The 144,179-nt window shown below is 41.9% G+C and overlaps 4 protein-coding genes across 9 annotated transcripts; 3 read left to right on the forward strand and 1 right to left on the reverse strand.

The window, feature by feature from the left end:
• Positions 1-14,895: 14,895 nt before the first annotated feature.
• Positions 14,896-84,730, reverse strand: OSBPL1A (oxysterol binding protein like 1A). Of its 5 annotated transcripts, XM_086472673.1 has the most exons (28): positions 84,610-84,730; positions 79,940-80,025; positions 77,792-77,866; positions 76,592-76,703; positions 75,361-75,446; positions 71,607-71,751; positions 70,798-70,865; positions 70,673-70,717; positions 69,552-69,625; positions 69,407-69,470; positions 68,332-68,433; positions 66,733-66,858; positions 64,901-64,982; positions 62,027-62,133; positions 41,416-41,578; positions 33,589-33,745; positions 28,515-28,590; positions 26,838-26,972; positions 26,407-26,504; positions 25,528-25,710; positions 24,924-25,031; positions 24,743-24,832; positions 24,372-24,498; positions 20,994-21,110; positions 20,091-20,214; positions 19,764-19,854; positions 18,820-18,843; positions 14,896-16,062 (listed from the first exon to the last, which is right to left on the reverse strand). In XM_086472673.1, exons 1-28 carry the CDS (start codon positions 84,728-84,730, stop codon positions 15,960-15,962), a joined length of 2,889 nt encoding a protein of 962 aa, XP_086328799.1. In that variant the 3' UTR covers positions 14,896-15,959. The 5 variants fall into 5 exon arrangements, with proteins under 5 accessions (XP_086328799.1, XP_086328798.1, XP_086328801.1 ...); XM_086472672.1 differs by lacking the exon at positions 18,820-18,843; XM_086472675.1 differs by lacking the exons at positions 18,820-18,843; positions 62,027-62,133; positions 64,901-64,982; ... (10 more) ...; positions 79,940-80,025; positions 84,610-84,730 and adding an exon at positions 59,108-59,150.
• A 14,744-nt stretch (positions 84,731-99,474) lies between these two features.
• On the forward strand, positions 99,475-119,911 carry IMPACT (impact RWD domain protein). 2 transcript variants are annotated; one of them, XM_086472642.1, is made up of 11 exons: positions 99,475-99,539; positions 100,190-100,318; positions 101,092-101,144; positions 103,253-103,315; positions 106,411-106,496; positions 108,164-108,292; positions 108,568-108,665; positions 113,083-113,156; positions 114,701-114,791; positions 117,732-117,866; positions 119,712-119,911. In XM_086472642.1, the coding sequence occupies exons 1-11, from the start codon at positions 99,504-99,506 to the stop codon at positions 119,781-119,783; spliced, it is 966 nt and encodes a 321-aa protein (XP_086328768.1). In that variant the 5' UTR covers positions 99,475-99,503; the 3' UTR covers positions 119,784-119,911. The 2 variants fall into 2 exon arrangements, with proteins under 2 accessions (XP_086328768.1, XP_086328767.1); XM_086472641.1 differs by having other exon boundaries at positions 108,571-108,665.
• Positions 119,912-126,121: 6,210 nt separating this feature from the next.
• On the forward strand, positions 126,122-132,329 carry LOC104339970 (histamine H3 receptor-like). The gene is made up of 3 exons (XM_086472598.1): positions 126,122-126,410; positions 128,992-129,158; positions 131,517-132,329. Exons 1-3 carry the CDS (start codon positions 126,122-126,124, stop codon positions 132,309-132,311), a joined length of 1,251 nt encoding a protein of 416 aa, XP_086328724.1. The 3' UTR covers positions 132,312-132,329.
• Positions 132,330-137,696: 5,367 nt separating this feature from the next.
• Positions 137,697-143,243, forward strand: LOC104345760 (histamine H3 receptor-like). The gene is made up of 3 exons (XM_086472763.1): positions 137,697-137,985; positions 140,563-140,729; positions 142,458-143,243. Exons 1-3 carry the CDS (start codon positions 137,697-137,699, stop codon positions 143,241-143,243), a joined length of 1,242 nt encoding a protein of 413 aa, XP_086328889.1.
• Positions 143,244-144,179: the final 936 nt, after the last annotated feature.

Below are 144,179 nucleotides of genomic sequence, written 5' to 3' on the forward strand. Positions count from 1 at the left end.
CTTTACTGTGTCACTGTTCATTGAGATAGAAAGTAGGACCATATCTATATACATCTTGCATTCTGAAAAATGTAGAGCCCTGACAGGCTGATAGAGTCAATAAAATGAGTAAAAGAACAGGTGTAGGTGGATATTAAACTAAACAGCTGCAAAGTCTTAGGTTTGGAATTGCTTTTTGTGAAGTAAGTATTGTAAAACTTTAGACTCACTGCTATAATTATTGTCAATTCAGGATGCTTCAGTTGCAGAGCGTACACATGTTAATTGGTGATGTTTAATAGTATTTATTGCCTTGAAGAAAAACTGCCTTCACTTACCTTTTCTTTTGCTTCTTTGTTGTTGGGCTTAAGGTTAACTGTGATTGGATGGCTTGAACACTTGTCAGAATACCTTTGTGTAGAAACTGGAGTCAAATAAAAAAATCCAAAGCCAACTGAAAGACTAGACGAGGTCATAGGCTTTGAGCAGGGAGGTTGGACTAGATGGTCTTCAGAAGCTCCTTCCAACCTCGACTGTTCTGTCAATCTGTTCTGTGACAGAAGAATTGCATTTAATAAACTTGAATTAAAATAGGTTTATCCAACTAGTTTGTATTTCAGATTTTGTTCCTTGTTTTGTTGAAATTTTTTAACTCATTCTGTTGTCTTCAATGACAAGAAGGAATACCTGAGTCATTTCCACGTAGTAGAAATTAATGGAATCAAAACTAAACCCAAGTTTTCAGCTCTTCCTCAGTGTTGAATGAATATCATTGATCTGTTTGACAAAACCAAAATGAAGTTACTTGTTCTGCACCTGCTTGGGAGAGATGGTCTCTGTCACAAGCTGGATTTAGAAAAACTCTGTAATTCTAGGCTGCTTGCTTTTCCATTTCCATGGTTTGATTTTCTTTACGAAGGTTTGTGTTAGACATGGTTTCCTTAACATTTAAAAGCATTTAATTGGAATGATGTTAATGGCTTACAGCAAACATAAACCTCAGTGTAAGTTGTTACACGTTCAAATTGGATCATTAAGAGGTTTACTTTAAAAGGAAAGGGTTTGTTTGCAAGTTGCTGAAGTGGAAACAGTTTAGGTTTATGGCTGTCTCCTAATATGACCCTATCAAAAAGTTTTACTCGTTTTGTGGTGTTCAGTTGCTGAGGGTTTTTTGGTATCCGTTTTCCAAGAGGGAAATGGTGACAGTTAAGTGTTGGGATAAAGGACCGGGATTTTACCTGGGTGAAATTCAGGGATAAATTCAGTACAGCTGACAGAGCTGCACTCGGGTTGCTCCTGCTGATGGGCTGCAGCTGCTGCCCTCAGGCATTACAGCCTGCTAAGAACTGTCTGAGTGTGAGGAGAGACATACTATTAAGTCAGTAAGTGATGAAATAATCTTCAGCCATAGAAGAAAGGGAAACAGGCACCGCTTAGTTGCATAGTTCGGGTTGAGTTACATTTTATTACGGGCGTTTCACAGCTCACTTAGCATGCAGAGTATCCCTGCAGCAGGGTTACGTTTGTCAGGTCTGGTGATTGCAGTGAGCACCAAAGAATTCTAAACTAGGAATACTTCAACACAAGTGAAAATTAAAAATAAATAAATAAAAAAAAAATCTGAGTTTGACAGTGCTCTTTTATTCCTGCAGGTGAAACTTTTTAGAATGCAGACGTTTCAACTGGAGTGCTCCTTGTTTGAACGCACACCCCCACGGGCTGTAACCAACATACATCTGAATAAAATGTACGTAGTTACAGATGTTATCGGTTTTAATGTACAATGTGTCTTGTGTCCAATTTGAGGGGTTTCGAGCTCTGTGATACAAATTAATGCTTGCATGCTTTTGCACATGTGTTTTTGGTATTGTTATTGATGCATTTCTATGTTTGTATTCTTCTACTGTTTGTTTTATAGCAGCTTTATTGTTCTTTAGCCATGTGCCATGAAGTATAAGCATACTGGCTCTTTCTGGCTTGGTGAACAACAGTATTCGTTCTAGCTGTAATAAAATTAATGAAAGTAATTTATTGAGAGTAGGGGCCACAGAAGAGCTGCTTGGTGATTTTTTTTTTTTTTTTTTTTTTTTTTTAAATCCTGAGGGCAATGTACAGAATTCAAAGTAGAACTTTTCTGATAACTCGGAGCATGTCTTTCACTTATGTGCTTTCACTTGTTTTGAGTTATGTGGCTGCTGAGTAAGAGCTGGAGTTTGATTTTTAGAAAAGTTTAATGACTTTTGGTTTTTCATCCCTTTAAAGAACATAAATATTTCACATGAGAAGCTACGGGTTATAATATTTCTTTATAATTTGTGATAGGTAGAGACACAGACAATTTAAAGTGTCAAAATCCAATGTAAATTTTATTATATTAGCAAGCGAACAAGAGCAAAGGCAGCGCTGGGCGGCCGGGGAGTCTGCACTCCGCCAACGGCTCACAACTTCCCGCCTCGTGTAAGCACATTATATACAGTCTCATTTCCTGCATTCGCGACGTCACAATCAGGTCGATACTCTGCGCATACTCCTTCTGTTGCTAGGGGGTCTTTTTCTACCTCCTGGTGGTCGTAAGGATGAAGGCTGAGGGTCTTCCTCGTTGCCCTGTGGGTGAACTTATGCAAGAATGTGATTATTCAACCCCTTCAGCCATGGGTCTTGTTTACTTTGCCGAATGTCCTTCAGTTGAGCTATCAAGCCTTCTTGTGAGCACATAAATCTTTCATCTATACCCTCCCATACAGGTTTAATGAACAAAGCACAACATGTTACTTATTACAATCCCCCCTTTTTCTTTTGTCCATTATTTTGTTCATTGAACCGTTGTAGCTCTTGAGCACTCAAGACAAGGGTTTCTGCTAAATCAGGCTCATCGGGTACCAATTCGTATTTCGCTCGAACAAGCATCAGGTGAGCGGCTTCTAAACGGTTCTTAACTATCGCAATAACTTTATTAAAAATACAAGGTCCGAACGCAAGCGTTAAAGTGAGCAGTATTAATGGTCCCGCCAATGTTGACAATAAAGTAGTAAGCCAAGGAGAATGGTTAAACCATGATTCGTACCAACTTTGTTGGGATTCTCGTTCTTTCCTTCGTTGTTCCAACCCCTTTCTTAGCTCTGCCATTGTGTCCCGTACTATTCCGGTATGATCTGCATACACACAGCACTCTTCCTTTAAAGCTGCACACAATCCCCCTTGCTGCAAGAATAATAAATCCAAGCCACGTCTATTCTGAAGCACCACTTCTGATAGTGATCTTAGTGATTTTTCCAATGCGTCTATTGATTTTTCTATTCTGCTCAAATCCTCATCCACTGCTACTCTAAGTGACTTAAATTCAGCTTGTTGATTAATCAGAGAGGTTATCCCTGTGGCCGCTCCGGTTCCTCCAATTGTAAGGAGGGCGGCTATGGTCAGAGCTGTAAACGGTTCTCTCCTAGCAAGATGGTGCTCGGGGGTGATTTGATAATTGTAGACAAAATCATTTGAGTGATATACAATTTTTGGAATTATTGCTACTTGTATGCAATAATCTTTGTTTTTATTAAAATTTTGTAGGCTCAAGCAGGGTGTTACTCCGATACTTGAGCACACCCATTTTGTGTTTGGCGCTGGTATTAACCAATCCGCGGGGGCTTCCTTGGTGAGTGAAATACTTACATTACACAGATGTTGTTTTATGGGTGGAATTGTCCCAACGCATCGTCCTTTTCCTCTTACTTGTTCCAACGTAAGACCTTGAACCTGATCTTTTCCTTTTTTCCATAAACATTGTGCAGGATTCGTCCCATTTACACGCTTGGCCTTAGATGTAATTCCCACAGCCTCGTAAAAGGGTGGTCTAATGCCGTAACACAGCCAACAGGAGCTGGTCATTTGTGGGTTAGTTTTATTTAGTATTTGGAAGCTAGCTTGCATTACTTTCCATAGGGTATTTCCTTCCAAATTTGCTTCCGGAATACTTATATTGGGGTGGGTATTGTTACTGGTAAATTGGGTATTATCGCCAGTTTCAGTGGTATCATTAGCGGGTCTCGGAATTTGCTTATACATAAGCACGGGATTCGGTCCAATCGGTTCAGGATCGTTTGGAACGGCTTCCTTTTTAATAAGTATTAGTCCCCCTCTATCCGTTCCTGATTCCCAATAACGAACCCCCCAAGTTTTTCCAGTCATCCACCCTGGGTCATTGGGCTGTGTGATATTTATAAAGATGAACTTACAATTTCCTCCAGATGCAGAGGGGGATCCTCGGTATCCTAGTTGCACAGAGTCTTCCCCTCTTGGGGGCTTGCACCCTGTAGGCCCCCATCCCGTGGTAAGGTATCTATCCCGATTATGGGGATCCCAATCGGACGCAATTGTTTCACAGCCCCAATATGAACAATAGTAATGTCCAGGCGAATTGCAGTATCCTCGCCCTGGATTCGAGCTAGGGCACATATAATAACTCAGGTTCAAACAAGGTCGAATCGGTACCAGTTGACACAATGTGGGGGTAAAACTGGGGGATTCAGAGACTGTTTTTGTTTGCACTGTAGTTTGGTCTTCCCATCTATACAAGGTCCATTTAAAAGGTTGATGTGCATACGGCTCACAGACAGGGACGCATGATCCTACCCAGATTACCCCTATAAGTATGTATCGGAAAAAAGTGGTGGTTGCAATATACCAATTGCTTATTTTCACCCCAATTTAATACCCATACCCGATTCTTGTCGTTTGCACTCCGGGGCTTCGCCTTTTTGCTACCATCCTTGAGGCAAGATCTCAAGCACTGCTTTACGGTCCCAATCATTGGGTTCGTTCCTCCACAGTTTTTTACTCCTCTGCCTTGCTCGTCGACTCGGTTGCTTCGAGCCACGAGGGGTACCATCTTCTCGGCAGCAGGGGTATTCTTCAGGAGGGCTAGTGCTTACTTTAGCAGCTTGCCTCAGGATGTACGAATTCCAGTTGGTATCTTTAACTTGAGGTGCGTTGCACTTCACCCCTTTCAGGAACTTCCGGCACTGCCCTCTTACTATTTCAGCGACAAAAGGAATCGGTTCTTTCGAATGGTAACAATAATTTTCGGGCCGGATTCCCTTAGCAAATATCCCCCACCATTCCCTTGGTTCGGGAATAGTCTCTCCCTGTGATTCTTTTAATTTTAGTGCCAATTTTGTAAGTTCTCTTTCCCACTCCCAGCAGATTCAGCAGACGCCCCTTGGGATCTTCCGTCTCGGCAATGGGCCCACCACCGTTCCCGACACACCTTACACACAAAGCACACGAATGAGTAACAGTTACAACTTAATATCTGCAATCTTACATGCCCATCTTTAGTCAGAATTGGATTTTCAATATATTCAATTTCAAAAGTATTCATTCAGGTCTTTTGAAATTTTATTTTTAGGTCCCCAGGTACACTGGTCACTTGCCACTGTTGATTCTTTATGGGTCCTTTGATTCGGCTGGCGTGAGTCCACCCTCTTTCAGCTGTTCGTATGGAGGTTTCTGTAGTAAGTAAAACAAGATAAGGCCCTTCCCACTGTGGAGTTAATGAGGTCTCTTTCCATGATTTAACCAACACCCAGTCCCCGGGTTTCACTTTATGGATTGCCATGTTTAATGGGGGTCGTTGGACAAGCAATCCTTTTTTCTTCAACTGTTCCCTACGACTCATTATTTGAGTGATGTACCACAGTACATGTGATTCTTTTAATTGAGGGTGATTATGTGGAACTTCTAGGTCATAGGGCATCCCATACAACATCTCGAATGGGGAAATCCCTACATCTGTACGGGGTTGGGTCCTTATATTTAAAAGTGCGAGGGGCAGACACTTGACCCATGATAGTTTGGTCTCAATCATCAATTTGGTGAGCTGTTTCTTTATCTCCCCGTTCATTCTTTCTACTCTTCCTGAACTTTGGGGATGCCAAGGGGTATGATATTCCCAATTTATTCCCAAGGCCCCCAAGGTATCCTTAACTATTTTAGACACAAAATGAGGTCCCCTGTCGGAATCAATGGCTTCTATTACCCCATATCTTGGGATAACTTCTTCTAACAGCACCTTTACTACAGTTTGGGCCGTTGTTCGTGCAGTCGGGTATGCTTCCACAAAGTGCGTAAGGTGATCCACGATTACCAGTAAATATTTGTACCTACCCACCTTTGGGAGTTCAGTAAAATCTATTTGAACCCTCGCAAAAGGCCTATGTGCCAGCTCTCTTCCCCCTAAAGGTCTTTCTCTTACTTGACTCCTGTTGACCTTTTGACACACTAAGCAACTGTTTGTTATTTGCTTGGCCAGACTATAAATACCCATACACATGTATTTATTAGCGAATTGGTCTATCAAAGCTTGGGTTCCCCAATGTGTGGTATCGTGGATTCTTTGTAATACCCCCATAGCCAAGGATTTTGGAAGTACCTGTCTCCCATCAGGTAACACCCATTTTCCCATTTCATCCTTTTTTACCCCCATTTTATGTAATTTCTCCTCTTCTTGAGTGGTGAAACTGAGGAGGTGGACCACCTTTCCATGATGCAAACAATGCTTTGCTCTCGGATTCTCACAGGCACATGCTATCCCATCCATGCCCCAATCCTCCCAGCAAGCATAACAAGGTTCCTTATAGAGATTACCTCCACAGTTGATACATTCTTCTCTCTGTTTGAAGGGATCCTGAGCCCTTAGAACCATTAGAGCAGCTTTTCTAGCCTCCTGATCCGCAGCATTATTACCCCGCTGTCGGAAATCTAGGCCTTTCTGGTGGCCTCTCACGTGTACCACTGCAATTCGGTTAGGACCTCTTAGGGCGTGAAGGACTTGGGTTATTAGGCCCTGGTGTATTAAATCCCTTCCCTGGGAATTTATGAGGCCCCGCTCTTCCCAAATTTTTCCAAAGGTATGGACTACCCCATATGCATACTTTGAATCTGTATATATTGTTCCTGCCTTTCCCTTTAGTAAACATAATGCTCGGAGTACTGCATAAAGTTCGCACGCTTGAGCTGACCATGCTGCGTTCAAGGGTCCTGATTCTATTACATTAAGATTTCTTCCCCCGATTACCGCATACCCTGATCTTCTCTTCCCTCCTACCACTCGAGAGGACCCGTCCACAAACAGCTTTTCTCCACCTTCCAGTTCCTCCTCCTCCAAGTCTGGCCTTATCTTTGTTTGTTCCTCAATGGTATGTAGACAATTATGTGTCAACCTTTCCCCTTCAGGTTCCCCGTACAAAAACTGGGCCGGATTTTGTAAAGTAGTGCTTTCTAAAGTTAGTTTTGGTGAGGAGATTAAAATCCCTTCGTATTTTAACAACCTAGAATCGGTGATCCATTTTTCGGCTTTTTGTTGTAAAATTCCCCGGATGTTGTGAGGTGATAGAACTTTCAATTCGCTCCCGAATGTTATTTTGTGTGCCTCTTCCACAAGCAGAGCTGCTGCCACTATCGCTTGCAGGCAGGTTGGCCACCCACGGCTCACTGGATCCAAAAGTTTGGACAGGTATCCTATAGGTTTCTTTTTCCCAGCCCACTCCTGTGCCAATACTCCGAATGCCGTACCCCCATCGATATTCACAAACAAGTAAAATGGTCTTTTTAAGTCTGGTAAGCTTAATACTGGTGCATTAATTAAATCCTCTTTTAAGCTTTCTAATTGCTTTTCATCCTCCTTAGACCACTTTAACAGTCCCTCTTGGCTTAATTTGGCATATAGAAACTTGACTTTGTTACTATAATCTTCAATCCATTGTCTGCAGTACCCCATTAATCCCAACAGCTGACGAACCTGTCTTTTGTTTGCCGGAGGGGGCATTGATAGTATCCCATTTACTCGCTCGGGATCTACCTTTTTTTTCCCTTCGCTCAGCCAATGTCCCAAATATTTGACCTCTGGTTCTACAAACTGTAATTTTGATCGGGAAACCTTCAATCCCTTTAGGCTTAGGAAATTTAACAATTTGATACTCTCCACGCGGACTTTTTCCTCTTCTTGTCCAGCTATCAGGAGGTCATCTACATACTGAATCAGCTGTACTCCTTCTCCCTGCTCGTACTCTTGGAGAATGTGCTCCAGGGCCTGTCCGAATAGATTGGGAGATTCCGTGAACCCTTGGGGCAACACTGTCCATCTTAACTGCTGTTTTCTGTGGGTTTCAGGATCCTCCCATTCAAAGGCAAAATAATCCCTATTGTCCTTATCTAGTGGGCAAGCCCAAAATGCGTCTTTGAGATCAATCACACTGTACCATCGACTTTCAGGTCCCAGCTGGCTCAGTAAAGTATACGGATTTGCCACAACTGGGAATCTTGCAAGTGTTCTTTTATTAATTTCCCGTAGGTCATGGACCAATCTATAAGACCCATCAGTTTTCTTTACGGGTAAGATGGGTGTATTGAAGGGAGACATGCATGGTTCCAGTAGCCCTTGTTTAATTAATCTTTCAATCTCTGGTTTCAACCCCATCCTGCCTTCTCGTGAGATTTGGTATTGTTTTATTTTTACTGGAATTTCCGGATCCCTGATAGTTACAGTGAAGGGTGGGATATTCAATTTGCCCACTGTCTCCGGAGTGTACCAAACCTCGGGGTTAATTTTTACTTCATCCTCACTCCTAAGGGGACATAATTTTACTTGTAACTCATTATTTTTAACTTCCAAATTAATGCCTAGTGTGATGATCATATCTCGTCCCAGTAGGTTATAATCTGCTTCTGGGACCAACAATAGGGATCCCACCCCAAACTTAGATTCCGTTTCAAAAAGAACGTCTTTTATTACTGGAACCTTGAAAGGCTCTCCTTTTGCTCCAATTACTTGCATTGTCTCCGGGGACAAGTGACATCCCTGGGGTAACTTTTGTACTGTGGACCTCTCGGCCCCTGAGTCCACAAGGAACTCGATTTCCTGTTGCTGGGGACCTATTTTAATTTTTATCAAGGGCTCGGTTTTATGTCTAGCCCCCAGCAAATAGAGCCCCTGACACCCCTAATCCTCCTTGAATATTTTCTCATCCTGCAGCCGTTTTCTGCATTCCCTTCTCATATGACCCTTCCTCCCACAATAATAACACTCCACGTCCTTTCTCCTTGTTCCTTCCACCCCAGGCCTTGGGTCCGTCTTGTGAGTCAATGTAATCCCACCCCCACGCTGTCCTTCCCGAGCCACTGCCACCATCAATCTTGCCTGCTTCTTAAACCTCTCGTCCTCCCTTCTGACAAACACCTTCTGTGCCTCCCTCAATAACTCATCCAAGCCTCTGTTTTGCCAGTCATCTATCTTCTCAATTTTTCTTCTAATATCTTCCCATGCATTTGCTACAAATTGCATTTTCAGCAGAGCCTGCCCCTCCTGAGTGTCTACATTCAGACTGGAATACATTTGGAGACTCTTTCGTAGTCTCTCTAACCATTTAGTGGGCGACTCATCTGCTTCTTGATGTTCTTTGAAAGCTTTATTAATGTTCTGTCCTCTAGGGACTGCCTCCCTGATACCCTGGATGATGATATTTCTAAGATCTTGCATGTGGCCCCTATGTACCAGGTCCTGGTGATCCCAATTGGGCCTCTGTAGGGGCCATTTCACATCTGCCGCTGGCCCCTGGGCATGCTGTGCGTCCCAAATTCGCATCCCTGCCCTCCTGATCATGTTTTTCTCCTCTGTGGTGAATAAAATCCCTAAAATAGCCTGAATCTCATCCCATGTATAAGTATTGGGTCCTAAAAATTGATCCACTCTTTCCGCTACCCCCAGCGGATCTTCCAGGAGATCCCCCATTTTATCTTTAAAGTGTCTTACGTCCCCTGAGTTAATAGGGACGGATACGAACCCTATTCCTGGCTGTGGACCCCCCATTGGCACTTCCCTCAAGGGGTACAAACCGCCACCCTCATGTGTACGTCGTGTTTGGCTCCTGGTTCTACGTCTGTAAGTTTCAGGGGAACAGGGGGGCGAATCAGGGTTCGAGCGGTGAAGGGCCGAGGGCAAGGGTTGAAGCGGTGCGGGTGGTGGTGAAATGGGAGGGGGAGGCGGTGGAGGGGGAATGTATGGTGGTGGTATTACAGGGACCGCGTCTTCCTCTCTATTCTTCCTCCCTCGGTAGCCACCCCCCTTTTCTTTTAAAGGGTATAAATTTACCCTAGTGTCGGCCACCATCCACAGACTGGCATATTCACTTTCCTCCAAATTAAATGGTTCCTTTGAGTTAACATAAATGTTTAGCGCCTGACATATCCAGTCCTCAAATGATCCAAAAACAGGCCAATACAGATGGTCTCCTCGAATCTGTTGTCCGCCCCAGACTTCCATGCAATAATGGATCATTTTCACCTTATCTTTTCCCTGCCTAGAGGGAAAGTTATCCCAGTGTTTCAACATCAGCCCTAGGGGACTATCGGGCGGTATTTGGGGCAATTTCACATGGGGCCCCTCTCCCATGGGCTCAAAGGGCTTGCTTTTCCTTTGTCCCATCTTCTGAGGCACTCACACACACACCAACTGCTCCCCTCGTTTGTGGCTCGCTCCCTCGCGGGCTACGAGAAACGCACTACTAGAGGGTCCGCACTCACTTCGCCCTGGCAGGACGTCTCATACACCGTGCCCCAGGATACCCAACCCAAACCGAACGGATTCCCGGCCTATACTCACGCGTCCTGCGTCTTCGTTCGGAGCTTCGTGCACAAAGATTACAGGGTTACCGGTTCTCCTTTGCTCAGTGTTCAATTTAGGTTCGTCGGTCGAGACAGAAGCGACCTGAGGGCTGCAGGGGCCGCCAGATGGCGGGGCGCCTCCCCAGTGCAGCTGCAGGCCACAATCTAGTCGCGATCCGAGTCACGGCACCAAATTGTGATAGGTAGAGACACGGACAATTTAAAGTGTCAGAATCCAATGCGAATTTTATTATATTAGCAAGCGAACAAGAGCAAAGGCAGCGCTGGGCGGCCGGGGAGTCTGCGCTCCGCCAACGGCTCGCGCCTTCCCGCCTCGTGTAAGCACATTATATACAGTCTCATTTTCTGTATTCGCGACGTCACAATCAGGGCGATACTCTGCGCATACTCCTTCTGTTGCTAGGGGGTCTTTTTCTACCTCCTGGTGGTCGTAAGGATGAAGGCTGAGGGTCTTCCTCGTTGCCCTGTGGGTGAACTTATGCAAGAATGTGATTATTCAACCCCTTCAGCCATGGGTCTTGTTTACTTTGCCGAATGTCCTTCAGTTGAGCTATCAAGCCTTCTTGTGAGCACATAAATCTTTCATCTATACCCTCCCATACAGGTTTAATGAACAAAGCACAACATGTTACTTATTACACTAGGAAGGGAAATGTGGTCAGAAACACTCCTCACAAAAAACAAGTTGCCATCCTGCTGGAAGTTAAGATTTTCCAGGAAAATCCAGTGCACCTAGAACAAAACAACAGCAAAACTATCAGTTAGAAAAGCTGTGTGTTTTAAAACCCTCTTGTCACCCCTGAACACCCCGTAGGAAACTGCTGACGGGGGAAAAAAAAAAAAAGAAAAAGCCCAAGCTGCATCCCAGGGCATTCTCTCCTGTGGGTGCTGCTGGCCCCTGCCCAGTCCCACAGCTCTCGCCTCGCACAGAAGGAGCTCCCTGGGCCGACTCCGGGGCTCATCTAACCCAGGCCCCGCCCACCGCCCTTCCCACCATCTCGTAGGAAAGGGGAGAGCACAGGGCACACGGAGGAGCGCGTGCAGTGCGCAGCACACCCACTGTAGGCGGTAGCAGCAGAGGGCGCGGCAGCGTGCCGCCAGGGCTACAGTAACGCTTTATAGTCACACGGAGGCAGCTGAGAGCGCGGCACCGCCGCCGGGGCTGCAATACCGCTTTTTGGTCACACGTTGGCCGCGGAGAGTGCGGCAGCGTGCAGCCGGGGCTGCTGTACCGTGTTTTGGTCACAGGCTGGCAGCAGGGAGCGCGGAAAGCGCCTCCGAAGCTGCAGTAGCGCTTTTTGGCCACACGGTGGTAGAGGAGAGGGCGATAGCGCCGCCGGGGCTGCAGTACCGCTTTTTGGTTACACGGTGGCAGGAGGGAGCGCGGCAGCTCCGCCGTGGCTGTAGTACCGCTTTTTGGTCACAGGGTGGCAGCAGGGAGCGCGGCAGCTTCGCCGGGTCTGCAGTACCGCTTTTTGGTCACAGGGTGACAGCAAAGAGCGCGGAAAGCGCCTCCGAAGCTGCAGTAGCGCTTTTCGGTCACAGGGTGGCAGCAGGGAGCGCGGCAGCTCCGCCGGGGCTGCAGTACCGGCTTTTGGTCACCGGGTGGCAGCAGGGAGCGCGGCAGCTCCGCCGGGGCTGCAGTACCGCTTTTTGGTCACACGGTGGCAGCAGGGAGCGCGGCAGCTCCGCCGGGGCTGCAGTACCGCTTTTTGGTCACCGGGTGGCAGCAGGGAGCGCGTAAAGCTTCGCCGGGGCTGCAATACCGTTATTTGGTCATACGGTGATAGTGGAGAGGACGACAGCTCCGCCGGGGATGCAGTACCGGCTTTTGGTCACACGGTGGCAGCAGGGAGCGCGGCAGCGCCGCCGGGGCTGCAGTACCGCTTTTTGGTCACACGGCCGCAGCAGGGAGCGCGGCAGCTCCGCCGGGGCTGCAATACCGCTTTTCGGTCACAGGGTGCCAGCAGGGAGCTCGGAAAGCGCCGCCGGGTCTGCAGTTCCGCTTTTTGGCCACACAGTGGTAGCGGAGAGGGCGATAGCGCCGCCGGGGCTGCAGTACCGCTTTTTGGTCACACGGTAGCAGGAGGGAGCGCGGCAGCTCCGCCGGGGCTGCAGTACCGCTTTTTGGTCACAGGGTGGCAGCAGGGAGCGCGGCAGCTCCGCCGTGGCTGCAGTACCGCTTTTTGGTCACAGGGTGGCAGCAAAGAGCGCGGAAAGCGCCTTCGAAGCTGCAGTAGCGCTTTTCGGTCACAGGATGGCAGCAGGGAGCGCGGCAGCTCCGCCGGGGCAGCAGTACCGGCTTTTGGTCACCGGGTGGCAGCAGGGAGCGCGGCAGCTCCGCCGGGGCTGCAGCAGCGCTTTTCGGTCACACGGTGGCAGCAGGGAGCGCGGCAGCTCCGCCGGGGCTGCAGTACCGCTTTTTGGTCACACGGTGGCAGCAGGGACCGCGGCAGCCCCCCCCCGGCGCCCCAGTGTTGTGATGTTTGTGGGCAGCAGATAAGAATGTAGTCATCCCTGCAGGATCGGGAATGCAGTTAAAGCTTTCTAGGTTTTGAAGTGCTCCCACTGCTCGCTCTGAGTTTTCTTTCTCCTTATTGGTAGGCAAGCAGCAAACCCCCTCCTTGAATTACTCCATCTCTCCCACTTGGGGAGCCTCATACATGTGCTGTAGAGCATCTAATTGAGTTGGTGCTGAAATCACTCTTCATTTTATTTAAATGCAAAGAGTTGCTCATGTATTGCCATTATGTGCTTCTTACCTTTCAGAAAATGAGAATGAGGGCCTGGAAGAAAAGACATCAGAGTACACAGATACTTTGTTTTCTGGGGAGCCCAAGCAAAGGGACAAGGGCACTGACAAGGGGGAAGACCAGCTGCTTGAAGTACCTGATATTCAGTATAGCTCCTAAGTAACAACGCCCATCACTTGCTAGTTCCATTGCAGAAAGCAAATCCCCCCCGGCTTTGATAGAGCTTCATCCCCTGAGCGACCCAAACTGGTGTACGTCCCTGCTGAACCTGCACAGCTTGCTGCCTTGTGCTGGGTAACAGTGATGTTTTCTGTTCTGTGAGGAATGTGGCAACCAGTGTGCAGGCTCTTCCTGAAGACTTTCAGGCCTCAGAGAATGAATCTACACCAGTAGAAGCTGCTGCTGAAGGTGTTTCTGCTGTCCCTTCTGTAGAGGTTGTTAGGCCACAACCAGGGGTGTGGAGTCAGTCCTCCATAGCTGGGGAACAAGGTCCCTCAGACAGCCACGCTGATGTCTCAGCAACTGCTGTAAATAAACCTTCCTTGTGGGAAGAGCCATCACCGTCACCTTTTCCACCCCCACCATCACCTACCTGCTCCTAAAGATTCATTGCAGGCTGTGCCTTCCTGTAACGAAGCTGAGGTTGCAACAGCCAGCGAGGCTGTATCACTGTGTTGGGATGATGAGCCAATTCCACCTTATGTAGAGCAATTTCCACAGAAAATAATCATTCCCTTTATAGAACAAAAGCTTATCTGCTGAAGTTTGAGCAGCCACTAAATGCAGGCCAGGGCTCAAGTGCTACAACCTTAGGTCTATCTGCTGATGATCTAGTGTGCCCTCCTCAGAGAACAGCATCTACAGCACAAGTGGAATCAGCTGAGCAAATTTATGACTTGTCAGGTAAGAAAGTTCAGGTCTTGGTGTCAATCTTCCTCTTCCAGCTCTACAGCTTCATTGCTGGTCATGCAGTGGAAAGGGACCTATGCCCGTGCACTGCAGGGTACAGATGACTTCCAAGAAACTACTTGCACAGGAACTAAGACCGACTTCAAGAAATGCTGGTGCAAGTAGAGGCTTGTCAGCAGAGATGAGGCTGTGCAGGTACTTGATTTCTGCAGCTACAGGTTGCGGTGGGAACTGGGCCCTCACCTAAAAGGCTGCCAAAGAAAAGGTCTATCTATGCAAGTATGTCCCAGCATTACTACCTGGGTAACTCAGTACTGCGCACGATAAAACCAGAAAGCATCTCACTGCCTTACTCCCAGTTTGAGCAGTCCACCCTCATGGCCAGAGCTGCAGCCTCACTGCCTGCTCCAGGAGAAAGCTCTCTGTTCCCCAGCCTCTCCCACCAGCAGACTGCTCCTGCTTAGGGGAGAAGAGGCCCGGGAAGCACAGGGAAGCACACCGTCCAGCTTCGCTGCAGCGGCATTTGGAGTAGGCTTGCTCAGAAAGGGTCAACGCTGTCAACTCACTTTAGACTCGATGCAAGAATTTTTGAAGCCTTTATTTAGTAGCAATTAAATTATCCAATTAACACTAACCTCCAGACAGCAGTTAAAATATTGTACAAAGAGCAGCTCGCCCTCTAGAAGCTCTGTACACAGTTCAATATAAACTTACACTCGAAGACTGAATGCACCCCACTGAAAAGGGGTAAAGCACCTGTGCACAGGAAGCCTCACTGAGGGGCCGTTCTACCTTTGAAATGCACAAGACTTCCTCCCCGGGAGTTCGCACAGTACAGACACAGGTCCTGTCCCCCCTGCCGTGTTCCACTGTGTCCTGGACTGATTAGGTTCTTGTATTTTTGCCGTGGTGCTGGGCACCAGAACTTCTAGTGCATGAAACAGATTCTTCTAAAACCTGTTACTAGTGTGCAGTTCAAATCAAATCCGTAGATATTCAAATGGCTCTTAACTCCTTAAACCATAAGGTCGGTAGCAAAACAGGAGAGCAAAATTCAAAACACACTGCACAAAACATTGAATAAATACCTCTGAGTAATGTTACAAGCTTAAACAACTGCATTAATGCTCCAGAGCCAGGAACACTTTTGGAATCCCTGGCCAGAGCTCAGGATTTAAGGGAGTTACTTTAGTAAAAAGAAAAGTCACTTTATGAAAAATTACATCTTTACAAGTGACATGCCCTTCTTCGTTTAGGAACAGAATATTGCAATTACTGTGTGTGCTTTTAAACATTCCCATGTCACAATAAATAAAACCAGTTTGACCTGTGCCAATGTTATCTACGAAAGACAGTATTCACAGAACAGCTGAAGGTGTTCTATTCCTCATACACCCCAACCTAATATAGGTGTATTCAGTAAACAGGGCAGCTCGAAATGATGGTGACTTTGTCCACACAGCACCCACCATCAGCCAGAAAAATTATTCCCCTACCTATGGGACTGCAGACCATGTACCACCAGATTTACTGTGGAGATGCTTAATATTGTTTGACAACGTGTCAGTTTTTTCAGAAGTAAAACAAGAGAAAACATTAAAACAGATTAAGACTTATTTGTATCAGTCACAGGCTGCTTATTGCATTTTAATAAATATCAGGCAAATTAAAGTAGTTTCTGTCCCAGTAGTTGCCAGAATAAAGCCAGTCCTGCGTACCAGTATAGGGATTGGGGCCTTGGTGGAACCATCTGCAAGGAAACACACAGCATGTCAGTGAAGCTGTTAACGCACACTTTATGGCAGTTCAGAACTGCTTTGCTGCATCTTCAGCAGTTTACTGCCCCCAGTAATTACTATGATTGCAGGAGCCCTCTTGGTTTTGAATTCACTTATGAATTTAAAGTCACCTTCCATGGCTAGGTCTCCCCATTCCCCACACTACTGAAACAACTCCTAGGTGGAATTACTGACATCAGTAGTTTGTCACTTAAAGCAGTCAAGACTATCACTTAAGAAAGGCCAGGTACACTTTTACTTCAAAGCAGTTGTGAACAATCCCTGTGGCATGCATAAGCAGGAACACTTTGCAAGACATGTAAACACCACAAGCACTGCAGTCCTGAAAACACAAAAACATTATTTAGCCAGGATCTAGATTTCCCCTTGTTTTTTAAAGCCTCGTTCTGAGTGAAGCACGTTGCAAAACAAGTGTGCCAGCTACCCTCAGTGCAGATGAAATATCACGCCCAGGCTGCAGGAAAAGCCCTGGTTTATTGCAACGGAACTGTGTGACATCGCACTGGTAGCGCTGGGGGGCTAATCCGAATGGCCAGAAGCTGATTCCGTCTGCATGGCTTTACTTGCAAGCTTTTGCCAAGCTGGTTGTTGGTAGAACACTTAAGTTTAGCTCCTTCTTTCTTTCCTTCCCTCTCCCCTCCTGCCTAATCTGGAGCCACTGTGTATATACACGCACAGATTACATGTGTATGTATGTGCATGTGTATATAATGTGTTTTTTGGGGCAGGGGCCTATCGATCTGTAAAATAAGGTGCACTTACGAGGCTGTACTACCAGCGAGTAGCCCCCAGTGGTGCACAACCCTATCAGATCACCACAGCACAGAAGTTTGTCCTCCTCCTTCCTCCCTCACACTTGTTTCTGGCAATCCTGCAGTACCATCACTGAACCCCGCATTCTGCTTGGGCCCAGTTACTCCATCTTCTGCCTCAACAGCACACACTGCACGGCACCAGACTTCCAGCATTTTAACAACTTCTTGTATTTTGCCAAACCATGTTTACGGCTCAAGTCAGCTGGCTAGAAGCCATTTCTATGGTTAACAGGCTCCACAGCTTCCTTTCACCTCTTCACTGGCCACAAAAGCCAGTTCTTGCTTTAGACGCCTCACTGCGGTGAACACACTCAAGGAAATCGTGTGTGCAAGGCAAAGGCAGCCCATTTAACTCTGCTTTTCCCTTCTAGGGTACCATAAGGCTTCAGAACAGAAATTAAAGCACATTCAGATCAAATATGACTTGATGTCTTTAAAGCAAAAGCAGAAAGGGCACCAGTATTGCAGCACTGTGTTACAAAGCAGGGCAGCTAAGGGGCAAGTCTTGCTTGGCTCGTAAGACTTGAGGTGCGCATCGGAAGAAATGCCTTGTACTGTCTTCACAGTGGTAAATGGAACCGTTGAACAGTTCAGTGGTTCTCCTGCTGTCCTGGTTAAGTGAACTGAAGTCAACAGAAGACAGAAGTCATCAACCCTTGTACTGCACGTGGTTCACTACTGCATCACCTCCACGCAGGATGCCAGCTATCCCGGTGTAACGGGTGCGTGAACGCGCACATGTTCACCTCCTGGCTCAGAGGCAACAGCAGCTCATTCCAGAGCTCAGAGCCAAGCAGTTGCTGAGAGGCAGGGCTATAAGCACAGTCACCTCCTCTCTCAGATTAAGGAGTTCTACCACTCACTACCTCACTAGTGTGTCATCAACACTTGTACAGGTCAGGACAATGCACCCTCCTCCAGTGACAACCTACTTCAATAGGAAGGGGAAAGGTTGATGGGAAGAACCAAGTTTGAGAGACACAGGGGACCCAAAGCAATCAGATCATCTAGCCAGGTAAGTGATGGGGGAAGGAGGGGACTGATTTTCATCAAAAGCAACAGACAACTCCTCTGTTTCAGAGCTGAACTAGTCTTTACTCAGGACTTAAAGACTGCTGGTCAGTCTCTAAAACCTTAAGCGTTCAACTCGAATCACTTCTCCAGAAACACCAAGACCCCACTTCTAAAGTGGACTCAGAATAACTCAAGAAAGTCACTAGGCACTTTGGAGAAGTCTTACAAGGGAGGAACTCTACCAGACGCTGTGCCAAGGGAATCGCAGCAGTTTACAGTACACTGCAGATTCAGACCTACAGTTCACCTGTAGGTAAGTCTCCCTTCACAGTATGCAATTTTTTCCCCCAAAGCACAACTCCTCCTACACACTTTACATTCATCCTTCGGGGCAGTTGCACTTGGCATTCCTACTAACGAGATCAGACACTAGGAATTTTCCTCCAAAGCTTTAGGAACATCCTGGAAAACAAGAGGCAAGTGCTGAGCACATACACAGTATCTGCACAGCAGCAAGTGAAGAACTTTGTGGATGGTGTCTGCACTAATTACATACCCTGAAAACCACTGCTCTGAGTTGCCCCCTGGGAATTCCCCAGTTTCCAATATCAACGTCAGGTGCTTTGAGCTGCGCCTTAAGCTACTTCAGGTACCTGGAAGAACACAGTATAACTATCTTCTGCTTTGAAAACACCTGATGAGAACCAGAACCACTCTGAATTCAGGAAAGGAAGAGGGAGGTGCAAGGCCATCCAGCACTTAACACATTTACTTGGAAGCATCACAAAGATGTTATTTTCCACCAGTCTCAGGGCAAACAAACCCAAATACTTTGGGAGAGCAGGCAAAGGAAAAAGACAAAGACAGACATGTCCAAACCTGGGACTCTGGGATGATGGGTGACTTCGGGGGGGGGGTGGGGGTGGGGGGTGGGGTGGAGAAAAGAAAAAAAAAAAAAGTGATTTACAGTTACAAACAGACATTTCAAAGATAATCCACAGTGTCTGGGTGCATTAATAGCTAGTTAATAGGGAAAAGATGAAGCTTGCTTTTTAGAGAGTTTAGCTCTACCATTTTTTTTCTGTGAAGAGACTGCCTATCTATTACTGTACTTTTAAGTAGACCTTGTCTGGTCAAACTAGGTTCATTGGGTCATGTTTTCATGATTTCTACTCAGCTTGTGTGTACGAGCTCCCAGCTGATCCCTCTCTTATCACAGTAAGAAAACCCACCATCCTGGCAGATCCCTTGTAAGCTTATTTTTCCCTTCGCTCTTTTAACTTTTGTAGTCGGTAACCCTCTCAGAAAGGAGACAATGACATGGATATCTGGGTGATAAAGTCATTCACCAACTTTGAGAATAACTGTAGGCAGCGGAATACAGTATTGCCAGCACAAAGCAACTGATCTGAGAAGTCAGGGGCAACAAGCTATCAAGTTCACCTGAGGAAGCATTTCCTTCTCTTTGGCCAAGTACACGAATGTGAGTAAATTATAAATTAATCAGCAACAACAGCCCTTACAAGCAGCTATCAGTGGCAACATCCTTTTCATGTTAGAACCAAGAGATGCTTAGAAAAGACAATGCAGGTTGCATTTGAACATGGGTGTGCAAGCCGTGAGAGGGAAAGAACGAAGACCAAGCCTGACACTTCTCTCTGGAAACACTACAGCCTGCAAATACAGCAGTGGTGCTGCCAAACCTGATGATGTCAGCTCTTCATGCTGACACAACACTGTGCATCACCGGTGTGGACTGGCCGTTAACGTGAATGTTCAAAACCTTCATGTAACTGCACACACACAGAGGCAAGCACACTAACCTCGTCTTCCAGTCTTCCTCTGACTTTGAACGATTTTTGCGGGCAGTCCTTTGTTTTTCTTCTAGCCTCTTCTTTTCTTCACTAGCTAGATCTTGAAGGAATAAAAATACATGAATGAAAGTACAGAAGATGTTAATGTGTAACGTAAGAAGAATTTTGCACCATGTCTTTTTTGGCAATGCAGTTTCACTTAAGTTTTAGACTCCATTTCTCAGAATTGGTACCCACTTACTCTAACAGTTCATCTAACAACATGAACGTTGATTTTACTTTTTTCCCAGTCCCTCAGTTTTAACAAAAACCACCTTTGCCAATAACTGAAGTTACCTATTTCTCCGTTTTCCATGGCCCTGATATCCGGCCGTAGCCGGCAGTCAGTTTTGGGAATGACGCTCTCCATTTCTTTGTCCAACTCATTCAAAGCCATAGCAAAGCTAGTAAAATTATACATCTGAAATTCAGAGACAAAGATAAAAGGTGACTTGACGATGTCTCTAGCTGCTAGTCTTAATACATCAAAGCTGCTGTCTAAAAACAAACATCCAAGTGCTTTTTTATTATTTAATCACTCGAGACAGGAATAGTCAGGATACCAGCAAAACTGCACTGTCAGGCTGAGTGTAGGTGATCCTTGGTGTTTCTGTTTAAGCAGGACAGCATTCAATTACTCAGTGCGCTACTTCTCTCTTATCTTCTTTTTCCAGTCCTACCGGTATTTTCTCTACCTCTGTAGAGAGATTTCCCCCTTGATTAACCCACTGCGGGCACCTTCTCTTGCTCCAATTCTTCCTTTCCAGTTGCACACCCCCTCTTCCGCCCACTGGCTCTCTAGCTCCACACAGCTCTTCACATGCCGACTCAGGCTACGTGGACTTTGCAAGCTCCTAGAAGTGTCTTGTCCTCAAATACAGCCCTTCAGAAGAGATTTCTCACAAGGCAGGTGCCTCAGTGGGGGCAGCAGGGTGGAAAGAAGAGGTGGGGAAAGCCCCCACACTGCTAGCTACACGAGCATCCCATTTTCCAGAGAAATTCTGCGAGCTCTAGAGTCATGCCTATGGCAGTTATCCCTCCAACCCCACATTACAGTTACAATTGTATTGGGAAAGTTTGTTGCAAAAAGAGGCAAATCCAGACTTGTTAATGAAAAAGACAACAAACAGATTTGCTTTGTGTCGAACATACAGAATAACAGTACAGCATACGCTTTCAATAAGCAGAAGCATAGCCGACCTGTGCTGAATTTGGAGGTCTTGGAGTTATCTTCCATAGCAAAATACTTCCTGGAATAACATATACACTCTCAGAATCTGGCAACGGCATCTCATCTGGTTCCTCAGTATTGCCCACCTAAAGGCAGCGCACAAAGAAAAGATGAGTTCTTTGGAGTCATAAACCATTTACACCCATTCATTCCAACACTGGAACTCACATAAAGTAATTTTCCTTGACCAAAACTAAATAATTTCAGCAATAATGGAACTTTTCTAGATGCTCATCAAGAAGGATAATGGCATTAACATAGCATACACACTCCAAATTCCCTCCCAGTGGAAGACTATACCAACAGTTTCCTGCATCGTCTTTGTAGATATAACCTGGATGTTCAAGCGTTAAGAAACGGCCCTTTTTCCACCACAGAGATGTCCCGTTCCCTCAAACACAAGCACTTCCATGTTCCTCAAACACAAGCATTTCCATGTCTGATACTTCACTCCATTACTGCTTCATTAAAGCTGAAGTACAGAAGTCACATTCCCCATCCTGCCACATCAAAGACACAGCAGCACATAATGCAAATGCTGTCTTCGGTCTGTGTACCACAGAAAGCCCTACGCTACTGCTCTCTGCTCAGAGGAACCTTCTTTTCCATCGACCACTACGCTACTGAAAGGGCAAACTGCAAGCGTTAAATGAGTATCCTAGAGCTGCTGCTTCTGCTGGGAAGGGTACCCTGTGAAGGCTGACACCTGCGGCACTGTGAAGTGGTTTTCACACAACAGGAAAAACTCCACCCAGAGTTAGGAGGGCAGCAGAGAATAACTGCTGGTCACAGTGTCAATGTGACCTGAACTAGTTCTAAACCATCAATCACCCTTTTTATGCACGGCTTTAAAGCAGCTGGGGTTCAGTGCTGCCGATGTTAATGCTGCCACACAAATGTGTTACAGTACCAACCTAAAGCCAGCCAGACAATGAATACAGCTCTCGCAAGAAAACTTGGGTGTCACTATCACAGCTACAAACTGCAGCACTATTCAGAGACCACTGGAGAGTAAAGCTGAACTCAACGGCAACTAAGGCTTCAAATACTCTGGCTACAAGCCAACAGCTTTAATCCTGCTGCTAATGAGCTTTGCTCTCTGATGGCTGTGTCAGACAATAACAGTCTGATGTTTTAGTGCAAAAAAATCCAGCACCCAAACTGGACTCAGTTGTCCTCTGAGATGATTAACGCGTTATGCCTCCAAGAATACTAGGAAGTATTAAGGACTCTGTTTCACTGTGGAGCACTTGGGTACAGTGCCTTTAATAATGAATGGGCTGCAACGTAACCAGAACAACATGCAGACCAGGTTTAGTCCCATAGCTATTAGGAAGATAAACAGGGCTTTTAGTTGACTGGATCTGAACTGTGCTGGCAACCTGCCATCGCGGCCTTTAAAGGACACTGATCAGTCCTTCAGAAATCGGGAATTTGAAGCAGAACAGATCAGAAAGATATCCTTGTATCAAAACAAAGACACTTCAACACCAGACTGTCAAACTCCAAACCAACTTTTACAGAAAGCCTACAATACATGCTGGAATTTGTGCCTTGTTGGATACATAATCTTAAAAACGTCATAAAAGCTAGGCAAAAAGTGGATTTTCATGTGTTCTTCCCACAGTGATCTATATTTTACGCTCAGCGCTACTCAACCTCCCAATATATTGCTAGGAGGGTAGTAAGACTTTGGCAAAGCAACACCTTGGGTGTCTGCAAAGGAGGCACACGTGAGGGCAGGTGCTGTTGCCTTACATGATGCTCTCCCCTGTATTTGCACTGACGATTCCGCACAAAATGCTTCACCTTGATTAAAAAAAGACTCCAGTTCATTCGCAGCAGAATCATCCTGGTCTAACCCCAGGTCTACTGTAACTCTTCTGACGTTGGTAAAATATCACCATGAAGGCTTGCCTAGCTTCTTGTAAAATTATTTTTCCTTAAGTTTTATCCCTACAAAAATCAAAGGGATTCGGGGTAAAATCTGGGGCAATTTGCAAAAATGACTCTCATCCAAGCAAGTCCCCTAAAGGGAGACAGAAGCGATTCCTCATTAGTATCAACTAAATTTAGTAACCACTAAATAAATCTGAAAATTCTACTTAGAAGTTTGAAAGGCCGTGTACTTTCATGCCCAAATGAACCCTTCGCTACCATGAAGGGACAAACCACATCCAGCCGTTATACGTGAGACCTGGCTCACCTACATGCTCAAAACCCATAAACGGCATCGACTCAAACACAAGGGGGCAGTGGGAATACACAATCAGCAAAGACTACCTGATTCATCGTGTGCATTACACAGCTTTCAGTTTTCTACACAGAAATAGTTTTGATGAATGAACTCTAGACTAAAGCGTGCTTTTCTACAGTCCCAGCAACATCGCAGCTTAAGCTTTATGCAACAGGATGCTTCATTTTTAAGTCAAAAGCAAGAACCATCTTAAGCACCGCTGGAAAATGCAAAGTGGTAGCTGATCAGAGACACAGGGTACGTTTTTCTTCGCTGCTTCTCCCTAGAGCTCACAGGTCAGACTCAAGAGAAGCAGCAATCCTCAGTGCTTTAGCATTCTCCTGATAACAAGCACTGGAGCAATCTCAGAAACAGCAACAATCTGAACCTGCACAGGATCAACCACTTTCAGAGCTCTCTCACTCTTTTACTCTTAAGCACAAAAACTACCAACACCCAAACCAACAAAAAAATCTGGCTTCAGTCACCAAAGAGGAACAAACCCCACAGCTACTATGTGAGTGGTTGCTCTTCATCAAGCTGTCTGTTGTCACCATCACCATTCACCTTAAACAAAAAAAAAAAAAAAGCAGACTGCTGACCAGAAATCTGAAGAATTGAAGAAATAGGGTTTTTTCCCCAGAAGAAAAAAAAAAACGCAATTGCAAAGGAAAAAAGCAAGCATTTCTACAGTTGTGAAACTTTGATAGAAAGCAATACAAAAATTCCTTGTAAAAGCTGGAAAATATCTTTTATCAAGATGAGAATCTAGTCTGTCCTGCCTCTAGGAGTCCAAGTGCTTTTATTAGAATATAAATGTTATCATATATGATCAGAACCACGGTCCAACTAATGGATATGCTATTTCCTCCATGTGACTTGGGAGGAAGAGGCAGGTAATGAACCAGCCAGTATTTAGATGACTCCAAGTTTTGATACAAATCCTTCAGAGAGAAAGCGTTTTCTCTCTTAACGCTGGTACTCATCCAACCCGTTTTGTATGCTATCAGGAAACACAGAATAAGCAAAATCTTAATGCTCTTAAAAGCTACTAAAATATTTTGCTGTCTTAGCATGCTTTTGATATACCACCTCTTTACATGATTAATACCTGTTTACTGCTTTTCTTCTCTTCTGCATTTTTCTTGTCATTTTTTTTGTAAGCCTCAAATATAGCTGGGTCAACACTGTACAAACACTCAGTCCACTTCCCATAGAGCGCACAAAGTTTCTTTTTGCTGTCAAAAAAAGACTAAGTTTACAAAGGAGCTTAAAGAGATTTACTTCATCATTTCAGACAAAAATATTTGAAAGAACTTCGGAGAGCAACTTTTAAAACTCCATTATCGGTGTGGCACAACTCATAATCTTGCTGTTGCAGGCTCATGCCCATGACAGACTCCGTTAAAGGCATTCAGTTCTACAGCTCCCATCAGAAACAGGGGGCAGCCATTTGTTTCCCCTGAGGAATGAACCTGTTACCTTTTGTCCTGAATGTAGCCTTCGACCTTGTGCAACTCCTTCCCAAAGAGGCCACAGGGCTTGAAGCTTAGTACACATTTCTCGCCAGTTCTAAAGGCAGAACAAGAGGGCATTAATTACTTCCAAATGCTTTTCCTCTTCAAACTTGCAGCAAGTGGAAGCATTCACACTCTTAACTTACATATGGTTAGTTATTTCCACATTTCCATACTGTTCAATCCAAAGTTTGCCCACAATAATGTTATGCACACAGCATGTAGGATTTGTCCATGTGTAGGCTTCATTGTGTCTAAGGGAGAAGAATAAAAATTAAAATACTATATCCTTCTACTGGATGTCACTCCCGCAACAAGCCCTCATCTATAAATCGCACCGAGTCTTAAAACGGACATGGCAATAGGTCAGGAAACCCAGAAAGTTTATTAACCTGTTGCTCCCGATTTTATCAATTCCTTCAAACAGCCACCTCAGTGCAGTCACTGTAAGCGCTGAATGACATGATGAAAGCCAACAGGACTCAAGCGTGCTAGTTGTAGTAGGTCTGACGTGGGGGCATCTGCAGAACATACAGACACAAGCCCCAACAACTGCTGCTATTAGGAAGCAGTGTATTAGGAGAAACGATGGCAGTTCCTTTCATATTCTCATCCCCTCCTCCCTTCTCATCCCGTCCCATCAGGATGTGGGTCTTAGACATGTCCATTCTGAAGCCATGAGACTCTAATGTATGCTAATCACCATGGGTGTGGCCACCGTGCTTACGCCATTATTACTTATCAACTCACTCAAGAAGCTCCAAAGTCATTGTGCCTTTTGGTTCTGCTTCCACGCTCTTGCCCCAGAATTTGAGTTTAGGATAAATTGATCCATGAAACACGAAATCATTATTTAAACCTTCAGCATAGAAAGCACTGATTGGTGGATGATGGCTAACTTGCTCTGAGAGAAGTCTAAATCCAAGATCGTCTCTGCAAAATAAGAGATAACCAAAAGTATCAGTGTGGCAAAGTTGCAGTTCTTTTCCCCAGGGTGAAACAGATAGTTGGACCTCCGCATAGATGCTGCAGTCAGTGCAAGAGTTAGCTAAAACCCTAGGATAAAACAAAGAGATAGAAGAACATCCTCATTCTAAATAACAGAGGGCATAACGCAGAAAGGTAACAAGAACTATCAAATCTGATCAGCCAATATGTTTACTTTTGATAGGGACCTCTTTCTTAAACTTCTGCATAAACATAGGCCAAAACCTCACCTGAGGAAAAAATCTGCCCTAAGTGCAGCTGCACACTAATAGACTAAGATTGCCTATCTGTATTCTGGACACTCATTCAATGAATACTATAATTCATGTACCACGCACCTTTTCATTCAGAAGGTTTCAGAAAAAGAAGTCATTTCTGTAAAAAGACTTGCTTTTAAACCTGGCAAATTCCATTTGCCTGCTCTGAGCTTTTTAAAAGCTAAAAAAGCTAAGCAGTTTCCCTTCACCGGAAGGTGCACTGCTGAACAGCAACACACGTTGCAAGCACCTCCAGCAGCTGCTGGGAGAACGGGTGCAATCCCACAAGCCGAAGAGCAGTCTGCAAGCCACCTGACAAGTCTAGTGAAACATCAGTCACACAGAATACCACTCTCCACTCTTCAGCGCATTTTCTGTTCATTACCTGATCAATTCATATGTCTCTCCAAGCAACGGGTTAAATGGCTTCCCTGTACGTTCCCACTGCGAGGCTACAGCAGACACAGCAAATGCAGCAACACACTATTCAAAAGAGTAAGAGCACAGACTTAATCTCCTGGATTTTAGTCTTTATCGAGTATCAACAGCAGTCCCAGCATTACAGAATGATTCTTCTGAAATAGCTTCCGTTCTGTTTGCAAGGCACGGGAATAAACAGTTTTCATCAAAAGCCTAAAAAAGCAAGCCTTAGGAAAAGCAAAACATTTTGCTAGGTAAGCAAAACTCGTTAATGAATAAGAGAATCCAGCAGGCAGCAAATTACCGGAGCTCCTCCTATAATGAGACTATCTATGAAGAAAAAAAAATCCCAACGCATTCATCAAGAGCTAGCACAAATCACCACACCCAAAGTACCTGCATTCGCTCAGTTGTGCTGGAAAGTGAGCTGGCTTTGTGGATGAGGTACGTATGTTCCATATACTCTGTAAGTCGCTGTAGGAAGCTCAGTGGCTCGTTGAATATCACCGGCATTGTGATCTTCGACAACTCCTGATGCCCAAATGAAATTTGTGTTAAAACCCAAACGATTAGATACACTGACCTGCAGTAACCCGAGCGTAATTGGCTTATTACAAAAATAAATGATGCTCTTAGTCCTAATGCAATGTGCTTGACCTGGGTCCGCTAATGCTGGAAGGAAAATACCCTGTACATCCCTTACGAGGTTGATAAGCCTATCTGTGTTGACATTAAGGCTACTTTAAAAACAAAAAGAAAACCAAACATCAAACAAACTTCCTACCAACAAATGCATTAAGAAGGTGAGATGAAACAATGGAATGAAGTATTAAGGACCCTTTTAAAGACTAAGTTATTTATTACTCTTAAAATAGATACAGCCCATCTAATTACTTAAATTTATTATCTTTTTTGGAGGCAGGTGGGCAGGAGGGGGAGAGGAGGATGAGAAAGGATAGGGAAACCTGGCAGCACAGCAGTAAAATCAGGGATTTCTGTTCTGAAGAAAAAAGGAATTTTCATAATAGGAATAAAAATTTAAAAGAAGTCCTACAGTTTCGATGCTGTTTATTCTCTTTCCCATTTTTAAAAAGCACGCCCTCTGAATGCCTAACACAGCAATGTTTTAAACTGCCTGCAGTAGCAAATTAAAAGCATACAGTATGACCAAGGGCAACGTGTGCAGTAAAGAGCACTGTTCTTAACCACAACAGCAGCATCTGGCACTAACAGCTTTGGCAGACACTTTGGTACCATCCACTCCAAGTTCTGCTCCACACATCTCCTCCCTCAACTGCAACTTCTGTGCAGCAATTTCTGCAAAGCACAACTAAGACCTTGACGGAATTTTTTTCCTGCACACACCTTACACAAGACAGGCTTTGTAATTTAAGGTTATAACACTCTTCTGCCACAGCCACTGTGAGAAGCCTCAGATGCTTTACAACAACTCAGGAGACTTCAAGCTGCTGATACAAGCACTCCCCAGCTTTTCCACATCTCGGTGCTGTATCTAATTACAGCAAGGGGAGGAGGAGAAAACCACAGCGACTAAACACACATTCCCTTCCGTAGGCTGCTGTTACAGGCTGACAGAGGTTTATCAGCAGGAAGTACTTTCAGCCTATTGCAGGATCTAATGAAGAGAACTCTTCCTAATTCATCCTTAGCTGGAAGCAGATTAGTTGACAACCAGTTAACCTGTGATCTGGCCACCGTCTGCCCAATAATGCCGGGGGAGGGGCGGGGCAGAAGACCGAGATACTAAGGAGAAGGGAAAAAGCAAAATTAAATTAGCTGTTTTTTTAGTTTTGTTTTGCTTTTTTTCCACAGTCGAAGTAAAAAAGTTTTGCTACCACAAAGTACTTGAAGGGTTAAAAATCAAGAGAATATGCTTTTACTGAAGGAATATTGCTCTGACCAAGTCTTACCTTCTTGAGTTGTGAAAGCAAATAAAGCATAAGCAGCAAATTAAAGAAAGAAAAAAAAATCCCTCTCCCCAACAAGTTTTCATTTGGGCCTCAAATGAAACAATCACTTCACACCTTTCATCATAGATTTCTGATTACCTACCATTCCAATGCATTTTCTTAAGATACTCCAGATACTGAAGTCATTTCTGGAAAACATTGGAGATGGCAAGCTTGTTCTATGGAAAAGAACAGGGAAGAATGCAGAAGTAAGAGAAGTTTTCCATTACTAATCATGACTAAGAAACCCAAATACTCTTTTTTGAATGCAACAGTTTTCCAATTTTTAAATTAAAAAGCAAGGGGGAACGACAGTGCTACTCTGAAGCACTGAAACTGCGTTACCTGCACACAAACCTGAGTTTCTCCTAAAACAGAGCCAGAGCCATTCCCTTCATTTTGCGTAAGAGCAGGGGAAGAGAATTTCTACATCAGTTCTCAGAACAGTGTTTCCACAATGGCACTGTTACAATATTTAGCTGTGTCTTTGGGAGAAAAAGTAAGCTCTTTCCAAGTAGGGACATAAGCATGTTCACAATGTCTGAACGGTTTTGAGGATTAAACAGTGCAGGGTTTTTTTTCGCTAGTCACCTGTATACCGACAGTGAAAGGCGATGACATTTATTGCCTACATTAAAATCAGCCCTCAGGAGCAACAGAAAAAAACAGCATCATTAAAGAACAGAAAGCACAGCAGCGTGTTCTACAGGGGGCTGACATTACCTGAAACAAGTCTTAAACATACTTTCAAGACCAACATTTAGGCTGTGTAATAGAGCCTGTATTTGTCAGCTTTATGAGAAATCAGGCACAGATTTTGCGTGCTACTGACCCGCTCAACTATTAATCCAATTTACCTACAGAAAGGCATAAATATAGGTCAAAGCCTTTAGTCCACAACACCACCAAAATCCATGTTTGGATCATGAAGCTATTACCAATGAGAAAATTCTCAACAGGTAAGAACTACCTACAGCTCACTCAAACCCCGTGAGCTATTTGAGTTTCAAAGTTTAGTTGACTCTAAATGACTGTGTTGCCTTCCTACCAAGAAGGTCTTCTCTCCCCTCAAAGTAGCTAAAGCAGTGTCTTTTTCAGAGAGTGTGAACAGGCTGTAGCTGCCTCCTCCACCTCACTTTTCTGATAAACAGAAACATCGCCAAGAGAAAAAAATAAAAAAAGAAAAATCCATTCAGGCTAAGTTGTTAGTTTCAGTAGCCCTACTTGCTGTGTGACCTCCCACACTTACCTGCTACCGAGACGCCTTCACCCAGGCTGATGCTTCAGTTTTCAGAAAGAACAAAACCAAAAAATGCTCCTTAAAATACAACAAGCCCCAACCAATCAAAAATCTAGTCGTATGCCTGAATCCCCATGGTACCAAACTATGTTTTGTTAGCAAGTAGCTAACAGTCCAGAACACTGACTTGTTTTATTCAGCTCCCATGCAGGGGAGGAATGGGTAGGAGGATTTATTTTGATTGGCCAACATGGTATCACTCACTCCCTATTCTGATTTTCCACTGATACAAAAATATTTCGTGAAACAGATCATCTTGAATAGTATTAAGATACTGCTGTGGATGCTTTGATATAAATGTCCAGGAGAGGACAGTGTCTACCAAGTATTCAGTGTTATCTTAATTTGTTGTGTTTACTTATTTTTTCTGTATATTCTTTAACAAAGGAGTTAGCAGAGAGGGTATTTGTGTTTGAGCAAGCCCTTCTGCATGTAAAAGACACTCATATGCCTCTAGTTTGCTAAAGTATACACAGGGACTGCTTTCCTTCCACACTAAAACTTAAATTGTCATTAAAGTTAACCTATTCCTCCATTCAATTTGTTTAATTACTTGAAAGCTGGCATTCCGTTTCAGCCATTCATCCGTATTTCTTACCTATATCTGCCAAACCTGATGTGGGAGTCAGTTCTTTTCTCCATATAACAACACACTTACACCGAAGAAACAAAACAGCCTTAAGCCACCAAGAAAGATCCCAGGGACAAGTAAGGACATGCAGAAAAATGACAGGCAGCCAAGACTTGAGGCCTACTAACCTCGACACACTCCCTGTGATTAAGGGAAAGGTTTGTGAATGCAAAATTTCCTTCCATATGTCAATTTTAGAAACAACTCAAGAAATTAATTTTAGCTTTAGGTGACAAAAACATCTGCTGGAATTTCTGTGCCGTAGAACAGATAACATGTATTTACGATCACTCAAACAAAAACACTTGTCCAAAGTATTATGTACAGATCAGCTACTACAGGAATCCTGTGGGGAAGGAGACATATGGTGTGTAAAAGGCATGTTTAGCTTGCTCTTCATGTAAACCTGACTGAATAACCTCCTGGCTCCCGAAAAGCTAAACACAAACACGTTTGCATTCTGAAAGGCCCCCAATGGGGGGACCAAAGGTAAAGCTGACCATGAAATCTCAGCAATACGAGGGAAACAGCAGTGACAAGTGGATGCTAAATGTGTGTTTTGTGCAAAGGACGTGCTTTGTGCAAAGGACGTGCTTTGTGCAAAGGACTTTTTGGAGTTTTGGTTGTTTGGGTTTTTTTTTGGGGGGGGGTGTTTGGGGTGGGTTGTTTTGTTTGTGGGTTTTGTTGTTTCTTTTTTGTTTATTTGGTTTTGTCTTTTTTTTTTTTTTTTAAAGTTTAGCTCAGATTAAACATTTCCCTCTTAAAAAGAAGGGATTTGAATGCTTCCAGATTTTTTAATGTACTATTCTCCTATCTCTCAAATCCTCTCCCAAAGAATTTTCAAAAATTAAGCCCACTCTCAAAACACTCTATGAACAACCAGTAGGATGGAAACTACATCAAAAAAAACCAAATCAGAGTAACAACAACAACTTTTAATTCCTTGGAACCAACAGATTTATTCCTGCAACTCCAAAACCAAAACACACACACCCCAATCAAAACACAACCTCCACCTCCCTGCGCAAAACCCTCACAACTCAGTAAGAGAGGCAGATTACAGCTCAGATCTTCTAGATGAAGGTAGGAAACAGTCTTATTTATACTGACTGCTGAACAGTATTAAGTACTCCCATGTGCAACCCAAATGCAGCTGCAGATCCTCTCTTCATCTGAAGAACTACAGGAAGGTATCAAGATTTTAAGCAAAAGAAATTAATCTGGTCTATTCTCTAAGTGACTTGTTTCCACGTGGTTAACACAAACAGAAGTTAAACAAAAATGTTACAGCAACCCCGAAGGTGTAAGGATGGAATTAAGTGCCATTAAAACATTCTGTCTCACTCACTTTGCACAGCACCAAGAAGTAAAGGTTTCTGCTCTGAAAAGGACAGAGGTGGCATCACAGATGATGCACGTTTGACCGCATGCTCTCTAACTAGCCTCGAAACCAAAACGGGCACAAACTGGAGCCAGCAGTTCCAGGTAGGCAACACAGTTCTGAAGTCATACCAACCAGACCCCACACCAGGCCAAACATCACTGCCACCAAGAGCCTCAGAAATGAGGCTGGAAACACCACACAACTCCCTTCCCCTGAGAAGGTTCTCTTGGAGATAAAATTCAAATTGGCTGAGCTCTGGGGAGAACCAGTTTGCATTAATGTATTTGTAGACAAATCCCAGTGTGTCGTCAAGGCACCTGGTAAAAAAGCTTGGTATTACAGCTTAACCTAGAATGTGCTCTATAGCCATTTAGTCACATAAAATACGACCATACATGCTTATCTGTATGCAAAACAGATGTTTCCCCTTTTCTCTATCAGTGAATTATTAGCCAGCCCATTTATGCACTCGTTTTACTCCAACTATACTCTCTTTACTACTAAAAGACACACAACTCGGGGAAACAACCTACGCAGAGGTACTTGTTTATTACTTTTCATTTCCCTTTACAAAACCAACAGATCTCAAATGTTCCTCCAGTCACCTGCTCCCTACAGCTCTGACAGCATAGTGCAGTCTTACAGAAACTTGCCAATTTACTACTTTTTTTATAGTAAATGGAAGATAAATTCCTGTTAAAACTCTTTGAGAAGAGGCATGTTAACGTGCATCATCATTTTCATGTTGATCATGAACTGCCTACTTTCTCCTCATTGTTTACAAGGCAATGAACACAATTCAGATGTCCACCTTCACCTAGTCCTTCACCCCCACCCCTGAACTTCCTGCTCTAATTAGGGAAGGCACATAGCCAAGGCTATAAATACCATCTTGCTAACAGTACAGGAGTGCAACGCGCTTAGCGAGCTGCTTTATGTTACCTTCCCAAACCACACTGTTGCTCCACCCAAGCCCTCATTTGCCTTAGTCTTTGCCTAGTATGGGAGGGATACACATGCAGAGGTTGAACCTTGAAACATCAGGTCTCTGACATTACCGCACACTTCAACAGTCACTGCAATTTAACTATTTAAGATACCGAGTAATTGAAGCATGTCTTGCTTGCCTCTGTAAAATTCATTTCCTGTTTTTACAAAATCTGGTCTCCCCATCATCATTCCACACATCCAAAACATTTCCAAGGAAATATTTTTGAAACATGCTGAAGTCTGGCTTGATCTGTAGCACAAACATTATATTGCCCTTTCACTGAAACTCGAGAACAGTGGTGTCTATTACATCTCATTAACTCCAGACCTATTGTCCTCCTTTATCGGCAAGGAAACAAACAAAAATGGATCATTTGACAACACAAAATAGGCACATAAATCATGGATGAGACTTTTAGAATAAGACTCCCTTTGTTCACATTTGAGTTTCTGATGCTGGGCTAGCAATATTTTTCATTCATTCCTGATACCAACAGAAGGATCAAATAACTGGAAATTAAAGAGGCAACAGGAGGCATAGATCATTAAAGATACATGAAGGAATTAAAAGCCACATAGATTTCAACAAGATCTTTTCAATAAGATCTATTCAAAAATAAGTCTGTCCATTTTTGCATAGCACACCATATTTTATTTTTACTTACTCAGACTCAATCATCAAAAAACAAGATACAAAGGAACACGCTAGCCTTGGAAAAATATCCTTTATAAAACCACAGCACAACCAACTACTTGTCAATCACCCTAACAAAGTTTTTAAAGTTTTCACAGTTAGCTTTTCCGATATTCCTGTGGTCTTTTACTCACCATTAATGCATATTATAATACCTTAAGAACAGGCAACATCCTACCTGTGTTTTTTGATTCCATTAGACAGCAACTCCTCACTGCCACAAACTTTTTCTTCAGACATGCTTGAAGTTATTGTATCTTTTGAATCCATGCTGTCCTCTAATGAGTAGGCTGCTGTTGTTTCAAACCCACTCAATGATTTTTCAGATTCTGAATCTGCAAAAGAGCAGGTGCATGTTAATGAATCTACTGCCTGTGCTAGACTTCAGTCACTAACAGTTCTTCCCTCTTTGTACAAAACCGAAACCTAAGTAGGCTACTGTGTCCTGATGACAGCATCCATTTGGTAAGTAACTCGTACTGCCACAGACCGTTGCAGCTCTGTGTCTAGATACAAAGAGATTGCATGATAAGCAAGAACACAGTACATTAAAAACCCTCTATCAAACAGAGACAAAATCTGACATTTTTATTGAATTGAAGCTACTACAACTTGCTTAGGACAAGTGCCAGTGTCACACAGATGCCAGTACCTTACCTAACTAACAGTTACCTCTACATTCCAGTACTGACTTCTCCTTCTATATGAAAGTTCAGTTTGGTCTAAATTCATAGACACTCTGTGCTGTTCAGGAACCTTCACTTCCCAACTTGCCAAACAAGTATCAAAGAACAGAAGGAGGTATTGTATGCAGCAGATTACATTAGCCACGCAAGTCTCAGCAAAGTCTAAACGATAAGCTCGCCAATCAGCAAGATAAGCTTTGTACTCTGGAAGGTAGGTTAACAGTACAATCCACATCACATCTAAAACTAAAGACAACACCAACACCACCACCTTATTTCCAACCAGTGTTTTGGTCAGGTAGTGCTTGACCAGCTCTGGTGAAGAGACAGTCTTTCCCCAAATCAGAAAGTAAAAGTTTCCCAGCAAAAGGCTGTATTTTTGTTTCATGTTTTTCTTTCAAACCTGAAAAGACTGTCAAAGGATTATCCAATTGCAAGTTCCAGGAAGCAAAGGAACAGCTCAAGACAAGTAAAGACGCACCAATTTCTACCCCATTTGTGAAATCCTTTAGCAGAAACCAGGTACAACACTGAACGGTAAAAGCTTAATGCAAGCCTCACCGCTTCTGAAAAAATTGAAGCCAAGCCGTAGTAGACACAATTCCTGCTATGTACTTCTTTCAGCATATGCTACTGCTCTTGGCTGCAAATACCCAGAGAAATAATTGCAAGATTAGTCATTCTCTCACACACTGATTCCAATTCAAAACTAGTAATGGAAGCCTGCTGAAGTAGCAGTCCATCTAAAAGAATATTGCAGTCACAGCTGTCCATTGCCAGGCACTTTCTTGTTTTCTCTTAAAAAAAAAAAAAAAAAATAATAAAAAAAAAAAAAATTACCTATGCCAGTACCTTCTCCAGAACATGTAAATTATATATTGCTTTGATGAAGGGGACAGTGACAAGAGGACTTTCTACTATATCCAGATTAGAGAAGGGTCAAGAACAGGACAAAATCCTGATGAATGGATGGGCTGTGCCACAATGTCTCCGTCCTTTCTAGAGACAGTGAGATCTAGAAGCATAAAGGAGTTCTTTCCTTTCATTAAGAACATCCATCCCTATCCTTGTCAAGACAGTACTGAAATTAAGCCAGTTGCTAGGGAATGAAAAGAACTGCCAGCTGGTGCTGAGGACATGTTAAAAAAGTGGACTGGCACTCCAGAGAATCTTCTCACAAGTTTCCCCAAATTTGTCAGTCTAGTTCTGTGCCAAATGATGATATAACATACCAAAGAATTAGTTTGGTGGGTACTATATATAACAAGCAGGATAAGGAGAAGCTTTTTTACTCGTGGACAAGTCTGTTACATAAAATACAGATTTCTCCAGAGGTCGTAAGCCCAGGTAGTCAGGAAAACACTGTTGTGTATCCAAATACCACAGAGGAAGAGACACTCTAGCAGCGTAACACAGCTTGGGCCTCAGCATCCTGACCACAAGACAGGCTATGAATCCCTTCAAGGTAAGTATTCCACCTCTCTATTGAAACAGCTGTGCCAACAGTTATTGCGACAAGAAAAGCACGAAGCAAACCTGGTAACATAAAGCAAGGAGTCTGCCTCCTGAAGGCTCGTTTCTTCTCCCATACCATCTGGGACTGTCTTGTTTTCAGACAAGAGCCATGACACACAAATTCCCTCAGTCTGCATTTCTGCAACAGACCTAGGACTCCAGAGGCGGAAAAACAGGTAGGCTTCACCAGAACCGCTGACCACTCTCTGATACGCTTCTCAGCGTAACAGGGATTTTTAAACACTACACGTGATCAGTCCTCCTAATGCCGGCCTTATGGTGCCAAAAGACATACTGGACTGAGCTCAGCACCTGCAAACCTCTTGAGAGCTGCAGACACTGACCAGGCAGCCTTCTCCTGGACACATGCCTTACTTAATACAACAAGAGCATGCTATACAATAAAGAGCAGTACAAAAATGAGACCAGACGCCGTTACAAGAAATTGCTCTCTAGAGACATCTCTCCCATTTTCCTGAGAAATGGCTCTCATTGAGAAAGTATGTCCACAACAGCTCCTGTCACCAAAGATCTCAATCTCCAGTCCCTAAACCTCGGCTACCTCCTTTGACCTAACGAGCTTAACAAGCCTTGAGAGTTTGTTTAGGTGTCAGACTGAACAAGCTTAGTATTGTATTGTGAGCACAGAGCAACTCAAAATCAAACTGGGCTTGTTCCCTCTGCATTTGCAGCTAACTCTTTTCTGAATTAAGATTTGCATACTCCCCCGTCACTGCAAAAAAAAAAAAAAAAAAAAAGATTTATATTCACAAGTTGCTACAGAGCAGCTGTCAAACAGATGACTAGGAGAAAATGAGGTGGTTTTTTTTTTTTTTTCTATTGAACTTATGTGGGTGTGGGTTGACAAGGGGGGAGAAGGAGTAAGAGTCCCTGTTCAGAAGCCAAAATTTTTAAGCCATCTTTGAGACAAGACCAGGCTGACTAGGAAGCTCTCCAGCTCATGAAACCTGAAGTGTCAAGGTAACAGTAAAAACACCAGCTACATTTTGCAAGAGTGGGAGAGCAAGGCGAAACAGCAGAAGCAACGACAGAAACTTAACTCAAGGGAAGTTCGCCTCCTATTACAACAACTGGTAAGTCTTCAGTTCCAGATAGGAAAGTTTGCTTGACGTATTTGATTAATAAATACAACTGAGAAAGGTAGTGTTTAACCACTGGCAAGGTTGGGTTTGAACTCTGACCAGTTGTTTCCCATCCCTCTCCAACATACTTGAATTCATTCTTTTGACTATATTCAAAGCAAGAAGTAAACAACAGCAGCGTTCTCGCAGAGGTTGTGGAGTATTTTTGGTATACATTCAAAAAAGCCACTTGACAAACTACCCTAAACATGGAAGGAAGGGCAGTTAAGTTTCTATGCTTTTCATATAATTTTTTACATTTAAGTGAGCTGATAACTGGAGGCAAACTAGGAAGCATGCAAAACCAACAGAACTTGTCTGCTACTTCTTGTACTGTTTAGAAGCATTATTTATAAACACAGCACCCATTAGTGGCACATAACAGTTGAAGATGTACTATGACATGTTAGCTTTAGTATAACCTAAATACTGCTGTAGCTAAATAACTACTTTTCTAGTAACATTGCATCTAGGTAAAAACATCGATACCCCGCTCAACACACACAAAAGCTGTGTTTGCAGAAAAACCCCCACCTCTCAGCCAAAACTCGTTACAGAGAAAAATCAGGACGGTTCCAAGCTTTTCCCAAATTGGGTGTGCAATTTGCATATAATCAGGGGATCTTATCTGCAAGGCAAAAATCAAGTACCTTCATCCTTTAATTCTTGACTTGCTTAGCCGTTTTTCAGCATCGTGGATGGACTCTGCATTCGTATTCAGTTTTCGTATGTTTCCTGAGGTCTGTATACTTAATCAAAGCTAATCACTTCTGCAGCTCTCTGAGAGATGCCACTGGCATTATTAAATTTTGCTGCTTGTTTAGTGTTTCTTCCCTTTCGCAATCCCTGCCCCACCCTGCTTTAAACATAGAAGAGTTTGACACATGTTAAGCATTCAACCCTGAAACCCAGAGCTCCAGCACTCCATGTGCTACCGAGTTTAGTTACACATTTGCACCACGCCCATGATGAGAGGATCAGTGCACTGGGAAGCATTGTTAGCTGACCTACTGCTATCAGAGTTCAGATTCATAACACCCTTAACTTTGCTGTTCTTAATACTGGATACCAGGCTTTGGAGCACAAGTAACTCCCATTTCCTACAGGTCCTTCTTTTCATGTTCAGTGTCTGCTGCTCTCCTGTTGCAGGGATTTAGGAGCATCACTTAAAAAATTAAAAAGAGGAGAGACTTCAGCAAATAAACTACTACTTCAGTAAGCAATCTTATCACATTACAAATATTTTCTTCATCCCAGTTTTTGGAAAAGAAAGGGTATTACTTTAATTGTGCGCACAATTTCTACAAACAGAACTACACAACACAGACTTAGCAGTGACCAATTTAGTCTATGCCAACATTAGCAGGTAGCATCGCCCAGCTGGAGCAGATTTGCAAGCCAAACAGATGGTGCTGAGGACTTGACACTTAAACTAAATACATTTCTGGTGGTGTTTCTCTTCAAATTAGCTTTACTCTCCTACCATGGATTCAGTGTCCAATAGCAACTGGATTGTATCTTCTGCTTCATTCAGGAGTCTGGTTCATGCAATCAGATAGCTCTACAATGTGAATCAGACCATGGCGTACGGAGACAAGCAGCTGCTGCTGTGACCATATCCTTTCTAATACACTTCTTGCTCAAAAAACTGTTTGAAAAGTCTTGCATTGCTGCTAGTGGTACTTTTGGAGAGAGTAAACAAGCAGAAATATCTAATATGCAGACAACATTCTTTTAAAAAACAAACCAAAAAGCCACAGTGGCTGTTTCTTTCAACCTGTCAAGTCAACACTAATGATTCTTCAGCTCAAAGTGCAAGCCTGGTTATGCAATACTCTCACTTCTAAAATTCACTCCTACGGTGGAGATTTAAGAATTCAAAGAACTGTAACTGGAAAAAGATTGTATCCTAACAGAAAAAAATACTCTCAAAGTAGCAGCATTTTTCCACTGACAGACATTGTAACTTGTCACATCACCCTATTAAAATGCATTGGTGTTTGCTCAATCTCCTATACCACCTCATTAAGTAATTCATCAGTATGTCTAGTTATCCAAAACCAATATAATTTAACTCAATAAAATCCTACCAGATTGCAAATCAGGTTTAGCAAAAACTTTGAAGACAAAGTCCTAGTAGTTCAGATTTCGGAAGGTACAAATTTTTAGCTTCTGACAACTAGGCCTAGTCACTGCTCTCTGTTATGAAAATATTTATGCTCGTATCTCCTGTCTCATTAGCCCAAGAAAGAAGACCCACATTCCTAGACTCCAAGCCAGTGTCACATATCCATGACTCCTCTGCTCTCTCTGTATTCTTGTCACGCAGAGACAAGAAGCCTTCTAGTTGAGATCACAGTCGTGGCAGAAAAGCAGGAGTGTTAGAAAGTATTATCAGGATCCAAGTGATTAGCGAAAAAAACCCACCCCAAATCACACCCACAAAAAAATCTAATTCCTTTTGTGTTTACAGTGAAAGTCATAACATGCCTCCAGCAGCCAGTAAAATATGTCACATCTCCCTTTCTCTAGCCCCCGCAGAAATCAGAGTGCCCTTCCCCCAAACACATGCCTTCAGAGACAGAATGGACCCTGACCACTGCAAACCAGCGAATGTAAACAAGGCAGAACAGAGAATCTGTTCAAAGAAGTTTGACGAAGCTGACAGATAGTCAAGAAAGTGAGCCTGTCCTAGAAGATTATTTAAATTACAATCAAGATGAATTATGTCAAGTAACTTCTCCTGAACGAGAGAGAATTGACATATATGCTTTTTATATATGTGTATGTGCATGTATATCTATATCTATGCTCAACAAGTTTCACAGCTATGAAAATCCACTCGATGTGATTTGCTTGCAGCTTCAAGTGACAAGAACACCACCTCTCCCAACTAGAAAGGAGGCTTTGGACACTTTCATTCCAGAAGATTTAGAGACTGGGTTAGTTATTAGATGTATAGACTAACAGGTCTTTAAAGCTGAGTATTTGAGTATGTGAGTTTATGAGGGTATATGAGTATATTTGAGTATGTGAGGGTGGAATATCTCCCTTATGATGAAAGGCTGAGGGAGCCCGGTCTCTTTAGGTTGGAGGAGACTGAGGGGTGACCTCATTAATGTTTATAAATATGTAAAGAGCGAGTGTCAGGAGGATGGAGCCGGGCTCTTCTCGGTGATATCTAATGATATGAGAAGGGGCAACAGGTGCAAGTTGGAGCACAGGAGGTTCCACCTTAACATAAGGAAAAAAACTTTTTCCCTGTGAGGGTGACAGAGCACTGTCACAGGCTGCCGAGAGAGGTGGTGGAGTCTCCTTCTCTGGAGACATTCAAAACCCGCCTGGACGTGTTCCTGTGTGACCTGCTCTAGGTGGTCCTGCTCTGGCAGGGGGGTTCGACTAGGTGATCTTTCCAGGTCCTTTCCAACCCCTGACATTCTGTGATTCTGTGATTCTCTCATATACACAAAGCAAGTCTGGCTGGAGAGACTACATTCCAGCAGCACCAGATAAACAACTATTCTGGCCTTTGTTGGGACAAGCAAAAGAGCCTGAGGCCTTTCAGCAGAATTGTTCTTTTGGTTCTGGTTGAAGAACCTGTTTCTAGTGTTCCTCAATCTCTTCCCCCTCCTCGAAGGCTCGATAAATTTGTTATCGTGCCAAGCAGCAAAGTCTGCTGTTGATTCGCTGTGTTTCTGTGCTAGTGCTATACTTAAGACTCCACTTTGCCTGGTTTTATTCTCTGCTTAAGCTCCACACTGCAGAACACCCATCAAGGAAGCCTGGGAACACTGCTTTTCTCATCTGTCAGAAGCAACAGACAGTTCAGCTCGCAGAAGAAATAACTCCACGCTTGCTCATCATGTATGCCATCACAACCTAATTATCTGCTACAGTTAAGACTGTTCACCCTCAAGTTCTTCCAGATCCTTCATAGTTGTAGACAGCTGCGTGCTGCAGGATCATCCAGTTAGAGCTATTATTGAGCTGCACTATGCACAGCCTCTCTATACAAATGCACGTTGTAATCATGTTATGCAGTTCAGGGTTTTCCAAAATCACTATCTGCATGTTCTGCCCATGAAAATATGAAAGATACTAAACTGAAAAGCAGACAGGGAAAGAAAAAGTATTTCAGGAATGTACACAGGATTTTGATTCATCCTTTTCTTCCACCTGTGACACTTAAGGTATACAAAATTGAAACAGAACAGCCTTTCCTAACTCATTATCCCTCAAAATTAGGGATTTTTATGGACCGATCTTAACAACAAAACAAAAGAAAAAAATACACACCACTGTGGAGAAAGCAAGTCAGAAGGCTACCAGATACATTTACCATCTCCTAAAATAGGAGCCTTAAGTTTTGCTATTTAAAAAAAAAGGGGCGTAGACTCCCAGGCAATCAGACCTTTCATGACTACCCTGTGGTTTCGTAACTTTTTGCCATGCTGAGGTGAAACAATACAATTCCACAGGTGAACTCAGACAAATTTTTTAGAGGCCCACTCATAAAGTACATGAAACATTCTCCTAAAATTAATTCCACATTAGAAAGGCAGAGATTCCACTTAAAGAGAGACTGTTCCCACCCCCTCACCCCCCTCCCAATGCATTCACACGTGCTGGCTACACACTCACGCTCTGGTCATTACTACTTACCTGAAACAGCATCATAGAACTGTTCTTCACTGATGATGCTGAGAGGCGGAGATCCCTTAACCAGAGACTGCTCTAGTTCATGGTGTTCGGTAGCTAGTGTCTCTAATGCTTCTGACAAGATCTTGTTTTTCTCCTGCTCATGCTCCAGTTTCAAATTCCTCACCTATAAGTAGATATATGTATGAATAAAATCTCATCTCTCCAGAGAATGTGTAGCTGGAAGCTATTCAGAAAATAGACTCTAAAAAAATAAATAACTGACAAACAGCTGGAACTGAAACCACATGGATTAATGAGTATTACAGTATTTTTGTAATGATAAGGTTCTTACTCAACATTTTCAGTAGCTGAGAAATCTGACGGTATAAATCACAATTCCACAAGTGAACCAAAGCCAGTAACTATACCTTAAAACTGAGGGGAAATATTTACAACTCTACTTGAATGACCTTAACTATGGAGTCAGTGATCGGTTTCTACACGCACCAAGCTCCTTGTCCTAGTCCGCTCTAATTTGGGCCAAGCAGCATCATCTAAATTGAATTACCGAGCAAATGTGAATTCCAGCTACAAATAACTGCGACTGAACTATGAGCTGAAAACATTTAACCCTGAGGATTACAGAAGGAGGTTAGAAGAGAGATTCCTCTACTAACTGATTTAACGTTGATATAAACAGCCCTCCCTCCCCACTCCCAGGACAGTTTACAGAGGAGCCAGCAGCTAACAAAAAAAGCAGCCCAGCCACCACATGGTGGACCATTTTTTTAAGCCCACACATGCAATCAGCCCCAGAGATGATGTTATCCACGTTTTGCATCCAGGACTAGTAACAGGAGAGCAACATGTCCTTCCTATTTCCCACTCATTTTCTTTGCTGGTGCTTTCCTGCCTCCTCTTTCTGCCAGGGGAGAGGAGAAGGCTGTAGCTGAAGGCTTGGGAAGGGCCTTTTTTCCCAGCCCAGCAAGGCTTCAAGGTGCTACTTCTCCTTCAGCCCCTAAACCATTGACTCTTTTCCTTTCTCTTCCTATCTCCAGTCTTCCCTCCAGTCCCTTTTTAAAAGCATCCCCAACCCCGGCCTCTTCCTCTATTTTACTCTCAGTTTACAACGCTGATTCCCCCTCCGCTAACAGCGTGCAAGAACAGGACAATTAATCTCTTGGAACAGTTACAGAGACAACTTACACACTCCCCTAAGCAACTTACACATAAACGTACATTACCTTTTTGAGCTAATGTAAGCACCTTTCATATGTCCCATCTGGCTACATTTTACACTAAAACTTTACTTTGGAGGCTTCAGCCCCCTCGGTTTAACAACCACTCAAACAGTGGATGCAGAGTTGGGCACAAATAGAGGGTGCAAATTCAGAGACTAGAAAGGAAATATTAACGCAGATTTGCCACTTCCAGGGAAGAGTTTCTATGCTGGCAGTAACATATCCTCTGGAGAAAGATCTATGGAAGAAATTTTCACCTCCTCAGTTGTGCCAAATACAAAACCAGCTGGTTTGGCTGCCAGGCTCTGAGTGTAAAGGGGCAATCCAATCAAGTGATAATTAAAAGAGTATAAAATTGGGTTGCTAATTGAAAGCAATAAAACCACTAAGTCACTTACTGTCTAATAGTTTTACCCTGAACAAAATGAAAAAGTCTGGACTAGTTACTGTCACTTTCATTTAAAGTTCATTCTGGTAGTACCAACGAAGCCAATTACTGCAATGTTTCATACAAATCAGACATGCCACTGCAAAAGACCTGTTATTAAGCAGTTTCTGCAGGGGTTACGTTTTGTACGCTACCAAGTAGTTACGGAATGGCCCGTTTAGAGAAACGGCATCAGTATTTCACTCTCCTGAGAGAGGGAGGGTGGAGGACCAAAAATAAAGCAGTACTTTCCATTCTTATTAAAGAGCAAAGTAAAAGCAGTTATTAAAATGGTATTTGCAAATTTTTTTCAGTATTGAATGCCGTTATGCTCTAATGGTTTGTTTTGATAAAGATTTAAATCACTCAAATCATTTATCTAAAACTTAAGTTTCAATGTTATTTAAGAGCAAATTGAAAGAAAATTGAAATATATCTAACAAAACCTAGATGAACCTTTTTTTGCATCCTCTAAAAGCAGCGTGACCAAACAAGCAACAACAGATACAGGCTTAAGACACCACACCTCTCCCCAAAAAGTCTCTTACTGACTTTAAAGTTCCTCTGCCCTATCATAATGTAGAGCTATTCAGAATTGCAAGTGGCGTACTAGAAAAATTCACTTTTTGGAAGATAGCCAGCTTTACAGTAAGGTTCACTTTTCTGTGTACTTCCAGGCTTCCTAGCTGCCAAACGCTTTCCAGCACAGCAATTACATGCTACTAGTAGGTAACAACAGCAACAACAACAAAACTGTTTTTCATCTCTTACATAAAGAGCACAACACTAGCCAGAAGCTAAGGAAAAGAGAAAACATATTTAAGTTCGTTGCTTGTATCATTTGTGATGTTCACTCATATCCAAATGAACTGGTTTTTAAAGCAACCTTAGTTCTACAGTTGGGGGCTGGAGATGAAAGTCCAATATAAAACTTTTGTCAACAGTACTGAGCTTGTAGGATGGACACACATATTCAGAGAGTCCAGAGGTGGCTCTACGAACCTCTACAGCCTAGTACTCAGGGAAGGGTAAGAGCTTACACTAGCAGCTCTTTGAAGGCAGTGGTCTGGAAACACTATGCCCTTAAGCACCAAAACACTTTAACAGTGTCAATGTTAGAACTGGAAAAAAAAAAAAAATCCACCCCAAAACAAACAAACAAACCAACCCCAAAGAACCCAACCTTTGTGTACCTTGTAAAAATACAGGTAGCACTAGAGAAATAACCTTGTTTGAAACAAGCAAACCATATTTTTATTTCTTAAACACAAAGCACCTTTGAGCAATACCATCATTTTGTCACCTTGTCTTTTATTACTGATGAGATACTGCAAGAAGGTTTCAGGAGGTAATTTGACTGTAAAGGCAGGACGTTTTGGGTTTTTTTTGCAGAATCACACACTCCATTCTTCCAAGCTTAACAAGAAATATGCAGGCAGATTTGGCACTATTTGCAAAGTGGAAGTTTATTGAACAACATAATTGACCAGCTGAGTGATAGGTTTTCCCAAAATATAAGTAGATTGCTGTCATGCAGAATTTTGCCATATTCTATTTTTCACTCACAAGGCTTGGCCAATGATTAAGCTCCGAGGTGAATTATTCCAGCTTCCTGGCTACTCCACCATTTTTGGAGATGACACTTCAGCTTTACTGCTTTTCCCAGAGGTTTTTCTTCCCCATCCTGTCTGTCTTCAGTGTCTCAACACAAAAACAACTGCAAGATTACAGAAGGAACCTCCAGCAGGAAGATAAGCATAAAATGACAAAGAAAACACCCACTTTCAGAAGCATATGCATTTCAGTCTATTAAACTGGATGCAGAGATCAACATTTTTCACTGGAAAATCATCTGATTTTGTGAAGTTGCATTAGCGGAGTACCATGCTATTTTACACAGTGACACAAATATTTATATAAGGTAGTAAGTATCACACCAAAATGATGCAGGTATCAGTGTATACACAGCCCTGGAAATCCAGTCTGAGTATACCCAGGAAAATATCAGACATTTTATTGACAGCCTGCGTAAAGCACAGCTTGTGATACAGCCGTTGATTCTGTACCTTTAGTAGTGGTGCCTGAGCTGAGAAACAGACAGATAGCAATTCATATCGTACTGAGTTCAGCTCCTCATCCTCCAGCTATGGAACGGCTGTCATCTTTCTGATCCCCGCAATGCCAGTATCACCATCACAGTTATAAACTTTCCACTGAGCTTTACAGGGACAGCAGCACAGAGTGTTCTTGTGAGCCCAGCATGAGGCCAGCTGACTTCCTAATGTTCAACTGGACAGGCTTCCCACCTTACCCTTGTCAGGCGCTATTCTGCACAAGAGTAATGAAGAGTTATCAATAAAGTTTGTCTAACAGTGCAAGCACAAGCCCATCTCAGTTAAGATCAGTCTTGTTTTCAACTCTAAAGAGACTATTATTACAGTGAAACTTCAGATTTATAATTGCTCACAGAAACCATCTAGCTTTGTCTCACGGAGGTAAACATCTGCTCAATCATTAACCTTACAGCTATAACCTGATACACTGACACAGAACCACCAAGACTTCAGTATCTCGGTCAGTGCAACAATTTTTTTTTTTTTTTTTTTTTAAAATACTTCTCCAGCTGAAGAGGCTTGATATCCAAGTTCTGGTAACTGGTTTCACTTCCAGTTTAACTGAATGAGAATCTGCTTCCAACAGCCTCCCATAAATATATGGGTCCTTCAAGCTGTAAGCACTGAATTCTGAGTTTAAACAGTAGAACTGAGTTATTTTAGCAGCCAGACTTCTATTTTTTTATTTTTTTTTAAGAAGGAAAGCAGCAAGCTATTTGCATACACTTCTATTGTCTTTCCATGCTATTAGAAATCCTGCTAAGCACAAGAGCATCGTTTAAAAATTAACTTCTTCACGGGGTATTATTAGCAGCAAGTTCAGTTTGCCTACTAAAATATCAAAAAGTTTATCTGTGTGTAACAAACACCAGTCCCATTCCTTTCTGTACTCTCAGCTTCCACAAGGTAGGTGAGAGACTAGTAACATGCACTAAACCGCTATTAATTTTTTTTCTTTTCTTCCTTTTTTAAAGCCTGAAGTCTTGAACTATATCAGTGCAGCCTGAAACCAAGGCTTCTCTGTCCATCATGAACACATGTCAGTACAATACACAAAATACTTGCTTTGTTTGGTGCTGGATGCTTTTAATTTAAATTAATGCCCAACAACAGTGGCACTTTTGTGGGGTAGGAAAGGGTCATGCCACTGTATGCCCAGCTAATAAATTACCATCTCTGCAACATGCTATTGCAGCTGCAAGCAAATCCTAAAAACAACACATAGCAAGCAAGGCATAGGACAAATACAGCCACCTCAACCACATGTAGGGCTGCCTTTAAAGTTCAAACAGTAAATTAAAAGACACCATACCTTAGCTCTAGGATCTCCTGGACTGACAGTGAGAAGACAGACTTCACAACACTGCAGTGTGATTTAGCTGAAGACTACTTTCAAAATCACTCAACTTCAGCGTTAGGAGTCAGAATGCCCAAAACATGCAGACTTTCGAGTTGTGCAGGAAGGAAGAACCACCTCTTTCGCATAGGAACCACCAGGGATCTGAAGCCAGACTCAGCTGGGGTGTCAGTACACCACGAACCAATTCTGCCTTGCAGTCAGCTGAGTGCAGGAAAACAGCCTATGGCACTGCCTCACCAACGTCTCTGACTACTCAGCAGTGGGGCGTCTGGTTTTCAAAACGAATGGCTTTGTCCAACTGCCACAGAAATTCCATCCTCCCAAAACCGTCACTGCTTTATGGGACATTTGCCATGAAACATTGATGCAAGGTGCAAGTATTCAGTAGCAAGCTAAAGGCTAGTCTAACACTTGGCTGGAAATTAATATGTAACCAAGGAATTAGAAAAACTCTGCTATAGTAGAACTGACAGTTTTCTGTGGACATGTCCTGTCATGAAGAAATATAATCCTGCTTTCTGTAATGAAGTAAATGCCAATCAAACTTGCCATTTGTTTCACACTGCATCTATTTATGTGAACCTGTTAGTTTCCAGGGTCAGCTACTCCCAACAGGACATACTATCCTGAAAGACAGAACCTACAAAGCTCTGTGTTGTCACATATTACACTACGGAAAACTCATAGCAAGCACTGGGAATCCAAATTGAGGATTCTTTCCCTTCTTCTGTGATCTTCAGACTGAACAAAATCCCCTACCAAAAAATCTGAGGCTAACAGTGCAAATCACAACCTCAACGCAGACAGTTTGATACGTACATTGTTTATTCCAACAGACAAGCTCACATAGTTGCAATTTTGCTGTTAGTACAATACAGCCCCTATTGCTAGCGCCTCCTTGCATAAGCCAGTTCTTTGTGATGACCAGTTTAAACTAGTGCTGAGTAAATCTGTTATTCTTTTACATTTAATGTTGAATGAGAACTACATAGTTCCGAGAAGAATTAGATCTGCCTCCGTGTCTTGAACAAAACCCGCCTTTTCATTTCATCATGGAAGAAATGTAAAGACTTTGAATATCTTCCCTGAGGCATATCTGCTTAGAAATGGAACAGTTCTACGTATCTTGTTAGCTAACTTCGAAGCACACTACTGCAGCACTAATTCTACAGGATATGCTTCTATGAAAAAGTGCCTTTAGATTTTCTGCTACCTAGAGTAGGACTAAGTTGTTGCTTAAGCTGCTATTGAAGTGAAAACTGAAACCGGTTGCTCTCACATCGAGTTCTCAAAGTTTTAATCACATTTGAACTTCAATAGAGGAAGGTTTCCAGAAAGAAAATAAATAAAAGGCTTGACTTTTACCTCTACTCATCAGACTTAACTCCCACTAATCACACGTTAGTATATGAGATGAATATGTATAATCCTGCTGTTCTCCTAACCCTCCCCCCTGCCCTCCACCCCCAAAAACCAGGAACAGTTTTAGTTTCAGTATGTTTCTGTGCAAGCACGCCTGAGGTATTTGAAGTACTAGAGAAAGGAATGAGTGCTTTATGAATACCCCTATGACACATCATAAAACTGCAAGTGTGACAGCTCACATTAAAGCAAAACCAAAGTGTTCCTAAACAGATGCAATCAGTTTCATGAACACATCACTAGATTCCTAAAGCCCTAAAGCATGTAAATATTTTATACAAAACTTTCAGAGTCCTCATCTGTTTACACAAAGGCCTTTCTGACCAGAGTCCCCCTGCTGACTCACCACTCCCCACCACCCCCAAGGAACTTGTGACAAACATCTGCTATCTTAACATGCATTAAGGCCTTGCATCATAACCCTTCATTTGCTGGAGTAAACTAGCTCTCATGAATGTCATCATAGCCTTGGCTCACCCCAGGGTACAGCGGACTGATCCAAAACAAGTCATGCTTTCCTTCAGCCATTGTTTCTTGCTTAGGTTTTCTCTCTATATATGCTACAAGCTTACAATTTACTCAGGTTCACAGACCTATCGTCTCCCTAGTTAAAAACAGAATTGTTCGATAGCACTTGCCAGTGACCTAAACTACTGCTACTGCAACTATTGAAATGCAAAACAAGATGTGATCAGTTAATCAAGGAGGTAAGCTGAGCTCACTGATGATAGCTAAAGGGTTACTTACTGTATCACAAGACAGCATCAGTCTTCATCGCAGAAGTCTGGCCAACTGACACTACAGCTACAGCACCAAAGTACCACATCTTACTGAGATCATCGAATTCAAAAGAGAAAAAAACCTCAGAAGGCTAACATAACATTTTGCTTTCTTTCAGACCCATATACAGGAAACATCATCAATAAAGTTCCTTTATGCACAAAGGCTGAGAGACCCCCATACACCCAAGACAACCCCATATATACCAATCTGAAGTCCTGGTTAATCTATCCACTTACAGCCCAACTCAAAGACTACAGAAGAAACCAAAAACTTCATAAATCAAGTCACAAGACTCTGCCTCAATCATTCCCCAGATGAACACAAGGATTCGTTGTTAGTCAACTACGAACCTTCACCTCCAAAGTTCAAGAGGAGGAGTTTAGCAAGGCTGATTTGGAAAGGCTACATTTTATTCTTCAGAGTACGGAGTTATAATATTTCCTTATATTTGATTTACTAAAATAATAAAATTCTGCTAATGAATGAAAGGACCAGGTATGATCATAAACCTTAGAAAGAGACAGTGGAACCACTGCTAGCAGCCAGAGCCAAGCTATCATCCACACAGAAGAAACTCAGACTTTGGCAGGATCATGTCCACACAGACAGACACCAAGGCAGTAACAGAACTGTTATTCAAGAGAAGAGCTGAAGATGCTGAGAGCAGTCAACACTCTTCTTTCAACATACAAGTCTATTATAAAAATTCATAATTCAAGGCTGCCTGGATTCACAGCTTCTGAACTATCCACATGCCAGGGACAAGTACTGTTTGCCTCCCACCTTTCCCTCCTAAGACACTGACACCTTGTCCTCAACATGGACCTTGCTGCCTTCCTTCCCCTCTCCTGTTTCCACATTTGGCTATGTCAAAGTTTGTTTATTCGGGGGCTGATGAAGCACTGCAGTTTTAACCAGCGGAGAATTCGCAGTTCTGAGCCAAGAACCTGTCTGGGAGCGCAAGAACAAACTGCAAAGACTTCATTTCTGATTGCAGATTTGGTTTTGCTTTAAAAGCTTGGGTTTAAGCTTTTTTATCAGAGAAACTGCTTTCTTTAAAGCGATTCTGCACTGGTCAAGACTACACAGAGCTTTTCCTGGTTTGTTTCTAAAGTCAGACTTAATGGCAATTCCAAGTCTTCCTCTCAGAAGTATTTGTTCGTTACATTTTACTTGAGACAACTTAACTGTAAACTGGTAAATCTCATGAAGTCTACTCAGGTTTGAGAGCTGCATCAGTTGCCAGTTTCCACAGTGCATTCTGTCCTTGCTCGTGTTCCAGTACTATAATAATGATTAGTCAAGTATCAGGAGTTCAAACAAAAAGCCTTGTGATTTTGTCATTTTCTGTTAAGTATTGTTTCTATTCCAAGTAAAGCTGAAATTAAATATGGATACTATTCACGTTTGCCAATAGCTTATGCCAAAACAAGCTGGGACCGAATGACATCTGCAGTGATGTACATGTTTGGGAAGCTTGTTTCAAGTTGCAGAGCTACAAGATTACCAGAAAAAAACCACACCCCAAAGACATTTTGCTGCCCTAGTGAAACTAAGCATCTATTTCCTCAGACGCACATGCCACAAGTAAACTTACCTAAACTAAGGGTCACATTCAAGCCGATACATTATACTGATGCCAACAGGACTAGATACATTGCTGTATGTTTTCAGATCTGGTAAGGACTTTTTTTGTGACTTTTCCCTTTGAGACTCCGGACATCTTTGAAGTTTGCTAGCCTCACAGACACCCGATTTTAAGATGTAAGGGTTCTTAAGAAGGCACACAGGAAACATTTCCTTTTTTATTCTTTAGGGCTGCTTTGAAAATAGATCTTAAGGCAGTTTTGATCTGACTACTTCCCTTAAGTATTTTTCAGTATACACCACTAATTACTTTGATCAACCCCTTTGTAGCCTCTTCCCCACACTTCTTCCCAGTTAGATCACAGTGAATGTGTGTACTAGTATTTTCTCTTTTGAAGCAACTGCCATGTTTTTGCTGTGTTTTTGTTGGCTCTTACTGGCTTACTGGTTCTGCTACTCAACTGGACATGTTGTTGACTCAGAGTGAAACCAGCTTCCTATTAAAAAATTAACACTTCTGAAACCAGTTGTCTGTTTTACAAGCTCCACATTGGGAATCCTGTTAATTATTCATGAAGAATAACCGACATTTTTTTCAAAAAGCAATTCCAAAACAAACATGCATGCTGTACAGTTGTTCTGCATTTGGGAAAAACACTCAGATGTCTTATTTGCTAGTTACTTCATTTTGGATGCTAACCAAACTAGTTAAAAGCAAAAAAAGTTGAACTCCTACATAGGCCAGAAGTTGACAGTGAGTCACAATGCAGTGCTGGAGTTCTGACCTCCAAACAAAATCCATCCTGGAAAGCATTTGCATTTGCTACAGCCTAGAACAGGCTCTTCTCAACTTTCCAATACTAAACAATCAGATTTTATAGCCAGACGCAAATGCAGAAATCCCACTTCTACTTCAGATTTTAGAAGCACCTGCAACATTAAGTAGTTTGTCTCTTCTTAGGGACAATTTTCCTCTGAGATACCATTTTGTCCTTACCCCCAAGCCGGCAACAGCCAGCAGACATCAGCTAGGTCCTGGGTAGGCTGATAAGACATTTCCTGAAATTAGAGTATTTTGTACAGAAGTTGGTCTGGCAGTCGGGACAGACAGATAACTATGCTTTGGGCCACAGAAATCCAAACTGAAAGTTCACGACCTCAGATCAAATTAGCAAAAGACACTTGCATAGTGAGAATGAAATCCGAAACACTGCCTCCCAGTATTTTTTATTAGAAATAATTGCTAAAGTCTAAAGGCACTACAATTATCCCAAAATATGATACCTACTGACATATTACAAGAAGACACTATGGAACACCACCATTGCCATGCAGAACAGCTAGATCATCCAAATACTCTCACACTCACTAGAACAGATCTTTCCTCCTTATGAATGCTCGCAAACACTTTTGCCCTTATCTGGTGGGGGTTTCTTTGTTGTTGGGTTTGTTGGTTTGTTTGTTTGTTTGTTTTTCCTTTCTCTGTTGCAAGAATGCAGTGTGTTACTTATTGCTACTCAGGTCCTTCTTGCGCAAAAAGTAACTTAAGATGACTTCAGTAGATAAAACAAGCCTGCTTCTCCTAAAAATACATACTCAACACTGCAGGGAAGCTATTTACTGATAAATCTTCTATTTATTATTCCGCTACATACAATCCAGTAGCATCTACAGTTTAGAGGAAGACGTGGCCTCAGCTTAAACTTCTAGTAAGCTCTTTAATGAACTTCTCCAAGAAAAACCACTAGCTGCTAAAGTAAATCTAGAAGGTAGTTCTGGCGTTCCTTACACTTTCATCAAGGGTTCTCCCCACAAGCCGAAGCAGCATATGACAGCCTAGAGTGACACGTCACTTTTTAGATTCAATAAACTGTATGTGAGAGCAAAGACAATAGTAAAAAAGCACTCACTGTATGTTATCAGCTGATCTGTGACACACGGTTCCCTGAAATTGTCTAAAACTGCGGTTCTGGACTGCATCGCAAGTACTGTGCGGATGTCTGAGGCTAGAGATGAGAAGGCTCAGGATGGATCTCATCAGTCTAAATAAATACCTGAAGGGAGGGTGCAAAGAAGACTGAGGCAGGCTCTTCTCAGTGGTGCCTGCTGACAAGACAAAAGGCAATGGGCACAAGCCGAAACACAGGACGTTCCCTCTGAACATCAAGAAACACTTTTTTTTACTGTGAGGGTGACTGAGCACTGGCACAGGTTGCCCAGAAAGGTTGCAGAGTCTCCATCCTTGGAGGTACTCAGAAGCCGCCTGGATGTTGTCCTGGGCAACCAGCTCCAGGTGGCCCTGCCTGAGCACAGGGGTTGGACCAGAGCACCTGCAAAGGTGCCTTCCAACCTCAACCATTTCCTTTTCGTTATTCTGCGAGATCAGAGTTTAGCCCTTAGTCTGAAATGCGGCTTCAGAGCTAGAGGGGATACAGGTCAGAAGAAACTAGATTTCTGCTATCCATAGGCACAGATGCAACTGTCGAAGGTTTCAAGCTGTCTTAAGGGCTCTGCCAGCTCATTTTCACCTCAATTTGATTTGTCTGACCTTGCAGCAAGGTGTCTCATTGGAACAACAGACAATTCCATTTGCATGCACAGCACAGGATACTTCTACAATTAATAGCCTTGTTGGCATTTCCAGAAAGCTACTGACATATACGGATTACCACATTACCTAGAGGAGCTACACCATTATCTTGACAACTTAAGATTTTTTCCCCACCGCAGTGATAAAAATTCCTATGTATGACTGTGCCCCATCAGTTCATGTCTATCAGTTCAAACCCTCCAAGCTCCTTCAGATGCTTTTCTGCTACGGTAGACCTGCATAAGGCCTAAAGGCTGATGTTCTGACCAATGAAACTGAGTGTTTCCAGACAAGAAGAGAACAGTTTTGCTCTCCCTATTTTTCTCCCACCATAGCTCTTAACTCAAAAAAAGGGACCTGCAATAGTGACATTATTAAATTTCAAGATTAATAGGAAGCTGTATTTCTATTCAAGGGTCAATCAACATACCTGAAGGAGCTTACGCTGTGGAAGCAGCGTAGCTTTGGCGGCACAAAACTCACTAAAGCAGATAAAAAAGTAAGTTTATCATCTCCTGTGACTAAACTGTTCTACTTCTAAGCTAAGGAGTACCCCCGCGTTATGACGTATACTGCAGACTTCCTTCAAACAGGCACGCTTTAAAGCCATTCTCAAAGTCACCTACTGTACCTATGGATCTAGGAGTTATTGCAGTGATGAAGTTTTAATATTAATAATGTAGCAGTGACAAGTGTGAGAGGAGGGGAAACATTCCTATTCAAAAACATTGACTGGGTCCACATTTACCTTACAAGTGGCTTAACACAGAACTATGCAAGTAAAGTAAGCACATCATACGTGTCACTCCAAAATGCTTTCTACAAAGATGACATATGCATCTGAGGGCTATACTTACATCAGAGCTGGACATCCTCTTATACTGGGCTCTTTGGGATATTCACAACGACGGATACACTTTATTCGTTAGAGGCCCTCTATCTTACCACTCCTTTGCAGCAACGTTCAGCTCAGCTCTTTATTATAAACAGAGCATCATTTGCTTTGTGTGTGCTTACCAACTATCCTGACAGGATAGCATAGGCCTGCATTTCCTATTTGTACGTAACACTGAACACATTTATTTTTAAAGTATATTATTCATGCATTTAAAAGGGGATGATGTTAAGAGCAATACAAGCACTCTGAAGAAAGAGGTTACTAACATTTCTTGATGACCAGGCCTGGCATGTACCTTCAAGGAAAACTATAATACCAGTGGTTTATTTTCAGTACATAACACTTTATCACTAGAATTGGTAAATGGGCTGTATTTAGAAACTCAGTGACTCAGCAGTTGGCATTTACGAACACATTTCTTCACTGGACAGCACAACAAGCAGAGATAACACACTTCTGAATATTAATATTAAAAGTGTAAAAAGCTCTTAAAGTCACTGGCTGTCTGGGAGAGAGACAGGCCAACACATACACGTCTGGTTCACGAGATTAAAAAAAAAAAAATCAGACAAGAAGTCCAATTCCATGACAACTTACCTCTATTGTAAAATTCTACCACTATTGTAAAAATTGAACAAAAAAAGTGCAAAAAGCAGTTTTAAAACTGACATTTAAGGAGGTCAAATAAGAAAGAAAGGTCAAGAAGGAGAACACATCTCCAGAGAATTAGTAAACACGTGTGACCACAGTTACCCAGTTCAGTATTCCGATGTTCTATGCAGCTGAGCGACAACACCAGACCACTCAGCCAGACCACCATTGCAGTCAAGTAACTCACACACTTGCCCACAAAATCCCAGCAAACAAAGTTAACAAGTATGACAGTATGCGCAGAGGTTTAGCCTTAAATCCCAGGTTTTTTCTGCTTCATTTTTTTCATGAGATGTTACCAGTCCTTAGCTGACAATACACTGGCTGTCCATGAGTTAGAAGGTTTTAGAACTCTGCTGGTAATCCATTCTTCCAAACATACCAAATATACATTAAGCCTCAACACCAAAACCAAGCTGATCAGCTTTACATACCATTACAAAATCACAATGACACTAGAAGAATAGAAGTGGGCATCCTCTCACTCCAGTTTGTTTTCCAAGCATGAGGGAGAGGAAAGAAACAATATCCTTATAGCAGTAAGTAGCAAGAACACAGAGAGGAAACGTCCATGTGACGTATTTCTTTTTTGTTCCTCTCTATTAGCTTACACAGAGACAAGAGCACCATTTACGAATATATTCATAGAAAACAGAATTGCTAATTCCTATTTGAGAAGCTTACCATATCAAGTACTATTCCATTAAAATTGATCGCTCCTTGATCTTTTCCCCCTGCTGCCTCAGCTAAGCCACTTTTCTCCATCTTTTTGCATTAAAAAATAAAATCCCCAAACAAGTTGTAGACAAGACCTCAGAAGTAAACCTCAGAGTAGGAGCTGCAGAAGCACAGTGAGAAGGGGCCGCATTTCAAACTAATACATTTTTACACTGCGTTTCCCCAGAGGGCCACGAATGGATTCCAAGTTAGTTTACACAAGGCTGCTTAACAACAACTGCCAAGAAAAAAAAAATACCTACAAGCCAAGCTTTGAAAATCCACTTGGGAAAATGCAAGAACAGGTTAGCAGTGTGCTTTGAGTTAAGCAACACAGTACCAAGTGGAGAATGCCTTCAGACAAGCTTTGTGACCAGCTTTTACAGAGGCTCGTAGAGCTCCAATTCAGCAGCAGTTTCCCTGTCACTAGAAATTAGCATGAGTGGGGTTGTTCAGCCTGGAGAAGAGAAGGCTCCAGGGAGACCTTATAGCAGCTTTCCGGTACATACAGGGGACCTACAGGAAAGATGGGGAGGGACCCTTATCAGGTAGTGCAGCGATAGGACGAGAAGGGTAACTGTTTCAAACTGAAAGAGGGGAGATTTAGATTGGGTATTAGCAAGTAGTTCTTTACTGTGAGGGTGGCGAGACACTGGCACAGGCTGCCCAGAGAAGCTGCGGTGGCCCCCTCCCTAGCACTGCTCAAGGCCAGGTTGGATGGGGCTTGGAGCAACCTGGTCTGGTGGGAGGTGTCCCTGCCCATGGCAGGGGGGTGGGACTAGATCATTTTCAAGGTCCCTTCCAGCCCAAACGATTCTGTGGTTCTGTGTCACTTTGACAACAGATTATATTCAAACCTATCACCGGCTACAAGAAAAAAGGTTAACTTTTGAAGCGCACGCTCTTAAGTGGGGAAAAAAAAAAAAAAAAAAAAAAAAAGAAGTTGGAACCTTGCTGTACTACAAAGGCCAGTAGCACTCATCTTTTGTCCTACAGCAACATCCAGGCGTCCTTCTGTCAGCCAGGACTGTCTGCCACCCAGAAGCCTTTCGTATACAGCACTTGACCAAGGATCTTATCAACCGCTTCAGAATTTAAGCATCCTGTCAACATACATAATACCGTTTTATAAAAGAAGAGCAGTAATATTTACTTTTCCCAGTATTTGTTATTTCAACAAGCTTCCGTTTGGGCTGCTGCTTAGCTTCTCTGCCCACTCTGGTGACCTATTCAGCCTCGGCTGCTCTAGGAAAGTCTCTGAAAAAAAATTATGTTCTTTATCTCCTAGATACTTTGGACTCACTAAAGTGCTTCCTTTACATAGTACTGATAAGGACATTGTCTTCATCTACCTGTAGTTAGCTTTATATCTGCAAGGGTGCAGTACAGTTGCAGAAAGAAAATTCTTCCAGAGGAAGAAGACTATGCCATCCACAACATTTCACTATTGAGTGCCTCTGATTTGAGTATCTCCTCTTTATAAGGTGATATTAGCACACAAACACATACGCATATACAGCACCCAAAAATCAGTACAGCAAGTATCATGAAGGCATGACTAGAACTGCTGATGCTCTAACAGGAGAAACAACCTGCCAAATGACTTTCCTGTCAGTAGGTTTGTTCTCTTACGTGCCATGGCTATACATCATTCCACAACCCATTATACCCCATGCTCTTCTGCCAAAGGGAAAAATATCAGTCTTTACCCGGGCACCTGTTTGAGCATAGAGAACCTTCCGAGGAACCTGTTACTTTCAAACAAGATTCAAGCTGCACTAGGTATTTCTAGTACATTTGTACTCATTTGGAGGAGAGGGGAAGAAATAGCATCAAGCCAGTTACAGACTCATTCAGCCAATAAAGTTTTTCCTGATGCAGACACACCTTGAGTGTCTCAGCACCAGATACCTCTTGATGTGTCCAGCGCTATTATCAACTGTCTGAAAACTGTCCTCCTCCTTTTCCCAAGTTTACAAGCTGAATAGCATTTCAGTTGTTTGGGGCATTGCCTACAGGCTGTGACACACCAAGGTCTTGCCTTGATTTCCACTAATTTCAGCAAGAGCCACAGAACAGAATGGACAACAGAATTACTCTGCTGTGCTCCAACAATTGAAAAAGGGAAAAAAAAAAAAAAAAAAAAAAAGGGCTGTCACCTGTTGTTTCCAAGCACAAGGAGAAAAGAACAGAGAAACACTGGCACTGGTTTCATGACTTGAGAGGCTGAGAACTCTACAGTTCTAGGTCTAGTTAAACAGCCAGCCAAGATAAGATTTCCTCCCCAGACCTAACTCAGAAATCGTAAAATTAACCTCTTAACTTCCCTGATTTTGAGTCTCTCACCCCCTCTTCACCTCTCCCTCCCCCCCCCCAAAGCTCCCAAGACCTTACAGAGGTTAATGTAGCTGACTGTATTGCCAGGTGGCAGGAAAGGACTGCTGATGGACACCAGGACTTCTCTAGACAGATTTGCTCAAGGCGCCCGTATCAATAGTTCTCCCTTGACTGCACTGTCATCAACTGCTTCCCTCACCTCCACAAGGAAATGGATAATAAAGAGTCTCATTAAGGAGTCAAATGGACACAGCTTACAGGCACCTCCTTCACTCACAATCCAGTAGGTAGTAGGTCGTAGTAGTAACGGCCATGCTCATATGTGTCTCCCACAGCACAAACCAGACATGTGTTAAAGACATGTATTTGTATCCCAAAAAGCATGCATGCATTCACAAGAACACACAGAGACACATCTAATCCTCAGACATTCAATTACATTTCCAAGAAATATGAAATAAACTAAGGCAGTACACTGAACTTCAGAGATTAATAATTGCTAGTTGAACTGCATGCACACTTTTTTATTTACAGTACAGCAGTTATACATACAAGAGATAGCATGTTACGTCACTAAACGTTACTAAATCCGAGGACTATGACTCGCAGCATTTTGACCTTAAAGGTTCTGTAAAAATGACAAGCTTAATTTGTTATGACAAATTCTACCTAGCTGAGCATACAACTCATTTAAACCAGGAAATGAAGAAACTTTTTCTGAATCCCTCATCTCATCCACTAAGGTTTTTCATCAGTTTGTAAACACATCCCCTTTTTTTTTTTTTGAAAAAAAAAAGGCAAACTAGAAAGAATGGTAACACCTACAAATAAAGGAAGAAGATCAAAGCCACAAACACACTACAAATGAAGTCAGCTTACAACGGCTACTTGTTCTAAAGCCACGCAACAGGAGCTATTAATTTACTGTTAAATATAACCTTTGATGGTAAAAGTAAAACTTAGGATGAGTCAAGATACTCATCAGCACACTTTATCTCACACTGCTTAACGAAGAAGCAAACTTAAAAAAAAGTTGATTTCTTTAAAGAATACCTCTCACACCAGTTTCATACAGCTTCAGTGTATGCAGCTCGAGTACTGGAGATAAATTTTAAACTCAACCACAAAATCTAGCACAGATAACAGCGTGAAAAGAACCTTAAGCTAAACTCCTACCGCTATATAAAAATACCTTAGGATATAAAAATATTAAAATCAAACTGCTTTTGGAACACAGGTTCTGCTATCTTCTAGAAATAGTACCAGGGAAATCCTGCTTTGAAACAATACTTACTAACCTTGTGCCAAAGTCACTGCAGAAAACGTTTCAAGTTGCACTAGCTCCGACACAAACGCCTCAATAAATACTCAGATTAAAGCAATCAAATTATCTTTGTTTTTCCCTCACATGTGGCAATTGTTCGGCAAAAAGCTCACCTCTGCCTCCTCCGCTCGACACTGAAGAGTTCATCCCAATGTCAACAAGGAGAGGAGGGGGGGGAAAAAAAAAAAAAAAAAGGAAAAAAACCCCAGCGAACCAACGCAAGACCCAGCCCACCACGCACACCACATACCGCGGAACCGACCTCGGGAAGGCAGCCGCTCCGAGACCTCGCCCCGGTCGCAGCAGCGGCGACGGAGCCGCAGCGGGCCGGGCAGCGCAGCGGCGGCCCCTCCGGCGCAGAGCGGGGGAGTCGCGCCCGCTCCGCTCCCCGGCCGGCGGGTCCCGCCGAGCGCGGTGGGATGGAGAGAGGGCGGAGGAAACCAGCCCGAAAGAGCGCGGCGGCGAGCGGGCTGCCAGCCCGAGGGCCAGAGGCCTGGCGGGCCGAGCGCCCCCGCTGCCGCCGCCCCTGACCCGCCCCGCCGGGGCCGCACCGTACGCGGGTCCCGGAGCCGGCCGGGGCCGTCCCGCACGGAGCCCCGCCGCAGCGGGCTATTTTTGGAAGCTCTCCGCCGCGGCGTCACGACAGCTCCCGCCGTGCGGAGCGGGGCGGTCACGCCTCCTCCGGCACGGGCGACGCGGCGGGGCCCCCTCCTCCCGCAGCCGCACCGCAGCGGGCCGCGCCTCCCTCCGGCCGGCCGGGCTCTCCCGCAGCCACTCGGAAGCGCCGCCGCCACCGACAGCGCGCACGCCGAGCCCTGCACGGCGGCACCGGGGGCGGCGCCGCGCTGGGGAAGGAGAAGCGGCGGACCGAGGCTCGGGGCGTTTGGGGATCGCGCTCCTGCACCGTTTCTAGCGCGAGTGGAAGAGTTGAACCTTCGCATGTTTTTAGTCCAGTATTAGCAGTTTCATTTGCATCCCGCAGCAATTGCGCTACAGTTTACACAGCGCAGAGATGGGCAACACTAACCAAAGAGTCTTCTCTAAAAGGCAAACTGTGTTCACGGTGGTTATCCTTACTGAAGTGAGCAACCTCTCCTCATTAGTCAAGCAGTGGCTTCTGGTATGCTGACAATTTAAGCTAGAGGGAAAAGAATTCTCTTTAAAGGGGCAAGTTAAAAAGGCACGAAGCTCTCACAGAACCAGATTTCACAGGGCATACACAACACGGTTGAAAGGTCTTACAGAGCAATTGATTCCTCTCTATTCGGAGAAAGTCCTGTCAGGGAGTCCCCCGTAAGACAACCTGCAGTCAAACAGTCCAGTTAACAAAGGAGGCCTGGAGACAACAGGACATGCAGGAAAGCAGCTGTTAAACAACTGTTTTTGCAGAGCTATCCTTCCTGAAGGTAGTTTGGCAGTTTTAAGTTAACAGCAGCCAATTACTGCCAGAGCAGAGCATTCATGGCAGTGGTTCCCAAACATTTACAACACCTAAGCCTTAACTTCATTATTGAGATCATGATCAGAAGAGAAACACTAAAAAAAAAAAAAAGATTTTTTTTTAGAGTATTTTAGAGAAGTGTTTTTATTTTAGAGTTATATGCCTTACTATTCAATACGCTTAGAAGGAATATTAAAGCATTTTATCGGGGTCCTATCGCTGATGCAGAACCCAATATATTGCTTCTGCAGCGCCAACAGAACGACCGCCTAGAAATCAACACTGAAATGCAAAGGATGGGGCCCTGTCTCAGAATACAAACCCAAATGCTGTGGGTTTAAGAACAGTAACGCTCAAGGAATGTAACTTTCATAACGTTTTGGAAAGGTTCAAGTCTTAGGAAGAGACTGCTGCTGTAACTGCCCTTAGCAGCTTATGGCATCTTTAAAAGCTTGCATTATAACATGGAATTGCAATAGCTTGAAGTTTAAAAATACCAAGACACAGAACTCTCCAGGATCATATCTTCTCCCTGTCAGGATTGACTGATTTCACTAGCTATGGTGGAAATTCAAGTTCACACCTCAGCCTATCCCTCTGTGCCCAAATCAAAATAAGGCCTCTGTAACACCTACCGAGACCGTTCAAGTTTAAGTAGGGTGAAACTACAATTTCACCATATGTTTTGCCACACTCCACTCTGGAAAGCTATTTTAGTCTGGCTTCAAGCAAGATGCCAACACAATTAAGGAATACTAACTAACGCTATACACCCACTGGTGTAACAATTTCCCCCTCATCCACAAATGGAACTGGCAACTTCAATATTAGATTTTCTTAAAGAAAAAACTCAATGTAAGAAAGCAATGCTTGTTCTACTCAGCTACAGCTTGACTCAAGTAAGTCTAAAAGAATTGTGACTGGAGACAAAAAGGCTTGGAAAGGAATGAAAAAAAAAAAATAATCTTATATCAAACCCAGACAATGGAGCCAGTGTTTGCAGCTCACCATTAAATGACTGGAAGGATTAATAGCACCAACACAAACCTAGTTTTGAAACACAGCTTACTGATGACAACAAGAGCCTAACTGGGATTACTGTCACCACAAGACAGGAAAACAAATCTATTCCATGGTACTGGGGTACCTTCTAGAGGAAGAAAAAATACCAGATCTCCTACCCCAAGAATTAATGAGTTTGACATATATCCCCAAATTGAAGCATTTGCATTATGTTTAACACCATAGAAGATATCTGTCACTGGGAAAGCCAGAAGTTCAGTAGACAGCACTCGCACACCCACTAAGCACATGGTCTGAAAAACAAATTCAGAGCAATACTGTTGAACACTTCAGTTAGCCAGTGCCAAAAAAAGATTAATTTTCTCAATATTTTAACCTTCAAATCAGCAAAGCAACTGCTTTATTGAATTCAAGAATTCAGTTTGAACATTACAAGCAAATTTGTAATGTTCAATTTGAACATTACAAGTTTGTAAGCAAAATCTGGGTCTCTTCTGAACACTTAAAATGCTAAGATACACTTCTGTAGAGGAATTTAGCCACTCTTGCTCTAGAAGCATGAGTTTTCACCAGATACGCCGCGTGCAAGAGGACAGCTTACCAATAATATGAATTCTGTGGGTGTGTCTATTTATTTTTGTAACAGGTAAGCAGGGAACCAGCAAAATACACTAAGCTGTTTAGACCCTTTATAGACCCACACAGCACAATACATACCCCTTCTTGCTTTGTGAAGAGGTTGAGGCAGTCAGCCAGGGCCTCACAGGTTTCCTGTGATACTTCAGAGACCATGTCAACTTTTTGCAGGAGGGGAGAAGATATACCTAAGGAAAAAAAAAAAAAAAAGAAAAAATAAAAAGAGTAGTAACATTACGGGGACATTGTAAACTACAGGATTATTTTTACTATTTTTTCCTCTAAGTAATAGAGACATATCATTCATATCCTACAGGAAGGCTGGTGCACTGCAAGATCTGTGTGAGGAAAGGGCAAGCAAAATTAGCACCGAGGGAACCTAAGTTCTTTCTTTTGCATCCTTTCCCTAGTGCTGGTGTAAATGGCACACAAATGGATCAAGCTTCTCTTTCAGCATGGCTTAGAAAGCAGAGGCAGTAAGCTCTGGCAGCAAGACACTGGAAAAGTTACTAGCAACAATCTCACTTCAACCACTTTCTAGATTTAAAAGCCTCAGAGTTGCCAGTTGTCAGAATTCCAGTAAAAAGGACACAGCACTGGTTTAGTGTTAGCTAAAGTAAGAAACGTAGCTTTTTTCCCCTCTGTTGTGGTATTATATAGAAGAGAAAAAGCTTACCACAGTGCAGCTGGAGATTTAGATTTGCAAAACAGATGGGGAATTACAATGACATTGATCAATAAAAGGGGAAGGAGAGCTTCACGGACTCATCTTCCGGATAAGCGATACAGCTTGCAGAGCAATGCTACTTCACATCCTGACTTCTATGACCATTTACAGATGGATACAGAACCAGCAGGAAACCATGATAATCCAATCAGCTGGTAGAAATTATTTAATGTTTGAGTTCATCTTTGAAGTTCTGTGATGTGCTGCAATTCCTCAGAAGTCAAGCAAGCCATTTTCGCAGGACACACATTTATTGCAATTAAAGTAAGTGTCCATTTAATGGCAGCAGACTCCAGGATCAATTTACACCATTTAATAACACAGGTGCTTCTAGTTGATGTCACACTGATGAAGATTAAGAGGTCGAGCAGTGATAGTTCTCGAATTTATTTTGCAACTTATACTGCTTGTATACACTCTAACTGTTGTCTTTGACACCAAAACTCACTACTGACTGGAATTAGGACTCTCCACTTTCAGCAGCTATCAAGAACAGCTAGCGCCTCTAGAAGGAGGGGCAGCCCACTGAGTGCAGGAGCCATCTTTATTTGCAAGAAATAATATACATACATCTCAAAGATACCTCCATTTAGAATAGCATGTTGAGACAGTTAGGGAGAGAATTTTAGATTTCGGGTCCCAAGATAGTTATTTTTATATTACACAAAAGCTTTTAGGAGAAGTTGCACATGGAAGGACTTCTAACTCAGAAAGTTGCATTATTCTGGAGCCAGAGGACTCAAATACTTTAAAGATACCACATCAACTCAATGTCAGAACCGGGAGAGCTGCAGCAGTTTTCTCTGTTGAGACCTACAGAGGTTACACAAACCTGGAAACAGTTCACTGACCCATCAAGTTACAAACATTGATCAGGAGGAAAATAGGAACTTATTACTGCTATTGGCCAAGACTTAGAGTTTCTAGGAAAGAGATAGTATCTGGTTTTGCTTTACTATGGGTTTTGGTTATTCAAGTTGTGTATTTCTAAATTTATTTTTTTTTTTTTTTAAAGTGAATGTCCTCACTGCTTCTTCAGGTCAGTAATATGGGGTCAGAGAAACTGCCCCTACATCTACCAAAAGCAATTTATCCACCTCATATTAATTTTCAAGCTGCTTTTTGTGAAGACTTCAGTTTTACTGTATTATCAACTACAAAGGCTTCCCAATAAACACTCGTATCTATTATGAAGCTTTACTTTTCTTTGTGAAATAAAAATCCAGTAAAGATTCAGTTAGTGCAACACAGGTTAACATCACACAGTAACTTATCCCAGTAGCATATGGAGAAAAAGCTGTATTTTAGACTCCTTTTGGGAAGACACAGAGATGGAAGAACTTTTTTCCTCCCAAAAGTGCTATTCTATTACAGACTATGGATTTGTACAGATAAACAACTTGTTCTCCAGTTTCAGCTTCATAAATTTTAGTGACAATATGTAACCAGGACTTGGGTTCCAAGAAGCAACAGATGTTCTTACAGAACTTCTACATGTTTAATACATGAGCAACTTCTGTACATGTTTAAGGCATTAAATTAAACAGGTTCTAATCTAACAGCTTGATGCCTGTGCTATTTTTCAGCAGTTATGCTGCAAAAATGCAGGTACATGTTAATTTAAGAGTTATTATTTAAAATGAAGCCTGGTAAGTTCAAATCTGGCATAAAACTGACTGCAGAACTCTGTGGAATGTAGCCTATCACATCATGCCTCCAGTTCCCTGTATAGTTTTGTGATTTCACTTCAAATCCTGTTTATCATTCCTCAGCTTTCATTGTGTCTCTACTCACTAGACAAGTTTTTTGAGAGGAAAGCTAGAGTAAGACAGCTCGCTCTTTGTACCTGCCAGGGGACACTTTTGCTCTGCAATAAGCTACCAATTACAGATTTTTTTTTTTTTTTTAAAAACCTTGAAAGTGAACCCCTACATTATATTCTTATGATACTACTCAGTAAGCACTGTATCTAAAGGCAATTTCACTACATTTACAGCCACCAATAAAATTACTTTCCATCAATGTACTTAGTTGTTTCTCCAAATCTGAAATCTTAGTTCTTAGCAATTGCTATGTTACTTTATTTGAATCTTTTTCAATGAGGAAAATAGTCCTACGTTTTCGAGCTGCTGAAAACTTAATTTCAGTGAAATTAAAGCATGTGCTGCTTAAAAGAAAAAAAGATCAGTTGCCTGGTAACAAACTGCATTTTAGAAGAGTAGTTTTACCTTTTGTAGCATCCAAAGATTTAACCATTGCAAGAAAGTCTGAAATCTCTTTACCGAGTCTTTGTTGGCATGCTTGTGCTTTCTGAAAGACAGCAAGGATAGCCAGTTCAGAAGTGCCTTGTTCTAAGCAAAGTGTATGTTTGTTCTCTTAACTATACTGAAATCTTTACGTTTGGAGAGCGTTAAATCTTAACAAAGATTCCCAGTGACAGAGATTGATACATTAAAACTGAAAGAAAATACTTGAACTACCTTCAAAGATACTCAAGCAAACAGAAGATTTATGCACATTATATTGCTGACCAGCTTTTGTTTAAATTAGCATAGCAAACCAGACCCCAAAGCTATGTTACAGATACAGCTTTTGCATTTTCTCCGCTTTCTTATTAGAAAGTCTGAGAATCCAGGAAGAGGCATTGCTTGTCCTTTGACAAACCTAAGGCCAAAATAAGTAAATGTGTACATTAACTGATATAAGGCAAGTACAGCAACATGAAGGAACCCACCCCAAGATCATATTCCAAGCCTGCATTTGAACTTGGGAGACAGTTATCTATTAGATAATACCATCTTCTTCTGTAGGCTGCTGGGAACTGCCAGCACCAGTTGTCCTCCCATTTCTGTTCTGCTGTCACGGAGTCTCTCAAAATAGACGAGGCAGGTACTCCAAATGGGATTTATTCTTATCAAAATTGTTTAGCACTGACAAACATTAGTGAACTACAGGTTTGGATGTCTGTCAAACAAAACTAATACTACACAGTGGACTGAAGCTTAAGGATGGTGACCCAAAATGTGCAGAACCCCCACCCAAGAAGGCAAGGGCTCTCAGCCTCGAGGGATTACCTTCTTGGGCAGCGTCCTGATCCAAGGGGAGAGTCCCCAGCTGCAGACTCACTGCTCCAAGGAGGACTGGCTCAATCTGCCCTCCAACAGGGCTCCATTTATACCCTAGTCGAATCTGATCTGTGGTCATATAGGGTCAGCGGTCTAAGACTTCTCTTGACTGAGGAGTTTCATTGGCTGAGGGCCTTGTCTGTTGGCCGAAGGGCATTGCCTTTCCTACCCCTCAACCAAGGTGTGCAGATGACCACAGCTGTCACGCCGCTAGGCAGCTTGACCCCCAAACCGTGGCTTCTCACTTTTTCCTTTCAGCAGTTGAGAAGTTTTGGTTTTTATCAGGGCAGGTGCACCTGCCACACCTGCCATGAGCTATTTTGAGTTCTTGTACATCAAGGTATGGTAGAAGCCACTTGGAGTTCAGTCACATTACGATTTTTGTGTTGCAGTGTCAACTTTCCCTTAAAATAAAAGGTTTTAGAAGTACACATATGAAAAAAAATCAAGAATCACAGGCTGAATGGTAGAATTACCAAGGAAGACTCATTTCCATTGCAGGTCTGAACAACCACTGTACAACTCACCTAATGTGATCTGAGGTGTTAAAGAGTCATTTCTAAGCCGTTTCATTGCCTGTTTTATAGGGGTAGAGCTCACTGAAGGTTAGCTTTGTTATCCTCCTGTCTTGGTGCCACCAAGTACAGTACAAAAGGCTCCCTCTTCTGGCTGAAAGTCTCAATCAACTTTCTACCTTGCAGTAGCGCTGGCAAAACTGAGAAACACAGCCCTGCAGCTATGATAAACTTGCCATTTTATGCCTACAGTGCAAACAGGAATACATAACAGTAAGCAGTGCAAATACAAGCAGCGTTTATGCATCCATGGGACAAAGGATCATTTACCTTCAGCTGAAAGTACACTAACGTATTTCAACACAAAACAGTAGCAGCAACTGCCCAGATGCGTGAGCTAACTAAGTATTCAGTACATACTTTCAGAGTCTCCTGTAGGTCTGTAACAGATACCGTATCATCTTCCTCATCATCACTACTCAACTGTTCCTGTGTGCAGTAATGAGTGCTATATGCAGAGTGGTCTTCTATTGCTTCCAGCCAACTCTGAACAATAAAAAAAACCCCAAGCGTTAATACACATTTCAAAAGTCATCCCCAGAAGGCAACAGCATACATGCAAAAGAACAAATTAAAATTTTCTACTGATGTGAGTAAGATATTCATTAGTAAAGTGAGACACCTTAATAACCAGAAAATATATTGTTAAAAATTATAACATGTATGGAAGATGAGATACTCTGGTCAGAGTGCCACAGACTTCATGGATTGAGCACAAATGTAACCCACCCCTCAGTCTATCCAAGGTCATATAAAAAGAGTCACATTGATTAAGAAAAGACTGTACGGAATGTATTTTGCATCTTTGAGTTTCTGTTCAGACAGCAAGGTCCCTGTGACAAAGTCTGTCTTCTTATGCATGACAAACTCTGTGTACAAAACCTCAAGCACTATCATAATTGAGGTAGATTCTTTTCCTGTTCATCAGGTCACAGAGTGGCTGAGGTTGGCAGGGAGCTCTGGAGGTCCCGTGGCCCAAACACCCCTGCTCAAGCAGGACCACCTAGAGCTGGTTGCCCAGGACCACATCCAGACAGCTTTTGAGTATCTCCAAGGACAGAGACTCCACCACCTCCCTGGGCAACGTGTGTCAGTGCTCGGTCATCCTCACATTTTTTCTCATGTTCAGAGGGAAGCTTCTGTGTCTCAGTTTGTGCCCATTGCCTTTTGTCCCGTCACCAGGCACAACTGAAAAGAGCCAGGCTCTGTCTCTCTTTACACCCACCCTTTAAGTATTTACATCCACTGACAAGACCCCCCTGGGCCTTCTCCTCTCCAGGCTGAGCAGTCCCAGCACTCTCAGCCTTTCCTAGTATTAGAGATGCTCTGGCCCCTTTAATCATCTTAGTAGCCCTTTGTTGGGCTCCCTTCAGTATGCTCACATCTCTCTCGTAGCGGGGAGTCCAGAACTGCACACAGCACTCCAGCTGCCTCCACCCCTACTTCATCTCTAGTTAGCACTCCTATAGAAGTGCAATAGCAACTACACTACAAATAGCCCTAAAAAATATTACTCTCTCATTTCAGACCCACCTTTTAAGAAAATATAATTTATTAGGTCATCTGGGAGAATGGCTAAGAGTAGAATGTACCATTAAACGTTCTTTTGTTCAGACCTATGAAATGAACTGTGAAAGAAAGTGCAACAGAAGGAAGTTGCAATAGAATTTTACCACATGGAGAAGTTCAAGAAAGAGAGGAAGTTAGACCACAGCACATAATACAGGCAGAGAGCTGGAAAACAAGGTGGCACTAATTTTAAAGAACAAAATGACTATCTGTCTGTTTTTGCTACTTAGTCAATAGTCACACTAAAAGACTTAATATCTGCACATACGTTACCAAGTCGTGATGATCAAGACACTGAACCCACCACTAATGCATCCATAGCAAGTAGTATGCAAAGTAATCATTACAGAAGTTACTACATTTTAAAGCCTTTGATAGAGTCATTATTACCTCTCTAGTTTGAGAAGGAAGGCTATTTTTAGGAATCTTGAAACGATGAACAGTGTCATCAAAACATCTGACAGAAAAGAAGCAACTGTCTGTAGATTTTACCTAAAGCAATGTGGAGAAAACACAAAGTTAGTATAATGAATCAGTAAGAAAAGAAAAAGAAAAAACTTCAGAGTAAGCAAGGTAGAGAATTACTCTTCACTCAGAAGGTTTTGCCTCAGTTTTGACACAAAACAACTATAGTTTATGAAAAGCTTGGTCAAAACAGTTTTTTCAAGGGTTCTGCCCTGCACTTTACATCATGAGTGAGAATACAAAGGTTCTTTATGTCAAAATATTATATTTGCACCACTTGATTCAGACAAAAATCTCAGCAACAGTGCAAGATCACCAATATTAAGGAATCTGTAGATACAGAAAAGCAAGAGTCACTTTTCCTGTAGTAAGATTATATATAACTGTAGTTTAACAGAACACGTGGTGCCGATCTATAAAACTAGGACAGGTTAGTTACAGAAGAAAACACTATTGAAACGATCTTAAATGCATTTTCCTTAAACACTTTATCTTCTGGTGTATTATAAACGACACCTGACCCGTTTTTCCTCTATCCACCCCTTCCAAAAGGGATTCCCACAAGCATAATGGAATTTAAGGAAGTTTTCCAAAAGTCACCTTCAGAATTGCTCAGTTCTTCAACTGAGATCAGCTTAAGCTACGCAATCAATCACAAGTAGTCAGTGACAGCTACAGGAGGAACCAGAGTTCTGCTATTCTGTATCACATGCTTCAAACAGCTGTTTTGCACAATGGAAGAGACATGCCTTCAGGAAGCCTTATGGCTGTTTAAATCTTCAAGACTTTGGAAAAAAGTGAATGAGCTTTACGGCCACTTTACATATAAGAATATTTTGCTTGACAAGAACCAGCATTTCTTGCAATAACACAAACTCTTCCCCTTTTTTATAACAAAGGCATGCTTACCAACCCGGCTAAAGTTTTCATTGTTTAGGAATGGAACACCACCACACAAAAAAAAAAACCAGCAGCAGTTACAACTCATTTCAATTCCTACCGTGCAGACAGCTTGTGTTAGATGCTTGCATCCCTGACGATGATCATTATTCACTGCATCCGCCCTTTGAAAGAAAAAGAGATTTAATGAAGTGAAGATGGGAATTATTTACATCGCTTTTCAGAAATTTGAACACAGAACTTACTGTCTCTGATACCAGGAAAGAACTCCGTGTTCTAGAACGATCCAGTAGAGTTTCCAACCAAAAAATCGTGAGCTCTAAAAAAAAAAAAAAAAAAAAAAATTAAAAAAAACAGAACAAAAAAGGCCAGGTAAGGTTAACAGCTGAAGAGTTATTATTCCCAGTAAGTTTAACAGCTTGAAGGCTATTACATAGAACTAGAAGTCATTAGGAAAACATTTTAGGTTTTACGTATCTTGGTGGTCACAGCAACCTGAGAATACTTACAATTACAGTGCTATTCTCTTTTTTGGAAATACCTAAAGACAAAAGCTTTGTTGAGCCTGCTGTTCAGTAAGAACTGAAATGTTAAAATGCTGCATTTTTTATTGTTACAGGGGCTGTTGATCACCACAGAATTTTACTTTACAAAATCAAGTAACAAAACACATTGAGATATCTAACTACAACGCTTCACCTTTCACAAGCTTTAGTACATAGTTCTGGTTTAAAAACAGTTCCTTATATTACAATTGCAAGTGAATACATAGGAAAACTTACACTGAAGAAAACTTCAAAGATTTCATTAAGTAACCTAAAAACTAAGCACCCATGTAGAAGACAGAGAAAACTTGGTTTTAACATGGGAAAAAAGATTCACTCGAGTATCAGAGCAAAACAAGCTTTAAACAACCATTTGACTGGCACGTTCCCTCTAAGTTTTAAAATTTCCAGAAGGTGGTGAGCTTGTGGCAAAATATTAGTCATATATTATTAAAGATATTGTATTAGTCATAGATTATCAGAGACACCTATTCAGAAAAGAAAAAAAAGCAACATTTTGCCCACCACACAGGCAAGGAACAAAACCTTAGCAGAGTGAAGCTTTGCCACAAAAATTATCAATAAATGAAGAGAGATTTTAGGGACTGAGGTTAAGATCAGAGCGCCATGAACCTCGTAACTGCTTCACCCAGCCAGCCCATCTGTGATTTATCCAATATGCTAGATTAAAGTCAAGTCATTTAACAAATGTATTATTGAAAAGTCCCCTCATTCATCAACTCTCACTTAAGTACCAAAAATGACACACTGGCATACTTTGAGATCTTACAAGCTATTTTAGAAAAGGAAAGACAAAATACCTTCCAAAGGAGACCTTCGTATCGTCTCAGGGGTTTGTTGATAACCTGCACAGAAATTAATGTTCATGTAGGAATAGCTTCAACTAGACAGCCTTGGCAATTTAAATGGATACGAAAGTTCCTACCTTTCCAGTTTTGCCTCCCAGTATCAGTTTCATTTCTGCACCTTGGGCTAGATCAAGGGGTGTCTGATCTGTTTAGTAACCAAGACAAGGCATGAGAATGTGATGCAAATAAACCTAGACATATGTAACTTAAAAAATCATCTGACACAGTGTTTACCCATTAAAGTCTGGTCCCACAAGCATCTACACTTACTTGGAACTGGGGAACATCAGCTCCTCAGGAGCAGAAGACTCAAAAGGGTCTGAACTTTAGTGCACTGAACTGTCCTTCAGAGTTCTACTAGCCACAAACAGACCTTTGCTCTTACCTATTTTTTTTTGTTTGTTTTTAGCGCTTCAGCTATATAAAACCAGTTCAGATCATCGACAAATATCAAGATAGAGGAATCTTTAAATCAGATGACAAGTACACAGTTTGCGTAACAGCTGTGTAAAGTTTTCCTGGATTTGCTTTCATTAGAAGCCTTCTTCTGAAGAGTCACATTGTCTGGACCACTTTGTTACCTGTATTCAGTGTTTAGCATCAAGAAAACAAAAGCCAGGCACATTTCATGGTTAAGACAGCCAGCAGGTAAATTTTCTAGAAATGAGTACATTTGGAAAACAAAAGCGCACTTGGTAAGTATTTTGCTACAGTTCTTAAGTCTCTTGCAATGTAGTCAGTATTTGGCTTCCTTTATTAGTGATACAAAGCTTGTAAAGCACTGTAAGATTTTCCCTGAACGCTGAGTAGTAAGTAACATAGCTTACAGAAGCTGCTAAATTTCTGTCTCTTCTTAACACTTTACGTACTTTCATTTGGTACTCACCATTTTTGTTCTTTATTTTAGGATCTGCTCCATTTTTTAGAAGTTTCAATGCACAGTGCTTATGGGCACGGTATGCTGCACAATGCAACGGTGTGTTCCCCATCTGATCTGTACAGTTGATATCAGGTGGTTTGGGCTTGTTCAACTGGAAAAAAAACCACAAAACCCCAATGTTTTGCTTACTTATCAGTTTTCCTCCCTCTCCACATGCCATGTTCATTCTTTTGAAAGTTAGGTATTCCTAACTAGGATGCTTCAGTGTAAATCTGGCCACAAAGAGAGCATGTAGCAAGTGTTACAAGGCGGCAAGGACTACAACAATCAAGCAAAACATTCAGCTATAGTAAGGAACATCTCAGGTTTTTGCTTGCCATGTCCCTTCCACCTCTATGCACAACATGGAAACACTTATCCTGCTCAACAGCGCAGTGCCAGAGAGAGTTCCCCAGCATTGCAGTTCAGTCGTTTATACTGCTAGAATGGCCCTGCCTGATTCTACTGCCGAAATCTACTGTTCTCTGTAGAAGACTTCCAGGCACAGTCTGAAAGTCAGCACAGGCCGGCGCTAACTCCAGAACAAGTTTGTGCGGCCAGCCTGTTTCACAGAGTAGGAACTCTGTACAGAAGGGCGGCAGGCCTGCCAGTCTCAGTGACAGAGCTATCCTAGGCCATGCAGAAGCTCCTCGTACAGGCAGTCTGCTACACAAACAGCTTTGCTGCATTCTGAAGTCTACCTATTGTGGGAACTTAAGATTAGAGCAGCTATGTAATGGAGGGAAAAACCCCTGAGTTTTACTTGGACACAATATAAATATTTTGAGAAACAGACCCCATTAAAAGAAGGGTCATTAAGCATGACACTAACTACCCTAAAATACCACTACACTTCTACTCAAATATGTGGCTACTGGACATGTACATGAGGGTTGGACTAGATGATCTTTAAAAGTCCCTTCCAACCCAAACCTTTCTATGCAATACCAGCCATCGTAGCCGAGCTTCCAAGCCAAACGGGACTGCCTTAATAGAAAGGCTAAGTTACTGTTAAGCAGTCTTAGGAGACTAGAGTCAACAAGTGCATGACAACAATTTTAGAGAAACTCAGTTTAAGCCCTCTGCATTAGCTATACACTATCTTAGAGAAATTACTACATAATAACAGAATTCCCATGGCAGCAATTTAAGTTAGCATCAACAGTAACCTCCTTAAATGTGCTTCAGAAATAGTCTTATAAAGGATAAACTGCTACAGCTGTTATTTACTGTTCAACTGAAAAGAGAACACAAGTCAAAAAAGGAGACAGCTTCTGGGAGTATAACCTCAGTAATACTGAGGTCAAATACTTGAGTTACTGAGGATTCCTAGGTTTTAGCTCTTTTCTACCAGGTGTTTTACATCTGCCTTATCTTCACCTCCTGACTTCTTGCCTCCACACCTTTTAAGCTGCATGCCTTGTTACACCTTGTTACAGCAGCTTACACCTTGTTAGAAGGCAGTATTTTTAAGAAAATTTCATGCATCAACTCACTGAAATGACTAGGGAGCTTTTCGTCAATAAGTGTGCAGTACATTTTTCAGAACTCACAGGAAGAACACATTGGTTTCACCTCAAGTAGACTAAAAAAGCCTGGGTTAAGATTCAGCTACTGAACATCTTTTAGTAGCAAAACATACCATGATCTAGTGAGACTGTTGACAGAAGAGAAGCACAAAAACCACCACTACTATTTGACTTCAAGAAACTTCAATATAAGGAGCAGTTATAAAGTTAAAGTGCACACGTGAAGAGAAAAAAAAATGGTCTGAAGTCCAATTAGAAGGTTTAGAGAAACTGCACCATTAAATTATCTCTTCCAGACAACTGTGTTACAATACGCAGTACAGTCTTTTTTCTGTAAAAATAATTAAGATAAAGGAGAATTAAAAATAAAAGGCCCCTGTTCCAAAAGCAGAACAGCAGAGAACAAGTTCTGGTGTGTTAGGTCTTACAATAAAAGTAGATCTAAGCAGCTGAAGTTTAACAAGCATAATAGTCTGTTAATTAAAAGACAGATACAGTAGGAGCAGAAAGGCCTGAAAATCAGTAGCCAAAGTATGAGGAATTCTCAAGGTAAAGGGCAGTTCAGAAGAGCTGCACAAATTCTCCACAGAGGTATTAACCTAAGGATAGGAAAGTCAAGGAGGTTTACACCATAGAGCTGTAAGTGGAGAAAGTACTTTGAACTTCCTCAAGAGTCAGCAGGGGTTTTAAAATTGTAATTCAATAGCCACAAGTCCAAGTACTCACCGAAGGACTCCAAGAAAAACCTGTTATACTAGACTTAAAAACTGTCTCAGGGTCAAAAATGTGGTAAGTACTGCGAAAAAGTTTTAGAGGTCAACATATAGCTGTCCTGCTACATACAGAGCCCAATGACACTAAACATTATAAAAAATCACTTAGAAACTAAAATGCTTACAGGAAGAGTTACATGCACACGCATGGTTACACACCACATGAGAGAAAGCACAATTCTTTAATGACAGATTTCTATGAGGAGTCACCTTTTCCTAATTTTTTCTGCATCAGTTCCAGGCTTAGTCAGCAGGCATGCAACATCAAATGCAAGAAGTGTTACAAATTACCAGATTCAAGACAGGTCACTTATGCCAGTGTATTAATTACAATACAGCCATGCCAGTGTATTAATGCTGTATTCTTCCACATCTCCAGCACTGTGTACAGCTCTGGTTCTCTCTCCATTTCAAACAGGATAGTACAAAAACTACAAATGATAATAACAAGGATGACCAAAGATTTAAAAACTGCTTCCATCCAAGGAGTTAGAAAGACAGGGGCTCTTCAGACTAGAAGAAATCAATTTAGAGGATGGAAATAACAAATTTTGAAGTAGTGTTCACTCTGGCTTCTAGGCAGTAAAGAATGTCAAATTCCTCAATACGGAAATCTCGCATTTGTGAGCTTTTCTTTAGAAGTAAGTAGAAGTATTCAGACTGCTTTAATGCCTTAAAAGGTATTACCTAAAGGTGCTAACTAGGTAGAAAGTGTTCCATACTGCTCTATGTCTTACTTCCAAGGAAACTCTTTAGGACTCTCAAAAGCTTGAGTTCAAGCATTGAGACCCTGCTTCAAAACCCAATTGGATATGGTCCTGGGCAACCTGGTCTAGCTGATTCTGCTCTGCAATAGGAGTCGGACTAGATCATCCCCAGAGGCACCCTTCAGTCTCAATTCTTCTGTGATTTGCTTCTCCAATAGCCTTATCACACCACGGTATTATTGCTCAGCTTGAATTACTACAAGTGTGCATGTATGCACACATACAGTTTTCAATTCCTGCTCAGCATGAAAGTGTTCTGTGCAGATGACTGTTCATTAAAAACCACAGAGACTTCAGCTGCAACATATGCCAACAACAAAAGCTTACTTTCAAGATTTAAAATAGGCCATACTGTGGTGAAAGCCTAGGCACCCATCACATTAAGGTATCCGCAAAAACGTTAACAAGCTTACATCAGTAGGTCTGGAACCATTACGCTGCTATTCACACCTGACCGAAGAGTATTTAGAAACATGAAAGAAGCTGAAAACCATTGAGGGTTCAGCACCTTACCAACATAACACAGTGCACAGTACAAATATTCTGAAGTCACAGCACTTTGAAATGCAAGGCCTAACGTCACATGTTGTTAAATTAGCATTATGACTTGAACCACTCAACACAGAAGTATTACAAGCACTTGAATTCTTACCAAGGCAGTGAGTTTCCCTGTTTCCCCCTCTCTCGCTGCTCCTAAGAGTTCTTCTTCCAGTTTCCTTTCTTGTGTCCTTTCCACTGCTATTTAAAAAAAAACAAACAAATTTAAGGTCAGTCTCAACAAAGTAGTAGGTACGTATAAAGTACAGCAGTCAAGAAACTATATCAAAACAAGCCTGGAGAAACAAGAGTTTCCAGCGTTATTTATTTGGGACAGGTATAAAAGGAATAGTTACTCAGAAAAGTCTGTGTCAGAGAAAAAAAAAAATGTTCAAAACATGCAATATTTGACAAGATACATGAGTGTGTACACACATGCACATATATATTGTTAATATTATTTTTTAAACACCTACAACCCAACCCCACTCCATACTAAAAAGGAAAACTGAGGAACTACGTGACACCCCCATCAGATCTTCCCTGTGTTCTTTTCAGTTTCTTTTCTACTATTCCTATCATTCTACAGAAATTTTATTCTTCTCTAATAGTCCAGCAAATGAGCAGCGGAAGAGCCCGTTACTTGTACACTTACATGCAGAAGAGAGATCACTTCACATATACAGTCTGTGGTATTGGACACAGAGCTATAGCAGTATCTAGGGGTGTCACAGCATAACACCAGGAAGCAACACAGTTCTAGAACTCTCCAAACCTATGAGCAGTGAGCCTGTATATTAGTATTTGGACACCATCTCCCTCACTTTCAGCAACTGTGAGGCAATGGAGGAAACAAGGCAAAGAGTTTTTATGTTTTCTCCTTTTGAGACTGCAATAGCAAGTCCTAAATTTCATCCAAAACTGGGTCACCTTTGCAAACTGTTCGGAATTTTGCTCTTTAATGATTTTGTTGACGCAAAGTCACTCACTATTTTTGACTCGAGTCTTTCCTTTTCCAGTGAGCTAAGGCTTTGACTGCCATGTACCACCCAGAGCCGTAGCAAGGATTACCCCAGCAGGACTGACATAGTTACTTGAATAATGCTATTGGCTTTCATGATACTTAACTCTCCAAGACACTTGCAGACATATTGTGAAAAAAAAAACCAAACCAACCCTGTCAGTACTGCAGACGAGAACCAAAAACTTTAACTTTTTTTCTTTCTGAAGGCCAAATTTAAAGAGAAAATTCAATTCAGCTTCTGTAGCCTGAAGGAGAAAAAAATCAGCTTTTAGAATGTACAAGTGTTGAAAAAAACAAAACAGATATGACCTAGTAAAATTACCTTCCAACATATTCCTTATGTCTTTATCATGAGTAACTTCTTTTGCGGTCTCTCCACTACCATTAACAATAGAAGTATCAGCATTATGCTGCAAGAGTAACATCACCACCTCCTGGAAAATAATTTGAAAAACACTGCTTATCTATCTGTGTTATGGCAAGGCCGCAATCAGGCTTTCCAGCTACTGACATCCTGTAAGATGAGCTGTGTAAAGGGTTCTCACCACCACTGACTTACAAAAACAGGAAGGGATGTTTTAGAGAGATTCAAGAGTGGGACTAACTGCAGCCTTCTCTCTCACATCAGTCAGGCTGAAGGAACTAACAGGAGATTAGTTATAGCCGAACACACCCACTCTGATTTAAAAGCTAGCGTACCTGGTGTGAATGCTGAATTTGACAGATAAGAAAAAGCACGACTGGCTCTTTTGACAAAAGACTAAGCAGTCACTCTTTCATATCCACAGAGGTAGTACTAGTCTGGGAATGATGGCAGCATACAGGGAACAATCAAACTAGTATCACATTACAGGCCTATAGAAAGCTCTTTAGTTCTAGTTCTGTAGGAAAAAACAGCACTTCCAGACACCAAACAGACCAATGTTTCCTAATTTTTAGGTTTTCCCCCGCCTCCAGAAGCCACTAAGATTAAAACAACATGGTGTCTCTCTATAGAAATATGCAGTTAGTTGGGAGGATCAATCTCTACTCCTTTTACTGTGACAAACATACCAGGCACAAACACAAATTAATCCGTTGTACTTTAGTAGTAGGTGAGAGATCTTTACACTGGCTTCCACACAGTAATTAGCACCTGCAGCTAGAGGTAGTGCTAAGCTTCAGCACATCTCTGACACACAGCAGAACAGAAGCAACATCAGTTAGTTACACAACTAATGATGAACAGTGGAAGCCAACTACTATTTCTTTCTCTCTCTGCCAGCAAAATCTTCACCGACAAAAAAAGCTAAAAAAGATATGACAAAGTACACCAATTTAAAACACGGACCAATCTTCTCCTGTCTTCAAGAAAAGATATTTGTACCGTGTTTTTGTTTTGGACAGTTATACCAGCTAGGCAATGTGCCTAGTCCAGACGGCAAGTCATTTTTAAACTGCAAAAACATCTTTTTGAAGTGATCTTATTGCTGGTATTTAATAATTCTATGATCGATGCTTAAAAAAAGCTGACCTACTTTACCTTACGGCCTGTGAAAGCTGCACGATGGAGTGGAGTGTCCCCCATGTCATTCAGCACGTTCACATCTGCACCAGCCTAAACAAGAGCAAAAGGCATCTGAGTGTAACAAGAACTACATAGCTATGCCCTCTGACTGGGGGGAAGAGGAGGACAGGACACTAATGTAGACTTCATCGCAAATCAGATCAGAACTGTAATACAGCCATTCTGGAAATACAGATAAAGTATGTATGTAAGATCCATAACCATGATTCTGTGAGGTGCTTCAAAAAGGAAAAGCCTGCATTTTTTCCAGGCATCTCTCTCATCTTTAAGAAGAAGATATACAGAAAATAAATTTAACACAGGGGATGGGGGTGTTGTTGGTTGGGTTTTTTGGGCGTTTGGGTTTCTTTTTTGGAGGGGGAAGGTCGGTGTTGTAGATGTACACACAGTAGCACCACAGCTCCTGGTGGTCCTGATTTAACAAGTGGTGCTCTCTGTAGGCACCTGTTGCTGTTCTTTCACTTGAAGTGGAAACTTCCATGTCACCATTCAGATGGTACCATCTGAAATTTAACCTTTCTTCTCCCTTTTCTCTTCTACAATCTTTGTCTTGAATCTCCCTTCCTCTTGTCAAACACTTTCTCCATCCCACCTTTTATCTGAAAGAAAGACTACTTGCCACACTGCACAGGCACTGTTCCAGGAAACCAAGAAATCCTATCCTTCTGTCTTTAAGCATTTCCTCTACACCACTTTACCTAACGTCTCAAAGGGCCAGAATGAGGGCAGGACATATTTCACTTTGTCACATATGTTTTAATCGCATAATTTCGCCAGGTCACTGCTGACTGCCTAAAGTTAACTGATGAACCCGACTCTAGTTCCAGAGCTCCGATTCTGATAATACCTCATTCAGTTGTTCTTTGAGCACAAAATCTAGGCACAAGTACACAGACACCCCTGTACATGCCTAGCTTTCAGAGGTGAACAGCCTCCTTTGTTACTCGACTTATTCTTTAAATAATACCCTTTCAAGAACCCTATCAGCAAAGAAGAAAGGACAAAGTTACACATACTCTTTCAACTCTGGAAGTGTTGCCAGATGGATTAAGTGATAAAACTACCTTTTGCTTTAAGTAGCCTTCTTGGATTGAGAACAGCATTATCTACTGAGCAAGTCTGTAGGCTAGAGAAGATCTTTTCAAAGAAATCTCAACTTTGTTTCTTGCTTTACAGTCATGACTATGGCTGGTAGCCTTTATTCTGAATGAAATTCAAGTTTAGATTAGCTGCCTTTGTATGAATAGGGTATAACACAGTTAGGGTTCGCTGAATCCACCCTGCGAGCTCAGGGAAAGAAAATAAGCTCAGTCAGAAACAACTGCAAGTGCAGATGTGGCTATGAAAATACGAACAGGTCAACTTTGACAAGAGAGGTTCATCAATTTCAAAGTTCATCACACAATATGTTATTTCAAAGACATTAGAAAGAAATAATGAGTTGAACTATGTTAGCCTGTGCCTGGAAAGAAACACATACAGGTTACTTTGCATAGAATTCTGGACATACTTCTATGCCCAACATACAATTACATAACACAGACTTCTCAGCATTTGAAACACAAAAAGCCTTTCCTATAACTCAGTATGTGAAATCGCCCAAATTATATACTTCATGTACTACAGTAATCTGGATCAGGCCCCTGAAGCATTTGCATTAGTAGTATCAGATGCTGGCTTACTATATGCAGGTATCTGCTGAGCCTGAAAAAGGCTGAAGCTTTCACAAGTGCATACCTATATACCGTATGCCTAATTCCTAAATTTAGATTGTTACACAAACACACGCACTCCATGAGAAAGTTAGCCAAGTACTGGTAATTGTAAACACTGTTCAGAGTAACAGCTGTATACTACTGTATAGATTCCCAGTGTCACTATTTTGGGTCCTTGTAAACTGGGCTGATCTTAATACCACAACTATTTCACTCTTCAGTTTTAACAATCAAGTTATGGCAATGTTACATGCAGATAAACTGTCAGAGTGGCTCTGCCTCTCTCCGAAGCCACCTTTCTTCTATCACAAAAACCTAAATAAATACTAGCTGCTTCTAGCATAACAAGAGTTTTATGCCTTACACACTGAGGCAAGCAGAAATATACCTTCAGCAAATCCTCTACCACAACACCATGTCCGAAGTAGCAAGCAAGGTGAAGAGGTGTCCAACCCATATTAGATTTACTCCTGCCTAAAAGACAAAACAGGTAAATTAAGTATTGGTCACACAACACAAAAAAGATCTTGCCACGTGCTTGGAGGTTGGCATGGATGATCATTCTTCACAGTTACAAAAGAGCAAAGAGGCTGGAAGCATCAATACTATTCACATCATCTGAATTACTAAACCAGGACACAGTTTGAGAATGACAGACTCAAACCTACAAAATCTTTCTGAAAGGAGAAAGTCATGTAGTCTGATGGAGAATAAAACTTTTGTTTTCATGTAATACCTTGTTCTTCAACAGTAGCAAGAAGCTTCAGTTATTTTGATTTACTATGAAAATAGCATATGCAACCACATATTTCTCTTGTTCATCAAAAAACTGTTTGTTTTATCTGATTTTATCTCCCGCACACAAATGAGTGGTAGGACAACCTATCTTCCAAAACAAATCAGGTGACCTAGCATTAGGGTTTTTTGTTGTCTTGTGCTTGTGCTCATTTTTAATAAAGACAGTCTTACCAAGTATCATGATTTGGTATCTTTGTGCACTGTAGAACTCATGTACCGTCTACAGCTCTAAGCCTCTGCAGGAATGATAAGCACAGGCAAGAACCAGACACAGAAGCGACCATGCAAAAGGAACTGTAATTTATGCTTTAAAGAGCATTTAAAGCATGCCCTGGAAGACTGGCTGTATGAACGAAATTCAAGAACTGTCCTACAATCACGTCCTTAAAAGCAAGATATTAAAGCATTAGAGATTATCAAGTTGACAACTAATGTTACTTTACAATTGTAACACTCAATTGTATTAAGTGAAGCCAATTTGTGCTTTGTTTCTGCTAAGCAACAGACCCACAGCATTCCAAGTGCCACCTAAAAAGCTAACATTTTGTATTTGAAAGCAAAATGAAAATGAGGCATTAGAAATTGTTTTGAAATTACTGCCACCATTAAGTTTTCCCCTTTCATGTATCCTCAAGCACAGAGGCTTGGAATATGCACAACATAAGTTTGCCCTCAGGAGCCAAGCCACTAGCACAAGGAAAAAGGGAACTAACTGCTGGTCTTGCAAGTTCATCATTCTTTCTGCTCTCATATTGCAAATTAACATTAGAATGTGGCTCACAGCTGAAATATTTTCCCACATATTATTACTGTTTCCAGCTAACATTTCTGCCCTTTAATGGCTATTTCTTTTGTTACTTGATTCTTTCTTCTCTCTGTTCCAACACCAGATTTAATATCTTCCCCTCATCCCAGTCTGGCCAACAACAGAGTTCTTGCCCTATGTGACTGATGGGCTAAAGCATCACAGAAGATAAATACTGTGTGGATCACTATGGGGCTATGTATGCTGGATAACACACTAAATGGACATCATTCATCCCTCAGTCTAGTAGGGAAGAAGGTTCTTTCAAAAAACACAAAAGAGGTCCGAGTTGCACTGAATTCATCCAATTAGTCCAAGAAAGTCATCACTGACAAGACAGTGCTGCTGCCAAGGAATCAGGTCATGAAAAAAAAATCAGGAACCTGTCCAGATTTGCAGTTCTTACCGAATTAAGTGTCACAGGCTCTTGCTCCGCATCCACTATGAATATTTGCATTTCTAATATTAGCTGACCAGTTACTTCTCAAGCTCTTGAGGTGTTTGTTTCTTCCCTTCAAGCGACCACAAGTGTTTGCACTTTTTAAAAAATTACTATTTTAAACCAGGACATCATTACACTGGGGAGAATGCAAGGATAGGAAAGTAGAATAAACACAACAAAAAAATAACTCCCCTACCCCTCCCACCCAAGTCTTTGCTTTGATGCCAGTTAACTCTAAATCTCAAGCGTTAACCACTTGTTTAGAGAATGCAGACAAACCAGGCAGTCATTACTGCTAGGCTACTGTGCAGAGTCATTCATATTTTGCCATAACACACTATTGACCATTGACCTTATTTTACAGTTTTCTTACTTTGCAAAGCCCTAGATATATTCTGTTTTCTTGTATTTAAGGAGAATGAGCCAACATAGTCAGCCTTAGAAAACATAACCATTTTGGATGAAACCCAAGTTTAGTGCTGTTTTAGCACAGTTACCTCCTTCTGAAACACGTTCACATCATGTGAAGTTCACATCATTTGGCTGGATTCTCATCAAGCAAGTCTTGCTTATCTGCAAGTGTTGACTGGCTAGAATCCAAGCACCATAGAGTAAGTACAAGAAGCCTGGGCTATTTTCTCTTCCTTCACTTTGGCTGAAATTGGGATGTTTGTGATCACTGTTGTCAGAGTTTGTGCTTGTGAATCTAGAGCACAGCCTCAGATATAAGCTTGCCCTTGGAAAGACAAGACAGGTTTTACAAGATGGTGAAGATAGTCTTTGACACCCAGGCAGATTAATGTGTCGGACCTACATCTCCCAAGGCACACTCTGGGGACGGTTTACCTCCAGTACGGCCTCCCACCTGCTCCAAAAGTACTTTATTTCAAGCCAAGCATCACTGCCATATCAGATGCAAGTCCTGAAGGAACTGCTGCAGCACTGAAGACACTGCCCCTACCCTGACTTTCTAGGGACATCTGATTATCAGGAAGGTAATGACAGAAGGACAAGAGGCAGTAGAGAAGGAAGATTGAGGGTTGCAAAAAGTCAGTTACAGACTACAGCCTGTATTTTAGTTAATCATCAGTTATGCAATTACTATCTGGTAGTACCTAACAGATCAGGATTTGTAGCAAGACATAGTGGTTTTGTTACTGAGGAGACAGAATGGCAGGGGTAGTTGCACTGCAGAGGTTGCTTGGCCTGAATTTGTCTTAGAGTATTTCCAATGGAGTACTCCATAGCAGCAAAGTGATTGAAACAGTCTCTGAAGAGTGACTGCAGAAGAACAGAGATTTAACTCTGAAGTTCCACACAACCGGAACAGCTCCCCACGAGAACACTTTAGTTACACTTCTGTGTCCTCTAACATTTACAAGAATCAGAACTTAGTAAGCAGAGATTTCACTGTGTATAGATTCCATATTCAGAATTATTTTGTTTCACCTAAACTATCACCAGCGCATTCCCTCTAGTTTCTTAAGACTCCCATTAGCTGGCCATGTATTGCTGAACTGGAGGAATAACAGCTAAGCATCACCTTCCCCCTCATCAGCTGAGTCTCTTCTATGCTGCAGACTTTCACAATACTAACACTTGACTTTGAGCAGGAATGCTGACCAGAGACCAGTTTGCTTGATATAACACAGGACTGCAGATTACGCCATTTCATTATGCTTTCTTGACTTCAGATTATGCTTAAGAAAACATCAGAGAAGCTCTAAAATCTCTTCTAAGCATAAGAGATTTCAGCAACTTATTTATGGGTATGGTTGCATGAATCTTACTGTACTTTTCCTCCAACTGTTTGGACACTACATACAGCATCATAAATATTTGCAAAGGACATACTTGCGAGGGTAGAGGACTTCAGCTCCATCAAGCTCTGTCTAGTTCTTTAAATTATGAACTAGCTGTGGGTTTTACAACTTGTTTTTTTGAGGCGAGTACATTAGCTAGTGGGAAAACACAGATACGGCTTAGTAGTCAAACAGAAGGATGAGTACACTGATGGTTAAGAATGATACCTGGGAAAGGGATAGAGCTTGTTCAGATAACAGGCTACCCTGCTCTTTAGGGGAAGGTGTTCCCTCTGTCATGGCTGAAAGGAAGCATAGTTGCTCTCTTCCTTCTCGCTTTGCAGCGCTATCTTCTCAGTGCTGCTTAACAGTTAAATGCTGAACAAAAATACCAGCCTGTGAGGAAAGAGTGGCATACACATCCACTTTTTTGAAGCAACCAGAAACACACTCACATAAATAAAGAGAATTATAAAGCTACTAAATGAATAAAGAAATAGAGCTGTCTGCAATTGCTAGCAACCTTGCAAAGCCAGCCCCAGGTTGAAGTTTTAATGCTCAGCAAGCAAGATGCTTAGCCATAACTACATTAGCTATACATGTCCAAAGACACAGATAACTGGAAGCTTTACTTTCTTTTCCCAAGTAACCTACTAAACTGCTAATGGTAAAAAGCATACATTTGTCCCAAACATTCCTGCAAGTGGCAAGAGATGTAGCTGCTCCTACTACATGATAATGAAACACGGGCCTAAAACAAAAAAAGAAGTTTTTTTTTTTTTAAAAAAAAAAAAAAAAAAAATCACACCTAGCAGAGCACACACATGACCTGATGTTCTCTGCAGCCCTGACAGAGGCTGTTTACCTCCCTGAACAATCCCCGGGCACCACAGTCCGTTTTGTTCAGTATTACAAAGCTCTGAAGTTGGTATAAGCATGAATGCAGGCAAAAAGAGGTACTGATTGTCTTGTTGACGCTTCTAGCTTCTGCTAATTACTCTGAGGTTTTCTGTAAATTACAACTATCTGTTCTCTGCTTCTACCATCTCTCCCCTATGCAAGTATGGCCTTAAGTCACAGGATAAAAAGCAGCTGTTTAAGTGGGGTTTACTACTCTACTGAGCACTGCAAAGAAAGCAAGATTATACTATCAGTTTCACTACATGTGGCTTCAATAGTGATATCACAAACATTTGAGGAAGGCTACGAACCTTTACAGTTGATATCAAAGCTTATTTCTCCTTTGTCCATGGAATCCAACAGCTGTTTAACTTCTTCAGCATTTCCATTTCTAGCATCATGGAGAAGCTGCTGCTCTGCTTCAGTGCTCATCTCTAACAAAAATACGAAAGAATCAATTTTGCAATCTCGTATGCTGCTATGTAAGTTATGGCTTAATATTGTATAATTTTTCTCCCTTATTTAGTACTAACACTGGCATGAGAAAGATAATTGTTTCCTCTGTGGAACACATTTAACGTGCAAGCTGTTTTCAACAGTCCAGCACTCAGTCATGCCACTAAGAGGAATTAAAATTCCTCATACAAAGCAGTTAAATAACAAAATACCCATGTTTTCTTGCTTCTCTGTTTTCTAGGTTCTAAGTGTGGCTTAGTGGGAGTTGGAACTGTATGCCACAAACGAGGCAAGCTTTGCCCCAAGCACAGCTAGCAAGCATTTACTTTTTCCATGTAAGGTTTTCACCTTTACCCCTTAAGGTTTCCAGAGGCAATCATGGAAAAAAATAAATTATCTATGCCTATTAGCCCAAGTATTTCTTCAGAATTAACTGAGACTTTATTTTGGCTCCTGACACTGGGGAACAGAATCTTGTTTGACGTGGAGGTCCCAGATACTCATCAGTGTCTGGAACTCTCAGCTCTTGAACTCAGATACCTGATCCCCTCCACCCTTGACTCGAAGGGGAGTCAGATACTCAAGCAACTTTGTAGGTTTGACCTTTAAGAAACACAATAGTGCAGTATAAAGAAGTTAACACACAACTGTAAAACATCACTAGTTAATTCTCATCATTGCTCTTGAACTACAAAAAAAAAGGAGTATTTACATCTTTCGAAGAAGGGAGAAAACAAAACCTGTTAGCATTGCTATTTTTACAGCTCTCTACTGGACAGGGAGCCTTAGACCTTTGAGCAAGTGGTACTGCTACTTACCAGGTCTCTTGCAGAATACACTTAGTAAGTGATGTCTTAATCACCCACACTGATACGAATCACAATCTGAAATTGTTTTGCCTTTTTTTTTTTAATGTTGTTACAACAATTAGACCCAGATGCAGCACAGCTCAGCACAGGCAAAAAAAATACCCATCACACCCACAATTTTAATGTCCTATTTAAATACATTGCTTTTAAGAGGTGTCAAGAAGCAATTTTAAAAGCAGACTCAAAACACTGTGCTGCAATACACAATTTATTGCTGCTAAAAACAACAGTAAAAGAAGAAGTTGTCCAAATTCAGTGTCTCCAGTTCAGCATCTTCACCTGACACACTATGTTTACCAGAATCTAGGTTTCTAAAGTCAGTTAATGATTGCAAAGAACATTACTGGCCTCACATAGTTAGCTTTCCTATACTAGCAGAGCTTTTGATTGGTTGCACAAACTGTTTACACTGTGCTGTACTGGACAGGCAGCTTGATTGCACCACACATACTCACAGCTAAAGCAGATGCAGGGAGCTCTTGGACTACTGCAAGATGAGAAGCCACTCAGCAAGAGACAGTGAGAACACTGGGTAAGCCACAAAAAGCCTGTAACAGGGACAGACCTTGTAATATTCAGGACTGACACAGAAGCTTACAACAGGACAGACTACCAAAGCGTTAACAATACAGGGAAGAGAGTTTTCCCCTCCCTTCTGCTCAATCAGCAAAGGGAGAGAGGGAATCCATTTTCGAAGAATTTGACAGAGACCAAACAAGCCCCTTCTAGCATGTTTCAGAAGAACAGACTGGATCAGTCACCTGCAATCTATCACTGACACAGGATAGAAATGCCTTTTCTGGCAGTGGTTAGACTCACTCTTGTCTGTGCCCGCTTTTCAGTTCTACTAGAAAAACAAAACAAAATAAAACAGTGCTAGTCCTCCTAGTAATCCTTCAAGCCCCGAAACTACCTTCTTCTTTAAACAGGAGTCTGTCCACTTGTCTGAGGCAACACAGCACAGTTTGTTATTACTGGGGGAGGTATAATTTTCCTCAATGAATCAGTTCTACCAGTGTCTAGAGAAAGATGAAAATCAAGTATGTTAATGTACTATCAGTCTGTGATACTTCCTCTGAAGCCAAGTGATACTGTCTCAGGGGGACACAGAATGCAGCACTGAGAATCATACAGACAAAAGCCAAGAGGATAGTTAGAGCTCATTTTGGTGGCCTGCCCATCAGGGATGAGGGGTGGGAAAGCAAAGCTCATCCCTCATTTTCACCCCCTCCCACACAATATTTCTTTAGTGATCTCTCAAATATCTCAGATGAGAGCAACACACTCCTATCATTGTACCGTATCATTTGTCAACATCCTACATACACAGCAGGTACGAATAGCAACACATTTTCAACATTAAGAACCTGCAGTTTCCATTTGATATTGATGAGAAGGAAGAAAAGATTGCCTGGGGAGGGAACCAAGAAGCTGATCCAAATGCATAACTCTTGTATGCAGCAAGGCCAGTTACGTAAATGATCACAATCTTAAACAGCTTAAGATACATAGAAAGCTGAATCATTGTGTAAAATTACTTGCATGATTTTCCTCTCCCCAAAGTCATTAGGTTAAAATCACCAATTCATTTGTACTCTTAGAGCAAGTATTAGCAATAGAGTGACATGCATAGTAACGCAGTTAAGGTAGGTCTCTCTGCTGGTTTAGTCCCCAAAGACTTTGCTGTTTAGGCCAAGCCTCCAATTTCAAATACACTTTGTAAGCTTGAAGCATGCAATGATGCAGAAGAATGACTGGCTATTAGTCATAGTTAGGATCATTCACATAAAAATGTTCCTACAATTGGGGCTGGAAAGTGAATCTGTGTGCAGTTACTCATCAGACAAGTGATACAGAACCAGAAGTTTTAGCTAACAAGCTAAATGAAGTGCCTAAATGAAGCTGGCACCAAAGGGGCTCTTAACAGAATTTAGCATAATCTTGTAAATACTGTTTTAAGCAACACGATTGGCTCTATGATGGAGATGAGCAACCACCAACAGAAGTCTGAGTGGGAAGTTTAGAGTACAGGAGGAAATCAATGCATAGGCACTCAAATGCTATGTGCTCACAACTGCACTTCGTACCCCTGCGCTCCCCTGCAGACGAGAGTTTATTTGGTCACATAACCCACCACCAAGAGAGCTCCAAAATCCCCACCCGTTTTGATGTTTGCAGACCATTAGCACTGAGGGAGAAACTTAGCAGTTCAGTTTGGACTTACCAGACGTTAAGATACTACTAGCAGGATAATCTATACGAATTGTGCTGCCTACATGCAAAGCTACTAGGCACTCAGAAGAGCGGACATCTGTTCAGTCAGTGGTGTTGTCATTATTACCTTATTCCATGAATCATCCCATATAGGTTAAACTGCCTTTCACAGCTCATCTTTATGCCTTCTGTTGTTGAAAGGCTTGTATGGTAGTCTATACAGCCACTGGTATCACAAGAACAGTATTTAGTGTCTCCTGGACAGCTGAGATGTGACTGCAAGGCACTTCCATCTCATTAGGACTACTGAAACACTACTTGACTGCTAACTGAATCTTATCCTTTAAGAAGGTATAAAAAAAAATGGCATTGAGATGCTCTGCTTTTATGTTCTTCTGTAAGACGTATGCCAGAGTGACCTTCTCACGCTACTGCAGCATCTGCCTTCACACAGGGTTTGTTTCCAACACAGAGCAGAGGGCCCAGGTTGCCATTCTGCCTGCGGGCCTGCTTAAGGCAGTTTTGCAGAGCACTTAACCATGAAAGGCCACCTAACTACGAATATACAGACCACCAACTTTACCCAACTGCTAGGAAAGAGCTGCTTTTCTCACAAAGCAGCCTATGAAGATTCAAAGCGCTATCCCTGACCGTGGGGCAGCACTATTGGTAAGACGCACTTGCTTTTACTTTACTTGCTTTACTTCTCCTGCTGAGGCCTCCTGCCATGTACGCAGCCCAGAACAGCAACAATACACCCTACCCAGCACATGGCTGGTTTTCAGACAAGCAGATGAAGCAGTACTGGCACTGCCCCATTTAACGTTAAGGCTCCAAGTCAGCAGCCACTGGCTGCATAGGAAGGTTTCTATTTGTGACAAACAGGTTGGTGAAAAGCACAGCACTGGCTAGTATTTCAAGAGCTCGCCTTCTAGTAATGAAAACTAGACTCCTGTACCAAAGGATGATACTTGCTCAGGAAGACTTACATGTTTCTCCTTCTAGCAATGAAAACTAGATTCCTGTAGGAAAGGATGATACTTGCTCAGGAACACTTACATGCCCCAGCATGCGCACGTTATGATGTGATGCTTGTAAAGGAGGGCAAAATGCACCAAACTGCACAAACAGACAGAACTTGTCTACAAACCAACACAACACACTGTGATGGGAGCTGCTCCAAGAAGAAAGAGTTGCAGTCCTAGAAGCATGAGTGAGGTTATCTAAAAGTAGTTATTTTAATCTTCAGTTAATGTTCTAGAAGTTAGAAGCTGAACATGCTTCCATGATACTCACGATACTCCGTGTGAAAGCACCACTTATCTAAAACCCAAGTTACTGTCTGCTCAGTAGCAATTAACACAGGGGCAGGAACACAGTATGTGCTCAATATCAGTGCCAAGGTAATAGCTATTCAAACTAATCCTCGTTCTTAGGCGCCTCCTGGCTGTTTTCTGCACAGTTTATTTCTGTTACGTCAAAGACTTTCCTTCAGCCCAGGAGCTCTGAACAAGCTTACCACGGCCAGGGCAAGGTCTCACCGGATCAGCAGGCGAGTGCAGCTCCGTGCGTGCAAGAACTCCAGCAGAAGTGACGGAGTTCTCTGCGCGCGCCTGGAGTCGAGCAGCTCGTTTCGGTACCGATAATTAAACACTTTTTTTAAGGCGACAGGCTCATGCGTCACAGCGACCGCACTTCTCGCCTACGGGAAAGGTGCGCTTAGACCCAGGGCGCGACCACCGAGCCCGGAGGCACCGGCCACACGCCCGCAGCTCCGCCGCGGCTACGGGCCTGTTGCAGGGATGAGGAGGAGGAAGAAGGGCCACCCGCGCACCCCCGCGGGCACTCACCCCGCACCCCGAAGGCCGGAGCCATGCCCCCGGCTACCCAGACTGCCTTCGCTTCGGCCCCTCAGCCTCGAGGCCGGCCACGCTTTGGGGCGCCCCCCCTCACCCGGCTTGCTGGGCCGCGCTCCGAAAGCCTCTGAGGCGGGGCGGGAAGCAGCGATGCCCCCAGCACACCCCTGAACACGCTCCCGGCAGCCGCAGAACCGAGGTTCTCCGGGGCGGGCGGCCCGGCGGGGTTACGTACCCCCTCACGCAGCGCCGACCCCGCAGGCCTCCCCGCCCCGGCCGCCCTGCCGCGCCCCTCGCAGCCGGCTAAACTCGGCGCCCTCTGCCTGCCCCGCGGGCACGGGCGGGAAGCGCCGGCTCGGGATCAGCCCGGGGAGAAGGGACAGCGAGAGACGCAAAAACGGCAGCAACAAAGCCAACACGCAGCAGGAGCGCGCGCCTCCTGCCGTTACCGGGTCCCCCCCCTGCGCGCCGCGGAAGAGAACGCGCCCGGGGCGGACGAGCTGACCTGCCGCCAGCCTCGCCTCGCCGCTCCGCGCAGCTGCTGCCGCCGCCGCCCCCTCGGTGTGCTGTGCGCACCGGCCCCGCACGTGACCGCCGGCGGCGCCTTGGCAGCGCGGGCCGCTCCCCCCAGCCGCGCAGGGCGGGCGGCGCGGGCTCCCGGCGGGGCGGGGCACAGCTCCGCCCGCCTCGGCACGGCTCCGCCCTCCCGGGTGGCTGTAGGCGGCGGGGCGCCGGTCCCGGGCGTCCGGGGCTCGCCGCAGCCCGCCGGGGGGTGAGGCAGGGCCCGGCCGAGGGCGCTGTGCCCGCCCGGTTTCTCAGGAACGAGCCCATCAGCGGGCTCAGCCGGTGGCGGTCGCCCTTCGCAGGGAGGGACAGCGGCGCCCCTGCGACCCCGGGGGCTGCGCGGTTCCCACTCGGGTTGGCCTGCCGCCGTAGCCCGAGCTGCTGCGTGCGCGGCCTTGGCTCCGCTCGGCCCCGAGAGCCCCCGCCCGCGCCTCTGCTCAGGGGAGCCGCGAAAGGGGGGTGGGAGGGGCGGCGGGAACGCGAAAACGCCGAGAGGCGTCCGCAGAGGTGGGGGCGTTGGACAAGACGGCCTCAGAAGGGGGACGTAGGGGTGCAACAATGACGCGTCAGCAGAGGGGAAAAAGTGTTCTTGGAAGTCGCTTCAGCCTCGTTACAAACGGGCTGCGAGCAAAAGGAAACGGGGAGCACATGCACCGCTCCTAAGAACGGCGCGGCCAAAAGCAACCTCAGAGAGCAAAAGATGGGCTACTATAGGGACAAAAAGCGAGGTACTCCCTTCGTTCAAGGCCCTGTGGTCCATCACTCCTTCCCATCTGTTTGTCCTGCCCTCATTTATTCTCCACGAAGAAGAGAATAAATGAGGGCAGCACAAGACTCTCACCTGAAGCCAATAGCTGGCCCCTTGTTCTGCCTTTAGCACCTGAGAGGGGTTTTGCATTTTGAAAGCTCCCACAGTGCCTTTGAAATCCTGCAGGAATTTACTAAGGAAGCAGGGAAGCTTTGCGGTGCTGAGGCGTGACCGAGTCTGTGTCATCTGCCGAGGGAGCGCTGAAAAGGCAGGGCAGGAGCCACAGGAGCCACGAGAAACTGTCTCGGAAGAGCAGGATTTCTGTTCCAAAAGTGGGCAAGCTTAAACCCGGGCAATTCTTGTGAAACTCTTGAGACATAAATAACAGGGTATGTTGCATTTTTCTGTATTGTTTATAGCTACAGATAGTTTTTGTGTTTTAAGAATGAAGTACCAAAAGAAGAAAAGGAACAGTTCCCCACCTGCAGAGATAACACAAACTTACCATGCTTGGACTTCTCCTGCTTTTCATCACTTTTAATTAGTTTATCTTAGTTAAGAGACCTGCTTCCAGGGTTGCTTCAACAGTAAATATATGACATCTGAGAGACTTCAGTGAAGGATCACATTGACTTTCTTTGCTTAGGAGCAGGTCTTCAAGCTGCTGCCCTTACTTTCAGAGCACTAGCTGTTTCACAGCCCACATTCCCCTCTTTTCTCACGCTGTTGGTCTTGGCTGTCAGTCCGTCTGAGCTTCTTTCCCTTTATTTCGTCTCTTGCTTCTGGCTTTGAGCCATCTTTCACAATGCCATAACTGCTCCAAGCAACTTCACAATAAAATCAAGCACCCTTCCCTTTTCCTATTTTGTATTACATTTTACATACACAAATACTATATAAAAATATTTTATTTCCTCGTATTTATTACAATTTTTGTAATAAAATGGAAGTATCAGCACCCCTGTACTCTATAACCCAGAGCTTTATCCTTCAGCAAGGCAGTTACGCTGTAGCTCCCTGCTCTGCACCGGGGAGTTGGGGTCATGAACTCAGAGGGACAGTGCAGGGTTTTTCGCTGAATCTCAGTAAGAAAGGCCTGGCAACAAATGGCTTAATAAAACTACTGTTTTAAAAAGACAGAATAGAGAAGACTAATACAGAGAGTGCGTGAATCTTACATCCCTTCCGATGCTGTGAAGCCCACGTTCCTGCAGCGTTGGACTGACCCTGGATGGCCTTGTCCCACGGCACTGCGCAGTTCCCACCCGTGGAGGGAAGCTCCTCCTTGGTCATTTGCGCTATTTTAATTGTCTTAGAAGAGAACAGCTATTCATAAAGGACGTTCATGTGAGAACTTCTTGCTGCACTTCCAGATAAAGGCAAGGCCATGCAGGTGGTGTAATCGCCTGCACCAAGCGGGAGCTGCCTGTGGGCTCCTCCAGGACAAGGAGCTGGTGGAGGTTACCCTGCGGGCAAGGGCTTTGTGCGCCATAGCACAGGCCTGAAGGCCGCACAGCAGAGACTGGGGCCTGCTCAGGTTAACTGTGCTCTCGATCACTGACTCCTGGGTGTACAGCAGTCTCCTGGTCAGGATCACTACACTCCCCCTGCTTCCAGCATCTTCAAGGAGTGCTGACTTTTCACGGATCTTTTGCCTCTTTGTGTATCCCACAGTAATAACCCAGTGTGTTTTGGGCTTTGAAGTGTGGAAATGAGAAAAACAGTGTTGCTGATATCAAGGGTTCTTTCTGCTTTGAACATATATTTTATCTTTTTTTTTTCATGTCCTTTTATCTTTTTTTTCATGCCTTTCCTTTTTCAGGTAACCTGCTGAAATTAGTGATGCAGAAAGCAGGAAATGCTTCCCACATTAGGGCTGAACACACTGGCAGACAGCCTTGCCTGGAACTCACTGAACGCCTTTGCCAATTATTTTCACAGTATGGTGTATTTTACATCTCGTATTCTGGGATGGGGCAACCTGGCTATGGAATTCAAGGCTGTAAGGCCACAGTGCTTCCAGAGGAGAAACTTACTTTGGGAGGGAGCTTCTGCTGGGTGCAGTGCATAATCAATTAGTTGAATTTATTGCTGCAGGCAACCAAACCCTGTGACTAGAAGTATTTAGGCTGGAAATTTTGAAATAATACCGTTCTTCATTGCCATTGCCTGAAAAAAAAAATGACACTATTGCAGTTGACGTCATCACTAGCAGCTGTACAAGCCAAGATGCTGATCGTTCCTCATTTTGCAAGGTATCATTTGCAGCTGAGAGCAGACAAGCAGCACCTCCCTACACCCCTTTCTGCCTCTGCACAGTTAACCCAGGTTGCTAGTGGTTTATCCAGGGCTGAACTAAGGAAGAACTTCAGGAAAACATTTCGGACTTGGAAAGGGACAAGAATTACTGGGCATTTATATTGCTACTGCCCACAAAACATCACAGTTTCATTTATGACACAACAACTCCTTATTGCACCGACACTTTGTTTTCTTCCTCTTCAGACTAGAGCATACTGGTCAAATTGGAGATACACAACATAGCAAGGGAGTGTACACGTGGAAGTGATAAATGGAAGTAACAAATAGTACATGAAGGTTGCACGTAAGTTTTCACACAGTAAAATGTTTAATGACTGACTGTTCGTTAACTGAGCAACAGTCAATGGACAGAAACTAAAAACTTGTTCCTTAGTAGCTTGCATGCAGCCCTGGTGCGCTTCTTGAGAGAGTTGCTCTTCGCCTCTGCCTGGAGAGCAGTGCCGCAAGCACTTGTCATGTTTCCATACTGATTTAACTTACTAGGCTGGCAAAAGACAGGCACGGGAGAATTAACTAATGTGCTGACAGTCTCAGACATGATTCCTGTGGATCTTCTCCCTGGATTACCAAGAACAACTACCAGTGAGTGACGAAAGCAAGTTTTCATGTTGTTCTGAACTGCCCACAACAGGAATTTTTACAGATGTGAGTCTGTTCCTGATATTTATTTCATACTTTGCAAGAAATAACCATATAATGTGGTTAATCTGTAGATGGTGTGAGCTGGATTAACTGCTGAGATTAGGAGTGCTTTTTGCTGCTTAAAGCAGCACTGAAGCAAGCTCAGGCAGTTTCTGGAGGTATCCTATAGCACACACAAAAAAATAATCATACAATAGAGAGGAGTTCATTTCAGCATGCCCTTTTTATCTGAATGCAGGTATGGCAGGAGAAAACATGAGAATTCACTGATACTCTTCTGCCAGGAAGCTCCTGAAACCTGCTAGCAGTTATTACTTCATAGAAAAGCTTTCAGATTTCTCTAGCTCTACAGCAGACAACTGTATGCTGCTATAGCCAGCTGGGTTGTGGCTCAAACAGAAGAAACGGTCTGAACCAAGTCATCTGTACATACCTTCACCTTAAATCTTACCAGACCTGTAGTCTTAGAACAAGATTTAGGCTTGTTTAATGCATTTCTTTGATCTTGTGATTGAATCACTTTGGTTTGGTTTTAGTTCCAAATGATAAATTAACTGCATGCGAAGAGCTTATAACTATGAACCTTACAGCTAATTTTTGTCAGTTTAGACCACAATTGAGCAAAACGCATCATTGTGAAACTGAAATCAGCTGAGCTACTTTGTGCTTAAATGTACATATGCTCCTTATTGGATGGCCCAGACTGAGGTTTATATTGGATGTAGAGTGGAGTTGGAACATCAGAGAAAATACGTTTTGTTGGTAAGTTACTCTTGCAAAATGCTGTCACTGAGCTATTACCGAGATTAAGCTACAGTACTGGCAGAGCCTTAGTAGAAGAGAGTCTTGCTCAAAAACAGAATACAGAACTAAGGGCATTAATTAGTAGTACATGACATGACTTTGTCCTTATTTGTTCTTAATCTTCCACTTTTTTTGTAAAAGAGAAGTTGCAAATACACATGCTGCTTGAACTGTTGTATGCAAGATCAAGCAGGGTTATTGATACTGTACTCCAATGTTTTAGTTCTTATATATTTCTTAGTTCTGTATTTTTCACTTATTTGTGATTCAATTCTTATTTATGCTTCTAGGTTTACATACTGTGGCCCTATCAAAGTTAATAGTCAAAATCCCATCAGCTTTAGTGAAGTTAAGATTTCATGATCGATGCTTTGTGTGTGATTCTTAGTCACAAATCAGAATTCTTCACTCACATCAATTGTGGCATTTTATTCCTAATCAGCATTTACTTTGTGCTGTCAAACTCTATACTGTCTTCCTAACGTTGTTTATGTAACGCCTTGGTCTATTATGCAAATCTAAAGTTTCTGAGGTTTGGATCATGAAGTTAAAAAAACGATTAGCAGGGATAAAAGAATTTGCAACAAATAAAGCTGACAGGAGCTGAAGTTCTATGCACAGGCAGAACGAGCGTCCTCAGCTACTTTCTTTTTTTTTAATGGCAACATAGAAATGTGGCTGTTTACCGCCCCCCTCTGGACAGACTTGGTAGCAGAGAGTAAGCGGTATTTCTTGACAGCAAAAAGCATTTCTGATTTAAAAAATGTTTTTCTTTCAAAATTGTCGATAGCTTTTATATGCATTGTATTTAAATAAAATTCTTCTTATTTATGCTTTCTGTGTAAATATTGCTTCCTAAACTATGTGACTCTTATTTATATCAAGTTTAAGCTCCCTGTGCTCTAGGATTAGATTCTGGTTCCAGAAAGGCATCAGTAATTACCCAGTGTACTATCTTGCCCTGACAAGACAGAACAAAGGATTTGAATTCCCCGTAGTAATTCGGGCCACTTCCTGACCATCACGGTCTTCTTTTGCTTAATTGATTTGAGCTTTAGATGTTTTTGTTCGCTATCTATAGTTCACAAAGACAGAGCTGATTTAGTAACCATTTTAAATATCAAAGGTCACACATTGCCGTGAAGAGTATCAGTTCGGGAGACACCTCACCATAAAGGACAGTGAGGTTCAGTTACGTACTAAAAGACAACCCCAAATATTTGAGTAAACTCTACCATGCTGTTATCCCTGGTTTGAAAGCTATAGATAAGTATTTCATATCCTGCCTCAATAGAATGTTTATTTCAGGCAGACAGAGAAATCAATTAGCTGTTAAATACTCCCGTGCACCATATCAATTCAGCTACTCTGTTATTAATTCAGTAGATATAAACATGTTGGGAATTCATTAATCACATTTATCTCCAATTTCATAAGACTTATCACAAATATAACTGGCAATGAAAGGAAATTAGAGAGTCCTCAGAAATCTCAGAGGTGTCTACAGTCCATGCAGTTTTTGTGATTTATTCTTTGTGTCTTTTTATCCGGTACAGTTTCTTCCTGGCCCAAGGGTAGGTTGCTAAAGTCCTTCCCAGCAATGCTTTTATATGGATTATAGATAACAACAGTCACAAAAAATGTCAATAGCACCTTTAAGTTATTTAATAACAAGTAATGTGTATAGTCATGTAAGGTAATTTGTTCAGCTAAGTCAAAACTAGCAACTTAGGAAGTGCAAGCACCATATACAGATTGCTATCAGAAAGTTAAAAAGTGTCTTGAGGTGTCACAGTTCTCTCTGAACTTAAAAGGCAATTTAGTGTTAGGACAAACAGATGCAGCACCTTCTTTTCTAGGTCCTTATAGAGTTTTGGTCAGAGGGCAATTGTTTAAAAAAGCCCTTTCTCTTTCTCTCTCTCTTAAAATTAAGTGGAATATGTGACTTCACTTGACAAAATGTGCAGTTTTGTTATGCTCTGAGACTGGGTATATTCTTTTCATTATTCTTTCAAAAACAATTAAACCATGACACTGAAGACAAAGAAGCCTCCCTGATCTTGGAAAGAATTACCTTTCCAGTTATCAAATACGGAATGACCTTTAGTATTTATAATCTCACAACTGGAAAGTTATATATTTAGCTGTATTTGTACTCAACATCAGGATAGAGAATTTAGGATAGATTTTTTAAATTACTATAGATTGGCTAAACTAAGAAAAAAGAAAACATTTTTTTCAAACTTCCATCCCTGTAATCTGAATGTAGGATTTCAGATTTTGAGCGCAGATAGCATCAATAGCACTGTTAATTAAGTTCTGGTATGCATATAAAATATGCATGTTCTTAAATATGTCCAAATTCCACTTAATTAAAACGTAGGAGCCAACCCTGGAGTATAAAAACTAAATATTTTCTTGAATTTAGGTCTAAACGTGGAAGCAAATTTTGCCTTCTTTACCATTTCTATCATCTTTTTGCTCTCAAGTTAGGATCATAGTTAATAGTGGTAATCTAATTTCAAATATAACTACAAGCCCAAGAATATGTTCACATAAGCATTCTAGGAATCACTGCTTTCACAGCAACGTATCCCATTTTCCTGCCCCAAGATAAGATTACCTTTGTCCGAGACTAACTTCCCTTAGACCTTCCAGCTCAATAAAGCTCTCGGTGCCCAGCTTTTCCTCATAATCTTTTGACTCTTCCTTCCTGCAATATAAGCACATACTGTGCCCATCTTTGCCACAGCTTGTGTGTAAATAAGGATGATTATCACACCACCACCCCTCTTCACTCAGGATGACTGACTTCATTGTTGACTAATTCTCTGTACCAGATGATTTGAATCTCTCAGTCTTCAAAATTAAATCTTTGACTCACATCTTTTCTACAGCTGAGAGGGAGAAAAATGTAGTCTTTTCTCTGGAGCAATCTGTAGGCATATTAAGGATGCCTACCTTTCTCAGGCTTCCCTTTAAACTAACAAACTTTCTAGTCTTTTCAGAATTCAGGCTTTCTAGATTTGTGATTGATTTCATTGCTTTAATCCAAACTTTAGTTAGGACGCATCCTTCTTGAAATGCAGTCCTAAAATTGGACATGGAATTCCAGCTGGGGCTTTAGCGATGCCATACGAAGCAGGATTACCTCACATCTCTTACATTACCTCACATGTGTTTGGACATCCTGGCATGATGGCTCTCATTTAAGCAGTAGGACAGCACTGTTGGCTTAGCTTAGTATTCACTCTAACTCCCAAATAATTTCTGCAGATCTGCTGTGAATCAGTAGTTCTCCATCCTGAATACACACAGTTGATAACACAGTGCTGGGTTTGTCTCTATTCATTGCCTCCCGGGTTTTTTTGTTCCTGGTTTTTGTTTTCAGAATGTGTATTTGGTTTGTCACAATCATTCTGAACTCCAGTCCTGTTCTCCAGAGCAGGTGCAGATTCTCCCAGCTTTCGAGAAAGGGGAAAACAAAGCTCCCCTTGAATTCTTCACAACTATGACTGTATGAAAACACATTGGAAGAAAACACATGAACTACAAACTGCAAAAGAGGCGACACCTGTGGTTTGTACTCAAGCAAAAAGAGATCTTAACTGATCAGTGCTGTCTCTAAAAGAGATAGATAAAACTTGTTGATGTTAAATAAAGGCACTGCATTTCTACAACTGTAATGAAAACTGCTTGGAACACTTATGATTTTTTTCAATCCTTTTTTAGAAGAAATTATGTAGTTGTAAGAATGCAAGTTGCTCATTTCAAGTGACACAAATGCAAGGTAAAAATGACTGCATCTGTAAAATCGTCACTGAAAGGTAACTGCTTATACACTTTATTTTAAAAATAGGATGTAATGAATTAAGACAAAAATACCACAAGCGTAATTTTGATTCTGTGGCAACGCATGGCAGAAGTCGATTTTGTAACAATTAAAACGCTGTATCTTAACCTAGTTGTTTGGGCTGCTTACTGTAGGAATATGTTAAGTTTTCTTTACTCGGGGCAGCAATTAAACCTAACCTGGAAATAAACAGATCACTCGACATTGCTCACTTTTTCACAAACACGCAAGAATGGTTCGGGAGAACCACATGGCACCGCACTGGGGACAAAGGCGTGAAAGGAGGAACTGCTGCAGTAGAGACTTGGGAGTCGGGCTTGGACATGGCCTTGTGTCTGCAGGTCTCTTCGGGCCGTGGGTCGGTCCTGCTCCGAGGCACAACTGCTCGCACACCAGAGACAGGGCCCACAGGAAGGAAAGCAGCGGGTGCCGAGAGGAGCGGGCTAAGCCCAGCCACAACTGAGAACGGGGGCCAAGGGCAGGGCGGGAGGCCGACGGGGACGACTGACGCAGACGTGGCTGACGCACGGGGCTCCGCGATCTGGCCTTGGGCCGAGCGTCACCGGGCCGGGTCGGGCACGCCCGGCAGGAGCCCTGCTTGACGGCGGGCGAGCAGAATCCGTGAGTCCCCCCGAGCAACCGCCTCCGGCCCTCCCGCCAGCTGGGCACCGCCAGCAGCCCGCCCAGCCCCGCCGCCACCACCGCCCCACCGAGAAACCCTGCGCATGCGCCCTCCCGCCAGCGAGAAGGGCGTGCTGGCGGAGGGAAGGACAGGCAGCTTCACTATCGTTACTGCGCAAACTCCCTCCTCGGCGCATGCGCACATGGCCCTGCGCCGGGAAGCCGACTGCTCGTTCCCTGCTCCCCTAGGGTACCGATGGCGGCGAGTGGCACGGAAGCGGCCCAGCAACAGGTGAGCGGGGCGGCGGTGGGTTGAGGAGGGCTGCGGGGAGCAGCGCCTGTGCGCCCGGGCAGGGCAGGGCGGGGCCGGGCCGGGCCGCGGCGTCCGCGGTGACTTGAGGTGGCTTTGGCTTGGTGAGCAGCTCCATGCCCGCGGGTCGCCGTGCGGTCCGAGCGGCAGCGCGGTGGTCTTTGTGCAGGTGCCAACGGGGGGCTGCGCCTTTATGCTGAAGACCCCTTTCAGTGTTTAATTTGCAGGTGGAAGGTGGCTTGCTGGTTTCTGTGGGAATCTGCTGGATAACTTGATGCACTTTTGCTCAGTAAGAGCTCGTACCGAGGCCTTGGGGTCTTCTCCTGCAGGGGCATGACCCAACTAGGAGCTGCAGGGATGCATTGTAGCTGTTCCACGTCATTTTGCTCACCTTGCCACTGCTGAAAATTACAGGGTTACCCATAGAAACGCACAAGTTGGTGGGTGAAGGGAAGAACTGAGCAAAAGTTGCTTATGCTATGAATCAGGACTGGATCCCCAATATTTGTGGCCTTCCAGTGTAGTGAATCTTGTCGCATCTGTAAATAAGCTGTAAAAGAGCACAACTGTGATAGGCACATAAAGTTGTGGGCGTGGGGAGGGTATTTATTTTTGCGTAATGCTTTTTCTAGATTGATGAAATTGAAGCCCTTTCATCCATATATGGTGAAGATTGGTGTGTTGTGGATGAAGATGAAAAAATCTATTGCATTAAGATTAACGATTGTATGGATCAACCAAAATGGACCCTCTGTCTGCAGGTATAATGGTGTTAAGGAGTTTGGCACAGTATTTGCTGTTGGACTGATGCAGGTAAAATCTTGTGCTTGCATGAAACCCTTTTAAATAGGACTCATTATCTGCTTGGATGAGTTAAGGAACTTTTGGATTGGAATCCGTGATAGACTTTTCAGTGACTGTTGCTGTAACGCAGCAATGTGTTTGTCATATTTTCAGTAGTTACATATCAATTCCACACCTGACAAAAGCTAATTTGATGTTTTTTCTCCAAAGACTAATTTTTAAAATATTTTTTACATTGACTTTGTGTGGGACATCTCAGTAAATCTGCTGCAATTGCTTCTAGATTTACTTTCTGGAAACTGTGGAGACAAAACGAAATTCAGATCAACTTAATTGAATAACTTGCTACTTTATGTTTACAGAACTGAAAACAGTAAGTTTACTTAGCGGAAGAAACACTGAAGTGGCTACTTGTGGAAGTGCAGTGCCACTTAAATAAGTCCAGTAATCACCTATGCAGCTCCTTTCAAATTTCTTCTGCACTTTATTTTGCATGACACTTCATCCACAAAACTTGCACCGTGAAATATAATATTTTTATGCATTACCATTATTGGAATCTTAAATACAGTTATTCAGGTTTTCTTATAATTCTGTAACAACATGGCCAACTACTTCCTTTGTTTGTAACACTGATTGTAGTCCTAGTGCTTGGCATCAGAGTCCGTCAGTAAAGCTCATCTAGCTGAGAGGAGCAGTCCAGTGAATACTTACCCTGAATTTCTTCTAGGTGATATTGCCACCAGGATATCCAACTGCAGAGCCACCTATTTATCAACTAAAGTAAGTGAAGTTTTCTTTCAAAGATTTTTTTTTTTTTTTTCTGAATTACCACTTGTGATGGGTTGACCCCAGCTGGATGCCAGGTGCCCACCACAGCCACTCCATCACCCCCCTCCTCAACTGGACAGGGGAGAGAAAAATATAATAACAGGCTCGTGGGTCGAGATGAGGACAGGGAGATCACTCAGCTTTTACCGTCATGGGCAAAACGGACTCGACTTGGGAAAAATGTCATTTATTACCAATTAACTCAGAGAGGAGTAATGAGAAATAAACCCAAATCTTAAAACACCTTCCTCCCACCCCTCCCTTCTGTCCCAGGCTTAACTTCATTCCTGATTTCTCTCCCTTCTCCCTCCACGTGGTGCAGGGGGACAGGGAATGGGGGTTCTGGTCAGTTCATCCCCCTGTTGTTCCTGCTGCTCCTTCCTCCTCAGGGGGAGGGCTCCTCACATGCTTCCCCTGCTCCAGTGTGGGGTCCCCTCTCACGACAGACAGTCCTCCATGACTTCTCCAGCGTGAGTCCTTCCCAGGGGCTGCAGTTCTCCATGAACTGCTCCAGCGTGGGTCTCCTCCATGGTGTGCCGTCCTTCAGGGACCGACTGCTCCAGCGTGAGCCCCCTCACGGGGTCACCAGCAGCAAACCTGCTCCAGCGTGGGTTACTCTCTCTCCACGGGCCACAGGTCCTGCCAGGAGCCTGCTCCGGTGCAGGCTTCCCACGGGGTCACAGCTTCCTTCAGGCATCCACCTACTCCAACATGGGGTCCTCCACGGGGTGTAGGCAGTCATCTGCTCCACCACCCACGGGCTGCAGGAGGACAGCCTGCCTCACCATGGTCTTCACCACAGGCGAATTGCTCCGGCGCCTGCAGCACCTCCTGCCCCTCCTTCTGCACTGACCTTGGTGTCTGCAGAGTGGTTTCTCTCCCATATTCTCACTCCTCTTTCTCGCTGCAATTCCTGCTGCACAACAGCTTTTTCCTTTCTTAAACACGTTCTCCCCAAGGCGCTGCCACGGCTGCGGATGGGCTTGGCCTTGGCCAGCGGCGGGTCTGTCTTAGAGCTGGCTGGCGTTGGCTGGACTGGACATAGGGGAAATTTCTAGCAGCTTCTCACAGAAGCCACCCCTGTAACCCCTCCCCTGTACCAAAACCTTGCCACGCAAACCCATTACACCACTGTTACTTGTTTACAGTGTAAGTTGAAGTTTAGTTAAGATGACTCCTTGAATTAAAGTATGCTGGGGATGGGGGATGTTTCCAGCAAGAATATTCTGTTCTTTCTCCTGAGTTAGCCTCCTGGAGCTCCCTGTGACAGTTTCTCTCTTCCCTTAACTCTGATTCTTGCAGCGTTATTTTGTGGCAAGGCAGCAGTTAGACTGTGGAGGTGTGGTGGTGCTGCCTGATGTGTTGGACAGTGACATCTCCTTGCTTCCCTGGGTGTACCCCTCTTGTCTGGATCCTTGTTTTGGATTGTAGGGCATGCTTTTCCTTTGAGCACTGACTCTTGTTGGGATGGAGCAATGGCATGTGCCATCTTTCTGGATTTTTTTCCCTTGACTCTTGACATGTAAACAGGACGGGAGTGGAGATGTGTAAGCCAGGTCCCTGATTCAGATGATGGAGGGACTTGCAGGACGTGATGCGCAGCATGTCTACTAAGTTTTGGTCAGCAATATTGACAAGTTGGTACAAAGTAGTTCTGGTGAACTTGAGGCAAAGTTTATAGTTTAGCATGAGACCAGGAGGATACAGGTACAGAACTGAAGGGTCATTCTAGATATAATAGGTACTGCAGTGCTGAAGGAGTTGCAAAGGTAAACTAATAATATGTAAGGTGACTCTGGAGTGGCAATGGCCTACCATGAAAAACAAGTCCAGCTTTTTTACCTGAGATAAGAAAAGGCAGCCCAAGTTAGGAGTTTTGAAGAAGAACTGGGAGATCTTGCTTTTACCAAGATGTTTACAACTGGAATCTTGTTAAGTGGAAATGATTGACAATGTTTTATTTTCAAGGTGTTTATCACATTTATTTTGAAATGTATGTTTGTTGAGGTGTTGGAATCAGCATGTGGGCACAATTTTCATGGTATTTCTTTTCATTCTAGTGCCCCTTGGCTCCGAAGACAAGATTATATGGAACTAGCAAATAGCTTGGAAGAAATATATGTGTAAGTTAGAGACTGTGGAGTAAAAGGAGACAATGTATTTTCAGTTTCATGCCCTGCTCAATACTTTTGAAGTACCTGCATGAACTAGTAGTTGTGAAGTGGTTGCTGCAGTAGCCATAAACCAGCAAGTTTCTTTTATAAATCTTACTGTTAAACATACCGTGTATTTACTAAGCATTTTGCAAGAACACATTGTGTTCAACTGACAGATTTCTTTTGTATTGTTTAGACCTGGTGTTCTGTAAGGGTAGAAGTCTTAATTTTGACTCCTAATAGAATAAACTCCCTTTAGAATCTATGAGACTGCTTATGAATTGGTGCTATGAAGTATGAGATTTCTGCATCCATTCTGCATTTGCATGCTAAACCCCAGGATGTGAAAACGTTTGTTCGTGTCTTAGAGCATAAGTGGCAAAACAATTTTTCTTAGAAGATAGCTAAGGGATAAGTAGATTTTAAAACAAATTAAACACATGTAGAATCTATTAACTAGACTCTGTAACCTAGTGGACTGTTTGTTATCACAGTGCAGCTAACAACAATGCATAATGAATGCGTGAGAATAAATGGAACATTTAGAAATACTCAAATTGTGTGTTTTTGAATTGCTGTGAAATTGGGGTAGTAAATGTAGTAATTTTATATGGCTTATTTAATTCTTTCAGTTCCCAGAGATAATATAGACTAAATGAAATGAAAATATGTCATAAGGAAGCACAGTCATGCACAAAATATTGAATTATGAACATGCATAAGAAGTGTTTTTTAATGCCATAGAATAAGGAAGAGAGCACTTAGTTTGCATGAGGTTTTTTTATCTAATTACTCAGTTACTTTGATTAACTGGGTTTCTTATCTAATTAAGCAACAGCTATTTTGAGCAAGTAAAATTGAATTTGAAGTGTTGAAAAGGCACAAGGATTTTAAGTGAAAAGTTCTATGGGATCATATTAACCACGGTTGTTCAGTGGAGCAAAAAGGACAGAGATTGTCCTTAACTCTGTCCAGATTCCTAGGGTTTGCTGGAGTCTCTACCAGAGGCAGAGCTGCTGCAGGTGGTTCTTCAAATATCTTGAGCAGCTGGTGCAAGTTGCCACATGAGGACTGTGAGGAGAAATAGCATGGTTGTGAAGCACTTTTTCTTTTTTCTTTTTTTTTTTCTTTCCCCCTGCAGTCCTGTAGGCTGTTAAATTGTGCTAGTCCCTTGCAGCTCCATTCTGTGTCAGTTGCTGCTCAGAGCCCTTGCTGGTCTTCTCTCATTTTTGTTTGTTCAGCAGGAAATGAATGCATTTGTACTTTAGGCCATATATGTCATTTTAGACTGTTTAAAAACCTTCTGAAGTAGTCACTGATGTGCACAGTGTTTGTAAAACCCTTTTATCTATCCAATGTTTAAGCAGTTGTCAGATAAACAGAGGTACTCTGCATCATTTACATTGTGTGTTTTACCAGGGTTCTAGTCCCTAGTGATCTAAATTGTATAGTTCTGCAGTCTAAACCAGTTTGAATTATACTGTCAATCACTGTGCTTTCTTATGGAGGTGGAAAAGGTGGATAGTTATAGATCACAAGTCTGTTTTGGGAGACGTAAAGTTCTTAAAAATGTAGCAAATGTTTGGTTTTGGTTTTTGCTGTGGTTTGGGTTTTTTTGTTTGCTTCCCCCCCAGATACTCTTCTGGTAAGTCTTTTATTCAAGAGAAAGCTTTGTTTCTTGACTTGCACAAAAGTGACAAGAAAAATAGCAGCATAGGAAGCTAACATTTCAGACTAAGTGTAATTTGCAAATAGGCAGAAACTGAAATTGGGTGATAGCAGAAGAAATTGCACTTTACTTGCACAGAACAAAGAAATCTTGTTGTCTAATCTTTCTCATTCCATTATTAAAACAAATATAGTTCATATATTAAAGTAGTGCTTCTGTATGATAAGAAGCAGCATGAAATCAGGGCATCGAATTGTTCTGGAGTCTGTCCAGATTTTGAAGGCAGTTACAAGTTCATAAATTCCTTATTTTTGCTTGAATATTTTTCTTAAAATATGTGTATTTGTTTGAATTTTTGGTTGTATTCAGCAGCAGTACTGTATACATTAAGCAAAGGAAGAGTTTAAAAATGTTGTGTTGTCACTGGTATGTACTTATGTGGTGCCCCAGATGGTGGCAGTAAGAATGAAATTAGTGAGAAACCATGAGTTACCTATGGCCCTAAATCTTTTGTTTTGCTTTTGAGGCAAACATGCACAATGTGTAAACATAGTAAAATATAATTGTGAAGGCAACTTTTCAGGACACCATTTAAAATATATTTTGAGTTGTTTGTGTTCTGCTGCGCATTGAGGCAGCATTTCTTGACTCTCAATATGCACATAAAAAATGTGTTCATCCCATCCTTCCCCAGGACCTTGATACACACCTGTGCCTCTTGACTAAGAACTCTTAGACCTAAATCCTTACCTCCCTGTCCTATAGGACTGCTTGTTACCCAGACTCTGGCATATCAGTCCAATGCTGCACTGTGTCTGCTGCCACTGACCTGCTATCACAGTCCACTGAGATCAATGTCTGCTGTGTGTGCAGTGATTGCTTAGGGGGAAGAGAAGTGGGGCTCTTCCAAAGAAGAGCCCCCCTCCCAAACATGAAGGGAAAGAGTCCCATACAGCCACAGAGCAGCTGAGGGAGCTCACCGCTGGCAGTTCAGTACTTTTTGTAGAGAAAACTGATTCAGAGCAAGCTCTAAGACTAGACTTCCTAGCTTAGTATTTTTTTGAAAATACTGAGGACTGTCCAACTTCTCACAGTTGCTTTCCATCTGCTTAGTGGCCAGAAAGTTTCTGTCAGTTGCCTGTTTTCCTCCAGCATTGGTGCTTTTAATGTTAAAAAATAAAATAAAAAAATCAAGACAAGTCTATAATGATGTAGATACAGTGTGTTTCACCCGGTGAACTACTGAGACAGAACTTTCCACAAGCCTGTCTTAAGCTCTTTATCTCACTAGATTATAATGTTCTATTTCTGAAATCTGTATGTTATTTGGTGTGCTTGCCGAGTGAAATCCACAAAAATGTTTCTTCATTGACTGTGAGTTTTTAACTTCCAGACAGAACTTTGGTGAAAGTATACTTTATTTATGGGTGGAGAAGATACGAGAAGTTCTGATGGAAAAGGCACAGTCATCAGATACAGGTACTTCAGAAAATACATGGGCTTTTCAGTTTACTTCTTGTTCAGCTGCAAAGTTAGATTTCATTGCCAGTTAAAGCTTTGTGTCCAGTTTTGTATTGGATCTAAATAACAAAACAACAGTCTCCAGTATTATGGCTTATTGTTTTACAGTGATAGCTTCCCTTTTTAAAAAGCAGTAAGGGGAAATAAGGAGGGGGCTGGCCTCAGTGAGCTAGAACAAGGTCCTCAGCTCTCTGAGGAATTAAATTACTTGCATGAAAGCAGAATGCTGCACACAGGTACATTATGCGTTGTGCTCTGTTCTGCAAAGGAATTATTCATATCAGTAATTAATTTCTGGTGTTGAGTGCACTCTTGGAGGATTTGGATTAGCATCAAGAGAAGATAAACTTAGTGGAATATGCAGACAAATGACCGAGTATTCCATCTTAATTGTATTTTACTATATTGGGATGAGAAGTACATCATCACTAGAGTTGCAGTGATTCTTCTGTTGTTGCTCTTACAGTGACAGAGTTTGTATAAAATCACAGTTGTTCTTTCAAAAAGTGGCGAGATTTTTTGTGGGTTTTTTTTTGTGCATTGAAATGCTGAACTGCTATGAAATGCGTGAGTGACATGCATGCTTGTACTTGTGGCAAAAGTGAATAACTTCTATTTACTTTTTCTACGTCATGGATGTTAGCTTAGTCCTGTGAGGAATAAAAGACTGAAGAGGTGAAAAAAACCCCAGTATATTTTCAGTTCTGCTTCATGATGCGGTCTAGTTTTTAGTCTTTGGATAAACTGCATTTTGTTACTACATCACAGACATTTGAAAAGTCATTTTCCATTGACATGAGAGGAGTGGACGCTGAGAAGTGAAAATTTTACTGACAATATTGGAAGTTTGTTGGGTATTTTGACGGCAACCTTGTGGCTTCTCCTTAATAGATCTAATGATTTTTCTATGCCTTTTGAACATGCTATATCATCCCTCTGCTTTTTTTATGGAAAAACTGCATCATCGCCACATCATAGGAAATTAGATTGTGATATATTAACTTGCCTGTATGGTAGGTCCCCTCTTAAATCCAGTTGCAAGAGCACTAACTATGTGTGATATTTACTCTTTTACTATTGACTATTATTTTTCTTATGTCCTATGCATAAAGGAAAATAGGATTTTGGGAATCCCAGAGTACATGTCCAGAGAGAAGTTTCATATATAATGATTTTATGACCTCTTGATATAGCACTGAACAACAGGTCTACGTTTTTCCCCAAATGACTGATAAATGACTGGAATTCTCATGAAACATCAGATTATTTTGATGTCTAAATTCAGATTAAATTAATATTAATGTTGTAAATGTTTAATGGGAATAGTAAACATTATTGTTCTTTTCTTCTTAGAAATAGTGTTAATCAGTATTGAAACAGGTTGTGCAACGATCCCATAGCATAAGTATTGTATTCCTAGTTCTAAGGAACCTTTTAGTTAATACTGGACTAAGAATTTCTGGGTTTTGTTGTGATTAACGTTACTATTCTGCATTTCATAACTTTTAATGGCAAACTAATTTGAACTGTGAAGCCAGAGATTTTTGAGAAAAATAATTTGGAATTTTTTCTCACTTGTCTAGCAAAAAATTTTGTAATCAATTCTACTATTTATGTCTTAATAGAACCAGATATTAAGAAAACCAGTGAAGAAGTTGATGAAGGTGATGGAGATGATTTCCTCCTAGACTATCAGCCCGTTCAGGAAGATCCAATTAAAATATTAGATTTCATTACGTCTGAAAATCAAGAAGGTAAAAAATACACCCTTGTTAATTCTGATGAAATAATTTTGGAGAGGCCTTAAGATTCTGGTTTTCTACTCAGCTTTTGAGTAAAACTAATAAAATTAAAATCATAATAAAGATTAATAACAGTTGTAAAAACCATGTTTTTGGTGGTTCTGTATACCACGTACTTCACTTTGACAAATCCCTTTTTTAAAGTTGGGACATCCCTTACTTAACTAGCCCTATACATCGTTTCAGTACCCTTGAAAGAAAACAAACGCTTCCTTGTTTGTGATCAGTAGATGAAGAACTGCCATCCATACGTCATGGAAACCCCATCACAGATCGAAGGAGTACTTTCCAGGCACATCTGGCTCCTGTGGTGACACCCAGACAGGTTAGTAGCGATCAATTCTAGTCTTTTTGTCTGTGCTTTTGACGAGTTACTACCAAAATACTTGGGATTAGCCAAATATGTCTGTCTTTGCGTCTCTGTGTGCTAATATTGTCTGAATAGTCATCAGTGTCTCGCTTGCACTATCAGCTAAATAGCTCTGAATACCAGCTCTGCAGTGCTTCCTGCTATTTGTTACCATTACCTGCATTAGATGGGGGAGAATAAGAACACTGAAATGTGACTTTCGGGTGTTGGCAAGCTTATGGTAAGATGCCTGGAAGCTACTGAGTCTACCATGTATTATTTGGAAAATGAATTAAAATGAGTTTATAAATCTTTTCCCTCCTTCAGAAAGGAATTCTATTGAAAAATACACTTGGATAATGTATAGGTAAATCTTTATCGAGACCTCAGTGAGAGGGGTAAGCGTGCTTTTAAGGTTGTATTTTCCTACAACGAGAAAAAGTGTCTGCACTAGTTTCTGTCTCTTACTGGAATCATTGGTGAATGTAGACCTAGACAGAGTTCTAGAAAAGGGCAGCTACGTTTTGTTTCCCATCATGCTTCCCCTCTTTTGGCAGTTTAACACAAGGTAAAGAAAAGTATCCTTGTGTTTAATATTATTGATTTTTTTTTTTTTTTTTTTTTTTTAATCCCTTGTGGAATTTATCCCATTGCTTCTTGCACCAGAATTAAGTTTCAGAATCCACAGCATTGTATGAAAATATACCTTCCTGTGTTTGCTGTGAATCAGTCACTCATAACTTTGTTTGTTGCACCTCTCTGCTTTCTCTGTGTGGTTGGATTTTATAGACATCTATTTTACTTTATAGACCTTAGTTTTCTGGGTTTTGGGTTGAGGACCCCCAGTCTGGTTTGGTAATTGTAATGTATGACACACGTAACCTTTCTGAGATGCAGACTAGAACTGTACACAATACTGAAGATGCAATCACTCCAAGTGATTTAGAGAGTGGTGTGAAGAGTTTTTCTGGTTTCCATGTTCTTTTCCTAGTAATACCTTTCAGTTTAATTTTGACTTCTACTGAGCACTGAGCTGGTGTTTTCATAGAAATGCATGTGATAACCGCAAGAACTCTTATTGCAAATGCTAATAACTAGTTTGGAGTCACTTTGTACATCACTTTGCATCTATTAACATCAGTCTCCTTTGATGATCCCTGTTTAGTGGGGAAACCACTGATCTACTCATCTTTTCTTGTCATTAACTGAGAGTTAAGCCTTGAGAGGATTTTCCTCTTTCCTTTTATCCAATTCTAGCTTTTATTTTAAGAATTTTTGGTAAGGGATCTTGTCAAATGCTTTTTGAAATTCCAGATAAGCTAGATCTCTACTACATGCTTACTGACTCTGAGTGTTGACAGATTGATAGTGTTTTGAGGCAGATTTCTCTATACAAAAGCTGTAACATTTTAAGTTGTCTGTGGCTTTTTGGCTCTTGCTTCTCCCTCCTTAATTTGCCTACTATGGACGAAAGAGTAGTTCCCTGCATCCTTCCTGGGGTACTTTTGCGATGTTGGTATAGCATCAGTCACCTTCTGCTGCAGAAACAGTTTTAACTGGTAGGTTAGATACCTTAGCTGTAGTTCAACAGCTTCCTACTCTTAATTCCCTTTAAACTTTTATGTAAATAAGATCTGGTTTTGCTGATTTGTTTCTGTTCATTTTATCAGCCTGTGCAACCATATTCTGTGGTAAGGCTCCACTATTCATCCTTGCCTGACCTTTTAAGTTCATGTATACTGTACATTAATTTAGGTTTTTGTGCTGCAGCTGTATCTTCTTTAAGAGATTCTTGCATATATATTATATTTATCTGCTGGCAGTATAGATCTCTGGTAAGCTTCAGCTTCCACACTTCTTCCTTGTTGTTTTAGGGAAAAAAAAATATTATTAATTTTATTTTTACATCTTCAGAAATGCGCTGTGCTTTTCACATCTGTCGTGTCATCCATCTTTTTTTCTCTGTCTGGATACAACTCAAGCTTTTTGGAACACACTTTCAGCTTTTTTGAACTCTTCTTTTACTGCTTGCAAAGTGAAAGTAATTTTATTCTTTAGGTTAATGTGGAATAACTCTCTTTTAAAATACTCAGTACATTACCATTTTCATTAAAGTAGGAGTGCACTTCAGGGGCTTCCTTAGCTGTGCACAGTCCCTATGAACTGTGTTGCTTTAGAAAGGAAAGAAATTGGAATCAGTGGCTTAATGTCCTTTTCTCATTTTAACAAAACTCTTGCTCTTTGATCATGATTCATAAGTAAGATTGTTCCTACTTATGAGGAAGTCTGTACCCACGGACATGGGTTTCCAAAAGGGCAGGTCTGTGCCCAGAAACCTCACTTAAAGCATGTTAGTAATTTCCCTTTTACATGCAAAGACATTCTTAATTTCTTCTTTATGACTGTTTTGGTTTTTTTTTAAAGACAATATATACTTAATAAACCTAGGAATTTCCAGTCAAGACTTATTGGTATGTGGTTAGTATATTCCCCAAGTGTCACATGCATCTTGTTTCACAGAGTCTTGCTGCACAGTGTGTGGTGGTTGGTCTTCAGACTCCAGGGAAGCTTTGCTTTCTTATGGACTAGTTTTTCTGAAAGAAAGCCAGAAGAGCTGAGGAACGGGGTGAACGCTGCACCTGTAGTGGCGGCTAGTGTCTTTATCAGCTGAAGAGATTAGTATGTGCCCATAATACTTTGGCTGCATAGTCTGTGTGCTGCAGTGATGTTCACTGATACTTTAAGGCAGTACCCAGATTGCTCTGTAAATGCCTTTACTGACTGTTTTTGTTAGCGGAGCTTGACTTCCAATGCAGTTTTCAATAATGGTAGCCAGTGTAATGCTGTAGCTAGCTACGTAACAGAGCATGTTTCCGTAAAACTTACGGGGGCAAAGAAAGCGATGGGCATGCTTCAGGTAGCAGGCTGTATTTGGTACCATGGCTTTTCCTTGTCTCAGTTTGGCTTATTCTGACATTTAAAATGTTCTTGGACTTGATGTTGATTTAGAAAGGTGGGACTAAGAACTGATCTGTTGTTTAAGCATTTTGTGTCTTTTATGAGCAGGTGCCTCATTGACATGTAGAGAATTACATTCCTTAATTCCCTAAAGCAGGAATAATAGGGGAACAGGAGGGGGGGAAAAAAGGCTCAGGAGCTACAACAGGAAAAAGGATAAACTATTGCTTAGCTGTAAGATGACTGTCTTGGAGGTTCATTGCTAATACAGACACGTAATGAATCTTTAAGCTACGTTTTTAGGAGCCTGGTAGCTGACAAATAAGTAATGTCAAAGGTGATGATCATTTCATCTGCTTTGTACCCTAAGTCCATGTATTGAAATGTAGTTATGAAAGTGTATTAAGTAATACAAGTTGTCTTTCTTCAATGTTCCCCTTCAGGAGGTAAAAAAAGCAGAAAACAGGTGTCTGAAGCAATGTTCTCTATTAATAATAAGAGTTTTTTTGTTGAGATATCTTGTATTTGAGGTGATTTTTTGTAAGTTAAATTTCTGCCAGAAGAAGTGGAAATAGCACAGTATAGCTAAGACAGATACTAAATACGTATGTTGATTGCTCCTCAGAGACATTTTTCTTTGCAGTGGAAGGCGCTTTACTTGCCAAGTGTGTTTCCCAGTCTTTCTCAACTTCAGTAATGTTCTGCTCAAATTAATATTAATTTTGTATTATGTACTAAAGCAATGTCTTGATCAAAGCTGCTCTCTTTGCTAGACCAAATTGGAGAGGGTTGAACAATTGCTTGCTTCTTTATTTAGAAACAGAAGATGAACTGATACTGATAAGACATTTTGAATTTAATACTTCTTAAGAGCAGAGAGATGGATGTGGTGGGAATATCTGTTTTCTGGGAAATGCTGACTCTTTCAGACCCATAATAGAACATTTAAAAATTATTATTGTAAATAAATGTAGTAGAGTTTTCTAAACATCACAAGTTTTTATGAAATAGATCAAAGTGGTGTGTAATTGGAAAACATATGTTGTTGTGTTATATTCCAGCTTAATGTTATAGTTGAAAAAAGTAAGTGGGTGTAATTGATATTTAATACCGATTAAACGTATTTTCTAGGTTTTACTGTCTCTCCTGTGTAGTAAAGCAGTTTAACACTTCTGCATCTTCAGCAATGACATGAATGTACCCAATGTACAAATTCAGCTGTTTCCAGTATCCCAGAAAAATGACTTGAGACAAGCATAAGGGTACTGAGAAGCTGCTTCTTGAGTTACCACACTGAATGTTTAATTCATTTTATGTCAAAGTGTAAAACTGTTTCATTATAGTATTGAGGAGATGTTTGTTTAGCAGCGATATTGAGGCAGTGTGTATGAAATCCCCATTATAAAAGGAAATGTATTTCTGTTTTTTTTTAAAGGTAAAGAGAGTTCTTGAAAAATTATACGAGAATAAAAAAATTGCAAGTGCTACCCACAACATATATGCATACAGGTGAGAGATGAATAGTGATTTATTTTTTGTTTTGTTGTCAGTGTTCTTGAACAAGTGAGTGTAGGACATGAGAAAAGTAAAATCCATCAAAGAAATTCCTTGCTGTTAAATCTTTATGGGAGTAGGTTTCTTATTTGTGCAGTGAATGTTTTAGCCTTTATTTTGAATTTGAGGTCCAGCAAGTAGAACATAAAGTAGGAAAGGTGTTGAGATAGTAAAGCAGCATTAGGAATAAAAAATGGCTAAGCAGATTTGAACATACATTGTTATACTTTGTATAGTATGTGAGCATGGAAATGCTACATTGTCCTGAACTAAATGTGTTTTTACTTGGGCGAAGTAACTTGTTTCCCCCCCCCAACCTTATATTTAGAAATAGCTGAAAATTTTTAGTTGAAATAAGAGTTGAAACAGAAAGCCTGATGCAGACATCTGGCATATGAAGTTTCAGCTGAAATATGATAAATAAAATTCAGGGAAAATGAGAAGCAGGTGAAAATGAGTTTGGCAGTGGCCTGTCTCTGGCAACTTTTGTGAACATAGCTTACGTGAAATGAATTGGTCTTGGTCCAGATAGTGATGCTGGTTTTCTGAGGAATGTGAGTGACACTAAAGGAGCCCCTTTCATTACTGGAGGAACCAGTCATCTGAAAAAGCACGTATAGACACTCATCTGTTCATGTATGTCCTGGTGTGATCCTAATGACACACGAAATGAGAGCAAGTGAAAGCTTACTTTAACCAAAAAGTCTACCTAAGTAAAAGGATTCTATAAAGAGGGGGTTTCTGTTCTTGCTGATGCTGATCTGGCTTCTTTCACTCATACTATCTAAAAATTATGCTTCAAAAAAGCAGCAGAAACATTGCTTCATATTTGTCATCTAGTACCAGAAGCTGCTTTGTCATTGTGTCATGTGCGCATTAACTAAGTTCAGAAGTTATGAAATCAACTGGTAACAAAGAGTAGACCTCTGAGCATTACTTCTGGAAAACTAGACCTGGGCAGCTGTCTTGTATATGAAACAATACACCCCAAAGTCTCAAGGAGTGCCCCCTGAGGTAGGAAATGGCATGGAGAATCTGAAGGCAAATTTCAGTAATAGTTTCACACTGCTGCTGAAATATAGACCTAACTAGTTATTCATAATATTTTTGTCTTTTGTCCAAGTTCTTCCAACTTGTGGGTGTGTACAATAATTTGAACCTGTATCTGATAGAGTTGGTTTCAGCTAGGCGTAATTATTAGGCTAAAAACCTAAGGATTCTTTCATTAGGGACTTTAGACAGATAATGACTCAGGAGTTAATCTGAAGTAGCTAAAGTCTATGTAAAAGCTTCTCAAAACTTGTTCTACTATGCAGATAAGTATTTGTGGTTTACCCTAAGCCTCATCCTGTTTTTATGTAAATGTCCTTAGTAGAGAAGTAGAATTGATACATGTGCATATGAAAGATCTCTGAGACTGCGTTAATCCTGTCAAATGTTAGTTGATTTACGTTTTATGTTAATTTTTTTCCTTTTTTTTTTTAAATTTTATTTTTAAGAATATACTGTGAAGATAAGCAGACATTCTTACAGGATTGTGAAGATGATGGGGAGACAGCAGCAGGTGGCCGTCTTCTTCATCTTATGCAGGTTATAGAAATTAATGTTTGACTTCTGGAAGTCTTGAACAGATTTTAAAAATCACTACACTGTAAATAAACTTGTAGAAGATTATTTTAATTCTTGCACTGCTCGTAGCCAGATAGATGATTGCTGTCTCAGAGGTGAAAGAAAAAACACAACTGTTGCATACATGTAGTAAATTGGAATTTCCAAGTCTTGCATCGTAGAAATAAATAGTGTTTCACAGGTGGTAGTAACAGTTTGAATGGTTTAAAATGTGTAAGCTTTGATTCCTATGGTTACTATGTGATGTAAGGTATGTAGAAAATGAAGACTGGAAGAAGCTGACAGAATATAACCGCTGACCTGTGCACAGCCTTCTGTTTCCTTAAATATTGGTAATAAAAAGACACTTATATTTGAACTTTCGGAGTAGAGCTTCAAATGCCAAAGGTAGTAGGAGTGAAGGAGTTAAGTTGTTTTGATCATTTAATCTGCTTCTGTGTGCTGTTTTCAGTTCTGGGTCCTTAGCCCTCGTACTCACATATATTTTAGTTTTCAAGCGTTGAAATAATATTCCCTCTGCAAAGTTGCTACTAAATGTGAATTGAGATTGATACATTTTGATTCACTGGCATGATGCAAGCCCTAGTAAAATCATAAATAAAATATCATAACTACAGGGACAGCTGGGTACATCTTACACAGTGCCTCAAGTCACTTAGCTGTATCAGCACACTAATTACTGTTTTTAATTTTGATTTTTAGATTGATGTCCCGTTCACAACAGGGGTTTTCTTTTCCCATCTTTTGCTTGCTTCTATATTCTGTTGTTGTACTCCTAAGCTGGAGACTATTTTAAAGCTTTTATTTTTAATTTCAAAGCATTCTTTTTTTTCCTGAAAAAAAAAATTGATGGAAATATTTTGACATTTTAAATTTAGAACTTTTTGAAACTTCCTAGGCCACTCAAACCTGACTTGGGAAGGAAAACTTACATTATGTAATATATGCAAGTATACATGGTAAAGTGAAAACATCATTGTAATAAAAACAGTGTGAAGAAACAACTTTGCGGTTACTGTACCTTCATTTCTTCTGAGCTTACCAGCTTTTCTCAGCACACTAATGTATACTTTTGAAAGCTGCCAGACTTACAGTGTCTAGGCACATAACATGCCATAAAAATCCGGTTTAGAAAGTGAAACATGAAGTTTCCCCTTTCAAATGTGAATGTGTTAATCGTATGGATCATCTCTCTCCCTCTGTAGTCCTTGTTACTGGGAATATGTTTGTTTTGGCAGAGTACTGCTGCAAGGGTCAGAAAAGTACAATTTTCACCTGTAGGAAAGATTAAAACAGTTTATGGGCTGATTTTTAGGTGTTCATAGGTCTCATAGTTTTTCTGTTTAAGCTCTTATGACATGATATGGGCATGAAAATTAGGTGGTTTAATACACTTATTGTGGCTGTACTTACAGTTCTTTTGCAGTAGAAATCTTATCTCATTTCAGATGAACCTAGCACTTCAGCCAAGATAGCACCTTCCGGTTACAAGAAACTGTATTTCTAACAGTTAGAGTTAAAAAATTTCCCAACTATGTTTGCCATCCTGTTTACTGTGAACAGTTGCTATACGTAGACTTCGTGGCTGATATGTAAATGTAGAGTAGAAAATGCCTGTCACAAAACCTGCCCAAATCCTTCTTTCTTTTTTTCCGTTAACCTTTACATTTTATAATTCTAAGAATATTTCTGTTTTCACAAACAATCATAGAATCTTCTAATAGTATTGTTCAAATTAGTCGAATAGTACATATTTTTATCCTTAATGGACATGACGAATGGTCACTAACAGGCTCTATTCATAGCTAGCTCTTCAGGGATTTTTCTCACCTCCACCAAACCACCCTGATATCTTGCAGACCATAGTGTTTTTGCTCAGCCCTATGCAAATAAAGCTGTATGTGCTCTCTCTGGCTCCAAGCCATCTGTGTGCACTAGTGTAGGACTGCATAAGACTTGAGAGGAAGCTGTTTGTAAGCGAAGACCTTCCACAGAGATTTCAGGTGCCTTCGTTGGGGGGACAAACTGAGGATTGTGGTCACTAACCATGCAGGACTAATTTGAGCAGAGATACCAAGTGGTGATTGTCACTACACGTTTCCATGCAGTCATGTCTGCCTTGTATTTTGACAGGAAGTGTGTTTCTCTCTGGTGCTTAGTCAGTTGGCATTCCCTGTGTTACTGGTTACTGGTGATGGGGAGGTCTTGAGGAGGGAATTGCTGTATGGCAGAATAAATGCTAGTTTTTAAGTGTGGTCAGATCACATTTAGATTTTCTGGAAAGTAAAGCCATTGAAGGCCTTCCATGTTTCTTGCCTTTAATTTCAGTAAAAGAAGTTGTAAAAGAAGTTGTCACTTCTGTTTAACTCTCTTGTTTCTGCACAGAGCAGCAGTACTACCTTATGGCATTTTAGGTATCGTGTGTATAGTGCCTGTCCCTTGGTTGCTATTAGCCTCATCCACTAACACTTCTGAAAATGTGGATAGACAATCTGCTTAATGACAGAGGTTCTTGGGAAATAATAGTTCATCGCATCAAAGAATAATAAACATAACTCAGTAATTTTCACTTTAAGTAATACCTGAAGCTTTTGACACATGGATGATCAACTATAGTGTGCATGAGGTAGCTTTGTGCCCTTTCTGAGAGATGTATTGCCTCATTTTACTTTGAATTTGCCCTTGGCTTGGAGCTTGGAGAGGGAAACTTACCACAACTGCTGGCTTGTCATTGTTACCCTCTGATAACATGTGGGTGATACAACCCTGACTGTAAGTTCTTAAAAATGCAAGATAGTAGACTTTTTGTATTTGTTTAAAATTGGTGTCAACGGTAAAACTAGTTCAATTAAAAAATAACAACTTTTCTTTCTTTCTTTCTTTTTTTCTCATTTTAAACAGATTTTGAACGTCCACAATGTGTTAGTTGTGGTATCCCGCTGGTATGGAGGTATTCTCTTAGGACCAGATCGTTTTAAACACATAAACAATTGTGCAAGAAATGTGCTTGTGGAATACGACTATGTACCTTCAGTGGTAAGTTTCTGCCACTTAGAATGAAGGCATTTTTATGTGAACTTGTGTAAATTGTCACTGTTAAGATGAAGCCAGAAGATGTGTCATCCTCTGGTTTCTTTGATGCGCCGATAGCATGCATAGCATCAGTGCAAAGACTCACGAAGAACTTCCAAAGAAGTTGGTGACCTCGTTTGTAAGTGTGAGGTGTGCAGTAGGGAGTGGCAGCAGTTGAGGACATTGATCCAGAACACAGATTTGAGGGTTGGGGGAGGATGGAAAGGGGAAATGCCTCTTTCTGTGTTTTCAGAAAACTGGAAGCTGCCGCTTCTCGTCCTTCCCTCTGCCACCAGTTCTAGCGAGTAGGCAGGCGGAGCTTGGGAATCACTGTGGCTAGTAGGCGTTTTGAAAATTCAGAGCTTTGTTAGACCCAAGGAAGTTTTCAGAATCACAGATGATAGACACCATTTAAAAAAAATCTAGACTAGAAGAATTCAAAAAAGTAACATTAACTGTTACAGAAAAGGTTACGGGGAAATGTTTCAAGGGAGCTTAAATAACTCGGGAGATGCAGTTCTGAATGTCTTTAAATGACATTTTATCTCTTAAGGGACTTTGGTTATTTAATCATCTAATATTGCTGGTTTTCAGTATTTCTTTTCTTCATCCTCAGAAGAGCACATTAGATACGTGTGTGTACGTTACAGTGTGTAATTGCTAGCAATAGAAAGTTTAAGACAGTAGGAAATAATTACTGATGGATACTTGAGAAAGTATGCAACTGTCAGTTTTCCTTTTTACATGAAAGTATCTGAGATTGCTGTGGCTGAAAGCTGAGCATTCTTCTTCATTCCTCGCCCTGCACTCTTCAGTTACTTGCTTTTTCCATTAGAGGTGCTTGTATATACTTACTGATTTACCACCTTGGCAGTTTATCAATGTTCTCTTATTTGAAAGTGTTGCTCATAAAATAAAAGGAAACTAACAAGATTTTTGAGCATTTTGTCCTCACGAGAAGGTTTAGTACCAAAGTTACTACTTTTTTTTTTTTTCCTTTCTTATTTTTAACAACTTAAATCAGACTGTATGTCTTTATTGTGTATTATTTGTTGCCAGTGTCCATCAGAAAAATAACAGATGGAGCTTATGGTAATTATTATTCTACTACCGTAGATGTAGCTCTTGGAAAAAGTATTTTTTTTAGCTAACTCTTTTCAGAATAGCAGAGTTCAAACGTCCTGTTAGGGTCCATTTCCCTCCCATGTGCAAGAGGTAGAAGGGAGTAGATTAAAATGTCCCAGGCTCTGTCAGATGTGGTGGCAGATTCCGTCACCATTTGGGGGAGCACTGGCCATGAATGCCTACTGAAGAAGTCTTGGTTTTCAGAATTGACAGTCAAGGTAAACTGTGCATTACAGTGTTTATCCAGCAAGACTGGCAAAATTTTGTTTTTCCCAGTGTAGGTTTGTTTCACTTAGGGGAGCGGTTTCAGTGTAGGGGTGTACAGCATGTCTCTTGATAAGGCCCCATCCACACCAGAAGGAGTTCTGCCGTGTAGTGTGGAAGTATGCCTGTGCCGGTAACCTCTTCCTTGGGTGGAAATGGCTTAGATTATTTTTACGTTATATGCTTCTGTTGGCATAGCTGTCTATAACTTTATCATTGCTGAAGGCAGAAGTTTCTAAATAGCAAGGTAAGCAGATAAGCCCTGGTTAGTGAAACTGAGTGGATAAATATTATACAACTCAAAACTTCCATAAATCCCATTGTTCATATTAAAACTAAGTCTCATGGGTGACCTTGAGAGAATACTCATGGTATAAAAGAATCTTGTTTCAATTTTGAAATGCCTGTTCTTCATTTCAGGAAGAATCATCTAAACAAGCAGGAAAGAGCAAAAAGATAAGAAAGGACAACAAGAAAAGAACAGAACACTAATTTATTTTTGAAAACTATAAAAGATAATTTTGCACATATTTATACAGAGACAACATGGACATTATTGCCTTATCCAATACAACGGACATTTTGTATTCAAAAGTGAATTCAGTAAAGCTATAGATATATTTTCATCTCGTTCTGTGGTTTCTTCTGCTGTTCTGAAGTAGAGCTTAGACATAAGTTTTCTGTATTCTTATACATTCTCGCTCCTTGTTATGAGGGCATTGCAACATCTGGGACCATTTCCTCATGCCACCCCCTCCCACTGAACGATGGTGGACTAAAATGTGGATTACTGACCTTCTCCATTCCTGGGTTTGAACTCAAATGCCTGTTTGTAATAGTGATTGAATTCCATAGCTTGTTATGGTAAGGGTGAGACTGGAGTCACTCATGGACCAGGTCACTTACAAAGTTTTAGATTTTCTGTACCTAAAAGGAAAGCGTGTGGCCCAGTGCTGTATGGCCTTGGGGAGCCTGGTCCTGCTTGTGCAGTTCTTGGTCGTGCAAGACAGGGCCTGCTTGGTGACATGAGAAAGACTGAACATGGGTGATGAACTAAGAAATGTGAAGAAATTACTTCAGAATTTCTTTGAGGATTGTTCTGTGACTGTCGGGACTCCAGGAGCCTGTTGAAAATCTGAGGATTAAGTATTGTATAATTAAAGGAACCAGTGATTTCAGCAAAGAATATGGGGGTTTTGAAATTGGCCTGCTACAGCTAGTAGTGAACATTAGTAAACATTCTGAAGTGACTTCTGTTGGTGTAGAGTGCAAAAAACCCCAAGTGTTAACAATACAATCACAAACACTTGAATTTTCTACTCTTTTATTAATAGTTACCAGATGTTTCTCTAATGCATTGCAGAAAAATTATCAGACCTTTTGTCAGTTAATTGTCATATTGCTATTTAGATGAGATTTAAGTATTTTTTTTGTCATTCCCTTGGTATCTTCCATTTGGGGAGGACGGACTTTAATGATCTATTGTGTGTTTTTTTCTTTTTTTCTCAGGTTAATTTCTAAACTTTGTGATCCATTAATTACTAGTTGTGTCACAGGTGCTTTCTTAGGTCAGGTACACCTTATGTAGTTTGCTCATATAGTAATGTCAGGGCCGTGACTGTTTTTAAGGACATTTCTCTAGTGACACTTACAAAATCAGCTTTAAACTACGTAAGACTAGCTTATTTGACCACCGGTTGGGTTTACATCTTTTTGCCAACATGTTCACTGAACTGTTTGTTATAGTTCTCCAGCATGGGTACCCCAGAAAACCTTTCCCAAGTCAAACTTCATCTAATTAAAGTAACTACTCCAGAGTTTGATATACAACATATTTCTTAACAATTTCAGTAGCTTAAAAAGTATCACTAAAATACGTGATTTAAAAAAAAATAAAATAAATTAACCTCCAATTGCCTGGCAGCTAGGTCCTGCATTGGTTTATGCACAGTTCTATGCAGTTACGTTGCCTGGTCTGCATAGTAAAGCTCTTATGGCTTCAGCCTTAGCATCTGTCCTTGTGATGGTAGGGTGGTGTTTCTCCTAGGGAAGGAGATCCCTCGGTTACACTATGTAGTAGTCTTGCAGTTGTTGGGTCATACAAGTGTTTGTTATTCACAGTTTGTCAGTCTTATGACTAGACTCTTAAAGTAAAAATTTTGCCATTCACTTCCAGTACCTTATTGATTTAAGTATTCCAAAGTTTCTCTTGCTTTTATGAAAGGCTGAGGTTGTAGCAATTGCTTAATGTGGGAAGCAGGTGAATTGCGAGAAGTTCTGCTGCAGCTGCCCAAGGTGCAGGTTCACTTCATGGTAATGCACGTTCTTTTCCCAAAGAGCATCCTTTAAGCCTTGAACACTCAGAATCCATGAGTGATTCTGAACTTTTGGGTGCTGAGTCTGAGGTATGTGAAAGCTAGGTGGTTGTAATTACTGGGTTTGTGGGGTTTTTTTTGGTGTTTTTTTTTTTTTTTTTCAGAAAGTGCAGATCCTTGTCCCCAAGAATGTCATGTTTCAGTGTTGTATGTTAGCAAAAACTAAAACCCCAAAATGGAAGAAAAAAGTTGTTGTTAACCACTTGCTGCTTAAATGAAATAGACCATATAGGTCACCCAATCAGTGAGAAAAATTAATCCCCTATCCCTTAAAATGGCCGGAAACAGACCATCGAAGTGGAAATATGTTTGTATTTTCACACTGTTTCTTTCAGAGAGAAAGTGACGTGCTGGCTAGCTGTCTTGTGGACACTTTTGGTTAGAGAAGTTGCGTTCTTTTCCTATTTTTGTTTGTAAGTGTTTCCTAAGCTTAAACTTCCTTTATTCTAAGAACAAATATTCATGTGGCTCTCTAGAAGAGTTTTGCAACGCTGGACTTAGTCCTTTCTTTTGAAAGCGATGCTTCAGCGTACCTCGTGACCTAAAGAACCTGTGATTCTTGCTCTTTGATTATTAGCTGTGCTTCAAGGAGGCCGTATCCCATCACTTATCATAGAATCATAGAACAGTTTCAGTTGGAAGAGACCTTCGAGGTCATCAGCTCCAATCTTAATCGAATACGATTGTTTCTGCTTTGTCATGCAGAAGGTGTCAGAGCAGCAGTGGTCATTACGTGTCAGGATCAAAAACTTCGTGCTGATGCAGCAGTTGAAGTCCTTGAGGTGTCAGGAGTGTTTTCACACTGGGACTGGTAACCAAAGGACACAAATAACCTATTCTGCATGTAGAGCAGAGGAGCAGCAGACACATGGAAAGTATTTTGATCCTCACATTTTCATCACTGCCTATGATGCATTTGGCTTGTTAACAAGGAAATCAAGTACCAAAATTCTTTAGAAATTGGGCTATAAAACAAAATGTTTCTCTTAGTGGAGAGCAGAGGTCCTCCAGAATCTGATAAAGAAAACAAGTCAGCCTACTCTCACAAGCAGCTGGCTTTCTTCCCAAGTTGCTTGTGTTCTGAGGCCATGAGCCATTGCTCCAAAAAAATATGCAGTTACCCTAAAAAAAAAAAAAAAAAAAAAAAGAAAAAAAAGAAAAAAAAAGAAAAGCAAAATTATATTTCATAATATTTGTGGAAGTTACAGGTTCCTGTAGCCTAACCTTGGATGGACTGGTAGCTCTGATGAAGTTTGAGTGTGCTGAAGGACGTGCTTGTGAAGTATGTTACTCTGAAGCCAGTTTATTGCTCTTGAACAGACTGGAAGTACTGAAGAAGGTGGAAAGGAATTAGGTAACTATATACTCCTAGGGAGCACTCTAGGATTCAAGCCATTTGGCAAGGTCACCTGTTTCTCACGAGAAACAGTGAAGCTGCCAAGTCTCCTCTTGAGACTGAAGAGTATATGGCTAGAGTGCTCAGCTGGGATGAGTCCTGTCTTCAGCTTGATTTGGGAGACTGAAATCTGGCTTTGTTGCTTCCCAAACGAGTTATCTTAACTAGTAGACTAAAGGTACTTTGGAGAGTGTATCTTTCTCTTCCACTGACATACTTTATCAATTCGTGCAGAATTTTCCTCAGGTTTTGAGAAGCGTGCTAAGCATTACCTTCCTCTCAGAGCTGAGGAAACTGAAGCAAAGCGATGAGGTACAGACAAAAGTTACAAGTGGGGTCCTTGGAAATTTGTGCTAAACTTTATTATACTTAAGCTGATGTCTTAATTCTTGCAGCAGTAAATAAAAATATCAAAGGCAGGCAGGGAATTGGAAGTGATACTGTATTTCTTATCTTAATTGTTTAGATTCTTCTCTGTATCTTACCTGAACAAGGTATAGCCCAGCTGTTATATATGTGTGTACTAAACCAATGATAATTTCTTGCATGCTATGAAAGTGAGGATGTGCTCATTGTATCTTGGAAGCCATTGTGTGGGCAGCCTCCTTATTTAGTACTCACAATACTCTTCTAATTCAGTTCCTCAGCACTGAAGATTTTTGGGTTAAGATACAGTGAGACCCTTTCTATTTATACTTTGTAAAGCAGCCTGAAGGAGAAGAAAAGCATCCACAACGTTATACTCGCTTCTGCAAGGAGCTATACGCGCACCAATCTAAGGCACAGTAGTTGCAAAATACATCAGTAACTTAACTGCCACTGTAGCTTTAAGTATTTTACCATAGATTCTCACTGAAGAAAAAAATGCATAAAACTTGAGTGAGGGCTTTGCTATTAAGAGGATCCAGTTTTAACTCCAATTGCTACTCAACAGTGGCTCTGAGCCACATATTGTGTGTTTTTTACAAAACGATATTCTTTTGGAACACAGTTTAGGTCTATGATTTCTGCTTTGATGAGATTTTTGCAGCCTTTTGGCCCTCATGGGGCTTTCGGGAGCTTGTTAACAGATTTTTTTTTTTTTTTTTTTTTTTAATTCTGAGACTGGTGGCTGTGCGTTGATTAATCATAGACGCCAGGCTGTAGAAAGCCTGCCAGTTCAAGCTGGCATTTCTGGTCATTCAGGGCCAAGTTAGGAGTCAGAAGTATATCTGAAAGTTTCTAGTAGGAAAAAATACTGAAGAGCTTGGATCTTCTCCCCTCTTCTGCAGTTGAAAAGAGGGGAGTGTTACTGGGATGGGGAGACCCCTTCCTGACTGAGGGCAAGCAGCCCAATGTCTGAAAGAAAAACTTTCACGTACTTCCCTCTAGACTCAGTGCAGTTTCTGAGCACCCGCTGATGAAGGTTTGTAGCAGGTATATGGTGTGCGTGAGCTGCCATAGGATCAGGGCTGCTTGCCAAGGGGTTGTCACTTTGAATGCGCAGGAATGAGCTGTTGCTCCCGTGACAGGGTGAGACCAGTCAAAAAGGACTGGTTGCATTAGGTATGAGGAAAGAAAAAGTGTAATTGGAACATGGTAACAGTTTGTAGAGGATCCATGATTTGGCAGAATCCATGGCAATTTCCCTGGGTTTGAATGCAGGGGGGCAATCACAGAAGGTCTGTTACCCTCCTTGGAGGCCTATAGGAGCCCGGTGATGTCTTTTATTATCAATAAAATGCAGAAACAGAAACTCTTGGGGTAAGAAGGTGACTGCTTAGAAGATGAAGTGAAAATAAAATGATTGAATGTCACTTCTGGTACCATATTGGCACCTTGAGCCACAAATCACTGAAGGCTTGGGGAGCACACCAGCAGGGTATTTTGCCATATTCTCACGCTCTTCCTTAGGCTACAGGCAGTTGAGAATGCAGACTTATCCGAACTCTTTGTTCGCAACTTTATTTTCTTTTCAGGCACATAATAGCTTGGACCTCAAAAACTTCATTGTAGATCAGCTGCCATTCGAACATTTAGTAAAAGCACTTGGCAAATGCTAATTAATTTGTTCCCACAACAGGAGCACAGATGTGACAGCAACATTTTTCAAATTTAAGTATCTAAAATTAGACACCAAAGTGTTTTTAGAACCCATAATAAAAATGATTGAATTTTTACAACTGTGGAGTACTCACAGCTCTCAGCAAGTGCCTTACTTACCCATACAAAATGTAAGCCCTTGCGGAAGACACACGATTTCTTTCACCAGTGTGGAAAGAAAAGCCTCATCCTATTAAAGTTAATTGCCAAGCCTCATTCTCGTTCAGGGAGTCAGTATTTTTTTCCTTGCTTCTGGGATGGCAGGAGCCGATGCTGCGTCACTGGGGCTGTCGCTAGAAGTTTTGAAAGTGATTTCAGTAGGAGTTTTGCAACTGATCTGAGTTGGACTGTTATTGGTTAACTGCTCCAGTAAGTAATTGTATGTATGCTTATTTACAGCGTATCAATTTTCAGTCCTAGGGTCCACAGAAAGAGGAATAACAATGGCAACAACACAGCTGACCATGCTTTGGTCAAGAAAAAAGATACAACACAATAGAGAGGGGCCACAGACCTACTGAAATATAATGACACTAGATAAACAAGGATGAAATTAGAAAGTAGTTTACATTCTTATAAGGATATGTACTGAAGATTAAGAAAAAAATCCCAGAGAAAGTTGTTATCCATGATGCTAGCAAGCAAAACACTTCTGCAAGGGAGGGAGAGAGGGAGGAAGGGAGGAAAGCAAGAGAGAATCTCAAATCAGCCCTCTTGACCTCCACAGATAAGGATCATGTTGCATAAAGAAGAACTTGTGTTTTAAAATATGGGCTTGGAAAAACTGCATGTTTCTCACTGGTAACTCTTCTAGAGATACACATGGTTTAAAATATCATAGGAAGACTAGATTTATCTAGCATCAGGACCTTTTAATTTTTTCCCCTCCTGAGTCAATTTTATTTTAGTTTGTTGGATTTTTGGCCCATCCTGTTTATGCTCCTTATGAATCTCAGCCTTTTGGATAACTCTGCCAGATGCGACTTTCTTCCCAGACTGAGCTGACCTGGATACACAACATGCACAGCAGCACTGCCGAAGCTCCACATGCGGCTGGAACGTCTAACGAGACTTTGTCCACGCAGTCGCCGAGCTCCGAGTTTTCACTGGGCGTGTTGGTGCTGCTGGCTTTCCTCATGGTGTTGCTAGCTCTGGTCACCATCCTCGGAAACGTCCTGGTGATCCTTGCTTTCATCACGGACAGAAACCTCAGGCACCGGAGTAACTATTACTTTCTCAATCTTGCTATTTCTGACTTTGCAGTCGGTAAGTCACAACCGTGGAGGCATGTACTGTTTGTTTCCTAGGAGTCTTAGGAGAAGCAAAGGGGTTTCTTTTCTGTGTGGATTCTTCTAAGAGAACTATTTCCCAGCTGTGTGTCTAGGGGAAGGGTAAGGAACGGTAGAAGCTGCATGAAGTGTTCTAGCAGCCTGTTATTTTTCAGAAAGAAATGGATCCTTTCTCAGGTAAACTGGTAATGTTTAATATTACTGCTTCAGGAAAAAATACTACTGTGCATTAACCTCTGTGGAATAACAAAGAATGGTAGTTGTTCGTGAAGAGTCTTGACTGAAGTCTAGATAGTCAAATAAAATGCAGCATATATTACCTGGCAGATCTCGCATACATGATTGATATCTTGTATTTCAATCTACTCTGACATGATGCAGATCACAACTAAACAGTGTTTTTAAACATTTTGCTGTACATGCGCTATCTAGAGTCATACCTTAGGAAATGTGTTTGTATAAGCAAATAAAAATAACAAATCAAACAGTTTCTAAGAAGTGTGATGTTACATGTATATATTTAGACATAGGGACACATTTGATTTTGGAACTTGTACTGAGAAAAAGTACAATTAAAATGCTAGTGTGATGTGCAATTGGAGATTGATGCATTGCAGTATTCTGTGAAGTGTTGAGTGTCTCTGTTAGAAGTCTTGGTTAAAATATTGAGTATGCAGAAGGATGGTTTTAAACAGGTGTGGCTATTCGATGAAATCTGTGTTCTGACTTGTCACATCACAACTAAATATTTTTAAACTCTATTCTACTTTTTTTTTTTAACCTACACATATAAAAGGATACTGAATGAGCAGAGGAAAAATAAATCTTAAAGTTTATTGCCAGTGTCTGAAGTTCCGTTAGGGGCACGGCTTCTAATAGTCCTGTCCTCGTGATGTCCAAATCTCCTGGTATAGTGTTTTGATCCCTTCCCCCATATGCTTGATGTCTTCTTCCAGCTTATACCTGCCTTGTGCTGCAGAGCTCTTGCTACCTGCTCTCCGGCTACGGTGCACAGGAAAAAACCACAGCAGTGAACAGAATACTAATGGACAGAGTGGTGTTGTGTCATCTGGCTCACAATCTAGCACCATTTTGAACAAATACCAGTATCTAGCTGAGAAGTTTGAAGCAAATAATGTCCTCTATCGATGAAGGAAGTAGAGCTTACTTTGCGCTGCCTAACTGCCATAAATTTTTGTTTTGTGATATTATGTTTACCTGAATTCTAGTTTTTCATTCTAAATTTGGTTGAAAGCTTTGCATACTTTAGAGTCAAACCAATTTGTATTTCTGTAGCTACATAATTTAGATTCAGGGTATACCTAAATTGTCCTTAATTTCTGCTCGATCCTAATTGCTAAAAGCAAACACTTTATGCTTGCAGAGCCGTTTGCTTATTCTTTTACTGTATTTGATCTTTCTGATTTTGACCTTTAACAACTTTTGCTTTATCTCTGTGCTTCTGGACCTATAGCTGAATTTGAATAGAAATCTCTCGATTCTCAGTAGAAGGAGGATAACAGGAACTGTAAGATTTTTAGGGAAATGGAAGCTCTCAAAACGCTCTTCAGTACCTGTTACAGGAGTACACCCTATTATTATGAATTAAATCTAAAGTTGAAATAATACCCTTTCTTTCGCCTGTGAATGTTAAAATCTGTAATATAACCTTTCGTTCAAAAGAGCAAGTGTTAGTTGCTCTGTAGATGGCAGGGATTCCATTTCATTGCAGCGCTGATGCTGTTTACTGCATTTCTGCATCATAGCAAACACCGTTAGCTCTCCAGCCTTGCAAGGCTGCATTGAGACTGCGTGTGTGTAGTGTGATCACCTAGAAATTAATTAAAATGAGATCATACTGGCACTTTTACAACATTTGGATTTAACAGCCTAAATTTAGATGGCTATGGGTGTGGGTCACTTGTACGTTCCCATCACTTTGTGTGTTCCCATAGATAACACCCTATCGGCTCATGACTGAAAAGTGGTTGTGATCAAGAATTATGATGAAAAGAAATATCAGACTGGGTGTACTTAATTAACTGTGCAGCTTTTGATCACGTAGTTTTAAAGATTAGTCTGAAATTTGTGTCGTATTTTATAAATGCTACTTCTGGAGCACGTTCAGACACCATATCATGCTTCTAAGAGGATAGAAGCATGGCAATTAGATCACTTATTGTAACAGCAGTTAGTAAATTACATTGCTGGGGGAAAAGGTGGGGTTTTATTTCTTCATTATAATTTCAGTAGTTAATACAGAATAGTGTTTACTCCAGCAAGTAAAGAAGCCAGCTGCTCTTTCCTTTAGCAGGTGACACAAACAGAAGTAATAAAGGTACACAATATACGCCTTTCAGAAAGGTATTAATTATGAGACTGTTACTGGTGCCTAGTTTGTAGTAAAGTGATCATTGGTTGCATGCGAATACAAAGTCTTCCACGTGGCAACTCCAGTCAGTATCATGGTTTTATCAGATACCACAGAAATGTTTCTGTGCTTTCACAAGCACTGCCTGCAGTGCTGACTGACGTGTCCCTTTGGTTTATTTCCATAGGTGTGTTCTGTATGCCTTTGTACATCCCTTATGCCCTGACAGGGACATGGCACTTGGGAAGAGGCCTGTGCAAGCTCTGGCTGGCGATGGACTATCTCCTGTGCACAGCTTCAGTGTTTAGCATCGTCCTTATCAGCTATGACCGTTTCCTGTCAGTTACCAAAGCTGTAAGAAGAACATTTATAATTATTTCTCTCTCTATATTGAGATTTCTACAAAACTCAAGAGTGTTCACAATTAACACCAGAAGCTAAATAGCCCTTTATTATTGTACCATTTTTTTTCTGGAGAAAGGTTGATGCTTCGATGTTGCATTGGGACTTGGGTATAGGACAATGCCTTGCCTGTGATTTCAATGTTTCCCTCCTGCTGCCTGGATTAGAAACTATCTAATTACACCACAGAGAAAGTGAGAAGGTCAAGGTAGGAAAAGGGCAGCAGGAGTGTGGAGAACTTGGGCTTTGGTCACTACGAGAGTGGTAATGAAAACTAGGTTGGGTCAAGGATGTGCTGAGGCTTGGGATAAATTTTAAAAGGAGAGGGTGTGGAGAGAGATGTGGGGTGGACTGACTGAAGATCCCATGAGGATCTGCAGGGGGCGATTGACATGCGCTGCCAACAAGCAGTTGGGTGGAAACTAATCCCTTGAAGCAAAAAGAAGAATGAAGCAAAATATGCGGAGAGGTAAGAGGTGTTTCTTGAGAATTATCATTCTTCTGCTTCAGAAGATATCTGAGAAATCCAGTGGTAAATAGCATCATTCACCTTTTCTGAGCTCTGCCTGGTGTTTGGTCCAGATGGAAGACATCCTTTGCTTTTGATGAGTCTGTTAGCTCGAGTGACATGGGCTGTGTTAGATTGGGAGGTTCTCATTTGGGAAGTGCTGATACAATGCCTAATCTCTTTATCTCTTCCTATTCCCCACTGTTGTGGTTTTAGCGTTGGTTGTTGATGCTTTTTTTTTTTTTTTTTTTTTTTTTTTTTTTTTAAAGCTGCACAATAAAGTATGAAAATCCCTGTATTTAAGAAATAGTAATATTGAAAAATATTAATGAAGTTGCGGAGCTCAAAATGTGAGAAATGTAAATGAAACATAAATTAAAAAAGCCTCTGCAACTGAGCTCCGTGTTCTTATGCACTGTTGGTCTCTGTTTACATGATCACATTCTGGTTTTCTCCTTTAGGTAATTAGGATGGAGTGAGTCCAGGAGTGTGTAACATAGGGCTGTTATCCAAAGAAAAGATATTCTGCTTTCTTGTGGGCTTAGGATCCACCTCTGCCTCTGCTGCAAACCTAGCTTGTGGCCAGGGGCCAGTAATTTCTGACTTAAGTATTGGTGAGGTCGTGCTGAGCTTCCTGTTTTCTGCCTGCTAAATAGAGATGCTTGTAAAGGGCTGCAAGTTCATTATTGCAGAACTGGAGCTGTGGTCTGAGCTGATGTGATGCTTCAAGCTGCTGAGGAGTCTGAATCTTTGGGCTCCAGATGTCTAAAACAGAGAATATAAGATAATGTGTGTAACACTGGACTGCTGCTCTGTTACTCACTGGTAAAACAGGGATAATGTTGTGAAGATACCATTCATTAATATTTGTATAGCATGCAGGTGCTACCCTAATGAACAGCATAGGAAGCTGATGAAGAAGGTAGTAGTTCTGGGTCTGAGTAAAGCCTGGAATGACAAATTTTGAACAGCCTGGAAGAAACAAAATTGTTCAGCTTCTCATTATCTGATCATCTTGTGCTCTGAAAGATGCAGAGGACCATTAGTTAGGAGTATGTATTGTACCTACTGGCTGGGCTATTACAAGGGTGTTTTTAACTCCTGTGGTTCCTAGCTTTGGATTACATGATTTTAAGTCTTAATATTTTTTTCAAAGATAGGTATTTATAGCTAGAGAGTAAAATAAATTAATGCAGTCTGGGTAGACATAAAAACATCAAGATTTGCAGTACTGCAAGAAGCTGTTTACAAGGTAAAGTGAGTGTTAAACCAGAATGTTTCAATAAAGTGAAGGATGTTAAAGCATAGGTGTGGAATGGATTTTTCTGCTATGTCAAGAGGAAACAGTATTAAAAATTACATTGTCTAGTGTTTGCAGTCTCACATGGCAACCTGTCTAATATAGAAGTCTTCTACTTTTGCCTGTGCAGGAAGGAAGTCCCACAGCTGCTTTCACTCTCCTCTGAAGCTGGGCATTTCATGAATCATAAACAGATTCCTTGTTGCTACCTTACTGTGGTGGTGATGAAAACAAGCCATGTCCTTTCACACCCAGAAGTCAAATGGTAGTTTAGCCACCATAATTTCTGCTCCTCTCCAATCCCAAGTATTAAAATCAATCACAGAGCTACAGTGTTTGATGAGCAAGACAGAGCTTTTCAAGGCCTTATGTAAGTGAAGATGTTCTAGGTGTCTGGGGAATTACGGAACAAATACTGTATTTGACTTGCCTGATTATGTTTTTTTGAGATAGTTGTTCCAAAATATTGTCTGAACACATGACATGTCCTTTTCCCTCACAGGTGTCTTACAGAGCGCAGCAAGGAGTAGCGTCCAGCCCTGTTGTCAAGATGGTGGCCATCTGGGTCTTTGCCTTCCTCCTCTATTGCCCGGCAATCCTCTTTTGGGAGCACGTGGCCGGACACAGCGTGGTAGCGGCGGATCAGTGCTACGCCGAGTTCTTTGACAACTGGTACTTCCTCCTGTGTGCGTCCACCCTGGAGTTCTTTGTGCCACTGCTCTCGGTGACCTACTTCAACACACGCATCTTCCACAACATCCAGAGGCGCCAGCGGCACGGCAGCACGCAGGACTGCGAGCCTCCAAGGAGCGGCAGCCTGTCCTGGAGATTTTGCCTCTTGCCAAGGCCAGGAGCATCTCCTCCTCCGTCAGAAGCAGAGGACAGTGTTTCTTCCTCCACAAGGCCAAAGAAAGAGTCTTTGGTAACTGTGAGCTCCTCTCCATCCAGAGGCAATTCTGTAACCCCAGAAAATGACTTCTCTGTTTCTTTCTGTGCAAGGACCAGGTCAAAACTGCAGCGGGACAAGAAGATAGCGAAGTCGCTTGCCGTAATTGTGGGTGTCTTTGCCATTTGCTGGGCCCCATACACTTTACTAATGATTATTCGTGGGGCCTGCCAAGGCACCTGTGTGCATAACTCCCTGTATGAAATAACCTTTTGGCTTTTGTGGCTCAATTCGTCTCTGAATCCATTTCTCTACCCTCTCTGTCATATGAGGTTTCGAATGGCTTTCATGAAAATACTATGTCCCAAAAAGTTTGCAACATTGAGATCACGTAATACACCGTCTTTTTAGAAAGTTAAAACAAATGACTTAGAGAAAAGGTTCCTCAGTGCTATTTTTTCATCTGTATCTTCCACAGAAATAGAGAAAAAGCTTTTGTTTACTAATGGCATTGATTACGAGTGCAGCAGGAGTATGTATTTGCCCTGATTTTGCTGGTTTTCAGGATCTTGTTTTTGTTTTTGCTGGTATGATGCCAGGTTAAATGCCATCTAGTGCATTGAAAAGAACAACCAGTTTTGCTGGATGTCCTTGGTTTGTGGACTTGAAGTACTTTTTTTTTTTTACATAGAGGTGATACTATGAAAGAGCTCTTCCATAGATACCTCCGTAGAGGTTCATTGAAGGGGGAGATACCTGCTTGTGTATGTGTTGTGTCCTATTTGTGAACCTAAAGGTATCAGTGAAGAGGCGGTTCTGACACATTTTCGAAAGATTGTATAAATACTCACAGGGGCAGTATAATTTTGTTTTTAAAACTATTATGAAGAACAAGATAGTGCCCTGTAGTCGTTATAATTCCCACACGTGCGCAATATGCAAGTGAACAGACTGCCTAATCTGGCATCTCTGTCCTTTTCTAATTTTAACATAGTCCATACCTGATGTTGCAGGATGCAGTACATGTATGTTAGTAATTCTGGATGATTTTCAGAGAATGAAAGTTTCCATAGTAATGGAATTTTGAGATTTATTATCAAAATTGTCACAGGCATAAATGATTGTTACTCTTTTCAGCAGTACTGTCTTTTCTCCTGACAGTGGCTGCCTCTTCGGTCATGCTTAAATGATGTTTAGTGCCAGATTTGTGCACTATTTGATTACCTAAAAGGTAGGCCAGGCTTGGGCACGTGATCACATTCCTGTTGAATTAGCAGAGCACGCAATACAAAGTTCATACTGGATTTATGATTTTGGCTGACGGTGCGAGGATACACAATATGCTCTCGAGTGTAAAGCTTTGCAAGTGCAAAGATATTCCATCAAAACGTCTGGAACAAATTTGAACTGACAGAGTGATTTTTTATACTAGATTAGTTCTTTGTGTCCTGTTACTGTGACATTATATGGATTTTCTCTGCCACTGAACCAGTATCAAACTGGATTTTTTCTGTCACTGAACAAGGGCCATATTCACTGCTTGAGAATGGGATTCGCAGAGGTCTGAAAGCTGACACAGAGGTGTCTTGAGCAGCTGTTAATAAACAAAGCAGTTGAATATGCAGTACTGAAAGGAGTGGGTAGATGTGTTGGAGAAGGCAATGGAGCCTGATTATAACCCATTCCATGTGCCAGACTTTCTTACCTTGTGTAGGTGTTGCGACTCACCCAGAAGGTTTTCATGGATGGGGAAGTGAGAGTCACTGGTTAAATTTTTTTCTCTTCTTTTATATGCTTTTCTTTCCTTTTTGTATATATATATGTAAATGTATAAAATATGGAAGGAGAAATCTGATGCATGGAACAATGAAGACCAATGGTCACTTTAAGAAGTACTTTTCATGTAATTTGAAATTGGCTGTAGAAGTGTTGCAAAAGCAGAGTACTCCTTTGCAAGCACAAATGCATGTAAGCAGCTTAATCATAGCACAAAAGTTGATGGCTTTGAGGAGCTAAACTGCCATTCTGTTCAGAGGTCTGGAACTGAAGGCTTCTCTTGCCAGTTTTCATACTGGTGGAAGATTATCTTTCACCATTCATTCCTGTTATGCTTCCTTGCCTCACATGGATGGTGTTATGGATTGTGAGCCTTATTGCTAAGAGAGATAAGCTTCAGGAGGAGGTCATTGATTCAGCACAGCTGTTTTCACTGTCATGAGCTAAGGTGCTGGCATAGATTTTGTGGGGTTTGTTTTTCTGTGAAGCTTAAAAAAACCAAACACACATTTAAAACATTTCTAGAATAGCTGGTGTACTAAACAAACATCTGCTCAACAGAGAAACTGAAGGTAGGCCCCAAATGGGAAAGTATTGGAGTTGTCTGCTTTTCTATCCCTATGCTTTTAGTATGAAAATTCAGTTTATATTTTGTTGTTAAAGAATGTTTTGTTTACTTTGGAAAAATGGCCTACAAAATTATTGACTAGGTAAACGGTATCCACATTTTGCCGTACTGGAAAACTAGTTTGTCAGGGAGCACAATGTGCAGCAACTTTGAAACCACGTAGAGCAGTGAAGCTACTAGAGATCAATGTTTTTGATGTTCTGCATTACACAACAGTACTCAAACTGTTTTTTCACACCACTTCTGTATATTTGAAGAATTTGTTGTATTTTTCTAATTGTTCAAAATTTTGCTCAGTGCTCCCAGGATAAGTCAAGCACTTAGTTGCTGTGCTCACAGTATTAAAGCTGTCTTGGTCAAGGTGGTATCCTAAGTGTTCTCCCTATTGGACATTTTGCAGGGTTATGGTAAGATACTCGTTCAGCATTTGTTCCTGGGTGTACCTTTCATGCACCGACACAAATGGACTTTGCTTGCCAAAGTGATTTCTAAGCCAAGTCTCTCTACTCGCTCGCTCATCCATTTCACCATTTTATGTCCTTGAATTTTATTATGCCTTTCCAGATGTCCAATAGGTCTTGTAAATGCATGGTACAGTAGGCATATGACTCTGTGAGGTTCAACTCAGACTACAACAGTGTTTTTCTAAGTTGACCCTCTCAGGTCTTAAAAAACCCCAACCAAACAAACCCAAATAAAACATATATGTTGGAAGAGATTGTGTTGTCATTTATTTGTTTCTGGGACAAGTATTTAACCCTAATGATTCTCCTAATGTCTCTCTGCTTTATGTGAGGCTATGGTTGTCCTCCACAGGAAGGAAAGAAGGAAGAAAGGACAGGCTGCATAGATTTGTCCCTCAGGCCCATGAAAGGCTATGATTAAAACGTCAACATTTGATTTAGTCCCTAATTTTTAAAAGCAAATGACTGCTCTCCTCTTGTCCACTAGTCTAGCCATTTTGTCAAAGAAGACAAACTTGTTGCTCAGGCATGATTTACCCTTGGTAAACCCACGCTGGCTGTTCTGTCACCTTTTCCTCCTTCAGGTTCTCAGAAATGCCTTCCAAGAGGACTTGCTCCGTTGTTTTCCAAGAGACCAAAGAGAAGCTGAACTTTTGTCCTTGTGGCATCATTTTGAGGATGGTTGCAACATTTGCCTTTCTTCAGTTGTTACTCCCTTCATCTCCATGATCTTTGAAAGAGGTTTGAAAGCGACCTTGCAAGGATGGTAGCTGGTTCTCAGCAGCCTTGGATCAAGGCCTCTCAGGTAATCCCTGCCTTATCCTCACCTGCTCCTGACAGGTCTCCTCCTTGAACTCATTCTCTAAACATGGAGGAGAGAGAGACCTGGTTAGTGAAAATGAAGCAAAGAAAGTGGTGGGTACCTCAGCCTTATCTGCATCTGCTGTCACTGGATCACTGGCCCCATTCAGCAAAGTGCCTACATTTTTCTTATTCAGCATTTTAATGTTGATGGGGTGGCTGGAGTTCTTAATGTTGTCCTTGATGCCCTGTGCAAGCATCAACTCTAGGTGAGCTTTGATTTTCCTAAGAACATGCTTACGTGGCCAGGCAACATTTCTAAATTCCTCCTTTGTAGCCTGTCCCTGCTTCAAACTCCTCTGCGCTGCCTTTTTGCGTTGTAGCCTCCCTGGCTAGCCAGCATCCTGATAAGCCTACTTGTCTTCTTGAGAATTGGGGTGGGCTTTTCTTGTGTGTGGAGGCTGCTGTCCTTAGAGGCCTACAGGTTTCATGAGCTCCTTTGCACTTCAGAACTGCCTCCCATGGGATCACCTACCACTTTCCTGAATAAACTGAAGTCTGCTCACCTCAAGTCCATGGTCTGTGCTGCTACTTTCCTTCCTTACCCCCTTTAGGGTCTTGAACTCCACTAGGTCATAGTCACTATGGCTAAGGCTGCCATTGATTTCACATACCTAACCAGCTCCTGTTTGCCAGTGAACAGCTGATCTAGCTGTGTGTCACCCCTGTTGGTCCGTTCTGTACTTGCATCAGAAAGTTCTCCCTGACATCCTCCAGGAATCTCGTTGACTGCTTGTACCTGCTGAGTTGTGACTCCAGCAGATGTCATGAATGCTGAAGTCCTACACAAGAAACAGGTTCTGTGAGCCAGAGGCTTCCTTGATTTATTTAAAGAAGACTTCCTCACCTCCCTCACCCTCATCAGGGTGTTCTGCAACACACTCCTACCACTGTCACCCGTGTCGCTGCCTTCATGACCGGTGGCTTTGTGACTGCGCAGGGAGCTCTAGTTGCTCCTGTGTGTTTTCCAGGCTGCATTCATGTACATGCACCCAAGGCAGGTGCCTGCCTGCCACCTTTCATCACTCCCATGGTCTATTTGGTTCCGGTTGCCCTATACCTTTTGCTTGAAGTACTTTTTACAATATATTTTCCCTTGTTCCCCAAGACAGGATCAGAGCACTACACCTCTCCTTCTCACATCTTTTCCACCCTCTCTTTCCTTGGTTCTTGCCCTATGTCTTCTCAAGCACCCAGCATTATGGCTGCAGTCTGAAAAGCTGGTTGCAGGGTGTGCCGTGGTGCTATGGAGCTGGTGAGCTGCAGGCATGAGTCGCAGCCATGGCCTGCTAACTTCTGTGCACACTTACCAAAATAAATGAATTTGTGATGAGGAAGGGATATGCCTTCCCACACCTGAAAAGGGCTAACGCTTTGGCATTTTGTAGAGTGGAATCTTACCTGGAATTACTTCGGAAGGAGAGGATTGGATGGGCTGTGCTTATAAAGTCCTCCAAAGTCCAGGTACTTGATTTGCTGTGCCCAGGGCTAGACTTGCTTCCGATTAGTATGAGCTGAAAAGGTATTGGTAGTACTTCTAAATGCCCTGTAACCAGCAGCATTAAGAAATATACATGTGCTCTTAACTGTAAAATTTAGTAAGTGGTATAGCAGCAAGTGCAACAGTGCCTACAATTCACTGTAAGAAAAATAGAATTGTGATAACTAAAATCCTGTTGACCACTGGGGAAGTGAAAATGAGATCTGTTTTTAGCTTCAGCAGAATTCAATGTGTAAAAATGCTTACACAATGCTAATATGCAAACTGCTTGACTGTGAAGAGTTGTTTTCAGACTAACTTTCCTGACCTCAGTAGATAAGGATCAGCATTCAGGAGAGAAAGAGATCATTTACTTTAAAGTGTGAACTTACTGCTGCCATGAGGTGTCTTTTTTTATAGATTTTGTTTTCAGGCCAACAGGTGCATTCAGATCAAGGAACGTTAGAGACTCCAGTCCTTGAAGTCTTGTGTTCCATTATTTTGATATTGTGATTTTTTTTGGATGTGTCAGTATACAGTCCAGCCTGTTAATAGACTTGTCTCAGCCTTTTGGATAACTCTGCCAGATGCGACTTTCTTCCCAGACTGAGCTGACCTGGATACACAACATGCACAGCAGCACTGCCGAAGCTCCACATGCGGCTGGAACGTCTAACGAGACTTTGTCCACGCAGTCGCCGAGCTCCGAGTTTTCACTGGGCGTGTTGGTGCTGCTGGCTTTCCTCATGGTGTTGCTAGCTCTGGTCACCATCCTCGGAAACGTCCTGGTGATCCTTGCTTTCATCACGGACAGAAACCTCAGGCACCGGAGTAACTATTACTTTCTCAATCTTGCTATTTCTGACTTTGCAGTCGGTAAGTCACAACCGTGGAGGCATGTACTGTTTGTTTCCTAGGAGTCTTAGGAGAAGCAAAGGGGTTTCTTTTCTGTGTGGATTCTTCTAAGAGAACTATTTCCCAGCTGTGTGTCTAGGGGAAGGGTAAGGAACGGTAGAAGCTGCATGAAGTGTTCTAGCAGCCTGCTACATCTCAAAATATGTCATAGTGAGAAATGCATCTTTTCTCATTTAAATACTTCTAATGTTGCTTCAGGAAGAAGGAGCAACTACTGTATGTGAACAGCAATTGAAGGAAAGAGATTGTTTGCTACAGTTTATGATTTACCTTTGCTCCTCCTGTAAGATTGTTTGTCACATGCTTCAGAACATCCTTATATTTGACAGCGTAACTGTTTTCTTACACAGCTATCTGCAGTACATCCAGGTAAATGAATTACTTCATAGTACTAATGGCTTATGAGTGTATTGCACTACAGAAAAACTCTTTACCCATGACCCTTTATTAGCTTCAACTCTATGCAGGCTACAGATCAAATGGATTGTTAAATGCCAGCAGCAGCCTGATGGCATCTCCCATCTGTTTTCCTTTTTAGTCCCCGCTTCTCATAGTGTCATTGTAGGAGTCCAGGAGAGTTGGCCCCAGTCCTGGTGAGTGATGCCAGGTGAGGAGGTGAAGGGCACGAATGCCTTGTGCAGCACTCCTTCAGGGTTCAGGCCAGGGAAACAGCCCATGCAGCAGAGAAAGCCTGTCAAAATCCTGGTCCCGTGGCAGATGTTCCAGCAAACATCTTGACTTGAGGCAAGCAAGGAGATATTTCTGCACACAAGTGCTTTCTCTTCAAGATAGTCACAGAGACCAGTATTCTCTGAACCACGAGGAAGGAAATAGCACTTATTGACGTACTCCACTTCTGGCAATACTGTCCCCCCTAACTGCTGTTCCTTTGCTAGTGCTGTGTAGTGGAGTGTATTAGTTTAGCCTTTAAGATTTTCATTCATTTATGCTGTTTATAACCTGTGGTGCCTAATTCTGGAGCTAGCCCCACAGGTCAGAAACCAAATGATGCGTGTGCTGGAGCTTTTTGTTTCCTGCTCCAGGCTGATAATTTGCTAGAGCTGCCATTTCATTGCTCAGGTCTTCTGCAAAAGTCTGTTTCTCCTCATATCTTACAGTTTAGTTGAGAGATTTAAATATCTACCTTCTACATCAGTTATTGTTTGTGGCTGGTGCCTCACTGGAGTCTTAAATCAGCCAAGAGGAAATGATTGATATCAGTATTATGTTGGCCTACAGACCATGTAAATCTAAGACTTTGCCTGTGGGATCAGTCAGAAAATGCTTTATTTTCTGAAGCTGCTGTGGTATTTTTTTATTTTCTTAGAAGTCTGGAATCTTTCCAGGCATATGACCCATGTCTTTTGCATCCATTAATTAGTAAAAGTGAGAATAGTTTCAAATATAAATGCTTAAAACCTGGGTCTTGCATATCTATTTATGTCTATGGCTAAAAGCAGTCATTACTTTTTGACATGGTGCCAAACATTGATCCTGTTGAAGTTGATGAGAGCAATAGCTGTCATCAGCAACTATGAAAAATGAGTATTTTGTACAAAAGTGATGCTGCTTGTATTTAAGGTATATTTTAAAACAAGTCATGAGGATTGAAGGCATTGTGCACGTTTCCCTGTTGATAACAGTCTGTCAGCTCATCGCCCAGAGCTTTTTTGGCAGTGGGCCACATCAGCCTGGATATGTTCAAGAACTTGTAAGATCTTGATGGACATTTTAAGAAAAGAATAATCTGAAAAGTTTAAAATGGATCTTAAAGCTGAATATGGTTTTGTATTTGTCACTGGTAGATCAACATTTTCAGGAATGTAGCATCAGATATTGCACCTTACTTTTGAAAGAATAATAGTGGTAAAATGAAGAAGTTGCTGGCTTGAAAATAAAACACCTACATGACTTATAAAAGTACTTCAGTGGAAGGCCTTTTGGACAAAAAACAAATGTAACAAATCAAAAAATAGTTCTGGAGTTAATCTCAGCTGGAGAGGGTTTCAAACCTCTGCTGTGTCTGTTCTATCTCTGGTAGAAGAGGTTTATAGGTACTGCACAGACTGTCCAATATATCGTCTCTAGCTTACAAATGCTAATAATCTTACAATAATAACCGACGTTAGCAACAGCTGTAGATGTGTTGGGAAAACTAACACAGATTAAGGACTAGAGGATATACAGGGATAAGGTTACATGTCAGAGTGCAGCTAGAGTGCATATATGCTGCAGCACTGATTGTATACCTTTAGTTGGTCAGACTGCAGTTTTCTTCAGCAGAACTTTCTTTGCTCATTTGCCTGGAGCTTATTCCCAAATTGGTATCCATAAATACATTAAGATTTAATACGTAGAAAGTCACTGTCAGATTTAATGAGAATGTAGGATTTTCTGTATATAAATTACATATTCACCTTAATGATTTTTTTTTTTTTTTTTTTGGCCGAATACCAGAACAGTGTTTCTCTCTGCTTCCAGGAGTACTGTTTACAATCCATTTGAAACACATGGTGTCTCTGTGGTTGCTTTCCGTAGGTGTGTTCTGCATGCCTCTCTACATCCCTTACAGCCTGACAGGGAAATGGCACTTGGGAAGAGGTGTCTGCAGGCTCTGGCTGGCGATGGACTATCTCGTGTGCACAGCTTCAGTATTTAACATCGTTCTTATCAGCTATGACCGTTTTCTGTCCGTTACTAAAGCTGTAAGTACCCTGTTTATAGCTTCTCTGATTTTGTCACAAGATTGTTGATGGATTATACTCTCGACCTTTGCCATGTTGGTGAGTATAAGCCCAAATTTAACTAAGATAATAGCCCTCAAGAATGTGCTGGCATGTGCAGATTATCAGCTATTTGCAGCTAGTTATGGTGAATATTCTGCATTGAGAATGCTGCAGCCCAGAGCTGTTCAAACAGGACTTCTCTCACAATTTCTGCTGCAGGTTTTCTCTTGTGGTACTGCTTGAGGGACAGCAGGCTGAGGGGTGAAAAGGATAAGACAGGAGGCTGGTAAAAAGAGGGCAAATAAAAAGGAAATTCAAAGTAAACTGGATTTGGCTTTGGACTTAAAATCAGGCATGGGAAGAAAAGGCAGTGGGTTAGAGTAGTGAGGTGGAGGACACTGGGGAGGATGTCTAGGCTTGAAATGTGGCCCCAAATGACCTTGGAGAAGATTGGGAGCAAGAGCAAATGGGGCAGAGGGTGGGACAAAGAACAGACTGCAGTGACTGCCTGTGGACATGAAATAATAAACTCCTCTCAGCACCTGGAGCAGAATTCCAAACTTCAGACACTCCCTCTGTCTCTGCTTTCTGTGGAGCATCTTACCTACTGTACATGCGCTTTATGTCTTGGTTCATGCTAAGGACTGAGACAAGCATTTCTCACTAGTTGCTCTGTTAGCTCAAGTGGCAGGGAAATGTCAGGAAGAGCTAAAGGTTCCGGCTCTGTGGTGATGTATGAGAATGTCAATATGAAGTCATATCATAGAATTTCAGGTTTATTTTTGTTAATTATAATCAATTTAAATTATTATAATTGCCTTTTTATTACATTATTTTATTTCATTTTAAGGAAAAAATCTGGGAAATCAAACACCAAAACATTTTGCACATGAGAAACATTACACAGGAAAGCCAAAGACTCAGCATTTACAAAGTGCAAAATCAAGACCACCTGCACGAATGTAATTAAGACGTATGGACATTTGTATGATAGTCCTTAACGACATTAACTCACACTTTTCTTTTTTTTCAATTGGCTACCTAAGCTCCCAGAATTACACATTCACCCTGTCATCCTGTGAGAGGGACAGAGCAGGATGTGAGCTACAACACATAATGGAAAATATGTACTGGCCCTGGAGTGGGGGGAGAAGGAAAAAAAGGGATTTTGTGGTTTCATCAGCTACAGGCTGCATTGCATGGCTGAAATCTATTCCTGTCTCCTCATGAAGTGTGCAATAAACAATTTTCTCAAAGGTGGGTGTTAAATATATGTGGCACATTTTCCGTTGACCTCTGTGATGAATATAGTCCTACTTGCTTGTAAAATGCTGTAAAAAGCAGTGCAGTTGCCAGTGAATGGGAGTCGTGCTCCGAACAACCATAAAATGCTAATCAGTCTGACACTTTGGACCACAGATATTTCAAACAAGGCATATCAAATCACTAGATACTGATGGAGGCTCACGATTCATCACCTGGATCAGGACCCTAGCGCAGCTACATTAACCTGTAGAGAGACACCCCAATGTTATGTCAACATCAGTGAATGAAACATGCTCGGGTGGGCTCCAGCTGATCAGCATAGCTGCAGCTCTAAATTACCAAACTCTCTGTTAAGTTCCTTTCCTGCTACTTCTGTTAGTTCCAAAACACGTCTCTACAGGTGTGATATTTTTCTTTTTTTTTTTTTTTTTCCCCTCACAGGTGTCTTACAGAGCGCAGCAAGGAGTAGCGTCCAGCCCTGTTGTCAAGATGGTGGCCATCTGGGTCTTTGCCTTCCTCCTCTATTGCCCGGCAATCCTCTTTTGGGAGCACGTGGCCGGACACAGCGTGGTAGCGGCGGATCAGTGCTACGCCGAGTTCTTTGACAACTGGTACTTCCTCCTGTGTGCGTCCACCCTGGAGTTCTTTGTGCCACTGCTCTCGGTGACCTACTTCAACACACGCATCTTCCACAACATCCAGAGGCGCCAGCGGCACGGCAGCACGCAGGACTGCGAGCCTCCAAGGAGCGGCAGCCTGTCCTGGAGATTTTGCCTCTTGCCAAGGCCAGGAGCATCTCCTCCTCCGTCAGAAGCAGAGGACAGTGTTTCTTCCTCCACAAGGCCAAAGAAAGAGTCTTTGGTAACTGTGAGCTCCTCTCCATCCAGAGGCAATTCTGTAACCCCAGAAAATGACTTCTCTGTTTCTTTCTGTGCAAGGACCAGGTCAAAACTGCAGCGGGACAAGAAGATAGCGAAGTCGCTTGCCGTAATTGTGGGTGTCTTTGCCATTTGCTGGGCCCCATACACTTTACTAATGATTATTCGTGGGGCCTGCCAAGGCACCTGTGTGCATAACTCCCTGTATGAAATAACCTTTTGGCTTTTGTGGCTCAATTCGTCTCTGAATCCATTTCTCTACCCTCTCTGTCATGTTAAATTTCGAATGGCTTTCATGAAAATACTATGTCCCAAAAAGTTTGCAACATTGAGATCAGGCTCTTTTTAGTAGGAAAAAGAAAAAAAAGGCTCAAGAGGAGCTGGATGAGGGATGTAAGTAGCCACAGTTTGAGATTAGTTAGTTTCTTCCAGGAGAAAGTTTCTTCCAGTTTGAAAGCGTAGATGAGCCTTCCGTGAAATATGTCCTCCTTCAGACTACATGCATGCCCAAAATTTGTGTATTTTTCCCAGCTATTTCAATTAGCCGATTAAAGGATATTGCCTCTGTCTGACTTTACCTACTAGTCTATCCACGTTATCTTCATTCCAGTTGTTGAAGATACTATCTTCAATTGCAGTACAGCTTATATCTGTGCTCATGGGTTGTATTAGTTAAAAAATGCAATAAAGTTGGGTATTTGTGATACAGTCAACAGTATTCTAAAGTTAATATCGTCTGTTTCTTTTGAACAGCTTGTACTGCATTCAGAAGCAATTTTTTCCTTGTCATAAAACATCCAGTTCAGTTATGATTTTTGCTGTCAGGCACATAGCTGGATTACTTCCTTTCACTAAGGATATTTGGACATCAGGGGAATACAGGGACTACTTGTCAAATTGCAAGTGAAGGCATTCTCTGCAGAAGGGCATTAATCTGCGTCCTTGCTCAGATGCAGCAGTAGGGAATTTAGGCATTTGTGTTCCTAAATGTGAAGCATGTATGTGCCTCTCCAGCTGTTCTTCAAGAAACAAGCCTTCTACAGCTATAGTTTTGAGAGATCATAGGAAAAAGTAGTATTTGCTTTTACTCCTTAAGGAAGAATATCTGCTGCTGTTGGCCCAGGGGAGGATGTGTACAGCTGTTCAAGCAGCTCTAACCCTGCATAGCCCCCTCTGGATTTGTGACTCCCAGTGAATCTCTAACCCATTCTGTGAAAAATACTGGTCTTACAAGCTCTGCTCCCTTCCAAATATGATATAATGCACAGGGGCCATCTCAACTCAC

Source organism: Leptosomus discolor, chromosome 13, assembly GCF_034619465.1.
Source record: "Leptosomus discolor isolate bLepDis1 chromosome 13, bLepDis1.hap2, whole genome shotgun sequence".
Classification (NCBI taxonomy): domain Eukaryota; kingdom Metazoa; phylum Chordata; class Aves; order Leptosomiformes; family Leptosomidae; genus Leptosomus; species Leptosomus discolor.

Coding starts and splice junctions, on each gene's coding strand:
- IMPACT (XM_086472642.1), top strand. CDS start 99,504: ATGGCGGCGAGTGGCACGGAAGCGGCCCAGCAACAG. Junction 103,316..106,410: donor AGCTTGGAAGAAATATATGT/GTAAGTTAGAGA, acceptor TTTAACTTCCAG/ACAGAACTTTGGTGAAAGTA. Junction 117,867..119,711: donor ACGACTATGTACCTTCAGTG/GTAAGTTTCTGC, acceptor TCTTCATTTCAG/GAAGAATCATCTAAACAAGC.
- LOC104339970 (XM_086472598.1), top strand. CDS start 126,122: ATGCGACTTTCTTCCCAGACTGAGCTGACCTGGATACACAACATGCAC. Junction 126,411..128,991: donor TATTTCTGACTTTGCAGTCG/GTAAGTCACAAC, acceptor TTATTTCCATAG/GTGTGTTCTGTATGCCTTTG. Junction 129,159..131,516: donor TCCTGTCAGTTACCAAAGCT/GTAAGAAGAACA, acceptor TTTCCCTCACAG/GTGTCTTACAGAGCGCAGCA.
- LOC104345760 (XM_086472763.1), top strand. CDS start 137,697: ATGCGACTTTCTTCCCAGACTGAGCTGACCTGGATACACAACATGCAC. Junction 137,986..140,562: donor TATTTCTGACTTTGCAGTCG/GTAAGTCACAAC, acceptor TGCTTTCCGTAG/GTGTGTTCTGCATGCCTCTC. Junction 140,730..142,457: donor TTCTGTCCGTTACTAAAGCT/GTAAGTACCCTG, acceptor TTCCCCTCACAG/GTGTCTTACAGAGCGCAGCA.
- OSBPL1A (XM_086472673.1), bottom strand. CDS start 84,730: ATGAGCACTGAAGCAGAGCAGCAGCTTCTCCATGATGCTAGAAATGGA. Junction 26,973..28,514: donor TAAGAAAATGCATTGGAATG/GTAGGTAATCAG, acceptor TTTGGGCATCAG/GAGTTGTCGAAGATCACAAT. Junction 26,505..26,837: donor GCACAACTGAGCGAATGCAG/GTACTTTGGGTG, acceptor TCTTTTGAATAG/TGTGTTGCTGCATTTGCTGT.